General features: G+C 39.6%; 1 protein-coding gene across 1 annotated transcript; it reads right to left on the bottom strand.

Moving 5' to 3' along the window:
• Window positions 1–6779: 6779 nt before the first annotated feature.
• Window positions 6780–74477, bottom strand: LOC122816201 (kelch-like protein 10). The gene is made up of 5 exons (XM_044088950.1): window positions 74311–74477; window positions 14017–14506; window positions 8975–9589; window positions 8518–8673; window positions 6780–7154 (listed from the first exon to the last, which is right to left on the bottom strand). The coding sequence occupies exons 1-5, from the start codon at window positions 74454–74456 to the stop codon at window positions 6780–6782; spliced, it is 1782 nt and encodes a 593-aa protein (XP_043944885.1). The 5' UTR covers window positions 74457–74477.
• Between the last annotated feature and the right edge of the window lie 69702 nt (window positions 74478–144179).

Here is a 144179-nt window from a genome sequence, read left to right on the forward strand (position 1 = left end):
CATGCTGCAATCTTTTTGATTCTCTCCTCAACACCAACTGCAGCAAGTTCTTCACTGTGGTTGCTCTACAGGGGGAATCACCGAGAGAAGCTCTAGTCCACAACTGGCCCTCTGGTCTCTTTTATGCTTATCCCCCAATACATCTCATCCCCAAATTTCTGCAGAAAGCATCTTCATTGCACCCATTTGGTCTTGTCAGGCTTGATTCCCTTACTTCTGGCCTCATTTTCTGTATCCACCTATGGATACTGGATCCACATGCAGACCACCTGTTTCATCTGACAAGGTTGAAATACCCAGACATCACCAGCCTCATGTTGACCACATGGTTTCTCTAGTTTCAGTGATGGCTAGACAGTCCAGGCTTTCCTCCCCAGTTTGACATTTCTTTTATCACCTCGGAAGCTTTCCCCTAGGAAAATTTATAAAAGTAAATGGAAAAGATATTCAGTTTGGGCCTTTAGAGAGACCTGGATCCTTTCTCTGTTGCAGTCTCATGTTCTTAATTTTTTGGCTTCCATTTTTAACAAAATGGCAAGTTATTCTACTATTAGAGTTCAATTAACGGTCGTTTCAAATTTTCACTCAGGTGAGAATCATTTTTCCTTGGCTTCTCTGAAATTGTGCAAGGCCTTCCTTAAGGGTACCTTTTTACTCAGGCCCCCAGTTAAAGATCCTACTCCTTCTTGGTATTTGACTATTCTGTCACCAGCTCTTACCCAACCTCCATGTGAGCCTTTGGCTAAGATTGACCTTAAGTTCTTGTCCTGGAGAACAATTTTTCTGGTAGCTAACACTTCTGCTAGATGATTATTTATTTATTTTATTTTACATTTGTTTATTGGGAAAGTCCGACTGCACATGTGCTTTTTCAGCAGAGGCCCAGGGAGAAAAGCTCCACACTTAAGACACATTACATTTGAATATGAGTTTGACAATGCATTTAAACATTATTAAAATATAGTTGACGGTAGGGAATTCCATTTTTTGGCAATGTAAAAAAGAGAGGAGAGATGCTCCTACTGTATTGTTTGCTTTATTTACTTTGAGAAGGGGTTTATTATTTGATCGTAGTACCCTGTTACTAGTATAGTGGTAGAAATGAAACGTTCTTGAACTACAGAACAAATAACCGATAAAGAACGTTAACTACCTCTGTGTCCTGAGACGCTCTCCCTCAAAAGCAGTTCCAGATAATGTCAAAAAACCTCGGAAAAGTCCACAGCAGCAAACAAATGATTTGATTTTGCAAATACAGCGATAATCCAACAGTTAAGCGCTTTCACTTGCTCCACGGCAAGCTTCATCAGAACGCTGAAAAATGAGCCTCCTAACATTTAAATAAACTTTTTGGCACCAAAACCAAACTCTTTGAATACTTTCCTTTAAAGAGATATTGCAACAATATGTCAAAATACAACTGACAAAAAGCAAATATCAATACTTGCATCTCAAGTTATCATAATCACAAAACAATAACATGAATATATAAAATTGAATGAAATGAAATAAAAATATAATTAAACACACAATAAGTAATGCATATAAACAATGTGTGGATAAATATAAAACTGATAAAATGTCAGAATCTGACATTCTGTCTCTTACTGTATATAATATTCTATTGAAATATCCTATATACATTACTGAATATGTAACTTATGAAGATGTAAATATTATTAAAAATAATCAGCTCAGAAATATATAAATAATACAAATATAATACCTATATAATTAGGATGATAAAATACATTATAGTACAGTGTGAAAGACATCACACAAATCTATAACTACCTATAAAAAACTGAATGTATACTAATATGGTCTAAAATTTCAGGGAGTAAATCAAAAACATTTCCCATGGGCTCAGTTATTGATGTCTATTTAAAACACATTTATAAAAAAATCCCACATATGGTCAAGGACTCATGGGAATTTTTGAAAAATTATCCCACCCTATTTTGGAGTGAGGACATGCTTTTTGTCACTATAGATGTGATAGATCTATTTTCGTGCATCCCCAAAATTGAAGGACTAGCGGCATTTGCCAATAGTATACATAAACATGCGGAATTAGATTGGGATAAAGCTTGTTTATTATTGGATATGATGTCATTGGTATTGGAACATAATTACATCCAATTTGAGGGTGAACTTTTCAGGCAAACCAGAGGCGTAGCTATGGGAGCAGCTTATGCTCCCATATACGCCAATCTGGTTATGCTTGACTGGGAGGAGACCAAAGTGCTAAGTAGTGTATATATGAAATATATCAAATATTATTCACGATACCTAGATGACATTTATATCTTATGGAAAGGTAGTAGTATTATACTGGATGAATTTTTAGATTATTTAAATCAGAGTAGTAGCTATCTGAAATTTACTTCATCTAGGAATGAATATGGTGTACCATACCTAGACACTCTTGTTTCCAAAGTAGGAACAGGATTGAAATCAAGAATTTATAGAAAAAATACATATTCGAATAGCTACTTAGAATTTACCAGAAATCATCCCAGGAGTAAATTCACCAATATTTATAAAGGACAGATTATTCGTGATATAAGGATGACTTCTACATATGATGACATGTTAGAGGAAGTAGCATTTATTACGGCCCAGTTCAAGGACAGAGGGTATGATGCTAAGATGATGGCTAGAGTTAGTCAAGTAGTTATCAAAGAATGGGGAAGCAAATATAAACCTCTGTTAGGATCTAATAATGAGGTTGGGGTGAATGATGGAACAATTCATCACATCTTGGTTGACAATTCATCATATGGCAAAAGATGTGTGCTTGAGTACGGACCATATGTGGGTAAAGTAAAGAAAATCATGGCAGAAAGTTGGAACATCATTTCTATTGATGAACAATTAGTTGGAATATTAGGGACTGGACCACATTTTGTGTTTAAGATGGGATACAATATTAAGAACTACTTAGAGAGAAGTAATTTGAATATAGAGTCTCATAACACTTGTACTAAAAAATGTGGAGATTGCAATCAATGTCACACAACATTTCAGGAAAATAGTATTGTGTTAGAGAATGCAAATAGAACAAGAATTAGGTTTAAACAGGGAAACTGTAACACCAAAATGATTATATATTTGGCTAAATGCAGGATATGCTCCAGTTTTTACATAGGAAAAACTGAAAGGAGATTTAATAAGCGCATATATGCACATTTATATAGTATCAAAACCAAAGATGAAAAAAATGCACTGTATAGACACATTAAAAAGTGTGGAGACAGACACTATTTCAATTTTGCTATAGTAGATAGTGTTTTAATAGACATCAAGGGAGGAGATTTTAAAGGATTGCTGTCCTACAAAGAATACTGGTGGCAAGTATTTTTAGATTCTTCTAATCCACCAGGACTGAATGATGTCATCTCCATTAAACCCTTATTAGCTATGGATTGATAATTTTATATAGTACACAAGAGTATTTTGGGTACATGTGGACTTATATTAGACCATATTAGAATACATTCAGTTTTTTATAGGTAGTTATAGATTTGTGTGATGTCTTTCACACTGTACTATAATATATTTTATCATCCTAATTATATAGGTATTATATTTGTATTGTTTATATATTTCTGAGCTGATTATTTTTAATAATATTTACATCTTCATAAGTTACATGTTCAGTAATGTATATAGGATATTTCAATAGAATATTATATACAGTAAGAGACAGAATGTCAGATTCTGACATTTTATCAGTTTTATATTTATCCACACATTGTTTATATGCATTACTTATTGTGTGTTTAATTATATTTTTATTTAATTCCATTCAATTTTATATATTCATGTTATTGTTTTGTGATTATGATAACTTGAGGTGCAAGTACTGATATTTGCTTTTTGTCAGTTGTATTTTGACATATTGTTGCAATATCTCTTTAAAGGAAAGTATTCAAAGAGTTTGGTTTTGGTGCCAAAAAGTTTATTTAAATGTTAGGAGGCTCATTTTTCAGCGTTCTGATGAAGCTTGCCATGGAGCAAGTGAAAGCGCTTAACTGTTGGATTATCACTGTATTTGCAAAATAAAATCATTTGTTTGCTGCTGTGGACTTTTCCGAGGTTTTTTGACATTATCTGGAACTGCTTTTGAGGGAGAGCGTCTCAAGACGCAGAGGTAGTTAACGTTCTTTATCGGTTATTTGTTCTGTTACTAGCATAGGGTTGTAGTACATTTTGAAGTGATGGAGTTTTTATCTGGATGGTATATAATTTTGTGGACTAACGTAAGTTGGTTGTAAAGGAGAAACTGAGGAAGTTCCAGACAGTTGAGCTGCTTTAATGCTTGACAGTGGTGATTTCTGTAGTGTTATTGTGGGATGTGATAGTAAATGGAGGGGGGGTGTCTGCAGTGTGTCTAGTAGGCTGGAAGATCATGCATTGTGTTTTGTTAGGGTTCAGTATTAGTTGCGAGTCTGTGAGGCATTTCTCAACAAATAGGGAGGAATCTTGTGTTAAAGACTGGAGTTTGTGGAGTGAAGGTGCTGCACAGATTAATGTGGAATCATCTGCATATTGACTAATTGAGGCGAGTTGTGTAGCAGTATGAAGATTACTTGTGAAAATGGAGAACAGTAAGGGACCAAGGATGGAGCCTTGAGGAACCCCTAATTAGACTGGGAATAGAGGAGAGAGTTCCTTTTGCCATTGAAAGCCTGCTGACAGCCTGATAAGTTGCTATGGAACCAATTTAAGGTGTTATTACTAAATTTCGTTCTGAAAGAGCAGTATTAAGTTTGCTATGATTTACCATATCAAAGGCCTTAGAAAGGTCCAGGAAAATTGCAGATACATATTGCCCATTTTTGTTATGGTTATTTACTGTATGAGGAATGACATAAGAGCAGTGGTGGTGCTATGAGAAGATCAAAACCCATGTTGTGTGTCTGTCAGAAGTTTGTGTGTGTTGAGGTTGGCCATAACTTGTGTGTGCATACGCCTCTAGGATTTTAGATAGAGAGGAAGGTATAGCAATAAGGCAATGGTTAGTCATTTCTTTAGAATTGCCTCCTTTATTGAGAGGTATAATGTGGGAGATTTTCCAGATGTCTAGAACTATATTTTCAGATAGGGACTGGTTAATGAGGATTGCTATTGGGTAAGCTATTATGTCAGCAGCAATTTTCAGAAATTTTGAAGGAAGCTTATCAGTGGCTAAAGTGGTGGGCTTTCATTTTTTTAGCAGTTTTTTAATAGTATCTATGGATACAGGTTGTAAGTTAAAGGTATTTTCAATATTAGAAGCAGTGACATTTCCAGTATTAGAAGCAGTGGCTGATATGGTAGAGGTTGATGAGAAATGTGACTTAGTTAGTGCTAGGATGGAATATGTGAAGAATGTATTGAATTGGGTAGCATTATTTTCAGAACTATTTTCAGTAGTTGGTGTGGGGGTAGTAGATTTACCTGCAAGGAGAATGTTACTGATGTCTGTCCAGAGAGAGTTGTTTTGGTATTTAGTTTGTATGTTATGGTAATAGTTTATTTTATCTTGCCTCGCCATTTTTTTGGATTTGTTACTCAGTTCTACGTACATTATTTCTGAGATCTGGGATCTATTTTTTTGCCATTGGGCCCAAGATTTATCTCTAATTTTTAGGAGATAACTCCAAGACCTGTCTGCAAGATCTCTTTACCTGACCTTCCATAAAGATAGGATTTCATTATGCATGAACAATTCTTTTTTACCTAAAGTGGCTTCCACATCCAACATAAATCATGTCATCAAGTTACCTGTGTTCTTTCCAAAATTCTCAAACAAAGGAAAATACATACTGCATCTTTTGGACTACATTTTATCTGCGCAGAACCCAATAATTCAGGAAACTGACCAATTATTTGTATCCTTCTCCAAGAACAAATTGGGTAAAGCAGTGTCTAAAGTGGCCCTGGCTAAATGGTTGACTGATTGTATATCCTTTGTTTATAAAGAATGAGGTTTTGCCTAATCCCCCCAAAAACACATTCCACAAAATCCGTAGGATCTTCATCTGCTTTTTGGTCAAGAGCATCCATAGATGATATTTGTGCATCTGCCACTTAGTCCAATGCCCATACCTTTAATGCTTTTTAAAGTTAGGCATACTATCCAGAAATAGGGCATCATTTGGTTATGCTGTACTCCAGAATATCCTTCCATGAGGACCACCCAAGGTTCATCTAGCCGGGGACTCTGTCCCATCAGTTGAGGAAAGAATGAAAGTGACAACATCTGATACAAAAGTTATGTACTCAGCAAAACAATGCATCTGTGTTGTCCATTTCCATTCTTCTTTAACTCGCCACCCTCCAACCCCCTTCCCTATCTTTCTAGTGAGGCCTAAGGGACGACCCTTTGGGAATCCGCCTGTTTTCTGTTTTAGCTCCAGCCTTTCTGTATGCCTTTATCTTATCCATAATAATATATCATGTATATGTTAGTTTTGGGGCAGCAAACTCCATCTAAGGTATGCCAGGATGATGGGCCATTATTGGGTAAATGAAGGAGCTCAAGAGCTAGCTCTGTGAGTCTAGTAAAAATGGTTGAGTTGAATCCAAGACCTATCAACTGAGTAAGAATGAAAATGGAGAACACAGATTCATCGTTATGGTGAGTACATCACTTTTGTTTTTATTCTCGTGTGCTATTAGACCTATGTATTTAATGATGGCATATATATTTTAATGAGAAACATGAGATCCATTTTCCATTAATACTTTTATTATTTAATTCTCTAAAACAAAATAAAAAAAAATACTAATCAGGTAGCTAATATCCTAATGCAATCTGAAAGATTAATTTTGTTTTCAAGAGACAACTCTGGAAAACTCTTTCTTGGTACCGCATACTCTGCAGTATTTGGTAATCCTCCAATGACACAGCATTTAAGTGCGCTGCGGGCAGTCCTCATGTTAGGGATATTGTGCCATTCGCCAGTCTTGACATTATAACACTCGGCTTTTAGAGTTGCAGAAAAGCCATTATACCCACCAACAACAAACAGCTGCTCATCCAACACCCCAATTCCAAAGTTACTTCTAGGGGTTAGCATGTTGGAAATGATGTGCCAAGTGTTAGTAACTGGATTGTAGACCTCAACACTGCTAAGTTGATCGAATCCATCAAATCCTCCGACCTGTAATATAGAAAGAGGAACTCAGTTAATTCAGTAGTTGGTAGATACATGTGCAGCCTGTAAACTCAAGACTGGTATATAATGCAAGTGCTTGTTGCTCTACAAGAGCAGTTTTAGATCCTTACCACCTCATAATTTGTACATTACAAAGCAAAACAATCTTAAAATGCAAAGTGGGTCTGCTGTGGTTAATGACTTTCTAACAACTACATTAAAATGTGATTAAAAGAATGTGGACCCTCTCTAAATGTAAAATATTCTCCTATTCTGGATTGTGTACTATGTTGTATTACTCTCACATTGCTCATTAACCCAGGCTGTGCTTGAAAGAGACCGCTGGCATATTCTGTACATATATATATATATATATATATATATATATATATATATATATATATATATATAAAGAAAGCAGAAATTGACAATACAGAACTTTTAAGAAAAGCAGTAATGATACTAAAAAAAAAAAACATATATTCTAATTAGTGCACCAGCCTCAGAATTCAGATTTTCTGATTAGTGCAACACTCTTAGAACACTCAGAACTCCCTAATTTGTGGGTATAATACAAATTTGTTGTACAGAGGAGTAAGCAACAAAACACAAACATATGCCAACTCAAGTCAGTATGCTTCAACATCTATGAACTAGGCCCAGCTGTTCATAGCAAGTGCCTCAAAGCCCATATACAAGTACAGATGCATTTATACACACACATATAGACATACACAAAAATGCACAGACAGCACACATACACACACACACACACACACACACACACATATATATATATATATATATATATATATATATATATATATATATATATCTTTATACACCTGCTTACAAACACATGCGAGCACAAACACAAATGTGCACTTTCCATTTTTATGCCATTGTGAAGTATTGTAGAAGTAGCCTTGGTAATGTTTTTCACAATGAGGTTATACTCGTGACACCTGTTTAGTCCACTCCCTATCTAAACTTCTCATAGTCCAGATCACTTTCACTACATTTTGCCAGGGTGAAAAGTGATTTAGTGTAGAGGTAATTATATTTCTCATTTACCTCATCTCTTGGTCCCCCCAGCATTAGGATATCCCTAGTTCCCCTTCCCTCAATGTGCTGAAGTACCAATTTAGAGTATTGCACAGTTTCCTAGCTGTTTTATGCTTGTCATTTTCTTGTCTGCAGTAATAAAATGACTATAAAATATTTCCCAGTCTAAACAGCTGACAGATTCTTCACATTCATTTGCTTTGATATGATTCCAGTTAAGTTATTAGTTTTCAAACATCATATGTCAAGAGAATGCAAAATAATAAAGAATGACCAAACTGTTTTCCTTGCCACATTTTCTTACTACATAAATGTTTCCTTGATATGCGGTCACTCCCGCCCCTCTTCGTTCATTTCTCATTGGTGCGATCAGAGCCCACTGGTTGGTTTCCGGATCATATATCTCAGCTGTTTGTAAACATTCATATTCATCACCAGTGGAGCCTCCAAATATGTACACCTGAATTAATAAAACAAGCCAAAAAAATAACCAATAAAAGTCAAAAATTGAATAAGGCTGATTATTAGTAGTAATTAGTCATTATCAAATGAAGTAAAACTAGAAAGTCATATTCAAGTAACAGCCTTCATCTGTTGCTAATCTGATATGCTATTACTAGACAGAGCATGCATGAACTCACTTAAGCTGTATAGGGTTTAGCCTGGAAGTTCTGCATATATGGGTAAATGTGATGAAATGTTTTTTCTGTTTTTAACCCTGACAGGAATAATTCTCACTCAATATACATGCATTTATTTACCTTTCCTTGTAGAGCTGTAGCACCTGCATCAGTTCTGACTTCATGCATATGAGAAATCAAAGTCCATCGATTCATTTCAGGGTCATATTGCTCAGCTGTGTTCAGGTATTTTTGCCCATCAAATCCCCCCATGGCATATATGAAGTTGTTTAGTACAGTTACACTAAGACAGCAGTGTCTTGAATGCATGGGGGCAACTTCCTGCCATGTCTTTTTGATAGGGTTGAAACACCTAACGGTGTTGAGGTAATTCTCACCATCAGTTCCACCAATAATATACATGTATCCCTTTAGATACGCTACACCATGGTTTGCACGAGGGCTTTCCCCTTCAGATGTAACATCTACCCACATATCAACATGAGTATCATATGCCTCAATGACATTTGTCAGGCTAGCTTCACTCTCTCCACCAATGGCAAAGAGGACTGCATCTGGAAGTCGGGGCCTATTTAGCAGTTTCCTGGATTGTTGGCAGGAAGGACTTTTGTTCAGAGCATACATGATTTTAAGGGTATTAATTATAGCTTGGTTGCATTCATGATTGCCTTTCACGTAGTCATGATTTTTGATATTCTTTATAAAATATTCCACATCCATTCGGTACAGTCGCACCTGAAATAAAAATAAAAAATGGTTGATAACTCTTCATAAAAGCTTTTACTCTTACGGTTATAATGCTGATCTGGCAGAGAAGTATATAAACTGCTGTGGCTTGCACTGGAACTTAACTTGAGTTGAATTCAAATTCTTGTACACTTACAATATGTAAATTAAATACTTCCCATGGAATAAGTCAGAAGTTTTATTCTTCATTCCATTAAGTAATTATTGGTAGATGAAGTTGTGTGATAAAATCATTCTTTTCCTGTTCTTTCCTTAGGATTTATCAAGTGAGTTTGTACTGGTTTGGTGTATTTGCTGCAGCAGTAGGAGATACACGTTTACAGCCTTTCAAGGAGTGATTTTTACTCTTCTTTTTCTCAGCATTGAAATTAAAACTGTGTGTTTAAAAATAACCGCAACCTTTCACATCTCTTTAAAAAACTATTAGGTGTGGGAAGATGTGTAACATTAAGGATGGTCCTTGGCTGCTATTGGATTTACACGAAGAACATGACAAAACTACTTACAGTGGCATCTTGGTAGTGGGAGACATTTGAAATACTAATAAAATATCCTTGTTTTAATATTTAGTCTTGTGTACAGGTCGTCAGAATTACACATGCTGCACCCATCACACACAGTACAAAGCAGATGCATATATCTACATATGCTGAGGCACTTAAATGTAACCAGGTTAGTTATAAACCCTTATGTCACTCTGTGGATTGCCAGCTGGCTCACAGACAGGACCCAGGAAGTTAGAATTGGGGAGTCCAACTCTACAAAGAGGCCAGTAACAAATGGAGTCCCTCAGCGATCATTCCTGGGACTGCTTCTTTTTGGCATTTCCTTTTCTGTACTCAAGGCCAATGTCAAGGGCCTCTGGCTGACCAAATGTGCAAATGACTGCAAATTAGAAGCAGTCATAGAATCCCCCACTGACCTTAATGGACTCTAGAAGGGCTGAAACAGACAAATAATTTGTGTTAGAGCCATGGACAAAATAGATGCCAAGAAATGCATAATAGTAGCCATTGGGAAGTTATCCACCCCTGGTTATTATGATATTGACAACACACATCTAAGTGTTGACCCAGTAGTGAGGGAATTGGGCACACACATAGATAGGCTAGAGCCTTTGACCATCACGTGTCTACAGTAGTGAGGAAATAATTCTGTGTTGTGCAACTTATAAATGAATGTATGGCATTTAGGTCCAAGCAGGTCATTGGTGTATCATTGAGTAGCATGTTCATCTCCCAGGCCCCTGCTTGTAAATGGTGCATCTCCCAAGACCTTGCCTACACTTACCAATGGTACCAAAACGTGTCAGACATTTGGGGTGCCCTAGTGGTCGTTTAGCCTAGTATACACCTATGAACCTACTGACTAAACTAATTGTTCAGAAACCAGGAATAACTATGTATTCGCAAGTGTGTTGTTAATATTGATGTTATGGCAAGGAGTGCCATGATTATGCTTTAATATTGGGAAAAAGACCAACTAGTTAAAAGCTCATCTAGCAGAAGATGTGTTAATATCCAGTGCTGTGCTAGGCACTAAAATACGGACACTGTCAGCCAACAAATGACAGCAGCAAAAGTAATACCAGACTACAGTTCTTACCACACTTCTTCGGCCACCAAACCAGGAACAAAGCACTAAAGGTGGAGGAGTGTCCATATTCACCAAGGATATTCACACCTCCAGGCTAGTTGTCCAACACAATGCATCTGAAATTGTATAGGTGCAACTAACACTAGGTAAGACTGCAATCCAAATTGTAGCTTGCTACAGATCCCCCACCATGCCCCAAGATTCTCACTACACTGTTCTAAACATACTAGAAAATATTAAGATACAACCAAACACCCTAATACTGGGTGATTTCAACTATCCTGCCATTATTTGGGAAAACTACTTGAGTACCAACACCTTTGCCCAATGGTTCTTGGAATTCATAAATTCCAACGCTGTGGACCAACTAATCCATTGTTCCACCAGGGGCTCAAATATCCTAGTCCTGGTCATTACCAACATGGGAAATCGATGTTCCACACCAGTTGCCACCCTCTCGTTGGTCAGGTCTGACCATAACCTAATCACCCTTGACGTCCACATCCCACCCCCACCCCCCAGTAGGGAAACCTCCATAAAAAACTTCTCCAAAGCCAACTTCATGCTGCTCTTGTCAGAAGTGACAAACTTCATGACACCCATGCAGACCAGAACTGAAAGTTTGACCGTTGAATCCTACACTAAGGCACTGTACGAGTACATCCACTCGTACATGAATCATGCCATTCCAAACAGAATCAAGACGGTCTCCTCCAAAAAAAGGAACCCAATCTGGTGGTCCCCTGCCATAAACAAAGTATACAACGGAAGGAAGAAACTGTTGCAGAAAAGAGGAAAATCCCAGGATGCAAAAAACTCCCCTTACCAACTTCAGTAAGAAACCCATACAAACTCAAATATGAACTGAAACACCACTGTTGGACACAAAAAACTTCTTTATTAACATGTTCTGGTATCTTAGTTTCTTGCCTTCTGTTGGAACATTTTAACATCACAAATGTGTCCCTATATATACACCTCTCTTTTCCAATAAATCAATTAATCTCTTTAACAATTAAACAATTAAAAAATTATTGTGATGCTACTACACTGTAAAAGTAGCCGACTCAAAATCCAGCTCCAGACAAGTGACAAGTAGAGCACCTCCGGGTTCAGTCCTGGGACTGCTCTTGTTTGCATCTACTTCTCTGAAGTACAGGCCAGCACTAAGGGACTCTGGCTAACAAAGTTCACAGATGACTGCAAACTGGGAGCAATTACATAATTCCCAAATTATGTGGATATTCTACAAAAGGGCCTTACAGAAACAGATGCTTGGTGTGAGAGCCACAGGCTCAAGCTCAATGACAAGAAATGTATAGTTATCTCCTTTGGGAAAAAACATGTACTCATGAATTACCACATAAGTGGCAGTACACTAAACACCAAAAGTGTGATAAGGGACTTAGGGACACAGGTGGACAGTGGTCTCAGCTTCAATAGTAGCCACAACAGTTAGGAAATCCTTCTATGTGGCACGCCTCATCACTAAGGGCTTTTCATCCAGAATAAAGGAGGCCATTGTCCCACTGTACTCATCCCTCATTAGACCCATTATAGAGTACAACACCCGTTTGTTATGTACCTCACAAGACATCTGCAACAACTGGAAAGGCCACAGAAATACCTCACTAAAAGAATCACAGGCCTAAATCAGATGTCCTATGCTGACCGTCTAAAAAAACTCCAGCTATACTCTGTTGCATATTGCCTTCTCAGAGATGATGTCTGCTTAACAATACAAGGCCATGTCAAACCCAGTCCTGTTGGACATGCTACACTTCAAGAAATCACAATCCCTCAGAGCCACACGCTCCAAGGATCTAAACATGGTCATCACAATGAACAAAACATGCTGGAGGGATAGGTTCCTGACCTAGAGACTCCCCATACTCTGGAATAGACTACCCATACATGTCAAGTTGAGCACCTCTTTGGCCCTCTTCAAAAGGAACCTTGACGATTGGATGGGAGATAGGAAATTCACCCCAGGGATCACGTCAGTCACCCTGCTAGACAGGGGACCAGGGAAGTAAATATTCTGGGAAGAAATAGCCAGGGAATTGTTATGGCTAGGCTTGTGTAGGCCCTAGGGCCAATAGCCTAGTACCAACCTATGAACCTATAAAAAACAGTTTTGTTTCAGCCTGCCGTGAATGTCTTTCAGTTGTCCCCAAGTTCATCTCATATTTTGCCCTGTCCGTGGTAAATCTGTTTGATGTTTTGGTAAATCACTGAGAATTTCAGTCACTCAAAAAAGCCAGAAACAGAATGTCACAATTCTTATTGTTCAAATGCACATATTTATGTAATTAATGTTTTATTAATATTTTAAATGAATTAGAGCTCTTTAATTGTTTGTCCCGCCCTCTAATGCTAAATCTGATAGTACTCTTTAAGGGCTTTACTTGCTTTCAAAGATATAGCTCCATGCACTACAAAGAATTATGACTGAATCTCTTATCACAACCTTTAATTAGTTGTTTTCAATACAGATGCCAAGGTTCACCTCTCAAACATTGCTTTTGAGGTGACTTTACTAGAATCTGTGTCTCTAATGCAAGATAATATGGTTACAATCTGAGACCTGATCATAATCCTCCATTTTGGAGATGTGCCTTTTCTTTTCTTTTCCATAGTCTAAAATAGATCACTGCTTTAATAGACTGTTACATTTTACTTTGTATAAAGGAATGCGTTGGGCATGTCAATGCAAAAATTTAATACTTAATACCCTGTGTCTGATGTAGGTTAGTACTGATTACCAGGAAATTTCTATTAGTTGAATTGAGTGAAATAAAAAAAACATAAAGGCTTACCTTGGGAAGCAAAAGAGGAAGAAACTTCTTTCTGTCCTTGGGATCATGATTTATCCATTTCACAATGGCTTCAAACACCACATCTTCCTGCTTGACACTGAGCTCATCTTTTTCAATTATTTCTCCAAATTTAAAAGCTGACAACTGCAGAAACTCTTCAGATGCTTTTACTGTCTCCTCAAAGTTCTGAAGAATGAAAAGGCTTGCTTTGGTTTTCAGTTCAGGGCAGTAACAGCAGTCTGCAAGCATCCAAATTCCAATGCTGTTTTCTGGGCAGAGATGTGACTCAAAAAAGTCACAACAAGTCTTGACGATGCCAGATACACAGAACTGATCTGCTGCAATGAGAAGCTGCTTCACGTTATCTGCAGTGATTGATATTGTTCTGATATAAGCATATTCTATGATCAACTCCATCATGTCAGCAGAAACTCCAGGAATGTTGTATACCATTTTTTCCTTATTACTCCAAGCACCAGAAAACAAAGCCCTGCAAGTAAGAAGAAATATGATTGGTTCTTAACAGACAAAACATAACAGTAGCACCTATCAAGTTTCTTTTTCTCACCAGTTTAGGTTGATTGTTATGGGTGCTGTCGCTCGTCCTATGTTATGATTCAAGATGAACAGGTGGGGTATTTTGTTTATATGCCTTATTATGTAGAAAACATCAGGATGGATAGCAGCAACATAAAATACAAACAAACTGATTAACTGACAGACTAACAAATACATGCATGCTTACATCTCAACAGCTCTCTACAAAATGGCAGTCTAGCTTGCATGTGCTCTGTATTTATGCACATGTGCAAGCCCATGGAAAGCTTCTTAAAGGTGCATGCACACTCTAATCTATATCCTCCCTCTTTAGTGAATTGTCTTACAGTAACACTGACATTTGACTAGGCATGCAGTTATACAGACACTTAAGAAATAAACACAACATTCATGGCCATGTTGCTGTGTATCTGGAACATGGTCTGGAAATACAACCTGATCTAGTGATATAGCAATTAGGACTTGGTTTAACAACAGGGACAGTCATTGGTGAACAATCTGCTTGAAGACTCTCGGGAATCTTCTCAGGAACAGGGATATTTACTGGAATGTCCTCTGGAACTGGAACACTGGATGACTCACTCTGACAGTCTTTATCATAGGCAAGATGCTGCAATATTGGCTCGGACACCGGTACTAAATGTTTCCGATTCTGCCTAAATTCAGCTCATTGTGATTCCACAATGTACAGTCTTGGCTCTGGACATACACTTTTCATAACTCCAATCCTACCAAAACCTTTGGACATTTGCATCCTCATTTTTTCCCCTTCGCGTAATGGATTGATTGGTTTGCTGGTCTTATCGTAATAGGACTTCTGGGACAAACGCCTTTTCATAAGTTGAGCTTTCATCGCTTTGTTGTTCTTAGCACAGGGAACCAACAGACTGATGCTGATTGGTAGTGTGGTTCTGGTTTGCCTCAACAAAAGCCTTTTTGCAGGTAAACCAATATGTTTATCACAAGAAACATTTCTGAGATTCAGGATATTCAGAAAAACATCACTATTGTCTCATTTTGACTTCTCTGATAACTGTTTCACACTTTGAACTGCACATTCTGCCAAACCATTTGACTGTGGGTACTCAGGGCTACTCATAACATGAATAAAGTCCCACTCTTCAGCAAATCTCTTGAACTGCTGGCTTGTAAACTGTGTACCATTGTCAGAAATAATTTTGTGCGGACTACCATGGACTGCAAAATGACACTTCAACTTAATAAGGACAGTACTGGATGCTAGATTAGGAAGTAGGTCAATCTCGACCCAATGTGAATAAGAGTCTACTAACACCACGTAATGTTGACCATTCTATTTGAAAATGTCTGTAGCTACTGTCGACCATGGTAGTTCAGGAATCTGGTTTAGGTGAAGTGGTTCTTTCTGTTGATGTGGCTTAGTACTATTTCATACAGAACATAGAAGGCCAAAATACTAATCTTCTCGCCATTCTTTTGGTAGAATCAGTATCTGGGTGGCCACAATGCAAGATGGTAATATACTCTTGTTGCAAAGATTTTGGAACAATCACTTTTGGACCTTTCATGATGATACCATTGTCAAACAAAATCTCATCTCTGTAAGCAAAATAAGGTTGCAGGTCTACAGGTAAACAAGATTGCTTTGATGGCCATCCTCGACTGATAAAGTGGTTAAGCTTCTGAAGAATTGGATCTGAAGCTATGTGACTTTTAAGCTCATCAAGATGTGTGGAAGAGAAATTGCTCACTTCCATGACTTCAAAGTCAAGGTACTCATTTTCATGCTGTTCAGTGGTATTTCTGGGTGATCTGGATAATGTATCAACAAGATAAAGACATTTGCCTTTTGTGTAGACAAGACTGAAATTATACTTTTGCAATTTCAACATCATGCATTGCAATATGGCAGGAGCTGTATGCATAGGCTTTCTCAAAATAGTAACTAGAGGGTGGTCATCAGTTTTGATTTGAATAAGTCGGCCATAAATGTAATAATGGAACTTTGAACATGCAAACACATTTGCCAAGAGTTCTTTCTCTGTCTGCACATACTGCATCTCAGTGTGGGTTAGAGTTCTCAGTGCATAGCCTACTGGTTTACCCTCTTGAAGAATGGCTGCACCTAGACCAAACTTAGAAGCATCACAAGAAAGAGTTACTGGTTTGTGAACATCCTAGTATCTGAGAGTTGGTGGACTGGCAATTCTGTGTTTCAGGACATTACATGTTTTTTAGTATTGTTCTAACCAGGCTCAGGATACATGTTTGTGTCTCAACTCTCTGAGTGGTGCTGAAAGTTGGCTCAAGTCTGGAATTAACTTGTCTAGGTAGTTAACCATGCCAAGAAAATGTTGTAGGGCTTAAATATTGTCTGGAGCTGGCATCTCAAGAATTGTTGTTTGTTTGGAAGGATCTGGTCGTAAGCCTGAACTAAACAAATGACCAACATAAGTAACTTCTCGTACCCTGAATTTACACTTCTGAGGATTCAGCTTAAGTTTCATTTCACGTGCTCTCTCCAGAACTTTTTTGAGGTTTCTATCATGTTTGGCTTCACCATACCTCCTACAAGAATATCAGCTAGTATAATAACATACAGATAACCAGAAAATAATTGTTCCATGGCATGCTGGAAGACTTCACTGGCAGAATTTAAACCAAATGGCATTCTCAAAAATTTATACCTGCCAAAAGGAGAACTGAAAGTGGTTAGTAATGAAGATTTTTGGTCAAGCAAAATTTGCCAAAATGAACTTTCTGCATCTAAGACAGAAAAAACAGTGGCTTTTGGCATAAGAGCAGTGACTTATTTGACTGTACACACTGGATGATGAGGTCTTTTTAGTGCTTTGTTCAAGTCTCATGGATCAATACATATTCTGATATCATCTGAGCTTTTCTTATGAGCTAGCAACATGGAAGATACCCATTCATTTGGTTGTTCTACTGGACAAATCACACCTTGCTGCACCATTTTGTCTAGATCAGCTTTGACTCTGTTCTACTTAGCTACTGGAACTTTCCGGGCTGGTTTGACAACTAGACTGACTTTGGGTCTAACTTTATGGAGTACACAACTGGGAGTTTGCCTACTTTGTCTTTGAAAAGATCAGCATAGATAAAGAAAATAGAGTGGACAAATTTAGAACAGTTGTTTTTCAAGCTTACATGGTGAACTTCTTTTTTAAATGAAAGCAGTCCCATTTTCAAACTGTCTCTGAGGCCTAATAATGACTGTAAGTGCCTTTTGACTACATACAATTGCAAGTCATAGCTGTTCTCAGCAGAGTAACATGAAAGCACTATTAAACTTTTGGTTTGAATTTCTTCATCACCATAAGCAAAAAACTTCACACACTTTGCCAAATCAAACTTCTCACCAGCACATACTCTAATAAATGTTTCTGCTGACATAACATTGCACTTTGAATCTGTGTCATCTTTAAGCTCTATGGGTCTTCCATTTATCCAGACAGTATAAGTCTACTGTAGTGACTGTTTCATTAAGCACGGACACACCATAAACATAAAAAGTAGGGCCACAGCTTTCTAATTGATCAGATTGTTTCCTTGAATGTTCTATTTTAATAAAAGAATGAGTCACTTCTGATGAACACAATCTTTGGAAATGATTCCACTTTTTACATCTGTGGCACTGCTAACCAAAAGCTATTCACTTTTCTCTTTTAGACACATGATTACCACCACAATTATGACAGTTGACTATAAGGCTTGGTGAGGGCACATGCTTTGAGTTTGCTAACTCACCCTTGTGCTTCACTGAGACTGTGTGTGCTCTGGAATTTGGTAGAAAGCTATGGGGTTTCCCATGGGGCCTGTTTTTTAACCACATGCTGCATACTATCAACATTAGCACTAGAAGATAATGGCAGCATGCATTTCTCATTTATAAGCATATTTGTGTGCTTTCTGTGAGCCCATGTATTTGACAAATCTCTATGGCCTTATTCAAAGTTAAATCACTGTCTCAAAGCAAAATCTTTCTCACAGCATCATCTTTAATACCACACACAAGTCTGCCTTTTATTAGTTCATCCCTTAAATCACCAAATCTGCATGTTTTAGCTTTGTTTATTAAGTCAGTTATATATGTTGCAAAAGCTTCACTAGGCTTTTGATCCCTTGTGTAAAATAAGTGTCTTTCCATTGTAATAGTCATTTGGGGTTACGCATTTCTCTAAATTTACATTTTAAGCACTTGGGGTCTTTCCTTGTTTCAGCCGGTACCACTGTATAGTGGTCTTTCCCCTCCCTGCAGGTGCATACACAAATGAACACTCTCTTTCTATGGCTTCTGAAAATGCTAAATTAAGCAGAATAAATACATTTGTACATCCATATTTGTCAGAAAATGCTGCTTGTATGAAAATATTGTACTCTTGCTCAAACACTCTCCAGTTCTCTGCAATAATATTATCAAAGACAAGTGGAGCTGGTCTACGAAAGCCTTCTGCCATGCTAGCAAAGTATGCTGAAACACACTGCAAATACGGCCCTTGTAATTATGTATGAACATGCACACACACCAGTTACTTGTAATAACATTCAAGTGCACAATAAACTCTTTGAAATACTGTAATTTGTGAAATATGCTTTGAAATGGCTGTATTTTAAATCACTTTAATTAATGCAAAACGCAGTACATAGTGTAAAATGTGGTTGATTTCCTTATTTTATACATTTTATGTGATCCAGACATTGTTTCAAACATTTTTGTGACTATTTCATATATTTTTAGCAATATGTCACATTTTCAGATATTTCATTTAACTAGAATTTTGTTTTGAGCATTCTGAGTGCTTAATTTTATATTCTTTAAGTATGAAATCATTTAAGCATGGTTTAGTACCTAGAATTTGTTTCTGACCTGTTTTGTAATTCATACGTGCAGTAGGGATGATCCATTCCTCTGTATTCCTCCAACATTAACTGAGTGCCTCTTGGTGTTGATTCTGGATCCCATTCCGACACCATGTCCTTCATCCTATGTTATGATTCAAGATTAACAGGCAGGGTAGTTCGTTTATATGCTTTATTATACAGAAACACATCAGGATGAATAGCAACAGCATAGAATATAAACAGACTGATTGACAGGCTAACACACAAATGCATGCTTACATTTCAACATCTCTCTATAAAATGGTAATCAGCTTGCACATGGTCTGTGTTTATACACATGTGCAAACTCATGGAAAGCTTCTTAAAGGTACATACATATTCTGATCTACAAGTGGAAACACAGACACACCACCAGACTCAACACATGCCTATTAATCTTGCTCAAAAACTGCACAAACTAAAAGTGATATTTTTGCAGGGGGGAAAGCCCCCATGTACCCACCCCCACACCCCCTGCTAATTATGTCTACCAATTCCAAGATTGCATAATAGAGAGATAAGGGCAAATTCCCTTACCTTCCTGCACCATGATCTCACTCAAAAAGCTACCAGTAAAAAATGCATTCAGAACTTTTGCTCATTTGAATATTCACTTTTTTTTACATTACTAAACATGATTCACTTATTTGACTGTTAGCTCCTCTGGATTGCAACCATATACGTGTATGTGTGTTTTTTTTGTGTGTGTGTGTGTGTGTGTGTGTGTGTGTGTGTGTGTGTGTGTGTGTGTGTGTGTGTGTGTGTGTGTGTGTGTGTGTGTGTGTGTGTGTGTGCACATGCATGTATGTATGTGTGTATGTATGTATATGTGTATATATATATATATATATATATATATATATATATATATATATATATATATATATATATATATATATATATATATATATACTTGCTACGCTCAGGCTCACTTCGCTCCCCTACCCTACCCCCATTCCCACCCTACCCTCTTCACTTACATTTATTCTAAGGTTCTACCTCTAATCTCTTGTCAACTAATCCTAGACTATCCTCTAACTTCTAATTATTAACCCTACACCTAACATATTTACCTCTCACATAAACATTGACCTATATCACTTGAACATTCCCTTACCCTATTTCCACACATATTTTGCTTTTCTATACACACACAATTTGATTTCCTTCCTCATAACCTTTCTTAAGTGCATAATACAAAATGTCAGAACATAATTATACTACCCTTCTCACCTTGCACATAATTGTTGCCCTTATACTATTAACACATACAACATTCATCAATTACTTACAAGCAGATCTAGCTTCAAAATCACCCACCCTATAAAGTCACAATGAAATTTAGCCGAGTAGCTTTTCTAACATATCAGCAAGCCTTACCAACCTTAACATACTTTACTTTTCAAAGTGAAAAATCTTAAACTTTTGCCTAGAACCCACTCCACAGCTACAACTTACTTAATCTATGTGCAAAACACTAAATAACTATAAAAACAATTCCCTCTACTTAATAACTTAGGACAATGTGGTGACATCCACCCCAATCCTGACCCACTCAAAATCACACCCCTCCCTCAAACACTATCCACAAAGAATGTGATACTTGTCACCCAAAATATTAGCAGCATCTGTAACAAAATAACCACATTTCACTCCTGGCTATCACAGTACTCCCCAGACATCATAGCTATGACTGAAACTTGGTTAAAACCACACATCAACGACATAGGAATCCTCCCACATAGCTATAACATTCTGGGAAATGATAGAATCAACTAAAAAGCAGGAGGTGTTGATCTAATTTATCCCAACATCTATACAGTCCTACCTCTTTATTCCCACCCTTGGCAACGCTGAAATTCTACTTGCATCATTGAAAAAAACAATGTTAAACAACTCTGTATTGCAGTAGTGTATATACCCCAGGACAAAACATCCCTATACTAGAAGACATTCTTTCTTGGATATCCAAAACATCTCTAATGAAACAATAATCATGGGAGATGTCAATATCAATTGGCAAATCTATCTAATGATTCATTGAGAAACACCATTAATCTCTATGGCTTTAAACAACTCATCACCTCTCCTACTAGAATCATCATCATCCCCTTTTTCCCATTTACATGGGGTCAGGGTATCGTATTAACTGTCGCCATCTCTCTCGATTCAGTGCCACTCTTCTGCCTTCTTCAACACTCATGCCTGACTGTCGCAGATCTTCTTTCACACAATCCATCCACCTCTTTGCTGGACGCCCTCGCTTCCTCTTACCTTCTTCCTGTCTGTCCCAAATCTCCCTCACCAGATTGTTTTCTGCTTTTCTACACATGTGGCCATACCATCGTAATCTGTTTTCTTTGATCTTTTCTGCAATTGGAGCTACTTTGGCTTCTGCTCTTATGTCCTCATTTCTTCACCTGTCCTGCAGTGTGCATCCTACCACCTTTCTCAGGCACTTCATTTCCATCACCTCTAGCTTCTTCAACTGTTCTGCCTTTACTGCCCAGGTTTCTGTACCATACAGTAGTACTGGTCACACCACTGTCTTGCACACCTTACTTTTCAGCTTCTTTGGCATTCTTCTGTCATATACTACACCTGATACTCTATGCCAGTTGGCTGCAGCCCCTCTGATTCTAGCTTTGACCTCTTCATTCAGACTACCCTTCTCCTCGACCACCCCCCCAGATACTTGAAGCTGTTTACCTGTTCCACTATCTTCCCATCTATCTCTATTATCAGCTTCTTCTGATTTCCCCAATCTGCTGCCATTACCACTGTCTTATCTGTGCTTAGTTTCATCCCATGTGCCTTCAGATTTGCATTCCATTCTCCTATCCTTTGCTGAAGTTCTAGATCAGAGTCTGCCTGTACTGCCACATCGTCTGCATACAGCAGCTTTGTTGCTCTGACCCCTTCAACATGTTTGCTGATGTAGTCCATTACCAGTATGAACAGCAGTGGGCTCAGAGCTGAACCCTGGTGTACACCCACTCCCACTGGGAACCCCTCAGTGAGGCCAAATACTGTTCGTACTTGAGTCACTGGGTCCTTGTACATAGCCTGTACTAATTCTACCAATGTTTCTGGGACTTCAAACCACCGCAGTACTGCCCAGATCAGCTTTCTTGGGACCTTGTCATATGCTTTCTCCAAGTCTAGGAAAGCTCAGTTTGACTCTCTCCTCTTCTCTAGTTTCTTCTCAAGTATCTGTCTCAATGAAAACATCGGGTCAGTTGTGCTGCATCCTGATCTGAATCCGAACTGTTCATCTCCCATCTTACATTCTACTATTCTGCGTATCCGTTTATCAATCACCCTCTCCAGAACTTTCATGCAATGTGGTAGGAGTTTGATGCCTCTGTACTGTCCACAGTTGTGGATGTCCCCTTTGTTCTTGTACACTGGCACGAGTATGCTTATTCTCCAGTCATTGGGAATACACCTTTCTCTCCACACTACAATTAGTACCCTCAGGAGCCATTTCTCCCCTAGCTCACCCAGCATCTTTATCATATCTGATGTGACCTCATCTGAGCCTGCTGCTTTCCCTGACTTCATTTTCCTTAGTGCTGCTCTTACTTCTTCTAAGCTGGGCTCCTCTTTTACTCTCATTGTAGGCTGTTTCTGGGGCAGTACCTCTTCTGTGGGATTTTCTTCATTCAGAAGCTGCTGGAAATACTCCTTCCATTTGCCTTTGATGTCCTGTGGACTGGTAAGCAGGTTGTTGCTGGAATCCCTTATGAAGGGTGTCTGACTATCTTCTTTATCTTTCTCTCTTTGCCTTGCAACCTGGTATAGTTTCTTTGTGCCCCTTACTGAGTCACTTTCCAGAAGCTGATAGAGTGCCTCTGATGCCCTATTCTTTGCTATTGCAACTTCTTTCTTAGTTTCTTTGTTAGCCAACCAGTAGTCCTTCCTAGCTTGGTCAGTCTTTTCAATCTCCCACTTCTTCCTGCACTCCTTCTTTCTTTTGATTACTTCCTGCACTTCTGCATTCCACCACCAGCTTTCCTTATGTACCTTATTTCCATACCTGGCTCGGCCACATATCTTTTCTGTAGTCCTAACACATGCTGTTTTTAGGCGCTGCCACTCTTCTTCAACTCCTCCTATTTCCTCCTCTTCTTGGGGTGCGAGAGCCCTGAGTAATTCCTTGAACTGCTGTACCTCTCCTACTAGAATACATAACAATAATTTAAGTTCCACCCTGGACTGGATCCTTGTCTCTGACCCTCTAAAATACTTAAACTCCAGTACTATTCCCAATACATTAAGTGACCATCTACCTGCATATACTTATAGAAGAACAGCCCAAAACCCCAAAACACATACCTACAAAACATCAGGAAACCTTACAAAATTCAGCCAAAACCTGCTTAATAACATTCTAAAATCATTCAACTGGTCTGTATTAAAAACACTACCACTAGATGATGCTGTCAGGCATTTAAATAAACTATTCTTAGACACCCTCAATAACTTAGCCCCCTTAGAACAAAAAGAACAAAGGCTAGTCATGCACCTTGGCTAACCAAATCCACCAAACAAATGTTACAAATTGGATACAGAGCATGGAAAGACTGGCTAAAACATAGAATCGATTCAAATCTCCAAAACTATAGGCAACTACATATTAAAGCAAAAAAATTAGTGAATGCAGATAAAAAGCACTATATTTCAGTGCAATTAACCAACCAAAAAAAAAAAACAACCCAAAAATTTTCTGGAAAAACCATCACATCTCTTTTTACCCCGGGTCCACACACCAACTGAAGTGGCTAATATGTTTAATACCCACTTGATCAACAGTATAGCTACATTACTCACTGGCTCAAAAGCTAGTAGAAATTCTAACTTTAATATTAATCTCCCCCCTCAAAACACCAATAAGGACATATATAACTCTTCTACATCCTGCAATATCCCTAAGCATTAAATAATTCAATACCTCCATTCTCTCTGCAACCCATATCTACTACTTTAATTCGTACACTTCTTCTCAAACTAAAACCTTATTTTCCTTCCTCTGACAGTCTTCCACCAAAATACTTAATACTCTATGCTGACTCAATTCCTTATCCAGTTAGCATTCTTATTAATCAATCCATTATGGAATCACATGTCCCCAGACTCTGGAAGAAGTCAGTCATAACACATTTGCACAAAGGAGGTAAATCTAACAAGCTAACAAACTATAGACCTATCTCTATACTTTCCCATTTATCCAAACTGCTTGAGACATACATACATATACAGCTGCTAAACCATCTTATCCATAATAATTTCCTTACACCCATACCTTTCAACCTGGAAACATCAAAAATCTGGACAAAGGCCTAAGAAAAATGGGTACAACTGGACAAAAATTGGGACACTGATTAATATAATATTTGCATACATAATCATGTAACCCCACCCACTCCCATGGAATTGTGGAATTCCAACATGAAGACTGATGTTACTAAATAATAATAAATAATGGCAGACAGTTGAATTTCAGACTTCATAACACTCATAAAATACATAGTAATGCAAAACCTGTTATTCTAGCAACTATCTGAGTTTACAGGAATAATATTTAACATCTGTGCCTATTTTTGGGCCATTGTCAAACTATTATTTTTGGCTTTGTCCAGATTTCTTGCTCTGAGAGTTTGAGAAGTATGTACCAAAGCAACAGTGTGTACTACCCGCTACAATTCTTGGGGGAGCGAGAAGAAAAATTTGTGCGTTTACTTATTTTTACTAAATATTTCACTGTAGGCAAGAAAACACTTTAAGTTCCATAAATTATTTCATAAAGCAGTTATAGAAGGCTACGCATTTCAACCGAGAAAGCTAAAGGAATAGTTTATTCAGTGTTTCTAGTTCTAATATGTATATCCTCGCTTTTTCGCTTGTTAGTCTATCTGTGCAAGCACCCATACTATAAAGCACTTAACAGAAACTTTTTTGATGCTGTTCACAGTGCAGCCACTCACTCATCTGTAAACAATGTCGTACAGGCTGTTAGATGACTCTACTGCCCTACACCACTACACGAATTACTAAAGTGATTTTGCCAACACATAGTAGAGACAAATTTATCAGGAAAATCCAGTGGGGAAGTAGACCCTTTACTCCATTACAGCAAAACAATAACATATTACAGGATTTAAGATATACAACACATTTTCAGAGAGTAGAATTTTACATAAAACATGCACAAATGTCAGTTCTAGTTATAGAGGTTTAGAAGAGATAGAAAGAGAAAGGTGGGAGTGAAGCATTGAAAAAAGGGAGGAAAGCGGAGACAATAGACCAAGGCAGATCACAATCACTTGATGTGATTAAGGTTAAACCATAATGTGGTGGTAAATGCTTTCAAAATCTAGAAAGCAGCTATTCTGCATGACCAAAAAAGTCTTGGAACTGGCTTTTCTGCACAGTTGTTAGAACTCATGCAAGATCCACCTGTCTTTTCCTGTTCACAAGTGTCACAAGGTAATCAAGAATAGTTGAAGAGGGGAATTATAAGTCAGGATGACATTCTCCAAACTTCGCTTCAAATCACTGACAGCCTCTCAAACTAAAATTGAATAATCCTTTAATTACTTGGGGGAAACTCCCAAATGTTAGAGGTCTGTTACAGTTTAAATACTGCAAATGAGCAATATTGCACTATCACTAGCTTCATGCTGATCACCTGCAGATCCAAAAAGCCTGAGCAAGAAAAAAATGCAAGACAGCCAGGTTTCTACAAAATAAAATTACTCCAATGCTTCATTTAGGATCACACACAACACTGTTAATGCTCCATACTATTTTAACAAAGTAACACTGGTAAAGGAAATAAAAATATAAAGATACCAAAATAACTTTTCAACCTTGGGGTTACCACCACAAATGCTGTCACTGTCTGTTGCTGTCGGCCTTTGCGTTTCCTTAAACATAAATAATTACAGCTCACATTGCAGCCACTAGCAGGAGTCCTGACCTTTACAGGGTTAACCGTATATACCTCTGTCAGTCAGAACTGCACTGAACTGATTCTGCCTGCCACTGACCTAAACATACCACAGCCGGCATTAGCAACAACAATTATAGTATGAGGCCATAAGGTACCAAAGCAATGGCGTGCACCACCTGCTCAAAATCTTGGGGGAGCAAGAAGAAAATGTGTGCGTTTACATATTTTACTAAATATTTCATGGTAGGAAAGAAATCCCTTTAAATTCCATATATTATTTCATAAAACAGTTATAGGAGGCTATGAGTCTCACCCAAGAAAGCTAAAGGAATAGTTTATTCAGCTAACTGTTGCTCCCTAGTGAAAAACATTCCCAGGATTAGCAAAATACAGATAAAAATCACAGAATAATACAATAATGAGTCCATTCCTAGTACCTCAAAAAACAACAGGAAGAAACAACTACATGACCCAGTCCCAAAATTCCATGTCTTATCTTGACTGTGACTGGACATGGGTAATGTGTGTTGGGGTATAGATGTGCAGGCAGTCCATTACACAACACAACTATTAGTAGCAACGTCACCACCCAAGGTTTGAAACTCCCAACACAGACAGTCTCCAAGTCCTACAGGCAGTCAGGCAGTGCCTCACAAAGCTGGTGTCATCATGCATCCCCCTGCACATTAATGACATTGCAGGATACACTGGCGGTGAGTGATGACGTCAACCATAGGTTAAAATTATAAATAAAAAAAAATCGGGAATTAAAGTTGCCGCTTGGGAATTCGTGGCACCCCATTATTTTGGCCTCAAAACTGGTAAGTACCAAGGAATTTGGTATGTTACACCCACTCAGCATGGCGTTAGGCCAGAACACAGTACAACAATAGCTTTTTTACTGAAACAAAGTTAGTGACTTCGGCCTACACTCCTCTGTATTACTAATATATTTATCTAAGGCCTTTGACACAGTCTCACATAACAAAATTCTTCAGCTGTTAGAATCATTAGGCTTTATATCACCCTCCAAGCTATGGGTTTAACAGTTACCTACATAACAGGCAACAATGTGTAAAGTGGCAAGGGTGCCTATCTCAGTACCAGACTAACAGAACTAGTGTCCTACAGAGATCTATTCTCGGATCCCTCCTAGTCCATATATTCATCAATAATCTACACACTGCCTGCCACAACAGCATACTAATCCAATACGCCGATGATTCCACTATCATCTCCTCCTCTAACAACATACCAGACCTACTCCAAAAAACACAGACCACATTTACCTCAATAGAATTGTGGCTAAACGATGCACAATTATGATTTAATCCTAGAAAAACTAAACTTTTACTGTTCTCACCTACAGCTTGCATATCTTAATTCAAAATCTATTCCCATAACAAAACAGAGATTGAAATCGTAACAAATACTAAACTACTGGGCATTACCATAGATAACAAACTTACATTTGAGCAACACATAAAAAAATGCTATTAAAGAAACATTGCAAACTAGGGACACTTTATAGACACAAATACCTTTTGGATCCAAATACCAAAAAGACTCTTGCAAATACGGTGCTCCCATTTTTACTAATATACACAAACATACCTCTCAACTGTTCAGATTTTCACAGAATGTCCAAATTTTTGCCTCACATTTTTGTTATATTTTTCATAAAATTTGTGATTTTCTGGCAAATCACTGGTATGATCTGAGGACTGAAGTCACTAAATAATGACATACATTTCAGTTTCAGACTTCAAATACTTCAAAAAATGTATGCTAACACAAATCTTGTTACTCTAGCCACTTTCTATGTTTATAACAGCAATATTTAAAATCTGTTCCTATTTTTGGGCCTTTGTCTCCCATTTCGTCTGGCTTTGTCCAGATTTCTTGCACTAGGAGGTTGAGACATATGTACACAACACACTCAAACCCAAACTCTAGTCTTGTTTTTACAAAATTAGTAAATTTGCTACAGGCTCATCTTACCACACCCACCACTGAAATGCTCTCAAAGAGCTAAACTGGCTAGAATTCTCCCATTATCTTGACAACCTTCAGCTTTCTATTGCACAAAAAATAATACACAAACCTAATAGCTGCCTACATTAAAATCTATTTTGCATAACCACATTTTCACCAGAGACCTCCGTTCCACTGACAGACAACTCATAGATGTACATATGCCCAAGAAAAGAGCTTGCCAGCGTCTTTACTATTATGTCATAGATAAGCTCTAGAACAACCTACCAAACAACATTACCACTATAGAAAATACTGAAAGGTTCAAGCTGACACTAAAAAACTATGTTGTCAACACATGGTTCTGCCATTGCCCTACAACAAACATCTAATCCCAACTTTCCTGTATTTCTTATGTCCCTCTCCTCACCCCTTTTTCCCCACCCTTCTAACCTCCTTGCAGCTTTTCTCTTCTTCCATCTCCCAACATCTTTCCTCTCCTTCTGTATCCCATTCCCACTATTCTTTCTCCTAAATTTCTTAATATAACACACCTAATTTCTCCCTAATAACCTAACCTAACTTTTAACATTTCACTTTTACTTCTACCCTCTTTACTCCTTTGTTAATAACAAATCACTAATCCTTTCATCTCCAGAACTATCAGATATTCTTTTTGCAAAAAAAATGCATATTATTTATATCTTGTAAAATATGTTTTACATTACATTATTTTCTGTCTAAAAATAAAATGAAATGTAAATGACTATGTACATTATCCACCTATTATTGTACCTCATGCATCTATGCACTTTCTGTCATAACTTCATATCATATGTTTTAAATGTTACTCAAATGAAATGTGCTGTCATGCTATTGCCAGTTTTCAAAGCAATGTGGAGCTTTTCTCCCCGAGCCTCAGCTGAAAATGGGTCTTTGGCCCATATATATATATATATATATATATATATATATATATATATATATATATATATATATATATATATAGGGTCTATATTAGACACTTGACTGCTTAAATGTTCAAATCTCTAAAGGTCGACCTTTAGAGATAGAACAGTTAAGCGATCGAAATTTTACAAAAATTAAAAAAAAAATACACAATAGAAAAAAATACTAAAGGATTTAAGCAGGGAGGCAAGCCTCCCTGCAGCCCCCACATGGGGGGCTGCGCCCACCCCCCCACTTTAATATACCAATTCCAAGATCGCCCTATAGTGTAGGAACTGGGAAATTTCCCATTTCCACACTGTAGTTCACTGAAGTGCGATCTCGGAGTTGGTATATTTAAGTAGCTGGGGGTGTGGGGGGTTCAGGGGGGCTTGCCCCCGTTCGAAACCCTTTCTACATGTTTTTTTTTTTATATATATGTTTTTACCATTTCAAACGTTTAAGTGTTCGATCTGTAAAGGTTGACCTTTACAGATTCGAACATTTAAGTGTTCGTTCTAGTAATATAGACACTATATATATATATATATATATATATATATATATATATATATATATATATATATATATATATATATATGTGTGTGGGTCTAATTAGAATATCGAATTTTTAAAACATCGAATGTTCTAATATCAACCCCTATTCAGTGAACGCTGACAATATCGAACATGCAGAACAGAGATTTTTTTCCCAGGGAAAGAATTTGCTGTTCCGACACACATACACACAACACAAACACACCAAGGAAACAGCAATCCACACACATACACCTAAAATCCTACATCTAACCCTACACTAAAATGTACACACAACACTAGCTATCCACTTACCTTAACCCAAACCCTAACCCTAAGGTCCGTCACTATCGCACACTCACCTCACCCGCGCCCTAACCCTTACTCACCTATCCCAGCCTAACCCTCACGTCCACACAATCGCACACTTAACTGACCTGCGCCCTAACTCACCTACCCCATGCCCTAACCCTCACGTCCACACAATCACACACTTACCTGATCCCAACCCGTAACTTTCCACCACAGTGCTGAACATAGCGAAGCCACAGGAACGGGCAACCAAATTCCTTCCCTAAGAAGAAATTTGGTGTTCCGCAGCTTCACAATTTTCAGTGTTCGCAACAGGAGTCAATATTAGAACATTCAAAGTTGTGAAACTTCGATGTTCTAATATAGACCCATATATATATATATATATATATATATATATATATATATATATATATATATATATATACACACACACATACATAAATAAATAAATAATAAAACTTCTGAAAGCATCTGTGGAATGTAAATAAAGTTAATAACTTTCCAAAACAATTATCAGAAATAATGCAGCAAGTAGAACCAGTAATTATTAAACCAGTCAGTCAGTTCAGAATGCAACAAAGAACCAGTGGTAGTTCTGTTAGGGTATTTAAACATTCTGAGCCCTTGAGGAACTATGTTATGGCCCACACATGCTTCCAAATACAAATTATCATTTGTGATATTCTTCAATACCATCAGTAATCTCTCTAACTTAAAAATCAAGGATTTGCAATTAGCTGGACCACTTCTAGGTTGCTATGCAATCGTCTCTTCAGGCTGAGAAGACTGACCTTCCTCAGAAGGGGTTAGTAAGGTTGTCAGTTCCATTCCCCACATTAGAAGCAGTAGACGTATTAGAATAAGACAAGTTCAATTGATTTTCAGCAGCATTATCCGTAGAAAAGTTAAATTGATTTTCAGCAGCATTATTTATAGAGAAGTCAGTAACATTATTCACTCCAGTAACTAGGGTGTTTACAGCATGCACTTCAGCTTGAACAGTATGAACTTGTGCATATACAGAATTCCTGGCTACATTACCTTGTCGTCTGGTATTCAGCTGTGCTTCTAAAAGTCCCCGTTCTTCTCCTAAGTGATTTTGGAGAAAGGTGTTACATTTAACAAGTAATTCTTGTGCCTTCTTATTAGAATCTGCTAAAGAATCCATCATATCATTAAATGTGGCAAAATCCATTGGAATAGAATGTGTAGTTGCCACCTCACAGCAAGAGGTTCTCCGGTTCGATCCTCGGCTGAGGTGCCTTCTGTGCGGAGTCTGCACGTCCTCCCTGTGGTCGCTTGGGTTTCCTCCAGGTGCTCTGGTTTCCTCCCACATCCCAAAGACATGCTGTAGATGGATTGGACACTCAAAACTGGCCCTAGGTGTGCATGAGTGTGCCTTCTGTGGAAGGTTGGGTGCCGGGCTGGCAACTTGACACTGTAAAACTCCACTGCCAATCATGAGCGGACAGGTGATCCACTATGGTGACCCCTAACTGGGAAAAGCCGAAAGAAGAATAAGAAGATATATTAAACACCTCCTGGCTATTTTCGCTTCTGTTAGGAGGCAAGAAGGTCATGTTTATTTTACCTACTTGTCTAAATCACTTCCATAATTCTGACTTGATGAAAACAAGGTTATGGGGGTTCCTGAGGTGAGCTGTTCTGCTTGCAGTGGACATTGTCAGACGTCCTGGGCAGCACATTGTGAATGTGCACATTCCATTTACTTAACAAGAGCCTGAAGAGCATGGCAGTACTTGTCAGCATTGTAGAAACAAGCCATCTGTAAACTTTTACTCCAACTTTCTGAATGGGCACTGCATGCAGATCATCAAATAAGATATAGGAATGCTGTTGAATTGCTAGAGAAAAATACTGAACTGCATCTTTCGTTTCCTGGCTAATACATCTTAAGAGATGCATTACTGAGTGAGCACTTTTGTCTACTCACGCTCAGAATTCTACAGACACTGAGTGCAGGATAAAACTCAACTTATAAAACCGTAAAACAAAAAAAAAAACGAGATCATCTAAAACACATGAAATCAAGTCCTTTCTTTAAAATCATGTTTTTTACTTGATCTTAAACCACAGGACACATCCAATCATGTCCTTTCTTTGAAATGATATTAATTTTAAATATGTTTTAAATAAACAGAAGCTTAAGACTAAGTCCAAGAAATTATTTTAAAGAAGGGACTCCATGTTTAATAAAGTGTTGTTTTTTTTTTTTTTAGAAATGAAACAGTGGACTTTGGATTTTTTTTCTAGTTTTTATTTTGTTTTTAAAGTCCGGTGCTAGGTGTTTGTCCGTTCTCTACTCCCAAGGGAAAGGAAAGTTTACATATACTCAGAGGCACACAAGGTATTGTAATCTTCATGGTAGAGACTGGAGAAACCACTGCTCATGCTATGGGGAAGGGAGGCATGGCTGTTTGAAAGATATGCCCCTTGCAGAAATGAAGGGATGACTTTTTCAGACAGCCCATTGCATATCCATTTCTGGCACCTTGCTGGGTGCATGCAAGGTTAGAGACTGGGAGGGAAAAAAAATTTCAAAGCACCTGTGATAGGTACCCGCATGAAGACTACTCTCTGTCAGCTCTTGCCCGGTGACAGGAATGAATAGGCTGATTGTCCAAGAGAATGTCTGGTGGCTGTCAGACAGGGAGACAAAGAGCATTCCAGTATTTCTGAGCAGAGAGTACTGGTCTGCCACTAATGCATATAAATATATATATAAATGTATAAATACACACACACATCTATATATATATATATATATATATATATATATATATATATATATATATATATATATATATATATATATATACTATATATATATATATATATATATATATATATATATATATATATATATATATATATATATATATATATATATATATATATATATATATTTTTTTTTTTTATTGTGAATGTGGATCATAGAAGTGTGCTGAGATGGCAAACTGACTGTTACAGGTACTAGCAATGTGATGGGTTGTGTGATTCAGAGGTGGCTTTTTTTGCTTCTTTTAAGTCGTATAGTTAATCAGGGTGACTGTAGAATATTTTGGAAACATTTATTCATTTAAAGACAGAAAAAGAATGTCTCATATATTATTCAGCCTATTTATTACAAAGCTATTTTGTTTTATAGAGTTTACAGCTATGTACCTCTGTGAGTGGAGTCAAATATCAGCCAGACTTAGCTTTTAAAAACTATTTTTGATCTTGTATGAAATGATGTCAAGATTTAAACTGTGATGATTAACATTTTATTAAAGAAATTTTTGCCTTTTAGCTGTTCTGCTTTATTGTAATTTATTAGGTGTTAGAGGAGATGATCCTGTTAGGGCTGCTTACTGGTTAATTGCCCATGGATGGATTTTCCTTTCTGTAGTCAAATCTGAGCAGATTCAAATATATTCCCCAATCTCTAAATATACTTCTTCCTTGTTGATGTAATGAACAGGATTGTCAGGACAGAACCTGTCTGTAGATACAGTGGATCTGTCCTCAAAAAAAAAAAAAAAAAATGTTTTCGATTTTTTGCTTTTGCCTCGGGTAGAAACAGTACTGGGCAGGTGGGAGTGATATCCTGACAATGAAGCAGTTTATGCTTGATAGTTTGTATATATTATAACAATAACCCATGCCTGGGTGTGGGTAATGCTGGATTTACCCACGGTTGGTGTGGTTTGGTCACGAGGGCGAAGCCTGAGTGGCCAAACAAAGCCAACCGTGGGTATTGCTATTATACAATGACATTATTTAAGAAAAAAAATAATTACTTTTCTTAAATAATGGCATTATATAATGCCTCCTTGCTGCCCTTCCGCAGCTGTCTGGTATTCTGCGGCAGTTCTGATGTACTGCACATGCATATGCATACGCAGTGCATCAGAGCTGTGGGCAAAAGCAATGGAGAAAGCAAGATCTCCGTTGCTTTTTATAAACTGTTTTGCTATGTTAAATGGGTTTAACATAGCGAGACAGCTTTAAATAAAGCAACGGAGAATCTCCGTTGCTTTTTTTAAAGCTGTCTCGCTATGTTAAACCCATTTAACATAGCGAGACAGTTTTGAAAAAGCAACAGAGAAAGCAAGATCTCCGTTGCTTTTTACAAACTGTCTCACTATGTTAAACTCATTTAACATAGCAAGACAGTGTGAAGCAACGGAGATCTTGCGTTCTCCGTTGCTGTAAAAAAAGAGTTATAGTAATGGAAAATGTCCAGGTGACCAGATCTTTTTCCATTACTATAACTCTGATTTACAACGTGCACGCTGACCAATCAGCGTGCACGTTTTTGAATATTAATGGGGGGTCGTTGTATAATTGTTATTATTTATTGTCTTAACTATAATGCCCTTAGAAGACTTTTATACTGAAAAGTAGAACATAAACAATGTTGGCAAGATTGTACTGGCTCCAGAAATCTTGTCTGAGATTGAGCAACTGTGTTTTACAGAACTGCTTCCCATATGCTTTAGTATGTGTGGGTGGGTTGTCACTTGGTAGAGAAAAGGGCTGGATATAGGTTAATATAATGCTATTCACTTCATCTGTCAGACTGTTTCATTAGGGCATATGCATGCTCTGATTAGTTGTAAGCAGAGATGGATAGGCTCTTCTTAGATTATAATTACTGTATGTACTGCTCCAGCTTGTTTATTCATTACTTATATAGGATAATAATGACATACTGTGAATAATATGGATTTCTGATAGTGAGAAAACAATGCCTATTAAAAAATAGTCCACAGCTGTAACAAACTTCATGGACACAGATCCTTCATTCCTTGTATAACCCTGTAGTCCGTATGTTATTAATTTAGTAGTGGTTAATGAAGTCCAGTGCATGTGCTTATGGTATAGCATTGCTTTTCTTCATAACTATTTTTGCTCAAGACTTCTGGACAAATCTAAAAACAAAAGGGACCAAAGGCACCAAATCAGGGGCAATTTTTAAACATTACTGTAATTTATTTTAAACATTAATAGAATAACTGGTTTTCCATCAACTTAAATCTTCTGAGCAATACAAAATGTGAAACTGTAATGTTTTAAGCTAAAGGGTAAAAAGGTCACACAGACAAACTATTCATAAAAAGAAGAAAGACCTTGGCAAGCTAAAGTCTTCACTGTGTAATACCTTAAACCTCCTGTACAAGGGGCCAGTGGGGAATATGCAAATAGCCCCTTAATGACCTACCAGTGTTTCAGCTACATGGCTTCTGAATGACCATTACTTTTTACTTTTTAACTATTTATGTGCATATTCAGGCTAATAATGACAAACACCCCTAGCTGTACCTTGTCAGTACAGCATAAGTGGAATCACTGGCTGAACATTAGAAGCACAGAGTTTAAAGCCAAGCCTGATGTCCATAAACATTAAGTGGCTGCAAAATATCTAAATAACATTCAAGCCAGTTGATGCTATTGACAGACTGTAATCCTCATAATTTACCAGAAAATGGAAACCTTTAAGAGGAACTGTGCAAAAATATGAGTCAAAATCAGTGACATTTGAGAGATATGCATTTCTTGTGCTGAAGGTGTTCAGTCTATCCCCTTTGCTCTGCAATGTTTCATATTATAACTCCAGCAGGACACAGAATGCCATGTGTTGAGCCCACAAAAATAGTAAAATAGCAGACATCTTGACACATTCTATTTATATAATTATAGTTTAAAAATGTTAAAATACAGATGCAGTAGGATTCCACTGGATGTTGTGATATAGCACTTTTCAGACACTTACCAAAGTAAAACTATCCAGTTTCAAGGCAGTGACACACTGTGATCTCTTCTGGAAATCTTAGAAAATTTTATTTTTGTGTATCACATATTCTGCAGCTAGGCAAATTGAATCACAGAAATGTTTAGGGCCTTATTAGATACTAATCACTAAATGCTGGACTGTGGTGGTAATTGAATTTGGGTTAACTTAATTTGGATGTATTGTGCCACCATAGACATTATAATATATGTTAAGTAGAGATGTAGATATGTGTAATTTTTATTTGTGTATGTGTGTGTGGGGTGCGTCTGAAATCATGCACACACATATTTTTTGACATAAAACAAGCAATAGTGGAATCTGTACTAAGGTATTAATTTGTTTTTTCTCTGGAATTATAGCCTCTGGGTTAATGTATGTGTTGATATACAGAATAGTGTTTTTGTGTCTGTGTAGCGCATTTTTTGTACTTCTGAGTGAGATTCATAGATGTTGAAGCAGAAGGACAACTTGTTCTGCACTGAAGAGATCAATCTGTGCTGCTCGGCCATTTAGCGATTCATAGTCATGCATATTCTCACTACAGCAACCTCTCATTGAGTGGGAATTTGCATAACTAGAAATTACTGAAATGGAGTAATTTTGCATTAGTCAGTTGAACACCCTACAATGTGTGCAACAAAGCAGTGCAACTCCTGGCAGACCACACACAGGTACACACTTTCTCCACCACAAGAGAGAGAAATAGACAGCTACACACACACACACACACACACACACACACACACACACACACACACACACACACTGCATAGGCAGTGTTACAACTGAGTGAGCAGCATGGTAATTGATGAAATCTTTAGTCCCACCACTAACACTAGCATCACTGCACTGGCTAGGATAGAATCACAATTTATACAAAATAGATGTGGTCTTAGCAGTCTCGTGATCTGACAATCCTGGGTTTTGCACCAGTATCCCTCCCTGATCCCTTGCCATATCCAGATGCTACTCTTTCCTTAGACATAGTGTAAGAGTTTGCTCAACAATGTATTAAGGTTGAAAGTAATTCTATTACAAATATGCAAAATAAATAAGGTATAAAGTAAAGCTTGCTTAAATGTAGAAATAGAGTTTAGCAATATGTGATTAGCATCCATACTAAATGACTGTGGCTTGGAAAATAAGGAATTTGCTTAATGGACATGTTTTCCTAAAGAATCAGTATGCATTTCACACTGTCAGCAAGAAGGCTGACCTCCTACAGATTTAGCAAAAATGTAAAAAACAGGATGTAAAGAATGGACAACAGGAATCAATCTGTACGTGTTTCTATCATATGACATTGTTAAGCAAGGAAGTTTGAATGGTGCTTTTATCAACTCAGCATTTGCACAAGATGGTTCCTTAAAAGACAATATCAGTATTGTTTCTCTACAGGATGAAAACATAATTTTCTGCAAACACCAGCAAACAGATGTTTTCATACAAAGACCAAAATAGAATACCAAGGAGAAAAACAGGATGTAAAAACACTATAAAAAGACTATAGCAAATTAAATTGTTAGGAGAAGTATTTTGTACAGGAAAGTTATCATTCATGCTGAACGAGAAGTAAAAAGTGGTACAGTGTAACTAAAGCTGCAACAGTAGTACGTGTGGTTTGTTATATAAGTTATTTATTATTTACTGCATCAGTGTATAAGTGACAGTTTGGTGCTGCATCAGTGTATATTCTGCAAGTTTCTGTGAGCAACAGACTGTGAATGTAATGATAACTAGACTTTGATTTCAGCAGAATCCAGCCATCAAGACCTTAGTGTCTTAAGAAGACTTCGGATCCATCACAGTAAGCAGCACCTTGATAATTAATTTTTCACATAGCACATTTTGAGGCAGGGGAAATCATTCTTGGTGGTCTGATGGCTCAGTAGCCTTCTCTATCCCTTTCCTGACCATTTTCAGTGCACACACATGCACACACCCACACACACACACACACACACACACACACACACACACACACACACACACACACACACACACACACACACACACACACACAGACACACACAGGCACGCACATCCAAATAACCTCATACATGCATGCAGACATAAAGACGTATTTAGTACCTGCACTCTGTGCATCCACATCACTCCATTCATATCAGCAATCATGTCAGGTAATGGTAATCCACTACACATGCTTGTCTGTGCCCAGACCCCCACCAACATTCACAATGCACTTACACTCACACACACACACACACACACACACACACACACACACACACATACACGCACGCACACGCACACACACACACACACACACACTCAGACCTATTCACACACAGTCCCTGTATAAACACAAACTTACATGTGCACACATACGCACACACAGGCACATACAAGCATATAGTCACACAGTCACATTCATGCATATAGACGGACAAACACACACACACACACACACACACACACACACACACACACACACACACACACACACACACACACAGAGATGCACATAAATGCATACAAACATATACACACAACTTGAACATGCACTCTTTGAATCCACAGTTTCCCTGTTCATATCATCAACAATCATGTCAAACACTGGTCATCCTCCACACATGCTTGTGCATGTACATGCACATGTACACACACATATACCTTAACACTCACAATGCAATGATGCACAGACCTATTGACACAGTCCCTGTATACACACACACACTGACATTCACACGTACATTCAGACAGACACACACACACATAGACACACACTCAGACACACAGACAGACACACACACACACACACACACACACACACACACACACACACACACACACACACACACTTGCATACTCATATGGGAAGAAGCTTTTCTTGCTCACTCTGCTTAATCTACCTCCCACTGAAATTCATAGAAAAACACTGCTAAATATGGCTGGACAGTTTAGTTTATGTACTACAGTGCTGGATGGCTTGCATAGTATAAATATGTATGACTTCCCTGCTATGTAACTGTCCTACCTGAACATTGCAGTAGACTGCTAAAACAGACTCATTAGCATAGACCTCACTTAAAGACTACTGCATTTACGTGTCATTCCAAACCATCACTGCTTCCTGGAGCCATGCTTTAGTTTGGTTGCTAGGAATCAGGACAACCTTGTATAGAATGCAAAGCTTGGCCAAAGTCTCTACTGTGTGTATGCGCGTGTTTGAGTCTTTGTTTATAATTTCATGCAAGTGTGTGTTTGTGTGTGTGTGTGTTTATAATTTCATGCAAATGTCTGTGTGTGCGTATGTCTGAACACATACATGTATGTATTAGTTTGACCTTTAGCACTGTAGCAAGTAATCTACAGCAATAGTGAATACAAATAAAATGAACAAATCTTTTTTTTTTTTTATTATGAATCTGATTAAAGCTAACCAAGGGTGTGCGGGTGTGCCCATCTCTTAGCTATGGTCAATGCAGCTTAAATGGCTGAAGAGGATAACAAGGAAGATATATGCAAATTAAGCAGTGTAGCAATAGTGTAGTGGGCAGAGCATTTGCCTTATGAGCACGCATTCCTGGTTCAGGTCCCACTACAGCACATTCCATTTTCCATGGCAAATCACATTATGACCGATATTTTAGTTGCATAACCCACTAAATAACATACATTTTTGAACTGGAGGACTGCATTAAATGCACATGTAAGGTGTCAGTGTCATAATGTTGCAAAGTCCCCAGATAAGCACATGTGCCCCATACAGTATATGTACATAGGAATCATGGATACAAATGGAAGGTAAAATGTGTAATGAATGGCAACTCCATACAGCTACCAAATCCCCCACCTTCCCAAGAACCATTAGATATTACTGTCTAAATCAGTGCAATTGTAAGCAGAAGTAAGAAAGTGTAAGCACCAATAAGCAGTAGTAAGCATATTTAAGCACTAGTAAGCAGGTTTAAGCCCGTTTGCTCTGGGGGTAAGCAATGCGCACACAGGTTAAGAAATTTTGCAGCTAACTCTCTGTAAACATATTCAGCCGGAGGTTGGCATTGCTTACCCTCGTGCAAACCCATGCAAACCCACTTACAACTGCTCAAAAGTGCCATAATCACTCTGGATCCAACGGCCCTTGTTCTGCCCATCAACAAAATAAACAGCCTTGCAGGTCCTGAACCCAGGACCCTATATATTATAGTCACAGTAGTTAACCACCAAGCCATCACAGCAGTACAGAAGAATGAGGTATCACAAAACTAGTCCTCACTATAGTAAAATCAAACTGAACCTGTGAAAGGCATCAGTACACAGTCATATGTTCTATAATCCACTACATAACATAAATATGTGAACTGGAGTACAGCAGTAAGCCCAGAAGTGAGGTGTAATTGTAATAGAATGTTGAAGTCCTCATTAAAACACAAGGACCCCATACAGTGTACGTACACATTAATCATGGATACCAGGTATATATATAAGATGTAATGAATAATACATCAATGTCAAAAAGAAAATACAAAGCAAAGTCTAATGTAAGCAATGCTAAGCATTGCACAGGCCAGTTTAGAAGGTGTAAGCAATGTTAAGGCCAGCTAACTAAATGTGCCCAGTGTTATACCCCTTTAAACAATGCCAACCTTAGGTAAGCAGGTTTGCCCATAGCCTAGCCTTTTCATAACTGGCCAATCATGGAAAAGTGCAGGAAATCAGCCCTACTTAAACCCAAAAGGCGGGAATACATCTCATAACTGGTTGTAGCTTCCCCTTACAGGCACAATGGCAGTAAGGAGAGAAGGTGTGCACTTCCAGGTGCAGCGCTGGTGCATTCAGAAGTCCAGAGTCATGGCAGGACTCCTTATCAAAGACCATGAGCAGAGACTGCTGCAGGGCCAGTACCAGGGTTCCCAATATAAGGTGGAAGCCTGGGACTGTCTCACTCGTGACCTCACCAGTGCCACTGCCATACCCGAACTGGTGAGCAGGTCAGGCATCACTATGCCGACCTGAAGCGGTGTAAGGGGGACCTCTTGGAGCAGTGGATCCAAGAGGCTAGAACAACAGGGGCTGTCCTGGCTGTGTGTAAGTATCACTCTACCATGTATGTAATAATTGCCAGCTCATGTATATCATGGATAGGTAAGGCTAAATATTCCTCTTATGTCCCCCACAGCTGAAAGTGAGCAGGCCGCGAACCAGGAGGCCCATGGAAGTCGCCTGGAGAGGTTGCGATGCGAGGCAGGTCAATAATACTCTTGCATGTACTGTCATAGGAAATAAATCTAAAATTATTAGTAAATTAATTGCCTGTATAAAACCTGTATCGTTTAAGGCAAGTACTGCATACACTGCAGAATATGACAGAAAGAGTCTCATATAGTTTGTATGTAAATAAAAGCATAATAGCCTGACAATAAAGGTCTAATGGCTGGACTGCATGTGTATACTCTGGTATCATATGTTAATGTATATTTGCAATCACGTAATAGTACTGTTGTATTAAGAACTGTTACCCACACTGTGCACCATAAAGAGAATGTGTAGGAATGCCTGTATATGACTGGTGTAATCCCCAGAGGCCATTTAGTACAACTGAGAGACACATAGACAGAAAAAAGGGAAAAGGCAGAAAACAAAACCTGAATAGCACATGGAACTGAGATGTGAACTGTTGTATTTTTAGCACACACAGCCATGGTTCAAATCCTGGCAGTGGTAGTAGTCTGCATACAGAATCATACCCCACAACTGTACCAATATGTCCAGAATATCCAGTAAAGTGGCCCATATTTGTTGCCTGCCAACCTGTCCCCCTGGAAAATCAGTGGGATGATCCCAGACGTATAGGCAGCAAACAGGAAATACAACTGATTGACACACATCTATGAGAACAAAGCTGGCACACTAGCAAATCCCCAAAACCTTATGAGAGTAAGAAGCCATGTATGTCCCATTTATACCCCCATGTTGTCAAGCTGTGGCCAGAGTGTGTACAGTAACAGAGTGAGATGTATATGCATAATAGTAATGTGGAATCTAGTACTGTGTGTGGCAACATTCAGGTAGTGCTAACAAACATTTCTCCCACAGGTCTGTCAGATACCAACACTGTGCCCAGAAATACAAGAATGATACCCTGTACTGGTCCTGGTTACGTTGGTATTGTATGACATTGTGACTGATGCAGTTGCTCTGAATAATAAGATATTACTCATCACTGTCACCCACACTGTCCTACAAAATATAACTGTCTAGGAAATCCTGTATAAGAGTGTTGTAATACAAGGTCAGAATGCAAAACAACAGAGAATTATAAGCCAGTCGGCAGATATGAGATATACAGCAATATTTATACAGCACACACAATTTTGACGGACAGTGTTTAAGTTGTAGCAGACACAGCCATGGTCTGAATCCTGGGAGTGGAAGTAGGCTGCATACAGAATCATACCCCACAACTGTACAGATAAGACCAGAATGTCCAGTATATGGGCCCATATCTGCTGCCTGTCACCCTGTCTCCCTGGGAAGTCTGTGGGATGAACCCAGATGTTTAGGCAGCAAACAGGGAATACAACTGATTGTCACACATCTATGAGAACAAACCTGTCACTCTAGCAATTCCCAAAACTGTTATGAGAGTAATAAGCCAAGTATGTCCTATCCACACCTCCATGTCGTCAAGCTGTGACCAGAATGTGTACAGTAACAGAGTGAGATGTATGTGCATAATACTAATGTGTAATATGGAACTTTGTGTGGCAACATTCAGGTAGTGCTAACAAACATTGCTCCCACAGGTACGTTGGATACAAAAATTGTGCCGAGAAATAAAAACCTTGATACCCTGTACTGGTACTGTGTACTCTGGTATTGTATGGAATTTTTAGTGTTGCAGTTGCACTGAATAATAAGGTATCACTGATCACTGTCACCCACACTGTGCTACATAATATAACTGTGTAGGAAAGCCTGTATATGTGTGTAGTAAGTCACTAAAGGTTGAAGAGGGCAATAGTCTAGATATGTCCCGGTAAACCTGCATGTGGTCAAGACATGGCCAGAGTCTGTGCAGAAAGAGATGGACAGCTATGTGCATGACATCAACCTGGAATCTGGGAGTATGAGTAGAAACAGTTAGTGTTAACAAATATTTCCTCCACAGGTATACCAGGTAAGAGGTGTATACTGCAGGTAAAACCAGTTCATGTATAACGATGACGACAGCCATATCACTGTCCAAATTAAGTCCATAGGGTAGTGTAGTAATACTTGTAAGGTACAGATAACAGCACTGACTAGGAAAGTAATGTGGACTACAGGAACACACTAGTTGTTAATTGATATCTTTCTCTCCCTTCACCATATCTCCAACAATAAACTACATACCCACCTCAACTGGTATGTAATGACTTCATTGTTCTGATTATGTCCGATTGGATGATAAATATTTAAATCTGTTTCCATGCATGTGCTATATGGAAATATTCCAACATTGGTGGCATGGTGCCATCAATGTACTGGCATGCTGTTGTTATTACCACTGTGGTCCTATATATGTATGTTTTCCGTTTGCTATGCAACTGTTCCATATCTGGTATCTGGGTTAATGGGAATATCTATGCATGCTGTTATACCTAACCCTGGAATGTGTTGACTATTACTAACCTACATATGTTGATAAAATTTAAATACTATAGCACGTTTGGGAAGGCCAGTCCCAGCGGACCCACCTGTCCCACTTCAGCTGGCTGTGGCACCGGGCACCAGCATGTCTGGGGCCCAATCCAGGACCTCCTTGTCCATTGGTCAGGCACCACCTTTGAGTGGAACCATTTCAGGGGATGGGGCTCTTCCCCCCTGGGAGCGGGCACGGACAGGAACCTGTCACCCATCACCAGGTCTGGGTCGTGGTGCGTAGCGAGCTATGCAGGGATGTCGGAGATCTGCTACACCAGTTCGAGGGCCATGTGTTGCAACTAGAGGGTCGGCCTGGCTCTGCTACTCAGGCCCCAGCACAGCCACCTTCAAGGCTGTGAAGGTGCAGTGTTGACTACCCATGGGTGGGGATCTCAGTTCCACTGTTTCCACTAGGGGGCTCATGGGCTTCCGATGTCCCAACACCCCTCCCCATCAAGGTGTCTACCCCCCACGTGTATCATATACCACCCCTGTATGCATCTTGTTTGTCTTGTTGTTAACCTACCCAACCTACCTCCCCAAATATACCTACTATCCCTCCCCAACATCCCACTCTCACCTGAAAAAAAGGGCAATCTGTCCCCCCCCCAAAAAAATCTCACCCCATACATAACTGTCTAGCTGTCCATTTTGCACACGTGTCCACTGGACACATGTAATCTGGTCTAACTGGCATCACAACATATTATTGTTGTCCTCACCCCTCTCTCAGGGGTTTGAGTGTCCAAATATATCTCCAAATTCAGTGTATATGCACAGCTGTTGCTGTAGAAGAAATAGGCAGCTATGGACCTTCCCTACACCCTTCCTGCACATCCCTAGCTATTTTCCCTACTGTCTTTCCCTCTTTGTGCCCCTTTTTCACCACTTTCCTATTAACCCTTTTTTTCTTTTCTTTTAAAGAAATTAACACAGGGGTAAGTGGTAGTAAGCACTTTTAAGCAGCAGTAAGCGGGTTTAAGCCTGTTTGCACGGGAGTAAGCAATGCCTACACAGGTTAAGGAATTGAAAAGCTAACTGAGTATAAGAACCTGTAACCAGAAGTTAGCAGTGCTCACCTCTGTGCAAATCTGAGCAAACCCGCTTACAATTGCTTAAAAGTACCTTAATCTCTCTGTATCCAATGGCCCTTGTTCTGGCCAGCAACAAAATAAGCAGCCACTGCAAGGGTCAAACCCAGGACCCCGCACACCATAGTCAAAGCGATTTCCTACTAAGCCATGTCAGATTCACATAACCCTGATGTTTTCACAAACATATCATCTAGCCCAGTCATTCAGCAGTACAGGGAATGTATTTCAACATGTAGATGTGTGTGTGTGTGTGCGTGTGTGTGTGTGTGTGTGTGTGTGTGTGTGTGTGTGTGTGTGTGTGTGTGTGTGTGTGTGTATAAATTAATATCTAAATAGATATAACATATCTATATATGTAGATATATATATATATATATGTCTACAGCTATATGTCTACATCTATATGTATATATATATATATATATATATATATATATATATATATATATATATATATATATATATATATATATATATATATATATAGCAAGTTTTATATATATATATATATATATATATATATATATATAGGTATATACGGACATACATCTGTAGATAAAAATGGGAACATAAAAAGATAAATGTCCACATGCACCGTTAATGGGGTTGAGAGGCCCCAAACAGCATACTTCCTGTACGAATATGTATTCCCGCCCTTCACAGCCAAACACGTCTGCCCTGCAATACGCTACCAACTGTTCCAGATCTCATAACCAGGACCTGACACGACATGTGCACAAGATGTTATCAGTACTCCCTTCCACCTGTATGATGTCAGGCTGGTATTAGTAACATATCATGCAGTACAGTCTGGCTCCCATAGGGAATGTACAATGTGGAAGCAATCAACATCCCTAGGATACATATACACCGACACATATATGCAGATACAGATATGCATATAATTATATACATATATATAGATATATATGTAACTACACATACACATGCAGAGATATGTATAGTAAGATGCATATGTAGAAGGTGCACACAATATGAATCAGCAACTATGCCTACAGTTACCACCTTACCAACTGGACACTGTATGAGCCACCCATACAAATGACAATCGTTGCCTGCAACATATACCCACAGAGAGGTCAAAGGATATAACACCACACACAGGTTTGCATACATGGGAAAGCTTTATTTCTGTATTATTACATTTGTATATGCCATGTCATATAGCTGTTTAGACACTGACATCCATATAAACAGAGTAATGCAACTGTTATACTAATACAGTAGTCTGGAAAGGTTTACATATGTCGCTGTCAAGGCCGAGGCCTTCAGGTAGTACAATAGTAAAGACAGACTGGGTCACAGGATACCAAACAAACAACAGTAAGTAATGCAGATGTATAGTTCAGCAGCCTCTATCTACACTCTGTACACAATCCTAGGGGGGGTAAAAACCTCAGCTGACACAATGGGATGTAACTGTTACATAACAAGGCATAACTGACACCATGAGAAGCACACTGACAAACAGAACAGTCTGTATGGCAGGAGGCAGTAGGCCTGCATTTTCCCAAGGTAGATTGTATGGTAACGTACATCTAGATACCTTAAGGCAGCTTAGCCCTGATACCCCCACATGTTGTAACAGCCTAGGTTAGTTATGGTGCACCCCCCCCCAAACTCAGTAATACAGGGCCATATACCACTGTTACATACACTGGCCTCTGGAGTGCATATGGGCACACATGTGTTGTGTAGGTAAAGCCCACACATATATGGCCCCAACCCCACAGTATGTGTGGGGGACACAACAGCAGTGGACTGATGGCAGGAATGGCAGCATGACATACTCACAGCCACTACAGAACAACCTCTGACAGCATGTCATATGTGCAAAGCCTGGTATGTAGGTGGAGGACAGAGGCTGGAACACAGGCCCATATGTGTAAAACTGTTGTCATACACTAAGCAAGTTGCTGGTGTTATAGGATAGTCTGCAACATACCCTTAGTCAGGAATATGAAGTTAGAAACAGAAATGGATGTAGCCATGTACTGATAGCACTCAAAGCACACACTGCCAGTGGTATATGTGACACAAGACCTGTGCGATGGACAGACAAATCTTAATAGGCACACCTCTGGCCATCAAGAGGATAGGCCCACAGCTGAGAGCTATGCAGACAGACTGCATTCCAAGTTAAACTAGTATGTACACACAAACCCTGTAACACCAGTGCTATACAATGCATACAACAACTCTACTCACACTCTGTCTGTAGTTCTGGAAAATCCTACAAATATGTAGGTGGCCTGAGTGTGCAGGTTCTCCTGTAAGAGTTATTGCTACCTACTGTCTGTAACACTGATGCCCACACACAGGAAGGATGTCCATCATACAGGAAAGGTAAAGGGACCATGCCCACATGATGTAGGGATTTATAGTAGGTGGTTGCCATGACAGTGGTAATTGGAAGTACTACACAGCAAGCTGCATGCAGGTAGCAAGTGGAGGACACTGATGTGTATCACCTACAAAATCCATGCTGCAATCTATTTAAAGCAGTTCAATCCATTTACTGGAGAGAGACTGAAACAGAGAGAGAGGGAGAGAGAGAGTGAGTGAAAGCCAAAGGCAAAGCCAAAGTAAAAAAAAAAAAAACAAAGAAAATAATTACATCCAGCAAACTATCCAGAACAGATATCATTCCCACAACAGGTATGTGAAGTATATATGCATGTAATTGAATGCAGTACTTGGCCCATAATAATGTGATAAATGACATGGAATGATTTATATGTGCCATCAGGTGTTTTTGTAATGATGTTCAACTAAACAACTGCTATGGACAATATTGTCTGTCCATGTGGTTAGTGGGCCATAGCTGTCAACTGTGCAAATCAGCACTGGCTGACAAGATGTAAGCCATCATAGTATTTATTGTGTAATGGAAAGTATGTATTTTACGTTGCCAATAGCTGGTGGTAGAAGTAATGCCGTTATGATGGACATGTGGGATACACAGCCCACCCCTTTCAGGATACTCAGGTTATTCTGTAGTGTAGCATGCAGGAATACCATAGGTGTGTAATAGGGTTACCTGCAATCTGGTCCTACATATACCCCCCTAGTGTCAGGCTGTGTCTATATGTGGCATCTGTCTCTGTTGTAGCAAGGCAGAACAGTGCAGTTGTGCAGGAAGGTGTTGTGAGATTTTGGACCTGATGTCTGAATGTACCCCACATATAGGTATGCATACATTTGAAATGTCGGGTGTTCTAATATCGACCTGCTGAAAATATCCTTGGAAAAGAATTTGGTTGTCCGTTTCTGTTGCTTTCGGTATATTCAGCACTCTGGTGGAAAGTTACGGGTCGGGTTCAGGTAAGTGTTTGATTGTGTGGACATGTGGGTTAGGGCAGGTTAGGTGAGTTAGGGTTAGGGCATGGGTCAGGTAAGTGTGCGATTGTGTGGCCGTGTGGGTTAGGGCGGGTTAGGTGAGTTAGGGTTAGGGCGCGGGTGAGGTGACGATGTGCGATAATGATGGATCTTAGGGTTAGGGTTTGGGTTAAGGTAAGTAGATAGTTAGTGGTGTTTGTATAGTTTAGTGTAGGGTTATGTGTTAGAGTTTAGGTGTATGTGTGTGGATTGCTGTTTGTTTGGTGTGCTTGTGTTGTGTGTATGTGTTTTGGAACAGCAATTTTTTTCCCTAGGAAAAAATTTGCTGTTCTGAATGTTCTATGTTTTTTTTCGATTGCTAGGGTTCGATATTAGAACATTCAACATTTTGAATGTTCGGTGTTCTAATATAGACCCATATATATATATATATATATATATATATATATATATATATATATATATATATATATCTACATGTATGTCTGCAACTATACAAATACCCATGTGTAGACATATATATGAGCACATATATGCATCACATATATGTACACATATATAGATATATACCTATATGCACGTCTACATATATACAAACGCACACACAAACATATATGTATGTAATACATGTCCCCTATATGACTACCACAGTGCTGCATGCTATGTGCGGGGAAACAGCACACATAGCAATACACACAGATATCTACAGCTGGCAGTGTGTGCGACATGGATGTGTATGTCACATGTGAACCCCTTGCTGGGACCATATAGCCCTCGTCTGTGAAGTATGGAATGGAAATATGGGGAAGTATGGCAGATATAGTTGTGGAGGTGGTCAGGGTTGGTAGATATAGAAGACAGTCTACAGGGTTGGTATGTGACACATGTGGTGGGTAAACACCCTGGATGGTGTGTGCGGTCTGTGATGTGGATGCCCCATGGGCCCCAATATGGACACAATGGGAACAAGCCTCCCACCCACTGCTACTCGAAACAGCAGTCCACGTCCTGAAGCTGCCTGGCCTGGAGGCTGAGCAGGAGCATGTCAGCCCTGTGAATGTGTACTGGGTGCCTCAGAGTGATGTAGCACATCCCACATGTGTCTGTGGAGCCTGTTATGGAACAGACCTTGAACCTGACCTCAGGGGACAGGAACATGTCTGTGTCATGTGATGTGGCTGGGTAACATGGGCAGCTGGGTTTGGAGAGGTGGTTCTGCTGGGTACAAATACATGCTATTGTGTCACTGTTATAGAACCTATGTTGGTAGTAATAGTCTACACAATCTCGGAACATGTCCAGCAGCATGCATAGATATCACCAATAACACAGAATGTCAGATGTGCAGCAATCACAAAGCAGCCATACCACAGGCATATATGGAACCATAGTGGCCCTGACAATGGCATGCAGGTGAATAGTTTGTAACAGGCCAGCAATTATAATGTCCACACAGGGAACATGGCTACAAACACATAGCAGAAAGTGTGGTACAATACAATATCTGTCCCACTGTTAAGTAAGCTGTAGCCATACCTAATGAGTTGTGTGTACAGTTTGTTGTCACTGACATAGTTGGGGGTGACAGAGATTTGTATTAAGAACTGTGATAACCTTGCTGTATGAGTTGCTCAGACCTGTTTCCATCTTTATGTCTTTCAGCCAAGATGTCACATGCACTGCTACCATCTTATTCAGCTGCCGAAAATGAAGTACTGCTCACATATTTAATCCAGCACTACCCTGTCCTGTTTGGTCAGGCCACCCATGAGCAGCAGGAGTGGGCCACCCTGTGGAATGACCTAGTCCACAAGGTCAATGATGTTGGACTGAACAACCGCAGTTATGAGCAGGTCCAGCATCATTGTTCTGACCTGCTTCGCAATGTCCGTCGGAGTGCTGCTGCAGTCCAGGGGGATCACCTCACCACAGGGGGAGCATGCCATCAATCACCCCCTGACACGTGTGAAGGAGCTCCTGGCCAGCCTCGTGGCACCTGTCCATCTTGCCAGCCACCAACCGCTGGACACCTTTGTGAAGGTGGGTGCCACCCACACACCGGCCGAGGAGCATGCAGGTAAGGCCACAGGGCACATCAGTAAACCACTGTTGCATATACATCCATATCGGTACAGGTAGGTCATGCATATCTGACATGTCATAGATAACCATATTAATCTATATGGGTTCTCTCAACTGATTGAAAGAGCCCACTAGAATAGATAAAAAAATCGAAAAAGAAATCTATTCTTGATTGGATCCTGATCAACTACACCAAACAAAACTGCCAGGTAGGTTTCCTTCTATATAGTTTCAGTGACCACCTCCCCACATTCCTACTACGCAAACACTCCAACCTACCCAAACCCATTGTTTACAAGCTAATACGGGATGACCGCAACCTTACCCCACATTATCTCAATACTGTTCTCAGCCATTGTAACTGGGAATCACTACAAACCCTTGGATTAGACCAGGCAGTTGACTACTTTAATACTACTTTTATTAACATTCTTAACAAACTCGCCCCCCAGTAGGAAAAATAGAGTGAAAGCTAACTATGCACCTTGGCTAAGTAGGGATGCTACAACCCTACTAAAAGCCAGAGATAAAGACTGGGAAATCTGGAAAAAGAGAAAACACCACCAGTTCCAAGCAAAACTACCAACAGCTTAGAAATCAGGCCAAGGCTCAAACTAAACAAAATAAACAAAACTACTTCCTCAGTGCCCAAAACAAATACTCAAAAAATCCACAAAAATTCTGGCATTCTATTAACTCCTTACTAAAACTAGGCAAAACCACTACTCCAGCTTCAAATTCTACAGATAGTAATTTAGACATAGCCACTCAATTTAACCACCACTTCACAAAATCCACCCTGGCTCTATCCAGCCAGCTAGCCAGTCATAGTCCATCACATACCCAAACCAATCAACCAGAAAAGACTCCCTCCTTTACTCTATCACCTGTTCCCACCTCTACAATTAAGAAACTCCTTCTAAAACTTAAACCCACCACCCTTGCAGCCGATAACTTACCTGCTACCTTCATAAAAATGGCCTCTGACTCTCTATCTTACCCCATCTCCTTCCTAATCAACCGCTCCATACAGGAATCCTATATTCCCAAATTCTGGAAAATATCTTATTATTCCTCTTCATAAAGGGGGTAACTCCTATGACTTCTCAAACTACCTACCCATTGATATCTTATGCCCCATATCTAAAATTCTAGAGAAATGTATCCATTTGCAAGTCATGAAATTCCTGAACACACATCAGCTCCTCTCTACCACACAACATGGCTTCCATACTCATCACAGCACAACCACTGCTCTTCTTTCATTTACTAATCTAGTTAACCTTCACAGAAACAACAAATATACATCAGCCATTTTCTTGGACCTCTCAAAGGCATTTGACATGGTCTCTCACTCTATTCTGCTAGATTCTCTAGCCTCACTGTCTTTCACCCCATCTACCATAGCCTGGTTCAGAAGCTACCTATCTGACAGACAACAATCTGTCCAATGGCAAGGAGCACTATCCCCCCAACTTCCAACTACTATAGGAGTCCCACAAGGCTCTATACTGGGCCCACTTCTCTTTTCTATTTTCACAAACAGCTTGAATAGCTCTACCCAGCATGGCAGACTTATTCAATATGCAGATGATTCAACTGTGATCTGCACTGCCTCATCTCCCACCATTCTACAGCAACTTACCCAGGAAACCTTTAACTCTGTAGGAAAATGGATCTCAGGTATCCAACTAATCCTATTCCCCAATAAGACAAAATTACTACTATTTTCCTCTAACAAATCAAAAGCTCTTCTCTCCTTTTCCATCACCTCTAAAAACGGCACTACCATTTCCCCTTCTGAACACACCAAACTTCTTGGTATTGAAATTGACAACAATCTTCACTTTGATATCCACATTTCACAAACCATTAAATTGGTTCACAAAAAAATGGGTGCACTACATAGGCACAAAAACTTTATCTCACACCAAGTAAGAGTCACCCTTGCCCAGAGTCACCTTCTGTCCACACAACTGTACGCAGCACCTATTTTCACCCATATTAGAAAAAATGACCTAAACAAGCTAGAAACCTGTTACAATAAGATAACCATGTTTGCTACAAACTCCAGTTACAGAATACATCACTGTGTTGCAATAAAAGAACTAAAATGGCTAGAGTTACCACAACTAAACTACCACCAGCTAGTTACTGCATATAACATCCTTAAGTACCCTGAAAAAATTCCATCTATATCCAATCTTCTTACCCATTACACTGCAAATCGGCATCTCCGATCTAGTGACAAATCTCTCCTCTGCATCTCCAGGGCAAACAATATTGCAAGCAAAGCGCTGTTTTCCCACACCATTGCTAAAAACTGGAATTCCCTCCCCATTCTCTGACCACTGCCTCTACCACCCCACAATTCAAAAACTCCCTCAAATCACATCTACTAAACACCTGGTTATGTCCTTGTATCACTTAACCTTTACTCTCCCATCTCCCCCTTCTTTTTCCAACTTCCAAGCTACTCACTTTAATCCTCTACAGTATTAAACCCAGCCAATAACTCTGGCTATTAGTTGCTACTTCTCATAGTGGGCGATTGCTCCTCTTTTTGTCACAATCATTATACACCTGCACATTAAACGGAATTCCTGACTATTTCTCTTGGAGTTTGGCAACATGGATGTGTATGTCACATGTGAACCCCTTGCTGGGACCATATAGCCCTCGTCTGCGTCAGTGTTTGTTTGGCAAAATGTCTAACTCCATGTTGTTATTATTTAAATGACCTTTGTATAACACTGTATAAATTTGCTTCTCTCTTTTTTTTTTTTTTTTTTTTATAACAACGTTTTGGAGCTTTTCTCCCCAGGCCTCCACTGTAAATGGACCTGGTCCAGTTGGAATTTCCTGGTTAACAAATGTAAAATAAAATAAAATAAATAAATATTGTGTTGCTGCATAGTAGTGATAAACATATGTCCATATGTGGTAGTATTGTGGAAATGCACCGTTGATGTATTGTAATACAGCACCCACCCTGTAGCACTGCCACAGGTGTGGCCACTGACATTGCATCTCTCACCCTCTTATGTAGGTCCCTCCGGGATACCACCAAGGCAGCAGCCTGTAGTTGATGAGTATGGTTTATGTAAATGCTTGCCAGCACACCGGGCATGTAATGGAGATGGTATATTCCATGCACACAACTAACACACCTACCCATAATGCATGCTGCACATGTGCACGTATTGATGCTGTGAAATGCACGGCATCACAGGGCTGACCATGATGGGGTATTGGAAGGGTATGTTAGACACCTGCATGATAACTAACATCCTGTCATTGCAGAATGTGTCCACAAGGAGTAACATAATGGTGGGAGACATGGGCTACAGTAGGGACATGTTTGGAACAACACCCATATACAGTGCAACACCAGTGCATATATCTGTAGGACAATGGCAACTGCTGCAGAAATACAGTATGTAATAAGGCATTACAGTGGTCCACATTATCAGCTGGGACTAGGCTGTAACATGTGGTGTTCAGTGTATGGGACACTGCAAAGTGACACACAAGTGTAGGGCTTACTTGTCATGCATCTGCAAAAAGGCTGAAGGAGGGGGGAGGGGTGTCAGTATGACACACCAGTGCACTGCAGCAGGGATCCTAAGAATGCTAAGAATGGCTGTATCTGCACATAGTCAGGTTCAGGACTTATAGCATACGTAACCCTACCCCCACAGCAATAGTGACGGCAGTGTGTGAACACCAAGGGATGTGCACATGAGTAGACCTTGCAATCATACAGATTAGGGGGACATGTGTAGGGCAGACTAACATACACTGGCAATTGCAGATGGCCCACACTGGTATACCCCCGCCAGGAGTAGTGACTTCTGTAGTACACACAACAAGAGGTGCGACAAAGCATCATAGCACACATATGCCCACACGGAGTGTATGCATCGTGGTCAGCATCTACACACCTAACACATTGGTGCTGCATGTGAAAGTACAGGACATATGTCATATATTGGGCTCATGTACTGTTAAGATATGCAGTGATGTGGTCCCAATGCAGATCACAGATGGGTGCATCATATCAGGAACAACAGGAAAGTTACCATCCAAGGATCTCCACTAGAAGTACAGAAACTATAAACAGGATAAAACAAGCAGAGACCTCCACGATGATGAACAAACAAGATTTATTCGAGGTATATATCAAACAAGCGCTTTCACGTACATCCAAGTACGCTTCCTCAGGTTTTAAAATACAACTAAATACATCTGCTTTTATATAACTCACATCCAATTAATGAGCTACTTGTCCTTATCAATCATTCAATTAATCATTTAGGTTCCTTAAAACCAGATGGAAATATATATATAAATGTAAAAATATATGCACAAAAGCATATATATTAATGTATATGTATTCATGGGCATGTAAAGTATATATAAAAAATATAAAATAAAATAAATAGAACAATTAAGAATGCTAAAAATGTATATATCATATAAAGATATTCAGTGCTATAAGATATCATGATAATTAACTCCTTACAAACTATGTAACAGGTAATATAATTGTTATATGACTAAATCATAAAAATCATAAAGAATGAAATACATATGTAAATATATAAACATATAAACAGGGATGGTTATCTACATTCAGCTAACACTAACTTGTGCTAAAGATATATATACACTAGATAATTATCTACGTGCAGCTAATACAGGCTTTATACTAATAGCACAAATTAATCCAGGTTCAATATGAGATCTCAGTTTCAAAATCCATTCTAGTTCAGCCTTCTCTAAATAATTCTGACTATCACCACCTTTCTTAACGGATTTCATTATTTGTAAGACCCTAAATGTAAAAGTGTGGTCATGATACAAGCTTACATGTTTAGCTAAAGCATTTGTTAGATTCATCTTTCTTATTTCATAAGTATGGTTATAGATGCGATCTTTCAGTCTTCTTGAGGTAAGCCCCTCATAGTATGCATTACATTTGGTACAGGTGGCTAAATATACCAAATTCATGGTGTTACATGTGGCATAAAAATTAAGGTTGTATGTATGATTTAACCTAGGGACAATGAATTGATATTCACTGGTGATAAACTTACACATGTTACATCTAGTACATGGAAAAGTACCATAGGTCTGGAGTTGTCCATTCCTAACCATAGGGTTAATCTTAGCTTTTTCAATGCATGATAGCCTCTTAAGGTTCTTACTGTTCCTATATCGAAATATAGGTTTTGTACCCACTATATTGCTGGTATCTCGATCTATGAGCATCACACCCCAATTTTTCTTTATGATATCTGTAATATATTTGATATCATTTGTATATCTAGTAACAAAAGGTACTTTCCTATTAGTATGACTGAAGTATATCTTAAAGGTAGACCTATTGTTAAATTGTCTTTTATTAATAATAGTATTATAATGGTCATCTGTAATATTGGTAGTATTGACACTTGGATCATTCATGATGAGTGTATCATATCTCATATTTTCTATCATATCATATGGATAGCCCCTGTGCAAAAATAAATCACTCAGGGTATTAAACTGTGTATTTCTTTCCATAATGTTATCACATAACTTGGAAACTCTCATGAATTGATTCTTAACAATGTTAGGAAAAATAAATCGTGGATGCATGCTCTTGAATTGCAATAATGCATTTCTCCAACATGGTTTCCTGTATAATGTAGTAGATAGCAGACCTTCTACATCTCTGGAGATGGTAATGTCCAGAAAATCTATCCTACTAGATGATGATTCTAAGGTGAACCTTAGAAAATCAGTTATAGACTCAAGATAATCAACCAATTGTTCCAGTGACATATAGTCACCCTTCCAAATAATAAGTATATCATCAACAAAACATCTATATAAAATAATATTATCCATAAAGCTGCTATTAAATAAATATTGAGACTCCCAATGATACATAACCAGTGTATGGGACACTGCAAAGTGACACACAAGTGTAGGGCTTACTTGTCATGCATCTGCAAAAAGGCTGAAGGAGGGGGGAGGGGTGTCAGTATGACACACCAGTGCACTGCAGCAGGGATCCTAAGAATGCTAAGAATGGCTGTATCTGCACATAGTCAGGTTCAGGACTTGTAGCATATGTAACCCTACCCCCACAGCAATAGTGACGGCAGTGTGTGAACACCAAGGGATGTGCACATGAGTAGACCTTGCAATCATACAGATTAGGGGGACATGTGTAGGGCAGACTAACATACACTGGCAATTGCAGATGGCCCACACTGGTATACCCCCACCAGGAGTAGTGACTTCTGTAGTACACACAACAAGAGGTGCGACAAACCATCATAGCACACATATGCCCACACGGAGTGTATGCATCGTGGTCAGCATCTACACACCTAACATATTGGTGCTGCATGTGAAAGTACAGGACATATGTCATATATTGGGCTCATGTACTGTTAAGATATGCAGTGATGTGGTCCCAATGCAGATCACAGATGGGTGCATCATATCAAGAAGGGTGTGTACACCCCCCATAGCCATGGTATGCTCTGATGGTTGTTAGTGTAAGAGTATTGGATTGGTCATACATGGTCCACTGATGTAGAGAGCTGTAAATCAGACATCAGGCATTCACAAATGACATCTGTCCACATATCATCCCAGGTATGTGTTGCTGAGAAACATAGGGGCTGTGAGCATTAAAGCTGACATAACTGACACAGTACTACACATTCCGCAATGGGTTGCACACCAGTGAGGTGTGGTGCACAGTACATGGCAGGATGCAGAACAAGTGCACAGCAACACTGTGTACATGGGTGCAGTGGTATCCAGGGAAAGGGGCATCACCCAGTGACACAGCACATGCATCACACACATGTATACTGTTGCTAGCATGGATTGACTATAGCTGCACTGCATGCTGTTGTGTACCATATGTTCTGCATGTTGACAGATGGGTAATAGTAGGACTGTGTGTACTATCATTGTTCAACCTCACCTGTATATATGTGTGTGTGTGTGTGTGTGTGTGTGTGTGTGTGTGTGTGCATGTGCATCCTGGTGGTTAGTTAGTTTGTCTGTAGGGTCACTCTGGTGAAGTGGAGGGAGGTCGATGCATGTAGGATGTGTGCGTGCATGTGTGTGTGATTGTGTGGGTGGCCATGTATGCACATGTGTGATTGTGGGGTGTTCATACAGCAGTACCACCCTTTGGGACTGTACAGTACATGGACATGGACTGCCACATTTCATACCAGGAATACCTGTCATGTGTGTAATCACAGGACAGCTGATAGTATAATATGATCTGTAGCATGGAACAGGCATTGAGAGGGAAGGTAAACACCAGGTACACCCTTAATGTCGCATTCAGCAGAGAGGTCAACTACAACCCACGTACGCAGCACTACAGATGCATTGGGGAAGTACTAGTCAACACCAGGAAGTGTATCCAAATGGTACAGTTGTCACAGGATAGCCTGAATGAGCAGCATATTTGGCATGCACTGAGCATTACATACACATGTCACACAAGTGCATGATATTATGGATAGTACATAGTAGCCCACACATACAGGGGCCATGCTCAAGATGTCCAGACATACAGAGGGTGCATATCGAATGACAGCAGTGAGGCCATGTAAAACCACTACACACAGGTCTGGCAGGTAATATAGTAACAGGTCTTGTGTTGTGAGCGCTTATGTAGGCATGTAGAGGACTGATATGTTAATGAGTGGTATCAATGTGTGTATGTTAACAAGTGTGATGCAGGATGGGGTACCACATGGACATATACGTGGGACTGTCTTTAAAGCCATGGACAGGTAGGTATTACGAAGGTGTGTGTGTGTGTGTGTGTGTGTGTGTGTGTGTGTGTGTGTGTGTGTACTGTTAGGCAAAGCTGTACAGGTTTTAAAATGCATTTATTGTTTTCCCCCAGAGGTGGTGAGGTGGGTCATGGTCCCTCCTGCATGCAATCTGATGTTGGTGCCCATACAGACACTGAAGATGATGATAGTACTGTTGAGGCACAGGTGGGGTTGTCAGGGGCCGACACTGCGCCAACATTTGACATCCCCCTTTTAGCCACCACAACCCCACACACAGTTTCAGTGCCTATACATACCCCATCACTAGTGGCCATAGCGGAGGGACAGCTGGCATGTGGTGGCAGTGCACAGGAAAGTGTGGTAACCATGCCTACTATGTCCGATAGCAGCAGGCATAGTCAGATATCTGGCAGGGCACCACATAGGCAAATGTCCCAGGGTGTTTGTGGGAGAGCCACTGGACATCATGCTCCTGGCTGAGGCGACATAGCTGGTACCAGCTGGTGCATGTTTCAGGCTGTCATGGCGATGCAGGCATGTATGGAATGTTACACCAGACAGGGCCTGAGGCTGCAGAGGGCTGCTCTCACATCTGTAAGCAACAACATCCGTGAACTGTCTTGTGCCATCCTTGCTTATACCAAGCTCATGGATAGATGGCATGGTGAGATGATGGCTTTCATCAGCTGTGGTGTGTCCGTGCTTCAACGTGTTGTGAGGATGCGGTGACGGCCGCATGGATGTGGACCAGCAACACCAACAGCTGGCAGTCAATGTGGATGTACTAGGACACCAAGGGACTCCTGTAGTGGCAGTACCAGCCCTGGCAGTGTGGGGGGGGGTGCTGTCCACACCACATCACAGCAGGCCACATGCACATGGTCCTGGCCAGTTCCAGGAGGGACCTGGTACCAGCCGACATTTGTCATCAGCAGGTGAGAGTAGCACATTGAGGCCTGTACCTGGATGTTTCCATAGAACCCCTGGCAGGCACAGTCCATGTGTCCATGGCCAGAGGCAGTGAACTGCACACCCTGCCAGGTATGGTCTGCAGCTGTCCATAAACACCTGTGTAGGGCAGCCACATGGTAGAACTGTGTGCATGCATACCCACACACAATACAAACACACCTAGGGCAACCCCATACCTATACACACCACAGCACCAAGCCCAGCACACCACAGAACACCCCTCACCCACACACATGTTGTCAAATGTATGGCCCACCCTCAGCCTCTGGCAAACCAACATCACACCCAGTGCATATGATGATATCTGTGTCACATCCCTGTCATCCATACCACCAATGCAGAGACAGGCTAATATGGTTCTGATGCACACAATGACTGTACTACAGTGTACCACAGTACTGCAGTGTAACATGTTGTAAGGAGTAAAGTGTAATGCATGTATGTCAGGTAGTGTAGCCATCCAGCAGTGATGTACTATAGTTGTTAGTAACACTGGTTGGTTGTGGTCTCCATAATGCTATCCATTTGTGTTGTAGGTGTACATGTGTCAGCACGAGGATGGTCTGCAGTTATATTCCATAATGGGGTATGACACTGTGGTGACACCATGGCTGTGACATATCTGGGGTACAGTTGAACACATGTCACAGGTCACAAAAGTGGTTATTGCCTGTGCCACATGGACAGGTGACCCACTGAGGTGTGTATACCCTGCAACCTGATGTAGACCAATCCACATACTTGCACACTGTTACTTGGCAACACTGGGACCAGACCCCTACCTAGCTATGTAGTGATACTGAAGTGTGTGGCTTACATTGCACACACCAAACAGCATTTAGGGTGAGGTGTGTCCCAGGTTACATGTTACATGCAGAACATCCCCAGACATGTACAGTATTCTAATGGGGGATGTAATGTGTGTATATGGACAATATATTGTTTGACATACTTTCATATACACATTAACAGACACATAACAGGCAGACACACATCTGAGATGCCAGGGACTATTGCTGCTAACTAACTTGACTGTGTGTCCAATGTGTTACAGGTAGGCTGCACACAGCACATGCATAACTAGCCTGGACTGTGGTATCAGTTACCTGTATGGTTGATGGTGACAGTGGTAACCATAGCGTGGTACATGGGACATATACTGGATGTACCTTGATGTAATGACAGTGTACACAGCACCCACATCCCCCAGTTAATATTATACTCCCTGAAACCCATGATGACACTCTGTCATACCCACCATCACACATTAGCCGTGCCTGCAATACAATCCATAGTATACTCCAACAGTGGCACTACAGTGATATGCATCTAATGCAAATGCCACATGTGTAGTAGGTTGTTTCATTGTCATGCCTCACCTGTGGGCAGCAACAACACTATCTGTACTACTGTGTGGCAATGGGTATTGTAATAGGAGTATGTGGCCTCGGAATGCTGCACCCTACAGATATACGGACATGCACAACTACAAACACATGCCAGAACACAATGGGTATCCCATGCCTATCAACCTATTAGTAAATCACTGTTGTGCTGGTACTGCAAGGCTGATGTAGCTGGTATGGTGTGGAGCTTAACAGCGTACATGTATTGTCCCATACAGCAGCAGCCACAACTGACTATGGCAAAGGGTGTTGCATTGGTTGTGAAGGCCCTCATGGAATTCCCAAGTACAGGTGTGCTAGCACACAGACATTGCTATACTCAGTAATGCACATGTACACATGTGTCAGTACAGAGGTGCATCGCTGCAGGTGGTCATAGCTGCATACCTAGCTATTGTCCAAGGAGAGATGAGTTGTGTAGGGGTTGTGTGTACAGTGGTATCCTGCCACCTGCCAGCAGGCAGCAGGCAATCTATGGACAGACACTACTGTGGTGACCCTCAGGGTGAGAATGACATGCATCAGCAAATCGTCCAGGTGCCTCCTGCACATGGCCCCTGAGGTGATCAAGTTGACATATATATATATATATATATATATATATATATATATATATATATATATATATATATATATATATATACAACATGCATTACAACACATGGTTTGTGTCTGTGATGGAGACCTGTACCCAAGCATGTTCTGTTGACTGTGGCAGTTTAGTGGAGGTACCCATGGCACGTGGTGCATACAGGGTGGCATCTTTTATATGTGCCAGTTCTTACACAGCTGGGCAGACATGTCAGTGTCAATCAAGCTTAGGTTGCCTGTACATATCCCAGCTGGATACCTGCCATCTGCACATCTGTACAGGGACTGACAGTCATCAGCTTGGCAAGTAGCTGTGCAGTAGGATGAGTGTGTTGACAGACAGACATTTGACAATAATATGTATGCCATAACTACATGTCAGAAGCCCTCACTAACATGTGCAGTACAGACAGTAGTCTACAGTCACATTCCACATGTCGGATCATTACCCATTAAGGGGTATATACTGTGACACAGCTCAAACACCAGGTATACAACAGGAAGGCCTCAGTGTCCAGCTATGCCTGCAGGTGTGCCTGTTGTCAGTACTACATTTAGCACTCTGCTCTTGCCTGGGTAAGCACTGTCAACAGTAGTACTGCCATGATACACTACATGCCAGTGTGACAGCATGCACCCTGACCTAATACCCCTGTATGTAACACATTCACATGGATAACAGTGCTGTACAGGCCTCATATTCATCTGTGTCCCACACATGACACTCACACCCCTTGCTACTGTAATGACAGCACATAGGTGCATGTATTGTACATGGCATTACATACACTTATTACAGATGTCAATGCCTGCTATGTTATCAGACTGGGTGGTGTGACCTGGTTACTGGGGCTAAGCCATGCTCAGCAAGTATCAACATTGCTGCAATATAACAGCTATGCTGATTTGCGCACTGGTAAGCGAAGCCTACACTGTGTAAGCGCCCATATGTTTACCCATAGCTTAGCACCACTTAGCTTCAAGCAAACCTGCACAAATGCTCTTAAAGCTACTCAGAATTGCCTTAACCATTCTGTATCCAACATCCATTGCTCTGCCCAGCAAAAAAATGGATAGCCCTTGAACCCAGGACCCTGTACACTACAGTCACAACACTTAACGACTATGCCATGACCACTGTAAAGACAGCTATCATTTTACCAATATAGCTGTCAATACACATATTGAGTAGTATTGAACAATTGCCTTTACTTCCTAAATTGTGTTGTCCTTGTTATTAATATGACTGTTGCATCACATATGTTGTTTTATCATGATGTACACATAGCAGATACATACGGTGAGATATATCTGGGAGGGTATACACAACCGTGAGGTTTTCACATGACAGGAATATGTTTTTATATGGATATATATATATATATATATATATATATATATATATATATATATATATATATACACACACACACACACATATATATATATATATATATATATATATATATATATATATATATATATAGGTCTATATATGTCTACATGTACATACACATGTATCCCCATACATATGTCTGTATACACATCTGTATTATATGGCCATGTGTACATCTCTTTGTAGGTACACACACACACACACACACACACACACACACACACACACACATATATATATGTATATGTATATATAGCTATATATGTATGCACATCCTATGTGTACAGATATGCCTAGTTATGTTGTTATATATGTAGATATCTATAACCATATGTGCATATATATCTATTCTGATATATCTACTACTGTCAATATATATGTAGATATTCATACATATATGTGCATATGTATCTCTATCTGCATATGTGTAGACATATATTGCTCTATATATGTATATAGCTGAGTGTTTATATGTATATCTATGTACAGATACATATCCATCTGTGTATGTTGATATGTATATGTGTATGTTTCTATATAGATATCTGGATAATTATATATGCATATATGTTCACCATATGTCCTGAACATGGAGTAGAGACCTACCTCATCTGCTATAGTGCCAACTTTGTAGTGCAAGGGGATGTCAGTTATGTATTGCAGGTATATTTGTATACTGTTACTGTAATGGGAATTGTCTTTACAGACATGGTGTGTGTGTTAGGTCACATCTGTTTTTAACATGTGCACCATGGCTACTGACAGACATCCTAAGGACATCATAGTACAGTACCACTGCTATCACAGTAATGCTCCTGTGGACTACAGCAGAGATAGTGGTCAATATATGTGGACAGTCTGACACACTCTGGACAGTCCAGAGGTACACACTGAACCCCTTAGTGCAAGACATGTGGGCCACGCCTGACAATGTGGATATTAACAGCCATGTAGATGGGTATAACACGTAACTACTGGTATACATTTATCCCTATAGGTTATGCATTCACATACCCCTGTCTGTCCTGACACATAATAACCACTGGTACAGAGGTGCCATGGCCACATACTACCCACTAGTTATTGACATGCATCTGTACAGCATCCCACTGCTTTGTCTGACATACATGACTGTTATGGTAGCTCACCAGCAGTACATCTGGCAAGTATCTGGACATGACATCTCACTGGGTAAGTACAAGGCATGTAACAAAGCACTGTTACAGACTGGCTCAACACTGGCCTACATTTCCTATGGGAGAATACACATGTACCTACATATACAGCAGGCTCTACAGGCATGTCACAGCACAGAGTAACAGACACCTGTGTGATAGTGCATAACCCCAACCAATGTGAACACAGCCACAGCCATATATGGTAAGCTAACGTAATATTACAGTATATGGACTATCTGTTCAACACCATTCTCATATATGCCACTCACACACTAACCCTACATATACTGGGCCACTACACAGTGTGGTCTGATGCCTGTCTGTGGTATGGTACATGTGAGTGTTTGGCCCTACAAACATGTAAGCCAATAGGGTAACATACAGAGGAGCAGCATGTGACATCAGATAGAACAGGACCAAGAACAATGACATCTGCCACAGTCTGTACACAGGCCAAGGTACATATTAACAATACACACACTGTCGACAATCACCATAAGTACACAGACTTCAGTACTGTACACACAACCACAGAATGTCGAAGTTATGTCATCAAATACAACCCCTACTATACATAAAATGTGCAGCAGTCTGATATCTCACTGGCTTGTTATCAGATATGATGTCACTAAATATGGTGTACAGCACATATGCACCTCTTACTGCATGACATATGTACAAAAGTTGATAGAGTTGTGGCTGGAGGCACAAACACAGGGCCAGTATTGACATGTTGCAGTGATAACCTCATACACTTACTGTTGTAACAGGGTTTGTTGCAACATATGTCCTATGCGGGATATGAAGTCAGTAACTCTCACGGCTGTCACCATCTACAGACTGCAATCCTCACACTACCTCCTGCAGTTCACAGATAGGTGCTCTGTGGGTAACACATGAAAGAGAAGGCACCACACACTGCCAAGTCTGCAGATCACACTGCCAAGTCTGCAGATGACCCTACAGATGGGGGTTTCCTCATAAACGTAGCACTGACATGACAGGTATTAAAACATGTAGGACAGCCATATCCACACACACCCTGTTAAACCAACATTACTCCAAATGCGGTATAGCAGCACTAACAGTCTATAGTCAGGTCAGGCACATCCCCTCCCATGCGTTGGCCTGTTTCCACAGTGTATGTTGTTAGAGGTAAATCCCCAATCCATCTGTGATGCTGTTTGCCAAACAACAGATCAAGTTCCTGCTCACAGTGAATGAAAAGGCCCAACACCAACATGATGTTCCTAGATACTGGAGTGTGTTTCTATGCAATTGGCTATGGGAATGTTACCACAGCTGTTCCCCATGCAATCAGCTAGGGGAGGGCTGCAATTCATGCAGAGGCCATCAGCTGATCATGAGCATCACTTAAAATACACATGCTGCTGCCTAAGCAAAGTATGTGTAAGTCTCCATATCCACCAGAGTGGGAGTGAGAGAGGCAGACAGAGGCAAAGATAAGTCAGGGAGGGGTGGGAGAGTAAAACTTAAGCATGTTTGTGTCACACACCTATCAGTGCAGGGTACCAAACCCCTGACGACTATGTAGTGCTATCACATGTCTATGCAGTTATTGGATATGCCACATAGGTTACATGTTGAGGAATCCTCCAAACATATATGTGATGGTGAGTGACATCTGCAACAGTGATATGGTAGCTATACGGTAGGTGTAGTACACGTGCCTGTCCGCATGAACAAGTGTCAGTGTCAACACAGCCACACTCTCACAGGGATGCACACACATTGACACACTTGGCAGGGCCAGGAGTACAACTCATCACTAGTGAGATTGCCACAACACAGTACTGTGCAGGTATCACATGCAACACAGGGGTCATATGGAGGTTATATGGCCAAAGGGTATGTGGAGGTGTCTGACATCAGACAACATGCTTTAGCATGCTAATGGGGTTTGTAGTGAGTGTGAATGTGGTCATAGGCATCATACAACACACACGCATAGACACAGGGTGCCAGTACTGACATGCATGGGTGCATTGCTTCACGGGTGTGTAGTGGTCGACTGTGCCAGACAGCTATACAAGGCTAGATGATGGAGATACCTTGGCATCAGGCCACATGCCAATGGTCTACAGTTTGGTTCAGGGGTGAAGTGTCTGGATTTGTTGACACAGGTGGGTATTGTATTCACGATTCAGTCACCTGGGTAACTATTGCGTTTGCCAATGTTGTGCATTGCTTGCCATGTATGTGTTCCTCAGTCCATGACATGGATGGTGTCTGGGATGTGCACACCTCCCACAAGCATGTACAGTGACATGTGGAACTGTACCTGGGGTGTCTGGCCCACGTTGTATACACAAATTGTTATTATCAGATGTGCCAGTCCTGGCCTCATGTGGCGGGAACTGTTAATGGAGAGCAAGTTGACCCTGCAACTACATTGATAGCATGGTACCAATATTCCCTTGTGTCAGTGGCATCTGTCCATACAGGGCATGTTATTTCAGGCATTGTATGTCCTTTGTGGGTCACATTTGATGGCATATCAGGTGTTGCAGGTGTCCAGTGAGGAACATAGGGAAGGTGCACTGTCAGCATATATGTGCCTATTGGACTGATGATGCCCCCTGTAGCCCACTGCAATCACACCATGGTTACTATCAGTGGGCAATATGCAGGGTACTACCTATATAGCAGCTGTTGCCTAGGCAAGTGTGTGCGCACGTGTGTGTGTGTGTGTGTGTGTGTGTGTGTGTGTGTGTGTGTGTGTGTGTGTGTGTGTGTGTGTGTGTGTGTGTGTGTGTGTGTGTGTGTGTATGAGACATGGGTTGAGAGTGTTCTCTGGGTATTACAAGGGTTGTTAACTTTGTTCGACTGCCCTTGATGTCACATGTAGGGGTATAGATTTGCACCCCAGCCTCTCGGCTAGTTCACATCTGTTATCCCTGTACAGTGGACATTGTGATATATACTAGGGTCACCATATAAGAAATATGCAAAACCCGGTCCACATTGAGTTCAGTTGTTACACACTCACAACCACCTCCACACTCACCTGTCATGCCTGGGATTAGAACTCCTACCTAACTAGTTTATTACACTACAGCACTACGCAGTTATAAGATGCCCCACGGAGATTACTGGAGCACTACTTCCCCAAAGGTGTATTTTACAGTGAATGACATCAGCAGGATTGCCAAAGCTGGGCATTTGAATTGTAGTCAGTGTGAAATGCATTGCTCCCTACACAGACATAGAAACATACACAAAAATATCCACAACTGCCGTGTGTGGGAATAGAACGCCTACCAGAGTTTTATATCACACTACAGCATGAAGCTGCTATAGGATGTGCCACAGGGATTATTGGAGTACTCTTTCCCCAAGGATGTATATCACAGTGAATGACATCAGCAGGATTGGCAATGTAGGGCATTAGAATTGTAGTGAGTGTGACTAGCCTAAAATGCATTGCTCCTTACACAGACAAAGACACACACACACACACACACACACACACACACACACACACACACACACACACACACACACACACACACAGTTGCCATGTCTGGGATTAGAACTCCTACCTAACTAGTTTATCACACTACAGCAGTATGCAGTTATGGGATGCACCACAGAGATTACTGGGCTACACCTTTCCCAAAGGTGTATTTCACAGTGAATTACATCAGCAGTCTTGCCAAAGTAGGGCAGTTGAATTGTAGTAAGTGTGACTAGCCTAAAAAGCATTGCTCTCTACATAGACAGAGACACATACACACAGTTGCCATGTCTGGGATCAGAACTCCTACCTAACTAGTTTATCACACTATAGCAGTATGCAGTTATGGGATGCACCACAGAAATTACTGGGCTACACCTTTCCCAAAGGTGTATTTCACAGTAAATTACATCAGCAGCCTTGCCAAAGTAGGGCAGTTGAATTGTAGTGAGACTAGCCTAAAAAGCATTGCTGCACACACACACACACACACACACACACACACACACACACACACACACACACACACACACACACACACACACACACACACACACACACTTGCCATGCCTGGGATTAGAACTCCTACCTAACTAGTTTATCACACTACAGCAGTATGCAGTTATAGGATGTGCCACAGAGATTACTGGGATCCACCTTTCCCAAAGGTGTATTTAAAAGTGGATGACCTCAGCAGGCTCATCATAGTAGTGCTATGGGGAGGGCAGTGTGTGTGCATGGGCCATAATCCATTCATCTAGAGGTTGACACACCACATGCAGGCACATGCAGGGTTCTATTCCACAGATACATGTATATAGCTGCTAGATGACTACTTCATTGTACAGTCATGTTACACAGCTAGCACTTGCACCACATCTTTTGTAATGCTGATGGATACTGATGCTAATGTTTACAGTGAGTGACATTTACACCTCATGTGGTTGTAGCCATTTGGCTGTGTGCTGGGTGGGACAGGCCTCATAATGGATGGCTCCTTGTCACAGTCACTCTCTTCCATACATCTATGTATGTCTACTTTTGACTTATTATAGTGTGTTGTCCTTGGATATGTGTCTGTATTCCTATCCACTGTGTGTGCAAGGCATGACTGGTGCATACTGAAGTGTGTATGCACTAACATCTGCAAATGCCAGATATGTATGGTCCACTGCTGTTTGCAGACATGGGCTTCATTTGTTTTATGCTAACATCTGCAAATGCCAGATATGTATGGTCCACTGTTGTTTGCAGGCATGGGCTTCATTTGTTTAAGTGTATGAGCATGCCCAGTATGACCTTTCAGTATGTTGTTGTCTGACATTGCCTTCATTTCTCTAAGTGTGTGGGCATGCACAGTATGCCCGTCTGTATTGAATGTGTGGATCGATTCCAGATAGTTTGTACTCCAGTGCAGCAGACCTTTGTGTTGTACACCTACAAGGTAGCAAACTGTTTCTGCAGGGTATCTGTCAACCATTTGGCAATATGGGATCAAGCTGTTCAGGGGATAGTGTGTATTGTAAGTGATTGGGTCTGTGCTGCTTCAGCTGCATGGTACTGCTGTTAGCAGAGATATTCAGATGTGTACTGTTATACACTGTGATGTTTTCTGTCCTCATGTACTGTCAAGTGGACATTCTTGCTCACAGTGACATCTTTGGGGACAAGGGTGACTGCAGCTGTGTCTGGTATTGTGGGCAGACATCTATGTATTCATGGTAAGTTATGCCATTCTGGAGGGGGAGCTGCATACACTTGCTGCTGGGTCTGTGTATCTGGTTCAGCACCTTGGTACAGTGCTGGCAGAGGATCCCATACTTATACATCCATTGACATGACAGTATGGCCTTATCTTGCTGTGGCAATGCCTCACAGCTGTACAAATTTGCACAGGTTACCCAGAAGCAGGGGCCATGGGTCAGGACATTACCCCTATTGTGGTGTACAGGCAGGTGCGTAGACACTCATTTATGTGTCTGCAGCCAGAGATAGTGTGTGCACACAGCTTGGTGTCAGACCCTGCACATTCCATGCTGCCCATGCTACCACCCCCCTCTGTTATTCTAGTCTTTTCCATACATTATGCATACATTCTCTGATACTTTCCCTGAGGGTATCACCCCATCACAGGTGTGTGTTAGTGTTGGTCCACAGTTCATGCAGTGGGACATGATGGACATGTTATTGTGGTTTGTTCACATGGCCTTCCATATGGCTTATGTGGAGTGTGTTATGTTGTTATTTGGGTGTCTATGACATAACATGCATTGGCAGTACGTGTTAGACATAGGCCTTTGGCAGAGGCCTGTGGGTCATTAGGTGTCGCTGCAGGCCAGATGTGGCAGGCTGTTGCATTCTATCAGTCCTACAGTCTCAGACCACCACACAGTATATTCCCCTGGGGTGACAGGGTAGGTGTGATAGGTGTTCATGCCAATACCTCCTATCAGTCTTGATCAGGTGGTGTGGATGTTGGCAGGCTGCTACCTACAGCTAGGAACACACGTGCATGGGACACCTGCACTGCATGCTGCATTCTTCCGCTATTGCCATATACAGGTGGGGTCATATTGTACCCATTTCCCACACCAGGGATATGACCAGAGAGGTACCTGTGGGTGGTGTTTACGTGAGCTGGGTGCATGTGTGCTATGGACACTACTTGCATCTGACACACAGATATGCATGGGGCATTCCAGTTATGTGGGCATGTGCAGGTACATCAGCTGTTTCCCAGTACATCAGTCCTACCTCCTTTCTGATCTGCAAGTGTTTGGGCAGACATCACTGGTATCCCCTACTACAGCACCAGTTAATGTGATGCATACCTGTATGTACAATTCCAAGGGTGTATCCATTTCACAGTGACACAATATATACTGTATGTCTAGGATACATTCCCCTGTGTACTGCTTGTATATCTAGCCCAACAGCCATGCCATGTCAGTCTTTCAGATGGTGACATATATTACCACCATACATTTACAATGGCTCACTGCTAGCATGTGTTATACTGGTGAAAATTGTCTTTGGCACTGCATTTGTGAGGGCTTATCCCTGTCATCAGCAGTAATGGGCAATGGCCACCAGGTCTTAACTCAACATGCATACATACTAGCCACTGTCACACAATATGAAACACACACCAACCTAACACACACAGACCTGTATATTGTGCAAATGCTACAACATATCCTGCTACCTTGGCCACCTCTGGGCATCTGTGCTCCACTGGTATTATACCTACACATACATGTTACTACATTTCTACACAGGATTGGGGGGCACACCTGACTGTTACTACATTTCTATGCTGGATTGGGGGAAGAGGCACACCTGACTGTTTCTACATGTCTACATAGGAGTGTGGGGGGACACACCTGACTGTTACTACATTACTACATAGGATTGTGGGAGACACACTTGACTGTTTCTACATTTCTACACAGGATTGGGGGCCACACCTGACTGTTACTACATTTCTGCACTGGATTGGGGGAAGGGGCACACTTGTTTCTACATGTCTACATAGGAGTGGGGGGCACACCTGACTGTTTCTGCATTTCTACATAGGATGGGGAGGCACACCTGGCACCTGTACACATTTGCTATGACTGTACTGGTATGTCAGGTACTCCATTTCATTCTGTATATAAACCTATCATGCTGATAAGAGGCACATCAGTGTACTACAGGTCTTAGCTTTGGTTGACCTACATATTAGTGTCTGACTTCCTACCCTTCTGAACTAACATCCCATTGCCTGACCTGCTGTAGTCTACCTGTGTAGGTTTGGGGGGAGTTTACCCATAGGCATCATTCAGAGGCCATAGCACAGCCTCTGTTTGTATTTGTCTACACCTGTCTTGCTGGCTGAGACTGTTGTTGGGTATGTGAACCTCCCTGACTGGCATGTGTGAGTCATATGGACACACATGTCACCCAGCACATTTCCTGCAGTGGGTTTTGTTGCCCTGTGTAGTACTGGCTACTATGGTGACTCCAGTATTTGTTACATATCTCATGGTGCCACTATGGCTGTCTACTATCTGCTGGCCACCCAATTCCCTTGCATGCTCACATCCATACCATAGATACAGGTAATGACACATTCTACTCCATTCGGCAATTGGTAGATTGATTGACTTACCTTGTGGGTGTGCCAGTATTGAGGATGGTGCTGGAGGGCTGCTTATGTCGGATGCACATAGTACACTCCCTATACATGGTTGAGCACAGGTAGTGTCATGTTTGGCATCCCTTTTACTGTATGTGCGAGTCAGAGAGAGGTGTCATTCCCTGGGTCCCTACCGTGTCAGTGTATGTGTTATGCATTACCTCTTTGCCAAGGCCAGGGCATACTGGGAATGCCTCATTCTGCCTATTGGGGCAGGCTCAGGTTGTTCCTCCTCTGAGTCACTCTGTGCCTGTGCAGGCCTTGACATTGGTGGGGGGCTGTGTGGCTCTGCCCTGTGCTCTTCCGCAGGATCATATTGTGTAGCATGGCACATGCCATAGCAATTTGAGTACATGTAGCTGGTGAGTACTGCAAGACTCCACCGGATGTGTCCAGGCACCGGAACCGTGACTTGAGCATCCCAAACACATGCTCTATTATAAGTCTGGTCTGTGCGTGTGCCTCATTATGGCATTCTTGTTCGGGTGTGTGTGCATTTCTGATGGTGTCATCAGCCATGGCTCCAGTGCGTAACCAGCATCCCTCACTAGGTAGCCATAATGGATGTCCCGATTGGCAAATCTCTGGTACAGCTGCGTCAGATGCCAGATGTGGGAATCGTGATAGCTTCCAGGGCAGCCAGCACACACTTTCGCTATAATGCCCTGGGCCTCGCACGTAACCTGGCAGTTGATAGAGAGGAAGCCCTTGCGGTTGATGTAGACCCTGCCCTGATCACTGGGTGGTGCTTTGATGCATATGTGCGTGCAGTCTATAGGACCCACTACCTCAGGATATTCTGCTATTTGATGGAAGAGATACATATTGCTGGCCAACACCTCACGGGTGTTGAGGAAATATACATGCTCACCGGCATGTGCTGACATGGCATCCAGGAACTGGTGGAATACTCTGGATGCTGATGCCTGTGAGATCCCCATGATATCCCCAGTTGAGCATTGAGAGGTACCTGTGGCTAGTATTCCTAGGCCTACACATACCTTGGTATCCACTGGGATGGGTTCCCCTCTGTTAGTTCTGTGTGTCAGGCGTGGCCAGCACAGCTCAACAATTTGCTGTAGGAGGTCCCTGTCCACCCTATAGTGCTCCACTATCTCCAGCTCATGTAGCCCCTGGTAGGTTACCCTGGGTCTGTACACTATTCTCTGTCTCCTCACTGTAGGTTGGTCGACAGCATTCACATCCTCACCACCCTCAGCATCTTCCACATGTTGTTGTATGATGCCTGCTGCAGCCCCTATCATTTTGTTGTTTTGTTTGTTAAAAGTTCCCTGCTTGTATACACTGGTGGTGTAGAGTATGGGAAAAACCAATGGGGAAGGTGTTTGCATAGTTTATAGTAGAGTTCTGAGCTGGGCTGGGCTGCTGCCTGTGTAATTGGCTGATTCTGACACATTTCACCTGCCAGCTATGCTAGCTCTCTTAGATTACCTTCCTACTGCTGTTTTCCCTTCCCATTGCCTTCCTGTTTAAGCCCGGGGGTGCGCCGCACAAACACAGTGCTTAAATGTGCACAGAGTTGCTATTTCCTGGTTTAAGTTTTTTTTTTTCTTTAAAACCTGGTGCACGGCGTGCACACCCGCTTAGGCAATATAAAGAGTGCTAGGCAGCCTCAGACACACACCCTTACCTAGCTGTGCTAAGCTAGGAGCAAATCTGAGCCACAGGGCTCCAATCCGCTTACAGTATGCCTGACACCCCCCTATGATGTCAGCTAACTCCTAGGCCTGCACCAAGCTATTCCTACTCTTACACTGTTGGGACCTGACTAGCATGCAGGGGAAATCTGGGATTCACTATCATTCCCCTCATTTGCATAGGATTGCCTGCTAATGCATAGTTACATGTCCCACACTGAGCCTCCCCCCTTAGCAACCACTATTCACTGGCCATGTTGTCTTCTGCCTGCCATTGGGTATAATGGCAGAATAGTGATTTTAGTTAGAATGCTTATTTTAGGTTTATTTTCTTATTTTCTTCCAATTCTGTTTGCACACCGCTGCCCTACACTTAAACAGCCAAGCTCGGCTAAAAAAAAATAAAAGTTGATTTTTTTTCTTTTCAAGTTTATTCCATGCCAATGGCCTTATAATTGACCATTGGCATGCTTTCTACATGATATGCACCCTTTATTTGGAGCTGTCATGGCTCTGTTTTGTAATTTGCAGAAATGTACTCTGTTACTGGCGGAGTACATTTCTGCAGATTACACTAGTGCTGCATGGGTTGTTTCCAGCTTCCTGGATCGCAAATTCACCTCATTTGCATGGATTTTTCCTGCAAATGGGGTAATTTGCATACAGGGGCTGAGTCCGTGCAAGACTAGTGCAGGAGTGCTCATGCACGCCCCCACAGGTTATTCCTGGATCGCATGGCAGACATATTGCCTGCTGGAGCTCCTGCACTAATCCTGCATGCCATGCACAGCCTGCAGAATCCGGGGGAAAGTTTGCACAAACATGGATCATTTCAAAATTGCCTAAAATTGCTTAATAAAAGTCTTGTCTTGAATTTTGTGAAATGTCCAAGTACTGTTTAATATCATGTTGTCGGTGACAAGTTCTAGATTTGTCTGTCATGCCTAATGTTACTAATCAGATTTCCAGCTGTTGTCTTTCTGAACCTTATTAGCAATCAAACAGCAAATTAAAATATCCTTCATCACTAGTTCTATATAGTTTATCGGTCAGAAACAAGAAGAAATAAGCAATAAGTGAAGAAAATGTAGTCACTGCAGTTTATCGAATTACTTTCACCACTAAAGTTTATTTAACATAGGAAAAGTTTAGTCAGATCAGCTATTAGCTTTGTAGTACAAGTTGCCAGGATAGTAGTATATACAATCAACAATTTCTTAAGAAAAAAACTGTTGCAAGTTCACCTGTTAATATTTCATTTACTATGCCCATACATAAAGATTTTTAAAATCTCCTATAGCTAGTAATAGGGCACTGTGACAGCTTTGTATAACTCTTGTTAGAGACAGTGTAAAATTAGGAATTACATTTACTTTTTTCCATTTTTATTAATTTTTCAAACCTTTTTAATATTTAGTTTTAATTTTTAGTTGTACTTCTAGCTGTACTTACTTAAAATAAGAGCTGCAGCTAACCATAATGATCTTGTGGACTTTCATTTCTATTTCATCGACTTTGATAACTGCATCACAAAATTTACCCTCAAGTCTGTATTGATTAAAGATGCTACAAGATGTAAGACTCATTTTCCTGTTCATGTGCTTTTTCTGAAGCTGGGCTGTTGATTCTCCCATGTTTTGATCTTTCACGTATGCACAAATAGAACGTTTTCTGAGGAAAGAACCTGCACCTATCTGATTCTGTATTTCTCCTAACTGAGACAGATCTTTGAGATTCTACTGATTTTTATTTAGTAAGTTCTAGAATCCTATAGCTATTGGCATCATAAATGCATATATTCAAATTCTAGAACAACCTTAATACACTTTCAGCTGTATAAGTAAAGAATATGTAGGCTTATAGGTAAGTACTAGGCTAAGGGCCCTTGTGGGGCAGCCAGTGTCCCTTTTTGTGCTTGAAATAACCTATCCTATTTGGTTATAGATTGGCCTTAACCATCCTACAGTCACCTGAATAAGAATAACTGGGATCATAGCATAGATAATTTGCAGGGCCAATGCACGCAATAAAGCATTTAGGAGCTGCTTCTGTCCATTAGTAGTACAGGGGGCAGTCCTGGGATAAAGTTTCTGTTTCTCATCTATAAATATAAAGTGTGATTGAAAATGGACTGGGATGAACTTTGTTTTATGTGACTGGGGAGTCTGAACCACAGCAGCTGTATCCTCTGCAAAATATTTCTGTCCCTCCAAACCATTATGTTCATGTTGCAGAAGAGATTTAGATCACATGACTGAGTATTTCTGATGCCGTTTGACTTGCTGATGTGCATTAAATCCATCAGTAATGGGTTAAAGGGTGCCTTGTATGCCAGACAAAGGTCATCTCTTAGCAGTCTGTAGGATAACACGTATAGTGACAGGGCTTTAAGTCGGTCTATGTATGACATGTTGCTTAGGACTTGTATACTTTTAGTAAGGTATCTTTGTGGGTGTTCCAGTTGTTGCATGTGTCTGGACAGGTACATGCCAAAGAGGACATTATAGTCAATGATTGGCCTAACAAGGTCTGAGAAAAGGGGGACATTGACATCCCTAGATCTAGATACACTCCCTTTGTTTATAAACTGGCAATATAGACATACTTTCTTACAACAATACGAGCTGAGGCTTGTCCATGGTATAATTATCTTGGAAGAGGCCATCATTTTCTTATTTATTGTTAATCAAAGTGTGCTTGTGCCTTAATGTAATACTCTGACACATTATGTGAATAATATCTGCTATGGTATAATTTGTTATCCAATAATCAGTATAGAATGCTCTAGCTATACAGATACAGTCTTAAAGTTTTGATATATACACTGGTTCTCAAACAATACAGTTCTATTGTTGACCATTATTAAAAAAAATATTTATTTACTTACATCTGGAAATGACAAAAATCATATGTTTTCTAAGCTCCATTGTTCCTACCTGATAGTCTACCTACCTTGATAACAGTGAATGATTGCTGTCTGTATTTAACTGGGGATGTTTCCCCACCACTGAGCAAGAGTAAAATGACTTGACCTCTATAAAAAGTGCTTTTTGTTGTGTTTTTCTTTTTTAAAACTGAATTTTTGGGTCTATATTATTTCTGTGAAAGACTTCTCCATTGAATCCCTATTCTTCGATCACTACCCATCGAACAGCCGTTCAGCGAACGTTACAATCATTGAATACCTTTCTTAGGGGAATAAACTACTTGGCCACTAGAGAAATCAGAATATGAACTACATAATTTTACACTCACAAAGGTGGAGAGCTTTGCCCCCCATGCTCCCCTACTTATGTATACCAACTTCGAGATCATACTACAGTGGGGAAAAGGGCTAATTCACGATGCTCGTCACCTAGTTACTTTACCAGAGAAAAACTTTGATGTAGTGATCTTCGCTGAATGCAGCATTCGATGTAGTCATGTCAATGAATAGGGACTTTATGGAGACATCTTTCACCGAAATAATATAGACCCGAATCTTCAGCTAGTGTGGTTCAGTTGGTTCAAACATCAGAGAATTTACCTTAGTGAAGTAAGGGATTTAAATGTGGACTGTGTCACTTTCTAATTTTGCATTTACGTCAGTAAAGAAAAAATAAATCATTACAGTGAACACAGTATGAGTATGTGGAAAAGAATGCTTTGAAATAAGCAAGTGTATGAAGTCGAAATGGTAACCGATACCAGTTTAAGTGAGTGATTGTGTGATGCACAGAACAACTAATAGTTTTCCATTGTTCATGTAACACTTTTTTACATATAATGAGCCTTATACATTCAGTACCTGTGTGTAATATGACTTACAGCACCAGCAATTGACGTTCTGTCACACCCTTGTGAGGTATAAATCATGAAGGCACAATTGACTCTTCCTGGTGATGGGGCAGTGTAATAAAAATTGCCATAGTGATCAGGAAGGTATAGTGAAAAATGACAAAGATGGATTATCAAGCTCAATGCTGATAGATATCCAGGCTTAAATGGTTGTACATCACTGGTTCCATTTCTTAAAGCTAGACGCCTTCAACGCAATTAATTTTTTGCATAAAATAAAAAAATATATATATACATATATTTATTTTATTATATATTTTGTATTATGCATTTTTTATATATATATTATATATATGCATTTTTATGAGATTATTTAATTGTTTTAAATTAGATATGCATAAATATGAATATACTTTATTTATATGCACTTTTTATATATATGCATTTTTATATATATCCATTTTTAATAAGATTATTTAACTGTTTTAAATTAGATATGCATAAATATGAACATACTTTACATTTTTGTGTATATATATTTTATATGCATATTTTACAATATTCTTGTCATATATGCCTTTAAATTTTCAAAAGTTGTATGATGTCACTAATTGGAAAACATTTTTTTGACTGAGAGTGATATAAAACAAGCAGTTGAACAGTTAATTCTTTGTCTGATGAAGCAACGAAGGTTCTTGAAAGCACACTCTCCTTTTCACTTTGTTTAAATAAAGATGTTATTGTGTGATAATGAAAAATGCTTTATCAGCCTGTACTTAAAGACTACAAAAACAGTATCTGCGCAATCAGGTAATAAAGTAGAAATGTGTATTGGGAGATATTCACTGATATAAATACAAAGGCAGCTATATTTTCTTTGATACAAAGGTTCATAGGTTTATACTAGGCAAACAGCCACTAGGGTCTTCACAAGTTTAGCAGTGCAACCCAACCCAGTTTTATCCCAGAGTTCCTTGGATGCCTATATGGTATGGATATGTTATTTAAGAGATAGCTAAGGGTTATGTGGGGGGGATATTACTCGGGGATTAATTTACTTACGTTCGATCTCTGTCCATCAGAGACATGATGGCCAGACTGAGAATGAATTTGTGATTTCCCATTCAATGATAAAGATTTCTTTTGAATTGGGGCAGGGATAAACAATACTTCATATTAATGGGGAGCTTATTCCATAATGCGGGGATCCTTTCAGGCACATATCAGTCCCTCCAGCAGTTCTATTTATGGCATAGGCAAAGTTTAGGTCCTTGGATCTAGTGTTTCTGGTGCTGTTAGTCTTGCAGATGTTCATGAAATCCATCAGAGCTGGCTCTGAGGATGCCTTATATGCTAAGCATAGATCTCCTCTCAGTAACCTGTAGGAGACTGAGTACAGCGATAGGACCTTAAGGCAATCTCTGAAGGACAGAGTACTTATACTCTGGACTCCCCTGGTGAGGAACCTTTGAGTAAGTTACAGCTGTTGAAAGTGCCTGGTTAGGTCATGCCAAAGTGGGCATTGTACTCAATGATGAGTCTAAAAAGGGCTGAGTAGAGTGGTACTATTACTTCCTTGGACCTGTTTGCCATACTCTTGCTTATGATTTGGGCAACATAGAATGATATTCTTACTATTTTGGCTACATGTTGGTCAAACTCCGGATCACTGTCTACATACGTTCCCAGATCCCAGACTATCTAGTCAACTGTTAAGGGTGTTTTATCAATGAAGTAATCAACTTGGGTGGATGCTTTCCCAAAGGACACTGTAATGCATTTCTTTGCATTCAATTCTAATCCATGGTTTTCACACCAGTCATTTGCTTATGTTGGATCCTTTTGTAGAATATTAGTGTCATGGGGGAATCTGTGATAGTCCCATTTTACAGTCATCTGCAAGCTTCGTGAGCCAGAGGCCTTTGACCTTAGTCTTGACTTCTGAGAAGTAAATGCCAAACAGCAGTGGGCCCAGCACAGAGCCCAGAGGTATTCCACTGGTGACTGGTCTCTTAGTGGAGGTGGTTTTACTGATCCTGACTTCTTGGGTCCTATCTGTGAGCCAGCTAGCAATCCTGCAAGTTATGTAGAGATTTATGCCAAGTTCTGAGAGTTTGCCAACAATACTTGAGAGAGGTATTGTATTGAATACCTTGGCCAGGTTAAGGTAGGTGGAATGCACCTTTTCCCCTCATCCATAGCCATCATGACCCTCTCAAAGAAGTCTACTAGGTTAAGTAGGCAAGACCTTCCCTTAAAAAAAGTCAAACTGGGATTGGTCCAGTGTCTGTTGGGCTGCCATTGCCCTTGTTGATCATTTGCATAATAACTCATTTCATGGCTTTGCATATTTTACATATCAGAATGGATGGTCTGTAGTTCCTTGGGTCACTTGATGGTCCACCCTTATGAAGAGGGTTGAACATTATAGCCCTCCATTCACCTGGCATGTAACCTTTTTTGAGGATGTAATTAATGAGTACCTTAAGTGGCCCTGGTAGGTCATAATTTAAGCTATTTAGGAGGCAAACTGTAATATTGTTGAGGCCCATTGAAGCATTGTTTTGTCCTTAGCGCGTGCCTCTAGGACCTTCTCCCTGTTAATAGCTGGGGAGAATATGCTAAAAGGGATTTTAAAGGGAGTACTGTGGGGACTGGGCAGTGAAGTTAGAGTTAAATCTGTTTGCCAGTAGATTTTCTATGTCATCCTGGTCAATGAAGGTTGCGCCATTTACTACCAGTTCTACCCACTGCTGAGCATTACCTTTAAGGGTGCTGACATAGCTGAAGAAGGACTTGTGACTGCCCTTAGCCTTGGAGGCTATGAAGACCTTGTAACTGGCCTTGTCTGACTTTATTAGACTTCTTAGTTTCTTGGTTGGGCAAATCAATGAGCTCTTGCCTATATTTATTTCTTTATTTATTTTTTGTTTATTTTACAGTTTGTTTACTGGGATAATCTGTTGGGCCAAGAAGAGCCTGTTTTCAATGGAGTCCGGGAAGAAAAGCTCGATGAACAACAATATAATATGAAGACAATGCATTTACATTTGTGTAATACTATAGAAGAACAATGGTATTACACAACATGACAAAGAAATCCACAATTGCAGTGAAAATACAGTCAGAAAAGCAAAATGTAAAATTACACATACACACACACACACACACACACACACACACACACACACACACACACACACACACACACACACACACACACATGCACACACACACAAATAAGTGAATTAAAATAAGACAAATCCATTGTGCATATTCCTGTTAGATTTCTTACAATGTGAAATAACACAGGGTTGACATTACAGTTTTACTTGAAATCTTAGCAGAGTTAAAGTAGGTTAGGGGGATAAGAGGTGTTAATTGTTGAGTGTAGGAAGGGTGGGACAATAAGAAGAAAAAAAGTAGAGCAAGAGTAGGAGTAAATGAGAAACATGAAGATGGTAGTAGTCAGAGAAGCTCAGTATGATGAAGAGAAGAGAGAAGTAAAGGAGTGTGAGAAATGGAGAAAAAAGAGGTGAGTCATGTGGGATGAGAGCAGGAACATTCCCAGAGGGTTTTGAGATGGGAATGAAGCTGGGTCTTAAAGGAAGAGTGGTTGTCTGTGGTACGAATAAGAGGTGGCAGGGAGCTCCAAACGTAAGCTAGGGGAAAAGGATAGTAGGTGTTTGCCTGGAGGATGAGCAGGCTTGTGCAGTTCAAGCAAATTCTGGTTACTGGATCTTAGAAGTCTGTTGGGTAGATGCATTTTGAAGGAGGAGGCAAGGGAGGGGCAGATGGAGGATTACAGATGAGTTTATGGGCATGAGTAACTTGAATGTAGGTAAGATGATTGGGAAGTTCGAGCCAATTTAGTTTGTGTAGGGCATTGCAGTGGCGGGAGGAGGATTTATAGGTTCATAGGTTGGTACTAGGCTATCGGCCCTAGGGCCTATACAAGCCTAGCCATAACAATTCCCTGGCTATTTCTTCCCACACTATTTACTTCCATGGACCCCTGTCTAGAAGGGCGACTGACGTGATCCCTGGGGTGAATTTCCTTTCTCCCATCCAGTCATCAAAGCTCCTTTTGAAGAGGGCCAAAGAGATGCTCTGCTTGACATGTATGCACAATGTATAGCTGGTAGCAAACTTAGAAATGTTGTTATAACAGGAGGATAGCTTTGTTTTTAGAGAAGATTGAAGGTTGGTAAGAAGTGGGGCACCATATAGGAGAGAAGGAATGAGGAAGGTGTTAGAGAGTACAAGTTTAGTAGTGGGAGTGATGCAGTGGTTATGGTGGTAAAGCATGCCTAGTTTCTGGTGGGTTTTCATTATATTGGTTAGTAGGTGGGTATCAAATTTTAACTGTACATCAATAAGGACTCCTAGAAGCTTTACATGGGAGGCTACATCGAGAGAGGTATTGTTTTGACTAGCAATGGAGAATGAGTTCTTGTCTATAATGGAACTTACTGAAGGGGAAAAATAACATAATTTTAGTTTTTGATGCGTTGAGTGATAGGTGGTTGTCTATCATACAACATTCGGTAAAAGAGAAAGCATACAGAGTTAGTTTTAAGAGAGTGGAGGTGGAAGTGGCAGAGCAGATGATCATAGAATCATCTGCGTATTGAATCAATTTAGCACTAGGAATGTTTTGCTGGAAGTCATTTATGAAAATGTTGAACAGTAGGGGACCCAATATGGAACCTGGGGTATGCCTGTAGGTGTATTAAGGAAGGAGGAGGTGGCTTTTTTCCATTTGACAGCTTGTTGTCTGTCAGAGAGGTAACTAGAAAACCAGTTGATAGAACAGTGGGATAGGTTCATATTAGAGAGTTTAGATAAGAGAAGGTTATGGGAGATAGTGGCAAAGGCGTTGGATAAGTCCATAAGCAGGGTGAACACTAGACAGCCAGAATCCTGGGCTTTGTTGATGGTTTTGAGGAAGGAGTGGAGAGTGGTTGTGGTACTGTGGCCAGGTGTAAAACCATGTTGTGTGGGGGTACGTAGGTGGTTGTCTGTCAGGTAGGATAGAAGTTGAAGGTGGATACACTTTTCTAGAACTTCTGAGATAGGGGATAAGATAGCAATTGGCTGGAAATTGGGAATGTTGTTGTTATTACCTCCTTTGTGAAAGGAATGATATAGGCCTTTTTCCAGAGTACGGGTACATAGTTTTCTTGGACTTGAGTGGTTTATTAGAATGGAGATGGGAAAGGCGATGGCATCAGTTGCAATTTTGCAGCTAGTGCAGAAATCTTAACTATCCAATAGACAGTATACATTTAATTCAGATCTCTATGATTAAATTAACCATCAAGCAGCCCTCAGTGCTTTCTGCCTTAGTTTGTATCACTTGAGCCCCACCTGTTTATTTGCATCTCTATACATTCCCCTTCATTGCTAATGTATCTCCCTACTCTAATCTGTGCACAAACTGCCTACTAATAAGCAAGTGCCAATGTGAAGACACACTCCCAACCTTAATAAACTTTGCTGTCTCTTCTCTCCTTCACTTTACAGGTAGAGTTTGAATTATTACTCACCACCTCTGAGGCTTTCACTGATAGATTTCTACTGATTGCCTCTCTGGTTTTGCTGGTTTCTTTGCATTCCACCTGGTTTACACCCCTTGTGCTATCCCCCTCCCCCAATATTAAGCCTATATTAGAATCCTGCTGAGCATGGAGCCATCTTTAAATTACTAGTCTCCCACCAGGGTACAAGTGCTCTTCAGCAATTGAATTCTGCTTGCTGGTAAGCCATTAGAACTCAGGAATTTGTTTAAAGTGCTCAGATTTGTAAGGTAACGGTTACTTTTTCCTGCCCATTACTCTTGTCTTGGTGGGCTCTGCCCCGCTTCAGTGGGTCTATATTATAACATCGAAATCTACAAAGATCGAATGTTATAATATCGAACCCTAAACACTGAAATCTGCAAACATCGAACAGTCAAAATAGCAATTTTTTTCCCAGGGAAAAAAAATCGCTATTCCGAGAAACATACACACAACACAAACACACACAAAAAACAGCAATCCACACACATACACTTAAAATCCTAAACCTAAACTAAACTTTACATACACTACTAGCTATCCACTTACCTTAACCCGACCCTAACCCTAAGGTCCATCACTATCGCACACTCACCTCACCTGCGCCCTAACCCTAACTCACCTAACCCACCCCCTAACCTACACACAATCACACACTTACCTGAACCCGACCCGTAATGCTCCAACATATCGAATGCTGAAAACAGCGAAGCCACAGCAATGGCCCACTGAATTCTTTCCCTGGGAAAGAATTCTGTGTCCTGCACCTTCGCTGTTTTCAGCGTTCGACAAAACTGGTTCGATATTATAACATTCAAACATTATAAAATTCGATGTTATAATATAGACCCACTTCGTTTGCCCTTGCTAATGCTTGGGCTCTCTTCACTCCCCTGCCCTGTCCCAATTCCCTCCCAACCTCACTACCTCTACATTTATAGTAATCGCAACCACACTCACAGCTTAACCTCACATCACCTCCACCAATGACAGCTCTTCAAGTCAGATCACATTACACCGTACCCATTTGCTCCACCACAAAATACTCCCAACCACTCTCACTCCCACTAGGCATTATTACATCACCCCACACTATGTACCCATCCACATATAGTGCAACCCTATAATTCCTATCCATACCTCCACCTAGAACCAACTTAAACTTTATAACCATGACTATCACACAACTAAGTCTAGTCTGTCTTCTCATAATTCTTTATAACTCTACAAGTTATCACTCTAGCAATATCCCTAAACTTAGTAGCACAACACTATATTATGCACTCTCATATACAGACACCGCACATTATAATAATATCTGCCCACAATTGTTCAAGAACTACATAACAGACCAGTTCAGAACTAAACACATATGTTCGCATTCCTACTCCAAAAAAACACAATACTTTCTCACACGTATCACCAAACTCCAACATCTGTATCACCATTTTAACACCAGGCTCACCATAAGTGGGGACATCCACCCCAACCCAGGCCCAAATCCACCCTATCCAACACAAACTGCTCCAACACAAATGTCAGAACATAACAACCCCATTATCTTCATCCCTGGGCAAATCAATGATGGCAGCAAAACCAACCATCTTTTAATGCTAAATATTAATATTAGAAGTATCAAAAATAGGATACCTGAACTCCAGGCCACAATAGTGTACTACTCCCCAGACATAGTTGCTTTAACAGAAACCTGGCTAAATAAAAACATTGCTAACTCAGAAGTTCTCCCTACCAGCTACGATATCATTAGACAAGACAGACCACTTAGTAAAGGGGGTGGAACTGCCTTACTGTATAGGTCCAATTTAACTGTACTTCAATTACCAAACTCCTACCCCTCCCCCAATAATTGGGACATACTTATCTCACAACTTCAACTTTACCCTAAAAAGGTCATCACCACAATTGTGATCTATATTCCACCTGGTAATACACCTGCTAGCCTTGAAGACTTCTTATCCTGGTGTTCTTTCACATACTCACAAGAAACCCTTATTCTGGAGGATTTCAACCTAGATTGGTTAACCTGTATATCAGAACCACCAAGTAATCTAATAAATCTCCATGGCTACCAGCAGCTAGTCCAAAATCCAACTAGATGTGATAAAAAATCTAAAAGGGAATCCATCCTTGACTGGGTCCTAACTAACAACCCCACATTGTACCCCCACACAGGCAGTCTCCCAGACACCTTAAGTGACCGCAACATAATATACCTTATACATAGTAGAACAAGCATATGCAAAACCACTAACTATAAATCCAATAGAAACACAAAAAAATTATCTCCTGAGGTCCTCAATACTTTACTCTGTAACTGTGACTGGACCCCCCTAAAAACCCTCCCAAGTGACCAGGCTCTAGCATATTTCAACAAAACATTTCTACAACTAGACACTGTCACTCCATTGCACAAAGTCAAGGTTAGAACCTCTACAAACCCCTGGCTCAGTAAAGAAACCAAAAAAACCCTCAAGTCCTGAGACACTGCCTGGCTTTACTATAAAAAAAACAAAGAAACACAAAGCCTAACTAAGTACCAAAAACTACGCAACCATGCAAAAAAATGCATTAGACTGGACAAAAAAATCCTGCTACATGACATTACAAACTAAATATCAACACAACCCCCCAAAATATTTGAAAAATGTAAACCAGCTATTAAAACCCACCCAAAAGGCTACCCCCAGACCAACAACCCCTGACACTAAAGTTCCAATCGAAACACAATTCAACTCCCACTTTGTGAACTCAATTCTATCCTTAGTATCACAGGACAGTTCCAACCTCACTATCCCCCCCCAAACACAAATAACACTAATACAAGCTTTACCCTCAAAACAATTTCCACCACTTCAATCAAAAGCATGCTCTCCAAATTAAAAACCTCATCAACAGCAGCTGACCTACTCCCTAGCTATTTCTTGAAACTCTCAGCAGATGCTATTGCTATCCCAATGTCAACTCTCATAAATAGATCAATTGTTGAAAACTATGTGCCCAAACTTTGGAAAATATCCTATGTTACACCCATACATAAAGGCAGGACCTCCACTGAACTTAATAACTACAGACCCATTGCTTTATGCTCCCCCTGGCCAAAATCCTAGAAAAATGCATCCATACCAAGGTGCTAAAATATCTCCTAGACAGCAACATCTTGTCACCTACTCAACATGGTTCCAGACCTGCCCATGGTACCATTACAGCCCTCCTCTGCTTCACAGACACAGTAAACCGTCTCAAAAATGAAGGCCTGCAGGTGTCCACTCTTTTTTGGATATGTCCAAAGCATTTGGCACAGTCTTACACCAAATCCTGCTAAACAAACTAAACTAATGTCACCTATCAAATTCCACTCTTACCTGGTTCCAAAGCTACTTAACTGACAGGTACCAAGCTGTGAAATGGGAAAATTCTCTCTCTCCTCAGCTGCCCATAACTATAGGAGTCCCACAGGGTTCTATCTTAGGACCACTACTATTCACAATCTTCACAAATGACCTCCATACCTCCACACAGCATGCATCTATCATTCAGTATGCAGATGATACTACCTTAATCTGTGCTGCACAAAACATTCCCTTCTTCCTGCAAATAACTCAACTAGCATTCTCTGACGTTGAAAACTACCTTACCAAAGCCCAACTTATCCTCAATCCAAAGAAAACTCAGCTTATGATTATAACCAGTTCTAACAAAAACACTGATAACAGTCAATTCACTATCTACTCCACAAATGCTACTCCAATCACTCCAGTGGCACAGGCTAAGCTATTGGGAATAACCATAGACTCCTACCTAAAATTTGTTAGTCATCTCAACTTCACTATTAAAAAAGTACATGCCAAACTGGGATAACTCTACCGTATCAAAGCATTTCTTACCAACAGCACAAAATCAGCCATTGCTCACTCCCAACTTCTATCTACCCTACTCTATGCATCTCCCATTCTGACTAATCTCAATAAAACTGAACTAAGCAAAATGGAAGCCTGCTATAACAGAATTGCCCACTTTGCTGCAAATTGCTCATATAGAACTCATCACTGTACTGCTTTGAGACAGCTCCACTGGCTTGAACTGCTCAACCTCCTAACCTACAATCAGCTCTGCCTCTGTCATTCTATCTATTACCTCCCCAATAAGCGTCCTGCCCTCAAAAACCTAGTACAACATCACTCAGCCAAAAGGGCTCTTAGATCATCAATCAAACTACTAGTAGAAGTCACCGACAGCTACAATAGTTTTGGAGACACACTATATAGTAGTTCAGTGGCTAAAAAATGGAACTCTCTCTCCACTAGCATACAAAACACATCATCCAAAGCATCCTTTAAAAACCTCATTAGGCAACATCTCAAGCAAAGTTGGCAGTGCCATGACTGCTCCCCAGGCTAGTGAAAGGTACACATACTAAACCTAGAGTACTTGATAGTTTTCACTTTTACTCACAAACACTGGCTAATGTACAATGTATGTACTGTACATGTGTACTATGTATGTATTCTACCTATGTTCCGAATTTCAGCTGTACACAACAAATCTAATTACCTTTATTTTTAAATTAATATTTTCTTGTTTGTTCTCGCCACTGTAACTGTTGATGTGCAGCATACCACTGTAAAAACATCTCTATTGTAATTTGTGTGTATATTGATCATGTCTAAATATCTAAACGTACCTGTAATTTTTCTATGTAGAGCTTTTCTCCCCAGGCCTCTGCTGAAAAAAGGCCTTTTTAACTCAGTCAGACACCCCTGGTTAACAAATGTAAAATAAATTAAAAAAAATGAGGAAGTAGGAAGGAAGGTCATCAGAGGCATTTGAGCATGGCTTCAGTTTCTGAAGGAGTTTTTTTATGGTGGAGATAGGAATGGGTTTGATAGTGAAGGAAGGAAGGGGGTTGGGAGGTGGTAATGTTGGATGGGTGAGAAAGGAGGTGGTAGAAGTGAAGCTTTGTTGGGGAAGGAAGTAGTTTGGTTATAGAATCAATAAAGAAGGAGTTAAATTGGGTGGCTAAGGAGAGGTGCAGCACATTTGGGTCAGGGCAGGGCCTGTCTCTTTTCCCAGGATTAAGGAGGATGGAGATCCCATTTCAGAATTTTTTGGGGTTGGTCTTGTAGTTACTTTGAAGGGTGGAGAAGTAGGATTTGCAATCGGTTGCAACAAGTTTTTTTTACTTTGTTACGTAGTAGCTTATATTCAGTCAGGGTGGTATGGGTTTTATTTTTCTGGTAATGTTTCCAGGCTTTGTCACAGAGATGCATAATGGTTGTACTTTCTTTGCTTAATCATGGGACAGTTTTACTTTTAATTCTTTTGGTTCTGGAGGGAGCAAGGATATTTAACAGGTCTCAGAATGTAGTATTAAAGTAGGCTACTGCATTATCTAGAGAGAGGGTTTTTAGAGGACTCCAGTTGTGTGTTTAGAGAGCCTGTGAAGGTTTCAGGGTTGAAGTTTTTGAGAGAGCGGGAAAAGATATAAGTGTGGGATAGTTGTGGAAGGTGACGATTGAAAGAGGGAAGATGATTGCTAAGAGTGTCAGGTATATGAGAGTTGCTTTTTCTGATTTTGGCCATGACTTTTTTCTTTTGTCATATAGCCTTTTTAGGTAAGAACTCTACCAATGTGATCTGTTTTGGTGTTAGATCTGGGCATCCTTCTGGTAGTATGGCAGCCTCAATGCAGCCATTTACATGTTTGTATATGGTTTCTATAAAATGTTCTGCATAGGTAGCTGTGTTCTCAGGGTTTGGGGAAGTCATGAATTTTGACCAACGGTTGATTAATAAGATGCAGTTTACTTTAGAATAGTTCCTAACTGTTATGGTTTTAGTTAGGTTCTCTCGGTTGAGTTTTATTTATTTATTGATTGATATTTCATTAAAGGGAAAGTCTGACTGGGTATGAGGCCATTTTCAGCAGAGGCTCAGGCAGAAAAGCCCCAAGGTATTACAAAACATTTTAAGAAGAATAATTTTACAATCTTTAAAAAGAATACAAAAACATCTACAACTTAAGTAGTTATACCAAATTAGGCATAAAATAAAAGCATTGATTAATAGATATATATTATGTGAGAAAGATTTAATATTTACAGAAATCTTTGCCAGTTTACAGGGGAATTGAAGGCAAGTTAGTATTATACAAACAGGAATTGCAGTGTAAAGTGAGCAAAAAGCAGGCTTATGGTATAGTTAGACAAAAACCCAGGGGAGAGAAACTGACAGAAATAAGGGAGTGAAGAAGGGAGAGTAAGGAGGTGTAAGGTGTAAACAGGTATTTTTCACATTTAGGGATATAATCTATCATGTTGCTGAGCAAGAATAGTGCCAGCATTTGGCTAGGAAGTCTTTCAGAATGGTTTTGAAGGACAGGAGGGAGGTACTTATCTGATGGATAGAGGTAAGCAGTTCCAGGCCTTTGAAACATAATATGAGTGCAGACAATGCCTAACAGATTTGATAGATTGTGGACAGGCAGGAGCTTTTGGTCACTGGATCATAATGGCCAACTGAGAACATAGTTGTGTAGAATGTCATTTTTTGCTGAGCAAGCAGATAGATGCTGGATAATTTTATAGGTGGTAAGAAGCTGTGTATGTGTTAGTTGATGAGCTATGTGATGCCCGTGCACTGGATAAATAATCAAGGAGCCTCAATCCTCACCACTAGCACCAGTGAGGGGAGTGCACATTGGGAAGGATAACAAGTATACACACAGTAAAGTACAATTTCTCTTAAGAGCACACAGAGATCATAGTCAGTCTTAGGCTGGTTTCTCCCTTTCTCTCCAGATCCCCAATAAGGCTCCCCACTGGCACAACTATAGGGTACAGATCTCAGCCTAGTGGTCAAGCCAAAACCTCCAGCACAGTTTCTGTCCAACCAATGCTTCATGTCCCTGTCTAAGTAGCTGACACACACACACTTTAAGATATAAGTTATATACAAACACACAGAGACTCCTGGGGAAGGCTGGCACAAGTTCTCCAGCTATGCCTCTTTCTGCCAGGCTATAAGGTAGTAATTGACTGCCACCAACCACTATTTATCAGCTACTAACAATGCCCTTACTAAAGGTGTCCAATTTTACTGTGGAATATTATTATCCAATTAATAAGTGTGATGCACAGCAAGACTATTGGAGTGGCTTTGTACAGTATCACCAAATGCATGCAAGTACTCTAGAGCATACATTATCTCTGCACAAAACAGCCACAGTAAAAGGTTTAAAAATTGTTGTAATAAATAATAAAAACATAAGACAGTCCTTATTACTTCAACACAATACATAACAGAGTTTAGAGATCACAGGAAACTTTTTAAATAATATTGTAGGATACTCTGACATAAATATAGAAAACAGCTAGACTAATCTTATTTCTATCTATCCCTAAGAGAAATACTAAAGTCGTCTAAGATCCTACTTACATAGAGAGCAAAGGCAGAGTGCTGATGAGTTGATGTGTTCAGGTTCAGACAAAATCCAAAATGTTTAATTCTCTCTCTCTCTCTGAGAAAGTCTTAAATTGATAACACAGCACTGCTGAGTCATTTCACATTACATCATTCTTGACACTTCTCTGGTTCCCAGGCTAATAGAAACTCAAAATTTACATTTCTTTTTTGTAGTCTTGCACCTGGCCAGGAGGCCACAGCAATATTACATGTAAAATCTAATAATTAACTCTTGTCATAAGACAATAGAAATAATTCCTTAGTCCAGACATCCTGTCTCCGAGCTTTGAGATCAGTCATAAAATGCTTTACTTTATCAGCTTTCTTCCAGCAGAGTGCATTTTGGTTACATTTTTGAAGCTCAGTACAACATATAGTTTAATCATAACATATTGTTCTCTTTACATTTGTAGAACAGGCCTGTGGATTACATTACTATTTACAATGAAATAGAATTATTTACAAAATTCTATCTTGCTGGACTGGCAGCCCTTCAGTTTTTCACAGGCTAGTTCTAATCTATTTAGCATTTCAGTGCTAAACAGTGGTGGGATCTAAAAGGGATATTTGCTGCAAATTTATCAGTTTTAATTTATGTCATGCCTGAAGGTTAGTAAGGATGGGAGCACCATAAAGAAGTGTGGGAAGGAGATAAGTAGTGGCAAGTGTAGTTTTAGTTGTATTGGTGAGAAAGATTTTGGTTATATAAAGTACCCCAAAGTTTTGATGAAATTTTCTTATGCAAATTTCTGTATGCATGTTGAATTTAAGATTATCATCCACCATCATTCCTAATAATTTCCTATGAGGAGTGACTCCAGTGGTTGTATAATCAATGCAGAGGACTTTAGTTTTTCATGAGAGGGGGATATGGGGAAAAAGCAGTAGTTTGTTATTTTTAAGGTTGAGCGTGAGTTGTGAGTTACAAAGCCATGTTTCAGTAGCTGTTAAAGCTTCCTGAGTATTTTTTGGAGGTGTGTCATGTTGTCAGATGTGCAAATGAATGTGGAGTCATCTGTGTACTGTATTAGGGAGGCCTGTTGTGTGGAGGTTGTTTGTGGAATGTTAAAGAGGAAGGGACCAAGGACAGAGGCTTGTGGTACAACAGAGGTAACCTGGAGGTATGGACGCAGGGTGGAGTAACATTTTACTGACTGATACCTATTGGACAGATAGCTTTTTATCCATAGAAGGATGAGCTGAGAGAGACCTAATGAGGACATTTGAAGTAGACGTTTGCTGTGAAAACTGTGTTAAAGGTTTTAGACAAGTTTAAAATAAGGAGGATACTAGTTTGTCATTATCTCTAACTTTACTGACAGTGTCTATAAAGGTTGGAAGTGCATTGTTACTACTATGGAAAGGACTGAAGCCATGTTGTGTGGGGGGTAGGAGTTCTTCCTTCAGGACATAGTTTAGCAATTTGTTTTTGAATACATTTTTTGAGTATTTTGGAGAAAGGGGATACGATTGCTATAGGTCTAAAATTAGTAATGTCTGTTGAATCTTGGCCTTTGTGCAGAGGGATAATATGTGACTTTCTCAATGGCGAGGGAACATGGGATTCCTGGACATATTTATAAGGATTGAGACAAGATAGGCAATGCTATTGGCTGCTAGTTTAAGGTACTTGCTTGGAAGGTCTTCAGCTGTAGCAGAGCATAGTTTGAGTTTGTTTAAGAGTAGTTTTATATAGGATGTGGGCACAGGCTTGAAGGAGATAGTGGTGACATGGCTGTAGGGTAGAATTAGGATTAGAAGTTGGGGAATTCTTGGTTAAAGATCCTATACTATATATGAAATAAGAGTTGAAATGTATTGCAGTTTTGAGTGGTGAGCTATTGGGAGAGATGTTAGGTTGAATTTTGGCCATGATGCAAGATTTCTTTAATGGCTGTCCATAATTTTTTAGGGTTGCGTTTGCTATTATTCTGAAAGCTATTATATATTTTTTCTTCAGTTATTTATTTATTTTTCTAGTATGATTGCAAAGCATTTTGAAGTTTTGAAGATATTATGATGTTTTATAGTTCTGCCATTCTTTCCATGCTTTTTCTCTATCCTGCTTTAACAGTCTACTCTTTTTGGATAGCCAAACTGCATTATTTGTTTTTGTCTTTTCCTTCTAGGAGGTGCAAGGCTATTTAGGATATTCAGGAAAGTTGTACTGAATTAATTTACAGCATCATCTAAGTGGAGAATTTTTAGGAAGATCCAGTTAATAGATGATGAGGTAGTAATGAACTTTTTTATAAGCATGGTGTTTAACTGGATGAGTGAGATATCTGTTTTTTTTAATTATCTAAGTCTTTTGGGTTTCTAATACCATGATGGGAATGGACCCCATTCCTAACTCAAAGTATGATTAAAGTTCATGAAATTAGTATTGTTTCAATCTTTGATGTCAGCCAGAAGTGCTCTTCACAGCTCCCGCAATGCGCCCAATAATGACTCCTTCTGTAATTCGTACAGAGTTACATATATCTGTAACATATCTAAGTAAAATTGTAGATTCTTTTTTATAAGACCTATTGCATCAACTACTACTGGAACTGTATGGGCATTTTTCTTCCACATTGCCCTTGTTTCTGCCTGCAAATCCTGGTATTTTATGACTTTATGTCTCTCTGTATGCAAGACACTGTAGTCACTGGATGTAGAGATTTCAAAGATAAATGCTACTTTTGTCTTCTTTTCATGGACCATTATATCTGGTTTTCTCACATCAGTCTTTTGAACTGTTGGTAATGGTTGATCCCATGTGAAGTAGACTGCATCATTTTCTATGTTGCTTTGTGGCTCATTTTTCCTGTTATGGTGCTTACTGAATTAGATTTTCTACACTGAATCCTTCACTTCACAGGTACTTCCTTGCTGAGTAGAGATAGGGAGATGATCACTGAGACTAACAGTTATTGTACCTGTGGTAGTATATTTTCTAGGATCTTGTCTAATAGGGAGTTTGATGTCTTGCTATGATGTGTGGAGCTATTAATTAATTGTGCGAAACAAAATAAGTTCATGCTAGATGTAGGGGAGTTAGAGTTTAGTCCAACAAACTGACATTCACATCACCTATTAGTATTTTGTCTTGTCAAATTCTAATGGATATCCATAAGATCATAGGATCATAGGACCATAGGAAATTACTAGGCTATTGGCCCTGAGGCCGTTATAAGCCTAGCCAAGAGTTTAGCCCATGCATAGACAAATCAGCACCCGATGTCCCTGTCCAGCAGGGACACGGGTGGAATCCCAGGGTTGTATTTTCTTATTTCCCATCCAGTTATCCAGATTGTGCTTAAAAAGGGGTAAAGAGGTACTCTGCTTGACGTGGAGAGGGAGTCTATTCCATAGATGGGGGAGTCTTTGGGACACAAATCTGTCCTGCCAGCAAGTCCTATTGATGACACAGACCAGACTGAGGCCATGTGTGTGGGTTATGAGTGGAGCTTGACTTGCGGATATGCAGCAGTCCCATCAAGGTGGGATCGAAGATTGCTTTGTATGCTAGACAGAGGTCACCTCTGAGGAGTCTGTATGAAACAGAGTAGAGGGATGGGGCTTTTAGCCTATCTGTATATGGTAGATTTTTGAGGCCTTGGATTCTCCTGGTGAGGAACCTATGTGGTCTCTCCAGCTGATGCATGTGTTTTGCAAGGTACATGTTGAATGGGGCATTGTAATCAATAATGGGCCTTATAAAGGAAGAATACAGGGATGTTATGACCTCCTTGTTACTGGATAAGATACCCTTACTTGTGAGGTGGGCCATGTAGAAAGCTTTCCATACAATGGAAGCAACATGGTGGTCAAAAGTCAGACTGCTATAAATTTGGGTGCCCAAATCCCTCACAACTGACTGCATGCTTAGAATATTGTTATTAATGTGATAATTTGTGGGAACATCTCTCTCCCCAAAGGGGATGATGATGCATTTTTTTGTATTCAGCTTGAGGCCATGTTTCTGGCACCAGTTATTTGTGTGGGTGAGACCCTCTTGGAGGATGCCCATGTCACTAGAGGAATTGATGACAGCTCCCAACTTGCAGTCATCTGTAAACTTGGTCAGCCATAACCCACTGGTTTTAGTCTGTACCTCAAAAAAGCATATCCCAAATAACAGAGGCCCCAAGACCAAACCTTGGGGTATGCCACTAGATATGGGTCTACTGCTTGAGGTGTCGTCCCCTATTTTAACTAGGTGGGTTCTCTCAGTGAGCCAGTTGGCTACCCATCTGATATCATACGGATTGATGCCTAGTTGAGAGAGTTTATCTATTATGCCCGAATGGGGAATAGTGTTGGCCAGGTCAAGGTAGGTGGTGTACACTGTCTTCCCTTTATCCACGGCTTTGGTGACTGTAGTCCACCAAATTTAACAGACATGATCTCCCCTTGACAAAGCCAAACTGTGTGGGATCAAGTGTTTGGAGGCTATCCAAACATGCAATCCAATATAGGATATGTTCCTGAATAGATGAATTGTTGCAAGGAGGGTTGCAACGAACAGTAATACATATTTGTTTATAATTGTTTAATTCCAGGAAAGTAATAAGAAGCTCTGCTGAACTGAATTTTGGTACTTGTTTGGTGTAAGGGGGGATGTGGTTGTTGGGAAATGCTATAGAAATAGCACCAGCTTTCCTCTTTATGTGGTCATTACAGATGATATTATAGCTGGGAAGTATAATTTCTGAGTCGTTTGTGCTGGGTTTAAACCAAGCTTAAGATACAGTGGAAGTAGAAGAATAGAGGATAAGCTGAGCTAAGTAAATGGATACGTGTGTTATTGTTGGCAGGTAGGTGGGAAGTAGGAATCAAGAAGGAAAAGGAAGGTGCAGAGCAGTAGGATATTTAGTGTAGATGGAGTCTGAAAGCTGATAGCGGGTAGGTAGGAAATAAATATTTTCTATAAAGTAAGAGCGCTAGGTTGCCCTAGTATCTTCTCTGGAATGTAAGAAATAGAGGGTTTACAAGGCTAGAGTATGAAGATGTATTTAAATAAGAAGAAGTGAAGGTCTATTTGGTAAAAGTAGAAGATACAAAGTAGAAGAGATACGTACTGTTAGGGAGGGGTGTGACTAAGGGTGAATATGATAAAAAGCAGTATGGGAGGTAGAAAGGTAGTTGAGAATGGTGCTATAAGATTAATCTCAAGTTGGGAATTAGGTAAAAAGGAACAGAGTGTATGACAGTAGTAATAAAGTTTGTATAACCACCAGTTCTATATCGAACAAATATATAACCACAGTCCAAGAAAAAAGCCAGTGATTACCTTGAGTATTTTATTAAAACACACATTCAGCAGCAAACAATCCAATAGGTAAAACATCAGCAAATTTCTCTGCCTTGTAGTAAAAACTATAATCCAAGTAAAACAGACACCTGGTCACAGTACACGATAATCCTCTCTAGCGCCTCGGCTCAAAACCCTTTACAGAGTATACTTTTTGTCATCATACCATGCCTTATATCCTGTATTCAATAGACACCAATTTAATTAAATCTAATTAGTTCTGTTACCAATTAAAGGAAGCACTTCCAGTGGCATTCTCTATTTAACCCTACTGGTGCTAGGGTATTAAACTTTAGAATTATAGTCAACTCCATTCTCCATAATTTGCCTTTTATATTCAAACCCTGGACTGACTTAACCTGTCCTAGAACTGTTGCTTCCAAATTTCTTGTTTCACTATTATGTACATCTTTGAAATGTAAAGCTACAGGACTCACATCCCTATTTTGTCTAGTATCCCTAAGATGTTCTTTTAACCTGTCCCCAAAAGTTCTTTTACTTTCTCTTATATATACTTTGCCACAGGGACACCTCAGGCCATAAACTATTCCTGTACTGTCACAGGAATATACACCCTTGGTAGTAAACTTCTTAGCATTAATTTTGTCAAAAGTCTGTGCAACACACTTGGCCTGTATGGATATCTCTAAAGTTACATCCATTACAGGAGTCTGGAATCTCCCATGGACTATAAAGTCTTTCAAACTTCTTCCTCTAGTATATGAAAACATAGGAAACTCACTTTCTTTTATACTAAGATATCTACTTTTTTCCAAAATATTCCAATGATATTTCACTAATTGCCTACATTTTTCAGTAAAAAAACATATATTTAGTTACAAAAATAAACTTTTGCCTTTCAAGATTTGTATCAGATATACATGAATTTTTACACACCTTTTTGCCCTTTATTACATTTTCTTTATTTTCTTCCACTAACTTTGGATCATAACCCCTATCAATAAACATTTTAACTGCTTTATTTATTTCCTTATCACTCTTCTGTTTGTCACTACACAACCTCTTGATTCTTAAAAATTCCCCATAGGGAATGGATTTAATCATGTGGGGGGTGGCAACAGTCTCCATACAAAATATGACTATTTTCTTCAAATTTTTGATGTATACCTGTTCAAATTTTGTAATTCTTACATTGTTTTAATTATATATCCAAAAAATGGACTTTTGTTCCCTTCTGAATCCCATCAAACCTGATGTTATAACAATTATTTTGTATTTCTTGTAGAAAAAATTCTACTTCATTCCAACCCCCCTCACATATAAAAATCAAGTCATCAATAAATCTATAATATTGTCAGGAAAGGTTAGGGAAAAAAGAGTCACACGTTAAATGTGTATGTGGGAATTATAATAGTAAAATAAGAAGGGGTGTTTGGGTATTGGGGGTAGGGTAGCAGGCTTCCACCCTCAGGTCAAATTCTAACAGAGAGTAATCAAATTTTAACCAGTACAAAGCAACTAACAGAGAGGTAGAACATGTTTTCTTTCATTTTCTGAATGCAAAAACATGGCAGCTAGGGAGACTAAGTAACTGGCACATACAGTATAATGCACTGGTCAAGTTAAAGGACAGTGGACAACTTAGTAAGAGATACTTAATAAGTGGTCCTTTTTATTTTGATGGATACAACTTTGTGCTCTGACTTCAGCAATGAGGACATGACATGAGGGAGTGCAAGGCTCTCACATGTTGGTGAGTTCTAGGTCCAATATGGTTGATTGTCTGGTTGGAGAATGCAGTATCTAGTCCTGGGTGTTTGTGTTGATAAACTCTATGAAATGTTCTACCTGTATATTAGCGGCAGTGTACATTTCCCAGTCTATTGAGGGGTAGTTAAAATCTCCCACGAATAGGGGATTTGATTGGATGGTGCGCTCCTGTAATAGGTCTAGGTAAAAGTTGTGAAATTTGTGGGTCATAGAGGGTGACCTGTAGCTGGCCAGAACATGGTAAGGAACCTTGTCCATGGAGATGTGGATGTGGATGAACTCCAGGGCATCATCCTGTATAACCAACCTAGAGTTGTATTTGCTGCTAGCGTAGATAGGAACACTTTCAGCTTTAGTGTCTGTCTGTGTTGCTATTGGCCTAAACCTATGGAAAGCAAGTGCAGCCTTCCACTGGCGGAGTACTTTATGTGGCTTTAAACCAAGTCTCTGTAGCAACACAGATGTTTACATTCTCCAGAGCAACAAGAGCTTTCAGGGTGTGGAGTTTCATGCTTAGGCTCCTAGCATTGAGCAGTAACACCTTAAGGTTGCTTTGAGGTATTTTTTTTTTGCTATTTTGGTAGTTGGTCATTTTGACATTGCCTAAAAAAGGCTCTAAGGGGAGGGATAAAGTTTTAGCCAATATATGAAATCCCAGGTGTGGACAGGTGCAAAGTGGTCTGTTATCCATGTCCTCCCATGCAGATAGAGATTGGATTCCCCTGGAGTGACTCCAAAGCTAAGCTAATTATTAAAATCAATTATTTTCTGTTCTTACTGTGGTGTCATCCTTGGTGAAAGTAGAATGCTGCTCAGTGCAAGACATGTACCTGTCTGTGACACATATTAAGAGAGATTCATAATGTCTCTTTATACATAGTCCAGTAAGGTACGGCTTAGGTCATTTACACCCGCATGGACTATGATAGAACTATATTGGTACCTGTGGCACAGTAACTTTAGAAGGTGTGTGACATTGTGGATTCTAGCTCCAGACAGGCAACTAACCATTATCTTCTCATTTTGCAGCCTGGTGAGAGGAGTGTCTGTGTGTTGTACAATAGAATCCCCTATGACAAGTGTACTAGGTAAAGTGTTGCTTGCCCTATGGGCTTTTTTCATGGTGGGATCATTGGGTGTAGGCTGTTGTTTGTGTGCCTTAGTGTGTGGTGTTGCAGTTTGATGGCTAAGGAGGTCTTTGAGAGTTAGATAGGTTTCAAGTGCCTCAGTATAAGAAGATCTATGTGTGTAGTGAGCACTATATGTGAAGGATGTTTATAAACACAATGCTATTCAATAATATTCTCACTCAGTGTTAGAGTTAATATGTTTCTGATCAGCTGGCATTTCAGGTGGTCCTAAAACTGAAGGCCTGTAGCTTAGTTATTGGTACTAATTTTATAAGAAGGTAATTTAGATTGCTTGCCAGTAAGGAAACAAGGCACCTTATTTTCACAGTCATGTACATTATTTACCTGTTGAATGATTCTAGCATTGCAGAGAACTGATCACTGTGGAAAGAAGGAGCAAAGGTCATGCCTAGTGACCAGTTTAGTGCCAGTATTACCAATGTGTCTTCACCTAGTCACTGCCTATGAACAACCTGGACACCATTACCAGAAAAGGCGAGTAGGTACAATCAGATTTAGAACCTCCAATGAAGGGAGACCCACATTTATGGGTGCATTATTTCAAAAAATGAATTTGCAAATCCCATTTCATTGAAAGCAAAGTGTATGTTAATGTTTAGCCATGCTTTGGGGGGAGGAGGAGATGAAATTCTCACACATCCCATGCTCTTGGCTTTATCCTCCTGTGCTCCTTTACATACTATTCTAACTGAAATATTGCTACACTTCAGAGTAAGGGGATTCTCAGCCCTAACATAACCTTGTTCAAGCAGTTGATAAACTATGCTTTACTGATGTTTTGTAAACCAAAGATTCTCATGCATCAACCCCAGAATTTATTTGATAAAGCAACGTAATATTCTGCATGCATTGCTCTTAAGCCACTGCATAATGTCAGCACAGTTTGATGTAACTTTTAAATTGTCATTTGTGTACCAACTACAGGTAAAAATCAAAGTATTTTAAATTAGAACAAAGCTTAAGAGTGGAGCCTAAAGTCTGCCAGAGGTAACTTGCAAGCTGTCTTTTAAAATAATGTAACTAAGGTAGTATTGCAGAATTGCCGTGACTAAAGCCGTATTGCTGCAAGCCATACTTAAAAAAATAATAATATCTTAATTATTGTAGTAAATAATGCATTAAATTAATCATTTATATGGGGATTGATCTGTAGTTGGAAACCAGAATATGGTTTGCATACCACTACCTTATATAGAGACAAAAAATTCTACTGTGACATCACACCAGTTGGTTTGGGTGATAGTCCTTTAATTTCAGTTAACAATCCCATGATTAAGACTTTATAGGAGATCTGAAATATTTGATAAACTGACTTCCAGTAGGTTAATTTTCCCCCACTCATCTGCTGAGATGGAGTGTACTAAAAGAAAGGGGAAGAGAGTAATAAAGATCTGTTCACCATTGTTTGTTTCAGGTAACTGCTTTCACAGTTCTTGAATATAAAAAATGGAACACTGTATAACAGACTTAGGCAACAGGGCACCACTTTTCATAGAAGCTGTTTATCTGCCACTTTTGGGACTGACAAACATATACATTATACATATTAAATGACAGGACTATAGCAGACTTGGTTAGTGGCCATGACTGTGGGTGTGGCTGTAGTGGCCATAGTCACTAAGGCCTGCATTCCATCAGTAAATGGTCTGTGTTGCATTTCTGGCTGGATCACATTTGTTGCACCCATGACAATGCCTGTGAAGACTGTCAGTTTGCACCTCTAAATGTGTCTGGAAATATAGAAATTGACAGAGCAGGTTAATGGGTGCAGCTGTGAGAGGAAAGAGCTGTCTGATGCTGGGAGGACCAGTGAGAGCAAAGGTAGCTTGGTGCATGGTAGCACTTGAATGTCTTTTATGTATGGCAGCTGCCTTTTCTATTTTTTGCCTTTTTTACTTACTGCCCACCATAATGAAAACCTGTAGCTGTCCATGCACTTCATGTTCTACATCACAAGGTCCACTTTACAGATTCCAGTGCCTTCAAGATACTCTCTGGTTATTCTCTTTCAATGTACTCTTAGAGTAACAACTGTGAAAAAGAAGTTCATAGCTTCATAGGTTCATAGGTGTGTACTAGGCTAATGGCCCTGGAGCCTTTACAAGCCTAGCCCATAGAAGTACCCTGGCATCATGCTGCCCGACATTAGTTCCCAGTGCCTCTATCAAGTAGAGCCACTGGAGTGATCCTCAGGGTGAACTTTCTATTTCTCATCCACTCATCAAGATTTCTCTTGAAAAGGGCCAGTGAGGTGCTCTGCTTAACATGTATGGGAAGTCTATTCCAGAGCATGGGCAGTCTATGGATTATGAACCTGTCCCTCCAGCATGTTCTGTTGTAATGAGGTTGAGGTCTCTGGAGCGTGTGGTGCGGAGGGATTGGGATTTCTTTAGATGAAGCATTTCTAACAGAGCTGGGTCAGACATGGCTTTGTAAGTCAAGCAGAGGTTGCCTCTTAGTAGATGATATGAGACAGAGAATAGCTGGAGTTTTTTCAGTCTGTCCATGTAGGACATGTGTTTAAGGCCTAGGATCCTCTTCATGAGGTACTTTTGTGGCCTTTCCAGCTGTTGCATGTCTCTAGTGAGGTACATGCCAAATGGGGCATTATACTCAATGACTGGCCTAATGAGGGAAGAGTAGAGAGAGAGAGAGATGATGACTTATTTCTTCCTGGATGCAAAACCCTTGGTAATGAGATGTGTCACATAGAAGGACTTTCTGACCACAGTGGAAATATGGTGGTCGAAGGAGAGGTTGCTGTCAACCTGTGCCCCCAGATCTCTTATAATGCCTTCCATGTTCAGTGGGCTCCCATCGATGTGGTAATTAGTGGGAACTGAGTTTTTCCCAAAGGGGATGACGACACACTTTCTGGCATTAAGCTTAAGGCCATGGTTTGGACACCAGTCATTGGTCTCAGTGAGGCCTTTCTGTAGGATGTCTACATCACTTGGGGTGTTAATAATGGCTCCCAGGTTGTAGTCGTCTGCAAATTTGGTCACCAGAGTCCTTCCATGTTGGCCTGTACTTCTGAGAAGTAGATGCCAAACAGGAGAGGACCCAGGACTAATCCCTGTGGGACTCCACTCATGACTGGTCAAGAGTCTGACTTGGAGTCCACTACTTTCACACAGTGGGTTCTATCTGTGAGCCAGTTTGCAACCCACCTGGTGATATAGGGGTTGATGCCTTTTTTGGTGAGTTTATCAATAACTTCTGAGTGGGGAATGGTATCAAAGGCCTTGGCCAGATCGAGGTAGGCTGTATGAACTGCCTTATCCTTGTTAATTAGGTCCATGATGATGTTCTCCATAGCCTTACATATCAGAATCGTCAGGCTAATGGGGTGATAATTCACAGGGTCTGTAGTCACTCCCCCTTTATAGAGAGGGATGACTGTAGCAGTGCGCCATTTGGAAGGGACAAAGCATGAGGTGAGGCTTTGAGTGAACAGTGCACACAGATGTGGTGCCAGTTCAATTTGTAGTTCATGTAAAACACATCCAGGGATATTGTCGGATCTCATGGAAGCTGTATTCTTGGCCTTGGACAACGCAGCTTTAACCTGTGGTGCAGTAATGCCGGGTGTCTGGCATTCCTCTGGTATTGTGATTGGTCCTTTGGGGGGGAGGGGTAAAGTTGGCACTGAATCAGTCGGACAGTATGTTGGCAATATCTGTTGGCTCAGTATAGGAGGTACCATTGTGCAGTAACTCAGAGCAAACCTGAGTATTGCCATGGAGATTCTTGATGTAACTATAGAAGGGTTTGTGGTTGTTTTTAGTGTCTGCCACAGTTCTGCTTTCATAGCTGGCTTTAGGGGTTTTGATGAGGGATATCCACTTTTTGTTGAGGCTAATAAGGGAGTTTTTCCAGTCTTGGGACTTCACTTTTTTCTGCAACAGTTTCTTCCTTCTATTGTAGAGTTTATTAATAGCAGGGGAACCACCAGATTGACTTCCTTTTTTTGGAGGAGAGCATCTTGGTTCTGTTGGGTATGGCTAGTTCCATGCATTTATGTACGTGTTCGTAAATTGCACTGGTGCATGATTCGGCAGTCATGCATTTGTTTTCCATTGACATGGGTGCCGTGAAGTTAGCCACCACTGTTTTCAGGAGCCCAAAGTCAGCTTTGGAGAAGTTTTTCATGGTGGTTACCTTTGCGGGGGGGGGGGGGGGGGGTGAGATGTGGATTTTCATGGTGATTAGTTTGTGGTCAGATCTAACTAGGGAGGAATTGACTATTTGTGTAGAGCAACGGTTGCTCATGTTAGTAATAACCAGGTCAAGGATGTTGCTTCCTCTAGTGGGGGTAAGAATGAGCTGGTCCAAGGCATTGGAATTGAATTCCAGGAAGCGTTGGGCCAGTGTATTGGTGCATGAGTAGTTTTCCCAATTGATGGAGGCATAGTTGAAGTCACCTAGTATGAGAGTGTTGGGTTGGACCCTAATAGTTTCCAGGGTGCTTAGGAACATGGAGTGAGAGTCTTGGGACATGGTTGTGGACCTATAGCAGGCTACAACCTGACTCGCCATCTTACCCAATGTTAGTTGTACCTGAAGTATCTCAGATGAGTTATGCTGGGCTACTAGTCTGGAGATGTGCATATCCTTTATGAATATGGAGACACCACCATCTTTGGAGCTTCGGTCCATATTCTGGGGCCGAAAGGTGTGGAATGAGTTATAGTCTGGTAGTGCAGGGATGCTTTCTGCTGCTTTAAACCAAGTCTCTATTACAGCACAAATGTCGATGATCACCATTTTGCGGAGTGCTTCAAGCAAGTGCATCTTGAGATTTAGACTTCTAGCATTGAGCAGCATGACCCTCAGACTGCATTTATTTACAGCTGTTACAGTGGTAATTTGGTCTTTGGAACATCGCCTAAAAAAGGCACTATAGGGGTGGCAAGAGCCTTAGCCAGTATCCAGAAACCCATGGGTGACAGATGCAGGCCCTCTATGGCAAAGCATCAAGGTCTGTCAATCATGTCATCCCAAGCAGACATATACTGGTTCCCCTTAGAATGACACCAGAAACTTAGCCAATTGTTGAAGTCAATAATTTTCTGCTTGTACTGCACTATCATTCTGGGCTATGGTAGGATGCTGCTCAGGGCTAGGGTCATACCTGCCTGGGCAACATAATCCAAGAGATCCTCCATGTGTCTTTTCATGTAGTCCAGGTAGGTGTGTCTCAGATCATTTACACCCACATGGACAGTGACAGAGTCATACTTGTACTTATTGTGGAGTGACCTGAGTGCGTGTGTTATGTGTTGGATTCTGGCACCTGATAAACTGCTGACTGTTACCTTCTCCTTATTCAACCTAGTAAGTGGGACATCAGTGCGCTTCACTATCGAGTCACCTATGATTAATGTATTGGACAAGCTGTTTTGCCTTAGGGGTTTAGGTTGAAGGGCACACTGTGTAGGTGAGCTATGTGTCTTGTGGTTTGTGCTGTGTTGTGGTGGTTGAGTGCATTTCTGCCTTGGAGGTCTCTGCTGTTTGGGTAGATTTCTATTGAGAGCCTCTGCGAAGGTGGGTGTGTGATTTGTGGTTTTATGTGAAAGCAATGATGGTGGGTGTTTTAGAGGGCTATGTGTTGCATGTGGTGTGGTGCAGGTGTTGACCTTCTCCTCTTGATCAGGTATTCCGGTTGTGGCTTGAGAGTGCATGGCTTCCAATTTGGATATATAAGTGCATCTCTCACAAGTATGAGTGTTGGGAGGTAAGAGGAGAGGGTTGTCTGTGTACATGAGGCAGTTGCTACACTGCGTCAGAATGCCCAAGTTCACCAGGTTAATAGGATAAAGCACAGAGAACTGACCTTTGGACATGCCATGAGGGATGGTCATTATTACCAAGTACTGGAGATGTTTCCATTTATAGTCCTTTTACAGGAAAAATGTCACTCAAGGTATCTGAATCTGTACAGAGCATTGCCAAGTACTTGAGAGGAAACTAATATGTAGACCCTGAAAATTTAAGGATGAAGTATTTAGGCAGATATTCTGAAGTTAGAAAGAAATCAAGCAGTACTTACTGAAAAATAAAAAAAAAATAGCTTGTCAAGAATGATGAAAAGAGGGGAGTCACATGAATGCCTACTGTCTGGCTACTAGTAATGCTGGTCTCAGCACAGCTTTACTCTGTTGGGATACAATACTCCTTTGCTTCTTCTCTCACCCGAAGCAAAATGTTAGCACCAATCCCAAGAAGAGAAGCAGGCCACGGCCTGCTTGGTGATCCACAGTCTTGTCCCAGATGATGGCATGGAAGATATTAGTCCAATTGCTGAGTAGGGAAGGGGTTGTGGGGATTTGACTACTGCATATAGAAAGTGAAGGCCTCTCCATGTAACTGCAGTATAGCATATGTGTGATCCTTAGAACAGCCAAAGATACTAGAGGTGAACACAGTTCAAATTCATGTGAGCATATTGTTTGTAATCCTTTTTTAATTTAATTCTTGTGTTCATTTTAATGTACATTGATCAACTCATTAAAAGTAAAATTTATAATTCATTTCATTCTAAACTCTAACCTTTCTGTGCCTCTATACTGAGTCTTCCTTTGTTCTGGAATATCCAATAGATTCTTGCCTGCTGAGGAAAATCTCAGTCTTGAGTACAGGCTACAGGATGCCTTTCTAGGTTGTTTATTTCACTTTCAGATCATTAAGAATGTGAGATATTTTAGAGTAAATAACAGGCTTACCACAGCACACCAGCATACATTACATTAGTACACGAAATCATAATTTCTTTTATAGATGACTTAGGTTCATTTCCCAACACTGACTTGTACAGGACTTTTTTTTCCATTCAGCATTAGAAGCGATACAGCATAGAGTTCTTTATATCTATATGTATGGCATTTTCTCAGAAATGGATGAACTAATTAAAATTAAAAGCAATGGCTTCACATTCATGACCATACTGAGAGCTATGCAGGAGTGAGAGAGGAAGCTGAGTACAGTTTCCTTTGCCTGCACAGGTCCAGCTACTACCTATAGAGTGGGTGCCTGACAGTACCTATGGTAGCTCAGACAAGTCTAAGAATGAGACAGAGGCATGGAGCTTCCGGGAACAGATCCAGAGGACTCAATGTCCAACCTGAGCTTTGTATTTTTTAAAATCAGGCATACCTCAGCCCTTCGACCACTCCTTCTTCATTCCTAATCTGTAAATTCCTTATCCACTTTCCGTTTTGCTTTCACACAAAATTGTCATGTGACTTTGTTGATTTCACTATTATCTTATTTTTTGGGGATAATATAATATGCTTCATTACTTAAGTAAGTAAAACTCTTATTCTCATCAAAGTGATCGTCCCAGGTAAGATCACTACTCTTCCAGTCAACTTATCAAACTGCTGCATGATCCTTTCCTTAAACTCTTGCCAATTTTCCATTGACTCTTCTCAAGTGTAGAGTTATAACCTCAAATATTTGACGCCATCTGCCCTTTGGCTCCATTCTCCATCCCCTTTCCTAACTCTAAGGATAGCTATTGCTTTCCTTTGATGAAACTCCAAACTTGACATACCCTAAACCATCTAAAATCTCCAATACCTCATGCAGCACTTTTTTCTCCATCAGTAGTGTCATATGGTCATTATTTCACAACTAGATTTACATGATCCAGCCTCCCACACCCCATAAAGAATCCTTTCCAATATCTATGTGATCTGTCATGTCACAAATACTGTTAACAACTGCCACATTAATAGCATCTTATCACTAAGTATTTACACATTTCTGTTTATCCTTTATTGAGAAGGCGGATTAATTATTGACAATATTTTCTTATTTAATTTTTAAAAGAAAAAATGTAACTACAAATCTCTGTTCATCATTATGATCCCTGCTGCAGTAGCTTAAGCTATATAGATTATAGCCTGCATAGGATAAACAGCTGGTCAGGTTCCAAACCTTCAGAGCACCTTCTATTCACCCAAACCATTAGTCAGCTCTTTAGAGCTTTCATCATGCCAGAGAGAGAGAGAGATGGAGTGCTCCTCTGCAGGCTTTTGAGGATCAATGGTTGTATAAAGCTGTTCCACTGATGGGCAGATAAGTTCCCCTTAGGGAAGAAAAACTTTCATTTTACTTTCTATTATGGAAAATGTATTTTTTTCTGAAAAAGATGTACTTCTAAGCTAGGAAAAAGTGTTTTTTTTTTTGTTGAGTACCTTGTAATATATGTGTACTTTTATTTAAAACTATTTTTTCTGTGAATAAACTGTTATTTTACTTTTTTTTGCCTGGGGTAAGTAATGTGCTTTTCACTGTTTTTTTTCTGCAAAAAGATTACTTTTTATTGTTTACCTGTTTCACCAGCTATTGCTGCTAAGTTTCCTTGGGAATCAAGCACCATTTTCAACTTGACCATGTAGCAAAATACCGGTTCATCATTTGGTCACTCTTCCAGCACAAAATGAAAAGGATTGTTAAGCAGCCTTTGCAGCCATAGCAGGCTGATACTTTGCCTTAGCTGCAGGTGGGTGACTTTGTTGTGACCAAAGCTGCTTTCTCAGGTCACTCATCTTTTTCTTTAGATCCCTCTGGAGTAGTCCCTACACCCACCACAGACAGAGGATTAATCATGTTCCCTGCAAATGTTGGAGTCCCTTTAACAGGCAAGGAAGTGCCACTCTTGTCTGTCTTGGGAGAAAAGTGCTTTTGCTTAATCAGAATTTTGTGCCCTTTCCTGGGGAAGTTGTTACTGGCAATTAGAAATTCCTGTCAGAAGAAACAGAGAACTAACCATTTGTCTCTGGCTGTATCAATTACTCTGAACAGGAGCAATTTATTAGGCTTGGCTCAGGGTTTAGTGCAGGTTCTTGACCCTTGTAAAGCTGTCTCTGTTAAGAGAACTAGGTATTCCTCTTTCTCTTTAGAGGTTCAAGGAATTGAAGCTGTAGAGGAGTGTAAAGGGACAGATACATTTCTTTCTCCTGAGGTTTCTGATTCAGATTTTGAGGAGTGAAGGATTCCCTTTCTCCGAAACTTTTTCCAGGATAAATCTTTTTTTTTCCAGTGGGAAGACAATGAATTTTCTCAGTCTGTCAGAAAATACTATGAATTATTACAAATGGAATTTCCAGAACATTTACTTTTTCTTCCAGTTCTGTCTGCCTTAAGCTATTAGTGAATCCAACTGTTTGTAAACATTTTGTTAATAGTAATCCTTCTACTTCTGACATGGATGAAAAGGTTTTGACAAGTTTGGGAAAAAAGTGCATGCTACTGCTGCTTTAAGTTTTACAATTGTCAGACTGCTGCAGTTTATCCTGGCTAAGTGAAAGTATGATGAATGTTTTAACATCAGTTTCTTAGTGTGAGGAGTATTCTGCTTTGTATTTTTTTTTGGGGGGGGGGGGTCTTCTATTTCTCAATTAATACGCATTATTTAAAATGTGCCTATGATTCCGTGGATACCTCTTTCAGGGCTGCTGCCACTAAAATTGTTTTGAGGAGGTTTGGCAGGTAGTATTTTCAGAATTTCCAAGACGATGTCAAGCATGAAATTTGAATGTTTTATGCAGAATTGTGTGTGTGTGTGTGTGTGTGTGTGTGTGTGTTTGTTTGTATATGCAAGAAATACTGGATAAAATCTTGCTTTATGATTGATTTTAACACTGCAAGAAATACTGGATAAAATTTTGCTTTATGATTGATTTTAACACACAAATTAAATGCAATATAGTAAGAATGTGTTAATTAACTTGCACTCTCTGTTATATTTACCTCAAAATTACTATTTTAACATTTGTAAAATCTGTCGTTCTCTCTTTAATAACATTTTATAGTACTGTGGCACCATACACAATATAGAATTCATTCCTTCAATTCAACGTTTATCCTAAGATATTATATTATTCAAATTATATTCTGTTCTATTAATTTAAAGAAGGGAGGATGATCTTGTTTATGTCTGCTGATGTCAGCCCCTTGCTTGGTTGACTTGTTCTGCATATGTTGGCAATAGATATGTATATGTTTATGACAATGGTTATGGTGATGATCTGCATTGGTTTTTGTGTGGATATGCTTTTTGAGCAGGAAGTGAGGAGCTCAAATACATGGCAATATTAAAAACTCATGCTCTGAAAGTTAATTGAAAGCCTGACAACATAGTAAAGGAGGGACTAATATGAAAATAATAGCATGTTTTCCACAAAGTCAGACAAAATTACACATTTTGATAAGCTGGGAATTTATGTGTATGTTAAAAAGACTGTAGTAGGTATGTTGCCAACCATATCTTATCCCTCAGTACAAATATAATTCTGGGAGAATATTATTAGTTATTTTAGACATCATAGTTACACTTTTACTATTTTATATCTCATAGTATGCTCTAGTGAATATGATATCCTACTTACAGAAGAGACACGTTTTGAAAGAGAACTGCATATGAAAGTCTTCACAAACAAAGATTTTTTAGAGAGGTTTATATGTTCCTTGAAATATATGTGTCTGACATAATATCCAAGCATGTATAGTCTTGTAATCAGAATTGAGTTTAAATAGTTAACTGGTCACATTATCAATAATATATAATAGCATAATAGTAATATAGCATGATTGCTATAAACAATGTTACATGTATTGTCTTTTATCTGTGTTAATCTCTTTTTTCTCAGAACTGAAAGAATTGATTGGATTTATTATAATACTCTATAGGCTCTTATAAATAGAATAGAGCCAAATGACTACAAGATCTGCTATACTTTGCAGTTTATAAGTTTTATAGCAATCAAGTGAGTGTTTATAATCTGAATATTATTTATATACTAACTCCTTTTAATGTTGTTAAATAAGTTAGACCTTTCATATATCAATACACTGACGTCCCGCTCACCAGACTGAGTAAGGAGAAGGTCACAGTAAGCTGCCTGTCGGGCGCTAGAATCCGCCACATAACGCAAGCACTCAGGTCTCTCAACAGCAGGTACAAGTACGACTCAGTCATTGTCCACGCTGGTGTCAACGACCTGAGACGTACCTCCTTGGACTACATGAAAAGAGACATTGAGGAGCTCTCTGATTATGTAGCCCAGGCAGGTATGACCCTGACCTTGAGCAGTATCCTGCCTTCACCTAGAATGATGACACAATACAGTGATAAGATGATCAGCTTTAATAATTGGCTTAAATTCTGGTGTCATTCAAAGGGGATCCAATGTCTGTCTGCCTGGGATGACATGCTGGACAAGCCACGCTGCTTCGCAGGGACGGCTTGCACCTGTCACCCCTAGGCTTCCGGATATTGGCAAAGGCTCTTGCCACCCCCATAGTGCCTTTTTTAGGCAAGGCTCAAATTCTAAACCTACCACCCTGTAACACAAAAAAGTAAAAAAACTAAGGGTAATGCTGCTCAATGCCAGAAGTCTCAATCTCAAGATGCACGCACTCGAGGCCCTTCTCAGTATGGAGAACATCGATGTCTGTGCTGTGACAGAAACCTGGTTCAAGGCTCCTGAGAGCACCCCAGCACTATCAGGTTTCACCTCATATCATGCGTGCGGGCCCCAAAATCCGGACAACACCAAGAAAGGAGGGGGGGGGTGTCCATATTCATAAAGGACACCCACACCTCAAGGTTGGTGGCAATGCACGATGCATCGGAGACCATCCAGGTGCAATTAACCATAGGCAAGACTGCTCTGCAATTTGTAGCATGTTACAGGCCACCCTCTCAAACTCAGGAACCTCACATGGCCTTCCTGAAAACATTGGAGGGGATAAATGTATCTCCAAACACCATCATACTAGGTGACTTCAACTACCCTAATATAGACTGGGAACACTACTCAAGCCCAAACACTCTAGCCCAAAGGTTCCTGGAGTTCATAAACTCAAATGCCATGGAACAACTAGTCACCATCCCCACAAGAGGAAAAAACATACTTGATCTCATCATCACGAACATGGGATCACAATGTTCAACACCGGAAGTATACCCCTCACTGGTGAGATCAGATCATAAACTAAGCTCGCTGGAGGTCCTCATCCCGCCCCCACCTGAAATAAAAAAGACCACAGTGAAAAACTTCTCAAAAGCCGACTTCACACTTCTAAAAACGAGTGTGGTCTCCTTTAAGGCCCCTGAGCCAGTGGTAAACATTACTCAAACCGCTGAATCACTTACAAATGCCTTCTACCAGCACCTACAGGACTGCATGGATCAGGCAATCCCAAACAAAACTAAGACTCTTTGTACCAAAGGCAAGCGTCCAGTCTGGTGGACCCCAGCCATAAACAAGCTCTACAACAAAAGGAGGAAGCTACTACAAGATAGAGCAAAATCCTGGAAAGGTAAGACACCTTTGATCATTATAAGTAAAAACCTAAGAGCTCTCATAAAATCATCCAAGGCAAATTTTGAGAGAAAAATCACCAAGGACTCAAAAGACAATCATAAGGCCTTCTTTAGCTATGTTAGAAACCTAGGAGGAAACTCCCAGATATGCTCAGAATTAGTTCAAAATGATGTGAAGATTACTGAACCTACACACATTGCCAACATACTGGCTGACAGGTTCAGTGCAAACTTCTCCCCCCCAAAAGGAGAGATATCTATACCAGAGGATTGTAGCCCCCCAAACATCCCCAACGCCCAGGTGAGAACTGCTCTCTCCAAAGCAAAAAACACAGCATCCATGGGACCGGATGGTGTCCCCGGCTGTGTGCTCCACGAACTCAATGAGGAATTAAACCCGCAGTTACGACAGCTGCTTAATCTTAGCCTCACCTCAGGATACATACCCAAGGAGTGGCGCACGGCGACTGTGGTCCCACTTCACAAGGGCGGTGCCTCCACCGACCCTGGAAATTACCGTCCCATTAGCTTGACAAGCCTTATATGCAAAGCCATGGAGAGGACCATAATGGAACTCATAAATAAAGACATAGGGAACTTGCAGACTTTGGATCCAACCCAGTTTGGCTTTGTCAAAGGCAGATCATGCCTTTTAAACTTGGTTGACTTTTTCAAGACAGTCACCAAGGCCATTGATGAGGGAAAGGCAGTCCATACAGCCTACCTTGACCTGGCAAAGGCCTTCGACACAATACCCCACTCAGGTATCATCGAAAAACTCATCAGCTTGAATGTAAACCCATACATCACAAGATGGGTTGCAAACTGGCTAAGTGACAGAACCCACAGGGTCAGAGTTGCTGGAGCCATGTCAGACTCAAAGCCTGTCACAAGTGGTGTCCCACAGGGCTCAGTCCTGGGTCCACTCTTGTTCGGCATCTACTTTTCTGAAGTACAAGCAAACGCAGGAGGGTTATGGCTGACAAAGTTTGCAGATGACTGCAAACTGGGCCATAGTCGAAAACACATCTGACACAGATATCCTTCAGAAGGGCCTCACAGAAACGGATAACTGGTGCCAGAGCCATGGCCTAAAGTTAAATGCCAAGAAATGCATAGTCATACCCTTTGGGAAAAACAAGGTTACCCCTAGCTACCATATAGGTGGCAATCCACTGAGCACAGAAGAAGTCATTAGGGATCTGGGGACCCAGGTTGACAGTAGCCTTCGCTTGACACTCATGTTGCTAAATTAGTTAGGAAAACCTTCTACATTGCCCACCTGATCATGAAGGGATTCACATCTAGATCAAGGGAGGTCATCGTCCCCCTGTACTCATCACTCATTAGACCTATGATTGAGTACAATGCCCCATTCGGAATGTATCTGACCCGACACCTGCAGCAGCTGGAAAGGCCCCAAAAGTTCCTCACCAAAAGGATAAAGGGTCTCAAAAATATGTCTTATGCTGCCCGACTGAAAGAACTCCAGCTCTATTCAGTCTCATACCGCTTGCTCAGAGGTGACCTGTGCCTGACATATAAGGCCATGTCAAACCCTGATTTGATGAATATGCTTCACCTCAAAAAATCTAGATCCCTCAGAACCATAAGGACGGGAGACTTAAACCTTGACACGGTTATTAATAGAACGTGCTGGAGGGACAGATTCATCACCCAGAGACTCCCTATGCTGTGGAACAAAATCCCGGTACATGTGAGGCAGAGCACCTCGCTGGCCTTGTTCAAGAGGAATCTTGACCAATGGATGGGAGATCGCAGATATACCCCAGGGATTACTTCAGTGTCACTGCTTGACAGAGGCACAGCAAAATAATAGGCATAGTTTTATTCAAACTAAAGGGGTGGCGAAAGCCAAATAACTATGGGCTAGGCTTATAAATGCCCTTGGGCAGATAGCCTAGTATGAACCTATGAACCTATAACTTTAGAAGTAGTAGAGTGATGCTAGATACATATTTGTGGGTAGGTGGTAGTATTTGAATAGGACTGCTGTTCAAACCAGGAATTTCAACTCCCTGGGGGGAAATGGGAAAGAACAGTGCATGTATAGTAGTTTACAAACTAATTTTTTTTTTATGTCTGCTGCTCAAGTTTACAGTTAACAATCTCAATTATTTTATACTTATCTATGAGTAAGCAGTTCACTAGATATAATAATAGTTTTCAGTACCACATTATTTACAAATGAATGAGGTTATTATATGTAATATTTTTTTTCTTATTTCAGTAGTATTGCCAACTTGAAATGCATATCAATTAACATCAGTGGATTAAATAATGGTTGTAAAAGGGGTACTTTATACAAACTGTTAAAAGTATTTCATGCCCAAGTTTTTTTTACAGGAAACACATTTAATAAAAGAAGATTTGGTCAAACTTAACACTAAATACTATTCTGTATTGAATAGCTCTCATTATAAGCAAAAGAGAAGGAGGTGACTATTTTATGGAAAAAAAACTTTGCTTCTGCCTAAAGTCCTGAATGCATCTAGTGATGAAAATGGCATATGTTGTTCAGTGACTTTAGAGATTCAAAGGAAACTACAGACTTTTATTAATGTCTATTGGATACCTGGATTGGGAATGCAAATATTTGGGGGAAATAATATGAATATCCAATGGAATCATTATTTTTGCAGGTGACTTTAATTGTACTGTATCTGACAAGGATACCAACACCAGCTGTAAAAGGAAGAAACCTGCCTCAGTCAGGGCTTTGATGGAGTTATCTAGCCTATATAATTTGAGATATATAAATGAGTTTTCAGTATCAGACTCACTCTTCTATACACATTTCTAACACAAGCATGGGACACAATCACAAATAGATAGAGTATATGTTTCAAATCAGATCTATAGTAGAATAGATGACATTAAAGTAGTCTCTTGCCCACTGTCAGATCATAACGTGATAAAATCTGAAGTTATATTGCATTCTAGTAATAACATCCAAATTAAAAGTATTCCTGCATATATAACCCATATGAAAGACTTTAAGGAGATCTGTAATAAAGAAATTCAAACTTTTATTGAAATTAATCATACAGGCAACACATCAGAATTTTTTATATGGGACTCTTTAAAAGCATATTATTTTGGCATACTTGCAAGTTGGTATGTGCAACAAAAGAAACAATGGGTCAAAGAACTGATAGATTTACAGAGAAAATTGATAAGTTAAAATTAGATAGTGAAAAAGGGAATAACTTAACAGAAGAAATAAATAGCTTAAACAGTAAATATTGAGAAATTTTGCAACATAAAACTATGACAAATTTGGAAAAGATTAAAATAACTAATTATTCCATAAATCTTAAATCCATGCGTAAGAATAAAAATCCATCCACTAGAACAAAACTGATTGTTAAATCTAAACAAATCAAAGAATTATACTCCTCTAGTAGAAAAAGAAATGCAGATTATAAACTATTAATGGAAATCTATGCCTGTAGAATAAAACAATTTCTTCCAATGTTGATAAACAGTGATCAAACTGAGTTTATATTGTACAGGAATACCTATGATAATGTCATGGGAATACTATCAATAACTGATTATACTAATAATTAAAAAAAAAGAACTAACTTTGGTTAGTCTGGATATCAATAGAGCATTTGATTCAGTTAATTGGGCGAGCTTACTATTAGTTCTGGAGAAATGTAATTTTTCAAATAATAATAGCTTACTATTAGTACTGGAGAAATGTAATTTTTCAAATAATATCTTACAATTAATCAAACTTTTTTATGAAAACTCCTTTGTATACATTAAGATATTTTCGTACACTTCCCAATAAATCATGATTACTAAAGATATTAAACAGGGCTGTTCCTTGTCCCCATTGCTTTTTGCTCTAGTTATGGAACCTTTTGCAAATGATATAAGATCAAATAAAATCATCAAACGCATACTAATACATTATTATTTAATCCCCAAAATACAACTATTTGCAAATGACATCATATTAACTTTGACTGATTGCAATTCTTCTCTTATTGCAGTATTCCAAGCAATATAAGTATTCCATTAGAAATTGGAACTTAGTTTTAATGAGAATAAGACTAAAATATTACCTGTTAATTATAGTATTAATAAAATAGATAAGAAAGTACACACATATGTTGTGAAAAATGGTACAATCACTTAGATACCATCTTGTCTGGTAATATTAAAGATATAACAACTCATAATTATAATAATCATTTAAATTCCATAAAACAAACTGTTAATGAATGGAATATTTTTTCACTATGGAAGAGAGACTCTCCTTAATCAAAATGATTATCCTCTCTAAATATATATATATATATATATATATATATATATATATATATATATATATATATATATAATACAATCTTTATCCCTCCCACTCCCAAAAAATATAAAAGAGTATAATTCTTTGTTTGTGAGATTTTTATGGTTTCCTAATAAGCCAAGACTGGCTTTAAGCCATCACAATAGAGACTGAACATCTGGTGGTATTGACCTTCCAAATTTAGAATTATATCCCTTATTCTCAATTGTTAAGACAATAATTTATTGGTTAAATAACAATTTAACAATTATAATGCCAAATGGAAAGATATTCAGGGAGGTATTTTGGTGTGAATTCAATAATTTAACAAAATCATATCATACTAAAATAGCTATTAATACATTTTATTGGTTAGCAAAAGACTATTTTATAGAAAACAAAAACAAACTAGATAACTTTTGTTATATTAATATGATAATAACCTCCTTTAAAAATGTCATTTTCAGGAACCCTGAATATAAGCATGGGTTTTCTTTGTATTTCCAATTACCTATACTCAAAATAGTATTAATACATTAAATTTAACAACAATGACTACTTTTAAAGACAAAAACTGTTATACTTGTATCAACTAGTTGACAATGGGAAGTTACAAAATGGTGACCATATCATTAATACATTTGAGTTAAGCAAAGATATGTGGTTAGAAATTCAAAACTGCAGACAATCTATTGAACATAAGATTAGCCTAATGTAGCCAACAGTTAGAAATTCTTTCCCCACCTTCATTGATTTACACATTATTGTAATGCACCAGAATATAAATGGAAAGGAACTCCTAAAATATATAATTTACTTAAGAAATCAACAGTATGGCACAGAGAAATATATTGGGATTGTTTTAGACGTGTTAATAATAGCTCCCCAAGTGAAGATGATAAAAAGACTAATACTCCAATGTTCAAAACAAACTACTTCATCACTAAAGTGGATGATGATTTCTTGGAAATTTACATAGAACATGTATCATACCACATAAAGTTGACTGATATATAATAGACATATGATGCTGGAGATATAGAATAAATGTTAAACTGACTGGCAGCATATGTTTAATGATTGTATAAAATGTAAAACATAGGATAATATGAATTCTCTCTTACAGTCTGCTTTTAATGATAAATTCATGCTGACCAAATCTCTTATTTTGTCTAATACACCTATTCCCACTTGTGTCATGAAAATAATATGCTCTCTTTTATGAAGTATCTTATTATTAGCAAAAAAAGTAATCACCATGAATTGGAAGAATCAGACACTCCTACTATGAAGGAATTTGTACACTTAGCAACTTTTTGCCATCTTGAACTTATCAAGACAAGAACATCTAGAATCACTTCTTCATATAATATATGGTTGAAAGTCAAAGAACTGCTGCATAAACAGACTTTAATAATTAACTAACAACTACTCATCACATTTCTTTTTCTGTTTAAAAATATTTGTTTTATAGTAGACGCCATTGTAAATAGTTATTTTAGTTGTTTATTATTGTTCTTTTAGATATGTATATTTGTTTTATAGTATTTCTATTATCATGTATTAATGTTTTGTTGTTAAACTTTTCAATAAAAACAATTGAGAAAAAAATAATGAAATTTGAATTCTCCCTTGCACAGAGATTAATTTTTGGAACTTCTACTGCATAATTCATCAAAAAGTATGATGGAAGGGGAAAGCTGGTTCAGGGAATGTCTCAGATGTTTCACACTCCTTCTATCAGTTTTCCAAAGGGTACTTGGCTCTCTTGTCTACCTTTAGTAAAAAAGGAAAATGAACAGTCCCAGCAAAATGCTGGTAAGCAAACATTTAAAAAGCAATGGCATGGAGGTTCCAAAAAGAAAGCTGGAAGCACTCAGTGGAAGGGACAGTCCAATCAGTCTGACTATATGAAGGACCTTGTCCCCCTCTGTCACCATGGCAGTCCCTTAAACTTTCAAAAATGTCTGAATCTCCATTTCTCTCTCTTTCTTTCTGTCTTTGTCAGTAGAGCATTATAGACAAATGGGTTCTAAATATAACCCATAGCTTGGCTTCAGATTTCAGTGGGAGGTTCCCCCTCCTTTCCAGGGGTATCCTCATCCACCAGACCAAATTCTTCTCTTCCCTCCCATCATACATCACATTTTGTCTCAGGGTGTAATAGAAGCTGTTTATCCTACTCTGCCAGCAGAAGGTTGGTACAAAAAAGGAAGACTCTTCTTGGGCACCAGTTCTAGACATTTCCTTCCTGAACCAATTTGGGATTGTGCTCATGTTCAAAATGCTGTCACTTCACAATCTTTTAACCCATTTTCTTCATTTGAGTTACTTTTGTGACCTTAGGTTTAAAAGATGCTAATCACCACATTCTTATTCATCCAGATTTCAGGTGTATCTTAAGTTTTGTGTGTCTGGATAACATTTTAATAAAATGTCCAGCCCATGTGATAGCCCACTGTAGACTTCAAGGTATTCACATTTTTCCTTATTTAAACAACTTGCTGATATTTGCAATCTTTTTCCAAAGGTCAGGAACCTGTCTGTTGGGTAAGGAATCTCCTGCACAGATTGGGATTCCAAGAGAAAATTCTGAAGTATTTTCTGACTTTTTGTTATGGGATTGTTTTTCTGGGGTGCCAGCTGAACACAGACTTGCTCAGGAAAAATAGATCTGTGTTTGTATCTGTTTTGGGGGGGGGGTGTTTCACTCAAACCTCCATTTCACCAAGGACATTAATCAGGAGTCTAGGTTTAATGGAATCTGTGATTCTCATAATACCTCTTGAAAGACTCCACATGAGAAAGGTACAGTGATTTCTAAAATCTTGACAGTCCTAGCATCAGCATCCATTAACTTTTCAAATTGCAGTCTTAGGATTTGAAAAATGGAGATCATGTCTGAGAGACATCAAATTTCTTAGAATCTGGGTCTTCTATTTTCCCTTCCTGCTGCAGCACAGTCAGTCACAAGAGACATCTCAGACTTTGCTTGCTGAGCAGTATTAATGGACATAAAATTGCAGATTCCTTGGAAGAAAAAAGACAGACAAAAATGCATAAATATAAAGGAAATGCTTGCTCTTGTAAATGCTCTTAAATCTCTGAATCATCTGTGGCCCCCAGGACCTTTTTAAGTGTCTACAAACAACACCAGAGATATGAGGTAAATAAGCAAGAGGTAGCCAGATCTTACCCCCTGGGCAGACTAGTTATGTTAGCATGGAACATAACTTTACAGCATAATTGCACTCTGCAGGCATCTTACATCCTGTCATAGCAAAACTGTGTGGCAGATAAACAGAGCAGGACCTAGGCAAACATTCACATATGGAAACCAAATCTGGGGGTGTCTCTCAAAATTTGATCCATCTGTGGGGAACACTTCAGATAGAGTTGTTTGCCTCCTCACTAAACAATCCACTGAAAAAATTATGTTTTTTAAGACAGATGCCTTTTCTTTTCCTTGGACAGGAATGTTCTTGTATATGACTTCCAAGATGACTACACATTGAGTAACAACTTGACGCTAGCTCTTCCAGTGTGAAAACAGAACATCAACAGAGAAGGCCAGTAGAATTTTATGTTTAAGGGTAAATTTCAGTAAATAGCTTGTAAGTGTAATGCCCAGATGCCAGGAAAAAAAGAAATACAGAACAACCGGAAATAAATAGCCACAAAAAGTGAGGAAAAAACACTGGGAAAAGTTCTGCAGTTGTTCAGCAGAAAGCACTGTAACCTCCAGACATGACTTCCAGTAACCTACAGGAAGATATAAGACAACTGCACTCAGACCTGGTTAAAATAAATGAAACACTGACTGAGTATATCAACACAAACAACAAAACTGGAAAAATGGAAGAAGCTATAAACAGATATTCAGATGAGGTGATGAAGCTGCAAACATAGAGATTTAAATGCAGAAAAGGCCGTCTGAGTATGAAACTGCTCAGAAATAGATGTTTCAAAAATAATACAATTAGAGGACAGAGCATGTAGTGAAAACCTAAGATTTTCAGCTATACCAGAGAAGCTGGATGGAACAGACTGTATTAATGTCATAAAAGCACAAATAAGCAACTGAGCTGGTATTCCACAGCAGGAACTGTTAGTTGAAAGGGCACATCATTTGTATGCTCCAAACCTGGCTATAAGAAAGCAACCAAGACCTTTAATAGTAAAGATGCAATCCCTCAAGCAGAAGGAGTTGATTCTGTCAAAAATGTGGCAGAAGGACAAAATACTAAAAGTGGGAGACAACAGAGTGTTTGTGGAGAATGATTACTAATTGTACACCAGGCAGAAGAGGAATAAATTCATTCCACTATTCAGGGAATGTCAAGATACAGGTGTGAGATTCAAACTGCTGTATCCAGCTGTCTTCAAGGTATTCTTCCCTGGAGTGACAAAATCATTTTTTTGATGAAGTACATTTTAAAGAGGAAATTCAAAATGTTGCCCAATGCTATGAAACAAGTACATTATGCTTCTTGTTTTTTTCTGATAATAAAGACCACAGAGAGACTATACCTGTGAAAACGTTTCCACTGTTTCAACAGAACATGTTGGAGAGAATGAAGGGAACATGAGAGTTGACTGGAAGAATCAAGAGAAAGGATTTGGGAGTGGGAGATGAACAGTAATAAAACCAGTAACTTCATGGGGGATTGCAGTGCAATAATTATATTTCTGAAATATGACAGAACAAGAAAGACTGGAATTATTAAACTTTTTCAGAATTTGTTGGACTTGAGGACTCTAAATATATCCCCTGCTTCGTGTTTCTAATGTTTGGAAAAATGCTTTGGGGAAGGGAAGAGAGGAGAGAAAGTTAACTGTAAGTAAAAAAAAACATTTTAATAGTACTATCTTTATGGTGTATGGTTTTCTTTGCATTCTGTAAAGTAAAGTTTTAGTAAAATAAACAAAATACCCTGGGTTATAAGTCTGAATCCACCACACAAATGAGAATAGCAAAACCAAGTAATCCATAGCCACAGGCACAATTGATTATTTACCTATTGCTAAGGTTTTAGTTACCAGAATTATAAACAATGTTAATTCGGAGATTTTTCACTTGCTTCACAGTGGACAGATTTTTAAAGATATATTTGACTACTTATATATCAATGCTGTCATCATTCCCATTATTTATGGGATACCAAAGATACACAAATCCTTAAGTAACCCACCCCTACATTTGATTGTGTCAGCTAGGGGATGGGTTACAGAATCTATTAAGTTTTTGAAATGTCAGTTGAAAATAGTCGTAGAAACATCTACTACTATTGTTAAAGATAGCAGCTATTTTTGCAACAGCTTTTTCATTGGACCAGGAAGAATATTATTATTATTTGTTATATGATCACTTTAGATGTTGACTCTCTTTTCACATATATTGAAAATATTGAAGGTGTAGATTTGGTTAAAAATACATCCTAAGTCAACCATCCCTTACTAGTATAGATGTGAATTTGATATGCAGATTAAAAACTATGTTAACCAATAATGTATTTATGTTCCAAAAACAACTTTACAGACAAGTAAATGGCACGGCCATGGGTACTCCCATGGCCAACACTTATGCCATCATCATTCTGAACTTATGGGAGAATGAGTATGTGTTATTTGAGTTTTATCTAGGGATAGTATGCATTATATAAAAAGGAGGTTAAAATGTGCATATTTATCTAGGGATAGTATGCATCCTTCATTTATGTTTGACAACATAGTTAAGAATCAGATGTCACAATTGGTTAGGTTGAACAGAAAAGAAGATAGCATGAATGCATAGTTAGAAGAAATGGTAATATACTTTAATAATAGGAGTTACCAGCTAACTAAATAAAAACATATTAAGAAAGAGATTCTAGAAAATAGTCAGACAACTGTGAAACCTATTTTTAGAACATTGAAGTGACAAAAATAAAAATAAAAGTAAAAATACAAGCTATCGTAATTGTAGGTGTATTTTAACATATGACCATTATATTTCAAAGATCAGGAATATTATTAAGAAATGTTGGTTGATCCTGAAAGATGTTTTTGAAGAAAGTCCAATGTTTAGCAATAAATCAAATACTACATTAAAGAATAGACTGTGTTAGAAGGATTCATTTAAAGTGACTAGCTATAAATTTATCAAGTTACCAAGTTACTTGTGGCTCAGGATTGCTCGTTTTTGCTATAAAGTAAAGTTTTCTCAATTATTTTAAGAGTAATGGGGATTGTAAATAGGTGCTGCTGTTCTTTATTTTCCTTTCTCACTTGTCTCTTTCTTCTTGTTCGTTTTTAAGAAATATAGGCATTGCAAAGTAAAAAAGCCTGGTTAAAAGTGCATGAGAAAAGAAAAATGAATCTCCTTTTTCTTGCATGGGGGATTGACTGGATTAAGGACCTTAGACTGATTTAGTAACATGTTTAAAGAGAACTCAAGTAAATGAAAAAAAAATATTGAATATTATGAGGCTTTTTTTCTGGCAAATTAATGTATATTTAGCAGCAATTCTGTATTTGGTCCTCATGCCTCCACTGAGACAATCTGATAAAGAGAAACTGGTTACAGTCTGGTGAAGATTAATTGGCTGGGAAAAAAAAAAGAAAAGAGAAACATACTAGGAATTAATGTTCTCTAAAAACATTCAGGGGTTTTCCCAGCTGAGAGAGCTATAAAGATAAGACAAAAACAGCTTGCTTTTTATATGTAACCTTTATGAGAAAGATGTTATATGAATATTTCAGTTTCCTTGGAAATGATAATTCAGGGGAGGATTTTTTGTTAATTGAAATGGGTATTTATACTGTGATTTTAGATTTGGTAGTTATTCTGATGAAGTCCTTTGAATTTTTGGATGATAGCACTTAATTTCATTAAATATTTGTGTGGAGCCTGGTTGCCTGCTTCATTTTTGTTTTCATTTATTGGTGTTTTTTTGTTTTTAGTTCACATTTAATAAAAAGTGCTATACATAAAAGGTGGGAATAATGACCTTTTAATACAATGGTGCTTTTTGTAATATATTTAAATGTCAATGGTCTCACAGATAAATACAAAAAAGAAAGAACAGTTAACTATATCAAAAATGTGGAGTGCAAATAGTTATGTTACAGGAGACACACTTGGAAAGAATTGAAAGAGTGAATTTGATAAAGAAAGGTTTTCAGGATGGTTAGTCATCAGAATATCTGGGACAAATGAAAAGAGGAGTACTTATATAGGTTCATAGGTTCATAGGTAGGTACTAGGCTATTGGCCCTAGGGCCTATATAAGCCTAGCCAAAGGTACCCTGGCTTTCGCCACCCAAGAAAATGATTTTCCTGTACCACTGTCGAGCAGAGCCACAGAAGTGATCCCCGGGGTGAATTTCCTATCTCTCATCCAATCATCAAGATTTTTCTTGAACAGTGCTAATGAGGAGCTTTGTTTGATATAGATAGGTAGTTTGTTCCAGAGTATGGGAAGTCTCTGGGACAGGAATCTATCCCTCCAGCATGTTCTGTTTATTGTGGTGATGTGGTATAGGTTCCTAGAGCGTGTAGCTCGTAGGGATTGGGATTTCTTTAAGTGGAGCATGTCTAAAAGCTCTGGGTTTGACATAGCTTTGTGTGTTAGGCAGAGATCGCCTCTGAGTAGGCAATATGCAACGGAGTAAAGCTGCAGTTTTTTGAGACGGTCTGCATAGGGCATCTCTTTGAGGCTGGTAATCCTCTTTGTGATAAAAAATAATCCATTTTAGCAAGGAATATTACTTATAGGTGTGGACTGCAATTTGATTTGCAATTGTGATATTAATTGCAAGAGGACTTACAATAGTGATGGAAGAGGATAAAAAAGATAATAATGAAAGATTTGTAGTGCTAAGGGGCTACTGGCAAGGGAGGAGGATTACACACTGGCGTGTATTTTTTATTCCACCTAAAACTGCTATAATGGAGTTTAAGAAAGTTCTTGGAGAAATAATCCATTTCAGCAAGGAATATTACTTATAGGTGTGGACTGCAATTTGATTTGCAACCATGAAAATATGTCTGGGGGGGGGGGGCCTAGAAGGGAAAATATAACAATGGATGGTATATTTTTGAAGACATTTATGAAAATATTTGGCACGGAAGACGTGAATTCAGTAACAAGAGTTCAGTGGGAATGTACATATTATTCCCCAAGATATAAAAACTGGGCTAGACTAGAGAAAATTTACATTTCACAGGAACATGTGCATTTAACTGAACTTCTTGATATACACCCAATAACTATTTCAATGCACCAATAATAACTAAAATAAAAACACAGGATAGTGAAATAAAAATGAGACACTGGCACTTTCCCAAATATCTGTTGAAAGAGAGGAATTTATGGAATGGATAGTGGAGATTATTCAGGAGCTATTTGAGAGGATAGAAATTACTTCTGAAAATATAGCCAGGGAGTGGGATAAAATTAAGGTAGCATTTAAAAATATGGCGGAAATAAAAGAAAGGGAGCTATGGTTAAGAAGTAACAAGAATTATTAGCGGGACTGACAAATGCTAAAGTATTGCAAAATAGGGGGAATCTCACAGAACAAGAAGAGGATCAACTGCAGAATGCTAAGCAGAAAATAAGGGATTACCTAAATAATATACACGAGATGAGAAAGATTGCTGTTAAGCAACTGTTTTTTTAATAACAACATGAGGGCACAAAAACCTTTAGCACAATGGCTCAGGCAGCAGAAAGTGGAAAGGGTTGTTGCCAAACTTAGGGAGCCTATAACAAGGAAGGTCATAATGAAAAACACACTCGGTAAAAATAAACAAACTTGTAAAGCCAAAAAAAGCCAAATGAGCCACAAAACCCGTAAACGAACTAGGTTTATTCCAGTACAATAAAAGTTAAGTGCTTTTCGTTGCCTCCAATACCCATCAGGTCTGATGAAGTTGCCATATTGGCGGCAACGAAAACGCTTAACTTTTATTGTACTGGAATAAACCTAGTTCGTTTACGGGTTTTGTGGCTCGTTTGGCTTTTTTTGGCTTTACAAGTTTGTTTATAACAAAGAAGGTAACGAGATCTTGTAGAGCTATTGGAAATATTTCAGAAATTCTATGAAAGTCTGTATAAAGCAGAGAAATATGGAAATAAAGAAAAGATATAAATGGAAATGTGTATAGAAGAATTAACTCATTCACTGCAATGTAGCTCAGGTAGTTTGCACTGTAACTTCCTCACATTTCAAACAAATATTAATATCTCTGGAACTATAGGGATTATGAAAGTAGTATAAATGGCAAATTCTTCAGCAAAAACTATTTTGTAGTGGCATTTTTCTTTAGGTTCTAGGTCTTAAACCAAATTTTATAAGTCACAGTAAACAGTAACTATTACATTTTAATATTTTGTAAACAATTTACAATATATCAGCAACCACTCAAGTTACACACATACTGTCAGCAGCATTTTATTCATCTATTTGACAGTTTTCATATAACGCTAATACATTCTGTCTGTGTTACTTGGTTTTTGAGATACTTAGAAAAATGTGAAAATTATATCGATAGAAATTAATATCATAAAAACAAAAGTTAATATCTATTTACCTGCACTAGATAGGAGTCAAATATTAATGCAGTTGAGTTTGCTATTGTGTAAGCTTTACGATAAAATTTTTAAAATCTTGCACATAGCATGGTTTTGGAATTATTGATGCAAATATGAACAGGCAATACTTGATGCCTAGAGGCATCAGTAGGAGTTAACTGCAGATGCACCTGGAGGCATCACTCAGATTTAATGAGTTAAATATGCCAAGGTTAGAGGTAGATGAGGCTCAATTACTAATGGTTAGGATAGGAGGAGATGATATAAAAATTATGTATAACCGATCTACAGGAAAGTCCCCAGGAGTAGATGGTATTCCTGTGGAAGTTTGAAAGCTAGGTAAAGATCCGGAAGTTCTTTTTAACAGTATTTTATGAAAAGAAGTACCAACATCCTGGAAGAAAGCAGTGGTAGCTGTAATACCTAAAGAAGATAAAGACCCATCAGATCCAGCTTCATGCAGGCCCATTTCAATACTAAACCATGATTATAAAGTGTTCATATCTATAATGGCTAAAAAAGGGCAAAAGTAATGCCAACACTAATAGATATGGATCAATGTGTTTTTTTTTTTGGAGGGGATGCAAACAGCTGACAATATTAACAGAACACTGATGATCCAGAGGGAAGCAGAATACAAGAAAATACCATTGTTATGTCTTGATGCACAGAAAGCATTCGACAGAGTATGCTGGGACTTTATGAGCAGGGCAATGGAAGCATTTGCATTTCCTGAAAAAAATAAGTTTGATGAGGAGGATATATGAGGGATCAGAGGTGAAAATTAAAGTGGGTGATGTCCTCTCTGTTAATTTCTGCTTGAGCAGAGGAATGAGGCAGATGTGTCCTCTTTCTTCTTTGTTATTTGCATTATATTTAGAACCACTGGCAAAGAAAATAGGGGACTCAGAAATTCAAGGATATAATTGGTATGGTAGTCAAGAAAAGCTGGCTCTATTTGCAGATTATATACTTTTATACCTGAAAAAAACAGAAAGAGACATTACAGTGCTGTGGAGCATTTTGAGACAGTTTCAAATATTTTCTGTATACAAAATTAATGAAGTTAAAGGCAATAGCGGTAAATTATTTACCCACATATGAATTGGTTCGGCAATATCCATATTTATGAGGACATGATTGTGAAGATTGGACAAGGACAGGCAAAGGCTGCCAGCCTAGTCAAATAGAATTTAATACATAATTCTACCATTTGCATAAATAAATGTAAAATACAGGCGTGTGTTTTTAAATGAAAGAAAAACACTGTAAAATGTGAACTTCAAGATTGTTACAACATTGCCCCCTTGCTGTAAAGAAAAACTAAGTCAAGCCTTTCAGATATGTCTTTTGAAATTGAAATGATTTTATGACATTCTTTGATCTTTAAAGTTGGTTCCGGTCAGGCTGGCTGAAGATATTCTGTCTATTGTGTTAACTGAGGACTAATTGCTAGAGTATATATGTGAAATGCCTTTTAATGTTGTATTCTCCTGTGCAGGTGTTAGCTTGCTAAATAATGCAGTTTTTATTAGCCTGGGAACTCAAAGCAGGTGTCAAGATGATGCAATATGAAAACTGGGAAAACATAAGTGTCAACATGATGTAATCTGGGGAGGACCCAGAGACATGTTTGTTAGTGATGTTTTATAAACTATGTCTCAGAGAGAGACTGATAGCATTTTGACTTTGGACATCTAACCCAGCACTGCTTATGCTCTTTATGTAAGTAGGTTTGTATCACTGTGTTTTCTCTTAAGATTATCTAAAGATTAGAAAGTTAGATTAAGTATGTTTCTGTGTAATCAGATCTTTCCTACAATGTTATTTTAAGTTTCTGTGTGATCTCTGAACTCTTAGATATCTCTGTGGTGTAATAGTTTTGTCTTGTGTTTTAATTATTTATTATTAAATATTTTTAAAACATTCTACCTGTGGCTGGTTCATGTAGAGATAAAGTATGCTTTAGTGTACATTATATATTTATAGAGTTTATTGTAATAAGCCCTTCCAATAAGCCTTGAGACTGATTAGTCATATTACCATTGGATAATAATATTGCACAGTAATAATTGGACACCCTTTTAAGGGCCTTTTAGTAGCTGATATTATTAACTGGGTGGTGGCAATAATTACTACCATATAGTCTGGGTAAAGGGGCACAGCTGGAGTATCTGTGTCAGCCTTTCCCAGGAGAGTATGTGAAGTTGTATAAATACTTATCTCAAAGTGTGTGTGTGTGTTGTGTCAGCTACTTGGCAGGGATATGAAGCACTGGTTGGTCAGAGAGGGTACTGGAGGTTCTAGCTTGCCCAGTTAGGCTGAGACCTGGACCCTATAGCTGTGGCAGTGGGGAGTCTTATTGGGGACCTGGTGAGCAAGGGAGCAACCAGCCCCAGACTGACTGTGATCTCTGTGTGCACTTAAGGGAAATTGTACTTTACTGTGTGTATTAGTTATCCTTTCCTCTTCTATGAAATGACCTCCCTGGTATTAGTGGTGAGGATTGAGGCTCCTTGATTGCTGGGCCAGGGCATGGTCGTCACAATGATAAAATAAAGTATTTTGGAGTATGGATTAAAAATGATTCTGGTGTGGCAGTTAAGAATATGTGGAAGAGACTAAACAAAAGATAATACAAAAAACAGAGAAAATGAACACTTTGTTATATGGATATGGATAGTAAGATACAAACAGTTAAAGTGTTTTTAGTCCTATTAGTCTTATACGTAGGTCAGGCATATTTTTATCAACCAGAGGAGAAGTTGTGGTTAGCAGTTAATAAAGAACTGAAAGACTTTATCTGGGAGGGGAAGACAGCAAGAGTCAAGTAGGATAAGCTGATTGTTCTGGTAGAACAGAGCAGATTGGGATTACCTGATTTGAAGGGGTATTTCAGAGCTACACAGTTAAAGCTCCTATACATAACACAAGTGGAAAACTATAATTCAAAGTGGAAAGGGATGATGATGAAACAGAGTAGAAGCTCAAGAAACAAGGAGAGATTGGGATCTTGGATGCAGGCCTTTAAGGAAAATAACAATTATCATACAGAATATTATATGTATAAAGTAGCAGAAAGTATCCTAATAACTGAGCCAACATGGGAATAGAGAAAGGAGATTCTGCTGATATGGATGACTGCAATTAAGATTATAGACAATATGCAAGACAGGGCTGAAATTTATTGGAGAAAACTGGCAAAGGAACCAAGGTATTGGAAGGAAATAACTAGAGAGAGAAAGATGATAGAATGGGAAGATGCCAACAATTTATTTGAACTGCAGGTTATAGATTGCCTTCCCTATCAAGGACTGATATCAGAGTATAGGAAAAGAGAAGGAAATAGGGGGTCCTAAATGAAAGACTAGCACTGGTAGAATTTTTAGTAGAATCTTGAACAGAAGTTGCCATTAAAAAGGAATAATTAGTAGATGATATAAAATATTGCATGATAACTATAAGAATCAATTAAAGTTAGTTAGAAAGGCTTGGGAAGAGAGGTTGGATAAGCAATTCACAAAGAAACGAGAGAATATATGTATGTTTCCCAAATATGCAACAAAATCTAGAAGATTTAGGATTTTTGATTATAAATGTTTACATATATATTTTTATACCCCAAATAGACTCCAGAGAATTTTTTCTCAGGTAGACAGCAAATTGTGGAGGTGTGACAGGGAAGAAAGAGGTAATTGGGAACATATTATCTAGGAGTACAGTGAGTTGGTGGACTTTAAGTATTCCCTGCGAGATGCACTGTCAGAGATGCTGGGTGGGCAGATTGGTGTGTGGAGGGAGATGATTTTTCTGAACTATGACATAGAATTGGAATTGCCTAGACATGGTAAGGCCTTGTTGTGTCTAATTCTGGTGGCTGCCAAAAAAGCAACTATTAGAAAATGGAAATCAAAATCTAAACCAGCTGTACTAGAAGTAATGAATACAGTAACAGAGATACAACAACTGGAACTGAATTCTTTAGAAAAGGGTAGGAGCAAACTACATAGGAAAAAATGGGAATTGTGGGAACAATACATACAAGGGAGGAATGAGGTTTAAAAGAAGGCAGGACTTAAATGAGTTATGTAATGTTTCAGTGAAAATGATTGGGTAGATTATAAATGATGTATAATGTTTACAGATGGGAGTGTGTCATATGGTTTGTGATGTAAAATGCTTGCGACTAGGATTGTGTCAGTGTGGTTTGTTTTTATCTATATAAATGTATGATTGCCTATGTCGTAAGAGATGGTTTAATAAAAACATTTCTTGTTTTAAAAAAGGGGGGGTCAGGAACTGAATAATTTATGTAATATTGCTTAGGTTATATGATATACAGCAATATATGTGAAGTATAATATTTATAAACTTGAACTTGTTAGTACAGCTTCATTACTTTTAGATAAATATAAATTTGCCTATGTCACAAGTGACAATTCAATAAATGTGTTTAAAGAACAATGGAATGTTCCTGTAGGTTTTCCATGCTATTCAATTAGTTCCTGGGTACTTCTGAAGGTTCAAAAGGACTCCCCAACAGTGGATGTTCATTATATTGATCACTGCTGCAGTAACCTTAGTGATATGGGTTATATCCTGCAAAGACTATAATAGCTGTCCAGTATCTAAAGCTTCAAGGTACCTTCCACGCACCCAAACTGTCAGGCATCTCAAGCCCTTCATAGTTTTACTACTGCAAAAGATTATGCTCCTTGAGGCTTTTTGAGGATCAATTGTCAGTTTTTGCTTTCCTTTGCTGGGCTGATAAGTTTCCTTTTGGGAAAAAATTCCATTTTCTTAATTTATTTGATGTTTTATTACTTTCCTCTTCAGGAAAGTTATTCTAAAGCTGGGAGTGCTGTGTTTTAATGGAATGTCTCAAGACTAGCATAAGTTTAAATGGAGTGGTGTAAAGTAACTGAAAACATTTTTTTTGTGAAGAGATTGTGTTTATTTTACTTTTGTGGGGCTGTCATTGTGCATTAAAGTGCCTTTACTATGCATTTCTATTTAAAAAAACAATATTGTTGACTGGTAGTGTACACTGGCAATTGCTGCTTATCTGCCTTTTGAAAGAGGCACCATTTTTGGCTTGAGCATGAAACAGACTACTGTTCCCATGATCAGTCCTTCTTACTGCCAAAAAAAAGAAAGAAGAAAAAAATAAGAAACATCCTTTACCACCACAACAAGCTAGCAATTTGTCTCAGCTGCAGGTGGAGGACTCTGCTTTGGTCATTTGTTGTACCTCAGACCAGTTATCTTATACTCTGGATTTCTCTGGTGTAGATCCTGCAGCCACTATGGACCAGTGGTTAGCCATGGCCTCTGTAGCTATAGGGTCCCATTAGTGAGTAAGGGAGAGAAACTCTTGTTGGGAAGATTTCCATGTTGTGTCAAAATGTTATGCCCTTCCCTGGGGATGTTGCTGCATTTATTAACATGGTTGGCCCCATTTCACCTGTTAAAAAGAAACTGAAAAACAAGCATGTATCTATTCCTTCTCAATTTTCTTTGGTTTGGATAGTTTACTGAGTCTGGCTCGGGGTTTAATTCTGGTAAAAGAAAGAGGGATTCCTTTTTTCCTGAAGAGATTCAAGATTCTGAATCTGAATAGGAGGATGCAGGGATGAGTACAGGGAGTTTCCCTCAGATTTCTTATTCAGACACAGAGGAGAGCTCCGTTTATGATACCCCCTGTGGGGGTTCTCTTTTTCTGAAACTATTTCTAGAACGTACCAGTGTTTTCAGTGGGAAAACACTGAGGTTTCTCAGTCCCTCAGAAAATACTGAGTTTTTACTGAAGATTTTTCCAGAACCTACGCCCATTTCTCCTGTTCTGTCTGCTATAGAGTATATGTGTGTGTGTGTGTGTGTGTGTGTGTGTGTGTGTGTGTGTGTGTGTGTGTGTGTGTGTGTGTGTGCGCGTGTTACTGCCTGTAATTTTCTTCATAGTCATCCAGCTGCCCCTGAAAAGGCAGATAGGATTGATAAATTTCCTCAGTTCTTTCAATTTTGTATATGCTGTTCCCAAACCTGATCCATCAGCTATAGCTTTAGTTGATCCCATTGCTGCAATGCACTTAGCTAATTCCAATCCAGCTTTTACTGATAAAGATGGGAAAATTATTGACAGGTATGAGAAAAAAGTACATGCTTCTGCAACCTTGATTTTCATTATTTTGAATTGTCAGGCACATCTGTTAAAACTTGTTTCTGCAAATTGTGCCAGGATGAGGAATGTTTTATCTGCAGTATCTTCTTTTGAGGAAAATCATCTTTAAATAACTTCATTTCTTTTGTTGCATAGGTCAAAGGAGTCAAAAAAGAAATCTCAAACCTCCCAAAACCAAGGACAGTCCAACAAGTCTGAATGACTATTCAGGAGATCTTGTAAATCCCAACCACTCTTTATACTTTTTTTCCCAGAAAGTCTGAATCTCCATTTTCCTCTTTGGCAACAGACAGTTTCAAGCAAAATGAGTTCTGAAAATCATTCATCAAGGTTACAGATTGCAGTGGGTGAAAATTCCTGCTTTCCATGGGGTCATTCCTCAGCCTCCAGATCAGACTCTCTTGTTTTAACTGGTGTTCATCACATGCTGTCTCAAGGAGTGATAGAACCAATTACTCCTTCCCAGGTGGGAAAGAGTTTTTATTATTAAGGGATATTCCTACTGACAAAGAAAGTTCTGGATCATTGCTTCCTAAACCTATTTGTAATAGGGCACAAATTCAAAATTATGTCCCTTCACAGCCTATCTTTTTTACCTCTTTCAAGTCTCCTGGCAACAGCAGACTTAAAAGATGCTTAGCATCACATCCCTATTCATTCAGGCTTAAGATGTTTCTTAAGGTTTTTTAAGTATTTTTTAAGGTTTTGTGTATATGGATCATATTATCAGTTTTCTGCCTTATCCTTTAGACTATTCACTGCATCAAGAAAGTGTCTAGCTTCAGTTATAGCTCACTGCAGGTGACAGGGTGTCCACATTTTTTCCATATTTAGATTACTTGTTTATTTTTGCAGTGCCTTTTTCAAAGTGTCATGTTTTCCACTCAGACTTCAGTCACTACAGCGGAATACCTCAAGATTTTAGGTCTGACACCATCTGTGATTCTCATGATTCCCCTGTCAAGACTCCACATTAGAAAGATAATGTGATCTGAAATCTCTTTGGTCCTGCATCAACACCCTTTATTTTTTTCAAATCCCAGGGCTGGAGTTTGTCTGAAGAGACTTCTTTTAGTGGAGACAACAGGTATCTTTAAATCCAGGATTCCCCCTCTTCCTCCCTCTTCCAATGTAATCAGTCATCGCAGACGCTTTAGAGTTTGGTTGGGAGCTGTTGATGGAGGGATAAAAGTGCAGAGGTGTAGGACACCAAGGACAGACATAAGCATATACATATCAAGGAGATGCTTGCCCTGATCAAGACATTCAACTCTGTCACACATCTTTGGTCCCCTGAACTTTTTAAGTAGTTATAGACAATACCATAGTTATGTGGTACATCTACAAGGAAGGGAGGACCAGGTCACCCCCTTTGCAGACTAGCCATGTTAGCTTGGGCTGTAGCTTCTCAGCACAAACTTACTCTACAGGCAGCTTGCATTCTGTCAGAGCAAAACTGTGTGGCAGACAAGGTCATCAGAATTAGAGCAAACCCTCATGAATGGAAACTAGATCTGGGAGTCTTCTAACATTTGATCCATCTGTGTGGAGTTCAAGTGGACATCTTTGCTTCCTCTATCAACTGGCAAGATTCTGCTTCAGAACTCCATGTAAGAAGATCTGGAAGACAGATGTTTTTTCTTTTCCTTAGACAGGAATGTTCTTGTATGCTTTTCCACCCTTTCTACTAATACCCATGTTAATTCTGAAGATTCCAAAGGAATTCCTCAAGATCATTGAGGTGACTCCCTTCTGGCCCAGACAACTGTGGTTCTCCCTTCTTTTGGAAAAGCCCATGAGCAATTACCTTAAGTGTCCCCACAGACTGGGATCTACTCTTAGAAGAATATCAGTATTTGATACTCCCTAAAATCAGTAAACTTCACTTAACTGTCTGGATGATTGGGTCTTAATTTCTTTTAGGCACCTGTTTACTAAGGACATGCAGCAGGTACTAATGGAGGCAAGAAAGCCTCCTACAAGAAAATTATATATTAGCACATGAAAAAGGTTTTCTAGTTGGTGCCAACAATATGTCCAGCACCCATCAAGGACTAGTTGTTCTTTGGTTCTGCAATATTTGCTTGAGTTAGTATCCCGTGGCCTTTATTCCTGTATCAAGGTTCATTTATCAGCCATTTCAGCTTGCCTGCTCATGGATACTCCTTTCAATGCAGTCTCATGTCAAAATGTTCTTAAAAGTGGTTTTGCATAAGAAGCCTCCAAAAAAACTGCTGGCCCTTCCTTGGAATGGTAATTTTGTGTTAGAGAAGCTAATACTTGCTCCATTTGAATCAGCTAATCTTGGCTGACTTGTGGTTCTTAATATGGAAAATAGTTTTACTAATCAGTCCTCTGCAAGAAGGGTATCTGAGAACTAATCTTTCTTTTATAGGTTTATAGGTTCATAGGTTCATAGGTAGGTACTAGGCTTTCAGGCCAAGGGCCTACGTAAGCCTAGCCAACAAGTTTCCCTGGCTTACGCAACCCAAGAAAGTTATTTTCCTGTGCCACTGTTGAGCAGAGACACAGAAGTGATCCCCGGGATGTATTTCCTATTCCCATCCACTCATCAAGATTTTTCTTGAAGAGTGCTAATGAAGAACTTTGCTTGACATAGATGGGTAGCCTGTTCCAGAGTATGGGAAGTCTCTGGGACAGGAATCTATCCCTCCAGCATATCCTGTTTATTGTGGTGACAAGGTTTAGGTCCCTAGAGTGTGTAGCTTGAAGGGATTGGGATTTCTTTAGGTGTAGCATGTCCAACAACTCTGGGTTTGACATAGCTTTATATGTTAGACAGAGATCACCTCAGAGTAGGCGATATGCTATGGAGTAAAGCTGGAGTTTTTTGAGGAGGTCAGTGTAGGGCATTTGTTTGAGGCCAGTAATCCTCTTTGTGGGATACTTCTGTGGCCTTTCCAGCCACTGCAGATGTCTTGTGAGGTATATTCCAAAAGGGGCATTGGATTCTATAATGGGTCTAATGAGTGTCGAGTAGAGGGGAACAATGACCTCTTTTTTCCTGGATGAGAACCCTTTTATGATGAGGTGTGTCACATAGAAGGACTTCCTGACTACTATGGCGATGTGACTATCAAAGGAGAGACTACTGTCCACCTGGGTCCCAAGGTCTTTTATCACGCATTTGGTGTTAAGTAGATTGCTGCCTTTGTGGTAGTTCATGGATACAGAGTTTTTACCAAAGGGGATGACACTGCACTTTTTGGCATTGAGCTTGAGGCCATGGCTCTGACACCCGGCATCTGTCTCAGCAAGGCCCTTCTGTAGGATGTCCACATCATTTGGGGACTTGACTATGGCTCCTAGTTTGCAGTCATCTGCAAACTTCATTAGCCAGAGGCCTTCTGTGTTAACCTGTACTTCAGAGAAGTAGATACCAAACAACTTTTGTGCATAAAGTGGTATTTAAATATATTTGAAGCCAATTTATCCAGCTTCCCATATTCTTTCCTGAAACAAAATATGAGGGCATAAGGATGCTCCATATCTTGGATTTACAGACAACTCAGGTACTAGCTTGCCATAACTAAAACTTTCAGATCTTCAGGTCAGTTTTTTATTTATTTATTTTTTTTTTAAGATAAGAAGAATGGACAACCTGTGTCAAAACAGGGCATTTCAAATGGTTTTCTAAGGCTATCACCTTTTGTTATATTCTCCAAAACAAAACTATTCCAGGCATGGTCAAGGCCCACTCTATCAGGCCTTGGTTCATCTATGGCTTTTTGAAACGGGTTGAATTCTAGAATTATTCTAGAAGCTAGTACTTGGTCCTCTGTACATACTTTTACAAAGCAGTATAAACTTGATTCCTTCAGTAGGTCCATATCAAGCTCCTTGAACAATTCTCCAGGGTCTGCTGGACTCTTCTCCTACCACCACCCAAATGTAGCTAGTTAAGATAATCTACCCTTATAGCTAAGGCTACTGTAGCAGTGATATGGTTAGCTTAGGTAATCAACCTATATAGCAAAGGCTACTGCAGCAGTGATCGATATGGTGAACATAGTATAGCTGTGTAAGTTAAACTTACCATAACAGTAAATGTTCAAACGATCACTTGTGCAGTAGCCACTGCCTCCCTCCATCATCTTTGTTTTTGGTATGGTTTTTATGATGTTTCTAGCTTTGTACTTACAGGGCTCTTTCTCTCTCCCTCTCAGATGGCAGGAAAGTCTGAAGGGATTCGCTCCCAGATTTGCCTTTCAGACAGCTTAGCTCAAGCTGCTTAACAGTTTGGGTGTGTGGAAGGTACCCTGAAGCTTTGGAAGATGGCTGGCTGTTATATCCCTGGCAAAATATAACTCATATAGCAAAGGCTAGTGCAGCAGTAATCATTTGAACATATACTGTTATGGGAAGCTTTGCTTACCCAGCTGTAATTTCTCGCTTATTTTGGAAATCACCAGGGACAATTACCACAATCTTTCTCACAGACTGGATTTGCTCACATAAGATCAGGGGAGTCTGATACATCCTAAACATAAATAACTGCAATTGACTGCCTGTCTGATAGGGTTTTAATACCATTTCGATACCTATTTTTCGAGGATGTGTAGCAGGTATTAATGAGGCAAGAAAACCTGCTACTAGAAAATCATATATTAGCAAATGGAAAAGGTTTTCTAGTTGGTGCTAAGAAAGGAACTAGCATCTATTCTGGGCTAGTGCTTTTCTGGTTTTACAGTATTTGTATGAGATATTTTCCAATGGCTTGTCTTTCTCCTCTGTCAAGGTTCGTCATCCATTTCAGTATGTCTGCTCATAAATCCCTGTTTCAATGCAGTCTCATGTGAAAATGTTTTTGAAAGGTGTTCTGCATAAGACGGCTCCAAAAAAAACAGTGGCTCCTCCTTGTGATCTTAATTTTGTGTTAGAAAAACTAATGCTTGCTCCAGTCACATTTCATCACACTGACTTCAGGTTCTTAACATGGAAGACAGTTTTACTCATTACTATGACCTCTGCAAGAAGAATATCTGAGTTACAGACTGTTATGATGGGTCAACCGTATCTCATTTTTTCGCAAAGATATGATGTTTTTGAGAACTAATCCTTCTTCTATGCCCAAAGTGGAATCCGAGTTTACCTTAAACCAATCTATCCACCTTCTGTCTTCTTTCCAGAACATAAAAATGAGGGAAAAAGAATTCTTTATGCCTTGAATGTCCACAGGCAACACAAGTAGTATCTTGACAAAACAAAATCCTTCTAAACTTCTGATCAGTTGTTTATTTCTTGCGAGGGTAAAAAGAAAGGACAACCATAGTCAAAGCACACTATTTCCAAATGGCTGTCTCTGGCTATGATCTTTTGCTGTCCTTATCACCACAAAACTATTCCAGGCAGGGTCAAAGTTCATTCTAACAGGGCCATGGCTTCATCCCTAGCCTTTTGGAAAATGTAAAATTCTAGAAGCATTCCAGAAGCAGTGGCTTTCTCCTCTGTGCATACTTTAACAAAGCAGTATAAACTAGATCTAGGGCTTTGCTAGGACCATTCTCCAGGGACTCCTGGGCCATTCTTCCTCTTCTCAGTTCTTCTATTGCTATGGCAATCTACTCATATAGATTAGGCTACTGCAGCAGTGATTATAATGATGAACATAGTACATTACTGTAAGTAAACATACCATAATAGTAGATGCTTGAGTGATCACTGCTGCAGTAGCTGCTCCCTCCCTCCCTCCATCCATCCATCGTAAAGTATCCCCTAAACTAGCTTGCGAACTGGGTTTCACACACAGCAGTAAGACGCAAACAACAGTATCTTCTCCTCACTTACTTGGAAAATTAGTGTGAATTCTGAGTAAAACAGAGGAGCTAGTCCCAAACTATAAGCAAAAGTGCAGCTACTATTATGCTTCACTTGTAGAGCCCTGTAGCAAGGAAAAAACATCTACTAGTGTATTACCTGGACTTGCTCTGTGTGGAGTGGGATTAACCCCCACCCCCTGCCTATGACGAATGCGAGGTATCATAACTCCCTAAGAGCCCGCCATTTTTAGTCATTTACTGCTGTGTTGCAATCTAAGTTTGTAGGCGCATCTCAGGGTATGTAACATCACATAAAACCAATGTATTTATAATTATAAATTACAGCGCATCCTAAAGTGTAATTCTAACAGATGGTTCAGTTATAAATGTGATCTAAGTGTAGCTCTTACAGCTACGACCACACTGTAGAATAATTTAGCTCACAAACTGTATTCAGCGTCGCTACCTTCTCACGCAGTTACTCACTCAGAGGTAGCGTGTACCCACTAGTAGCGTCACCTGCTAGGTAAAGGCTCTGTGAATTGTTTGTTTTTGACTACTTTAAACAGTTATATTTGAATTACTATGTTAAATTGAAAGAGGACATTATCAGCGACTGCTGTGTTTAAGGACATTGATGTGTTTCAGTATTAGGAATAACTAAGCAAAAATAGCGAAGTGTCCTTTGTAACCAAACTGCTCAATTATTAGCGACTGGTCTTTTCAGGGCAATAATGAAGTCTAAAATGTGTTGCATTTATCCTGAATGATAGAGTGAGTCAACTCAAGAAAGCGACTGTTTGTTCCATTAACCTGTTGGCTCAGCTTACTAACAGATCTTTATATACTTGTTGGATTGCAATTAAGTTTAAAAGGGAGTTCAGTCCCCTGCTCTAGGCTCTGTCACATACAAACTGCATTGAAACCTGTACCCTAACTCTACTTTATAGCTTTGCAATTAATAACTCTAAAAGCAAGCTGAATGTTTTTCTTTTTATTTGTTCAGGTACTGTCCTGTAATCTACCCCGACCTCCCTCTCAATATCGCGCTAAGGAAGAAAGCGATACCTAAAGTGTAGAACAGCTCAGAACTAAACTATCTACCAACAGCCCAGAACTATACTATCTACCAAACACTTTCATCTACAAGGTCAATATCCTACTAAAATGAAAGCTACTAATGTATTTTACATTGTAAAGTATCCCCTAAACTAGCTTGCGAACTGGGTTTCACACACAGCAGTAAGACGCAAACAACAGTATCTTCTCCTCACTTACTTGGAAAATTAGTGTGAATTCTGAGTAAAACAGAGGAGCTAGTCCCAAACTATAAGCAAAAGTGCAGCTACTATTATGCTTCACTTGTAGAGCCCTGTAGCAAGGAAAAACATCTACTAGTGTATTACCTGGACTTGCTCTGTGTGGAGTGGGATTAACCCGCTCCGCTGCGCTTCGGGCTCGCTCCGCACCCCACCCTGCCCCGTATCCCACCCGCCCCAGTACCCCTATATTTATACTTAACTAACCACACCCCTCCTTTATCTCTAGCCACTCAAAACTCTTGGCCCACCTCTTTCACTGCCCCTCCAAGTCCACTAGGCTCACAAATCACACTGCCTCACTCCCCACCCCGCCTCTCCCCAACCAATACCAAACCACCTACACTAACTATCTTATAACCAATCAAGCAACAGTATGAAGTCCTTAACACCCCATATCACTATACCAGCCCAAAACTGTAACTCTCACCCTACCAATTCTTATCACACTATACCTGCTAACTATATACGAGTCCCAGACACACCCAGGTTTTCATTATCCAAAGTACCAAACTAGTACTCCCACATTTCTGATCAACACTAATCACCCTACTCACTACCTAATCAACAAAACACCGCTTACTCACTTCCACTACTCCTATAAACCAAACATAATCTACCCCAAGTCCAAAAACATAGATAAACTACTACATAAACTGATGAAGCTAATAATGTATCTTAGAAAAACATAAATATAGATGGAGACATACATCCAAACCCAGGCCCTCCATCAAATGACAGTGCAAATAAAACATCCTTGTTTCCAAGACCTCCTGACTCCTTCTTATTTGCCACCTTAATATTAGAAGCCTAAATAATAAAATTCATAATCTACATGCTCTTTTAGCAACTTACCTCCCTGACATTATGTGTCTCACAGAAACCTGGCTCAAACCAGAGACCAAAGATAACGAAATCCTGCCACCTGGCTACAATATATACAGGACCGATCGCCTCAAAAGAGGTGGTGGTACTGCTGTGCTCTTCAAAAGCACACTCAACGTTACCCTACACCCCACTCAGCCACCGCAAATACCCAGCGTGAGAATTAACAACCCTAAAACTACAACTAAATAAAGAATAAAGTATTAACCTAATCGTAATCTATATTTCCCCTGGGAACAACTCTGACACTCTTGAGAACACTCTAAGTTGGCTGACAAATAACTTCCCACAAGAAACCATAATTCTGGGAGATGTCAACATTGACTGGAATCAATGTGTGTCAGAGACAGACCCAACCAATATCAATCTCCATGGCTTCTCACAAAATATTACCACCTCTACTAGAATTGGCAGCAACAAACAAAAAGAAAGTATCCTAGACTGGATACTCACTAACCATAAACCGAAACTTATAAATCTGGGACTATTACTAATGAGCTCAGTGATCACCTCATTACTTATATGGTAAAAGCAAAAGTGGTAGCTGCCACCTCCCTGTACTCAGGACTGTTAGAAGCACCAAACATTTTGACATCACTAGATTCGAAATGAGCTGCAGTCCTGTAACTGGTCAATCCTAAAACACCTCCCACTAGAAGAAGCTGTAATAAAATTTAACTCCACATTTCTAAACATACTTGACACACATGCCCCAAAGCGGTTAATCAAAACAAAAGCTCTCATAGCATCATGGCTATCAAAAGACTCCACAGCCAAAATCAAAGCTAGAAACAAAGCATGGAATAAATGGCGTACTACCAAGACACCCCTAGACCGTACCAACTTCCAAAAACTAAGAAATGACACAAAAAATCTATCTTAATGGACAAAAGAACTACTATTTCCAACTACAACATAAACATCAAAACAACCCCAAAAGTTTTGGACAGGAATAAACAAACTTCTCCATCCAGGCAGGTCCTCCACCCCACACCAGCAAACCTAACTATGAAAACCCAGATGAAGTGGCCACATCCTTTAATACCTTCTTCATCGATGTGATCAAATCCTTAGCCAACCAACAAGTAGCCCCTGCTCCCTAACCACAAGTCCCACCCAGAAGACCACGCCGTTATTCAACCTACAACCTGTCCCTACTGCATACATCCGATCCTTACTAAGGAAACTAAAGCCAACCACTCTCGGCAGACCTACTTCCAGCAGACTTTCTACAAAAAGCTGCGGATGTTATAGCCTATCCCATCTCAATCTTAATTAATCAGACCATAACTGAATCCACAATGCCCTCCCTATGGAAAATCTCCCATGTCATCCCCCTCCATAAAGGTGGCTCATCCACTGACCTCTCAAACTACAGACCAATAGCCATTTTGTCACCACTGGCAAAAATCATGGAAAAAGTATTCACAAACAACTCATCCACTACCTAACTCAGGAAAACCTGCTAACCAACTCCCAGCATGGCTTCAGGCCCAAACATAGCACTACTACCGCTCTCCTCTCTTTCACAAACACTATCAATCTTAACCGAATGACAAAAATGTCTTCAGCCCTCTTCTTGGACCTATCAAAAGCTTTTGATATGGTCAACCACAAACTCTTGCATGCAACCCTAAAACTCTCTATCTAGATAACAAAACCCTAGACTGGTTTCATGCCTATCTTTCTGATAGGCAACAAGCTGTGCTCTGGCAAAGCAAGCTCTCCGACCTCATACCCAACACCATAGGAGTCCCCCAAGGTTCCATACTTGGCCCTCTTCTATTTTCCATCTTTATTAATGATCTTAACAAAGTCATCCCAGAGTCTACATGTATTCAATATGCTGATGACTCGACTTTAATTTGCTCAGATAGATCCCCAACTATTCTATTATCCAAAACTCAAGACTGTTTCACTGCAGTTGAGAATTGGTTATCAGAACGCCAACTGATCCTTAATCCAAAAAAAACGAAAATGCTACTCTTCCATCCTACCCATAAACACCAACTTTTCCCTTTTGTGTACAATCCAACAATGGAACCACCATCACCCCGACCCTCATACCAAGCTATTAGGGGTTACCATTGACAACAAACTCAGATTTGATGTGCACATCAACCAAACTATCAAAACTGTTAATAAGAAACTGGGGTCCCTTTATAGAATAAAATCTTTTCTGACTCCCACGGCTAAAGTTGCCATTGCTCGCACCCATCTCCTTTCTACCCTCTTGTATGCCTCCCCCATACTTACAAATCCCAACAAATCAGATCTATCTAAACTCTCTTGTTGTTATAATCATATTGCAAGATTTGCCACAGGCCTGCCCTACAAAACCCATCACTGTACTAATCTTCAGAACCTAGGTTGGATAGAACTACCAAATCTACTTCTACAGAAGCAACTTATTATTGCTTACAAAATACTCTCTCAACCTGAAAACACTCCCGGCCTGTCTGGAATAATTACCCCTTATACCAACCTAAATAGACTAAGATCATCTCACAGATTACTCGCACAGACAATCAAATCCTGTAACTCAGGAGGTGGCTCTCTGTTTTCAAACACAGTGGGTAAAATATGGAACTCTCTTCCACCTAGTCTCACCGAATCAACCTCCTAAATACTTTCAGAAATGGCCTCTCCCACCACTTCAAATCCCACTGGCTTTGCCAATGTTCTAATCCAGACTAACCCATAGCTCCCCTCAACCTCCTCAGTGAAATTACTATCCTCCTAGGCCTCAAGCCATCTACTCTCCCTGAAACTAACTACTTGTAGGTTTGTTTCTTATAATAATTGTTCACTGTACATCCTAATGTAACTTTTTCTTACCTGTGTATACTAACTATATGATGCTTTGTTTTTCTCTTTATAATTGTTATTGTACATACTAATGTAACTTTTTTTTCTTCCCTGGGTATTTAGTGTATAACTACAATCGTATGTTAGCTGTCAAACATTGTTGTAACCTACTATGTACTATTGGAACTTTTTGTAACCTACTATGTACTATTGGAGCTTTTCTCCCCGGGCCTCCGCTGAAAATGGACATGTGTCCAGTCGGACTTTCCCGGTCAACAAATGTAAAATAAATAAATAAAATAAATAAAAATCTTATTTTTTGTTTAATGTTTTGCCAGGATGTGGCCATGTATTTTTTCTTTTCCAATCTTTACCCTCTCAGGGCTTAATATCCCTGTCTCTGTTGGTATAAAAGCTGTGAAGGGCTTGACACCCAAACCTGACTTTTATCTGCTAGGCCTTAGCTCACTAATGGTTTGGGCATTTGGAAAGTGTTCCGAAGTGTAAGCTTCTGCAGCACTGATGATTTGTACATTTACTGTTACGATGTTTGCTTACACAAATGTACTTTCTTTAGTTATCTCAGGAAGTTAAGAAATAACCAATACCGTTTAGAACTAATTCATAGTAATACTGCCCTGTCAAGCGCAAAGGAAATAGCTAAAGATTCCAAAGACAACCACAAGGCATTCTATAGTTATGTCAAGAATTTAAATGGCAATGCTCTGATCTACTCTGAGCTACAACAGAATGGCATTAAATATACTGATCCCAAGGATATTGCCAATATCCTGACAGATCAATTTAGTGCCAACTTCACCCCCTCTCACCCACTAAAGGGCCCATCTCATTACCAAAAGATTGCCAAATTCCAGTAATCACGGCCACACAGGTAGAAACCGCACTCCCAAAAGCTAAGAATACAGCATCCATGGGGCCAGATGACATCCCGGGCTGTGTACTACATGAAATACAAAATGAACTGGCACCTCACCTAAGTGTCATGTTTAATCATAGCCTCACCTTAGGCTTCGTGCCCACTGAGTGGAGCACAGCTACATTTATCCCACTCCACAAGGGGGGATCCACCTTGGATCCTGGGAACTACCGTTCCATCAGTCTGATGAGCCTGATCTGCAAGGCCATGGAATGCAGTATCATGGAACTTATAAACAAAGACATTGGCAACCTTCAAACACTGGACCCCACCCAGTTTGGGTTTGAGAAGGGTCGATCTTATCTCTTGAACCTGACTGACTTAAAATCAGTCTCCAGAGCTGTGGACGAGGGTAAGGCAGTCCACACAGCCTATCTGGACCTCGCCAAGGCCTTCGACACCATCCCCCACTCCTGAATCATAGATAAACTTACTGAGTTGGGCATAAATCCCTATGTCACTCAATGGGTTACCAACTGGCTTACTAACAGAACCCAGACTGTAAAAGTAGCTGACTCCAAATTCAGCTCCAGACAAGTGACAAGTGGAGTACCTCAGGGTTCAGTCCTGGGACCGCTCTTGTTTGGCATCTACTTCTCTGAAGTACAGGCCAACACTAAGGGGCCCTGGCTAACAAAGTTCACAGATGACTGCAAACTGGGGGCCATTACTGAATCCCCAAATGATGTAGATATTCTACAAAAAGGGCCTTAGAGAAAAAGATGCTTGATGCCAGAGCCATGGGCTCAAGCTTAATGCCAAGAAATGTATAGTTATCCCCTTTTGGAAAAAAAACATGTACCCATGAATTACCACATAGGTGGCAGTACACTAAAGACTGAAAGCGTGACGAGAGACTTAGGGACACAGGTGGACAGTGGTCTCACCTTCAATGACCACATCACCACACCAGTCAGGAAATCCCTCTATGTGGCACACCTCATCACTAAGGGCTTTTCATCCAGAAGAAAGGAGGTCATTGTCCCACTGTACGCATCCCTCATTAGACCCATTATAGAGTACAATGCCCCATTTGGTATGTACCTCACAAGACATCTGCAACAGCTGGAAAGGTGGCAGAAATACCTCACTAAAAGAATCACAGGCCTAAAGCAGATGCCCTATGCTGACCATCTAAAAGAACTCCAGCTATACTCTGTGGTCATATTGTCTACTCAGAGGTGATCTCTGCTTAACATACAAGGCCATTTCAAATTCTGAGCTATTGGACATGCTCCACTTAAAGAAATCCCAATCCCTCAGAGCCACACACTCCAGGGATCTAAAGCTTGTCATCACAATGAACAAAACATGCTGGAGGGATAGGTTCCTGACACAGAGACTCCCCATACTCTGGAATAGACTGCCCATACATGTCAAGCAGAGCGCCTCCTTGGCCCTGTTCAAAAGGAACCTTGACGATTGGATGGGAAATAGGAAATTCACCCTGGGGATCATGCCAGACACCCTGCTAGACAGGGGTCCGGGGAAGTAAATATTGTGGAAGAAATATCCAGGGAATTGTTATGGCTAGGCTTGTATAGGCCCTAGGGCCGATAGCTTAATACCAACCTATGAACCTATGAACATTTCCCTAAAGTGGTTCGCAGCATACCTGGCCAGTGGAATATTTACTGTCACTCACTGTACAGACACATCCACAAATGGTACCTTTTTTTTGCAGGAATATCACAAGGCTCTTAGGTGCTCTTCTACTCTTTGTAGTCATTAGCAATTTACCCTTTCCTTTACAAACCCTTCACGTAGATGATATAATCATACTACATTCAGAGAAATCACAATTACAACTACCAGAAAAGCTATAAATACACTTCATCTGACTATAGAGGTGGCTTGGTGAGATCCAGCTTGTATTAAACTAAAAATAGCTATATTTTATAGCTATTCTCTCTCCACTCTCCAAAATACTAGAGAGATGCATACACTCTCAGGTCTCAGACTACCTCCTTACTAACAACCTCCTTTCCAGTACTCAGCATGGTTTCCGACCAAACCATAGCACCACCACTGCCTTACACTTCCTTTACTAACACTATCCTTCAGCATAAAAACAATGGCTATCTCTCCTCTGCTACTTTCCTAGGCCTATCTAAAGCTTTTGACATGGTCCCACACAAACAACGTATCTCTGTACTCAATAACCTATCCTTCTCTCA

The sequence above is a fragment of the Protopterus annectens genome, chromosome 12.part0 (genome assembly GCF_019279795.1).
Source record: "Protopterus annectens isolate FY-2018-M chromosome 12.part0, PAN1.0, whole genome shotgun sequence".
In the NCBI taxonomy this organism is placed as follows: Eukaryota; Metazoa; Chordata; order Ceratodontiformes; family Protopteridae; genus Protopterus; species Protopterus annectens.

What these genes read in the sequence shown, in the direction of transcription:
- LOC122816201 (XM_044088950.1), bottom strand. Translation starts at nt 74,456, where the DNA reads ATGAACAGGAAAATGAGTCTTACATCTTGTAGCATCTTTAATCAATAC. An exon ending in AGCTGCAGCTCTTATTTTAA is followed by an intron (nt 14,507 to 74,310) that starts GTAAGTACAGCT and finishes TCTTACTTGCAG; the next exon opens with GGCTTTGTTTTCTGGTGCTT. An exon ending in ATCAAGGAAACATTTATGTA is followed by an intron (nt 7,155 to 8,517) that starts GTAAGAAAATGT and finishes TCTATATTACAG; the next exon opens with GTCGGAGGATTTGATGGATT.